Here is a 144,179-nt window from a genome sequence, read left to right as displayed (position 1 = left end):
TCAGAGCAAGTCCTATGAGCCATGGTAGGAGCATCCTCTGATGCAGTTTAGTGGAGAGGGTGCTCTGAGAATGGGGTTGACAGGAACTTGGGACTGTATAAGACACCACAAGGCGTCTTTAGTGCTGGGTTAGGTGAGTTCTGGTTTGAACCTTGAGAAGGAAAGCATCTTGCCATCTCCTCAGAGCTAACGCCAGCTTATTTCAGAAAGTGTTGGAATATATAATCAGATAAATTTGACTCCCAACTAATGAGCAACTTGTGTAGCTTGGACATCAGTATGGAAATTTACTACAACAATTATCTTTCCATTCAATGGAGGAACATTTTGTTTCTATAGAAACTGTTCTAGACCCATGTATACTTATATACTGACTATACTTCTGAAGTATGCAGCCCATCCTTATGGGAGTACACATCATCTTGAAAGGGCTTCTTGCCTTCCAATAAACATTGATTTTTTTAAAAAAAAAAAAGATCTTTTTCACTTGATTTCAGAATAAAATAAAACTTTGTTTGTAAGAATTGCTAAGGAAGACTTTCAGGAAATGAGAACCTGGAGTGATTCGGCCCTTTGCAGCTGTCATGAAAGAGTAGCTACTTGGTCCCCAAGTGGTTTCTGGGAACATACGCCCGGTCTCTGCATAGCTGTATTTCTCCCAGACTCTGTATTTTCCAAGCAGCATTGTGTTTGCTGTGTTTGGGACGTTGCTATGCAAAACATTATAAAAGAGTAGGGTTTTTTTTTTTTTTTTTTTTTTCCTGAGGCAATCAAGAGCTGAGCAGATGCAAGCTTAGGATGATACAACCATTTCTTAGAACAGCTTTAGAGATCCTTCGGGAATGGTGTAAGAATGTTCACGATAAGAAGGGATAAAGGCCTAAATTGTCATTCCACGTGACCAAGGTCACGTGCCAGCAGCTTCACAGCTATTGACACCACTTAAGCAGCAGTTTCAAAAACTGCTCTCACTTGGATTTTTGCAAACAAAGGCCTTCTCTATTTTCCTCTTCAAACTCATAGTCTCCATGGGCTAGTCCCTTTATAAGTGATATGGTACAACCTTCTTAAGGCAACAAAATAAATAAACTAAGATTACAGCCTGTGATATTTAAAGGATCATTGCTTTGTTTCTCACGTTATCTTGCTTTTACCCATGAATTTTAATTCCAGTTTTACTACTAGAGATGTACAGATACTGTAGCTATTTGATAGACCTGTTCAGGAAGAACTGTGAGATGTGTGCATTATATCCTGAGCAACATCATTTACAGACAGACACTAAGGTCCAGAGTCTCTACAACCACAGAGACAGCATGAGCGTCCATGAAATTCCCAGGCAAGTGGACGGACCTGGAGGGCATCACCCTGAGTGAGGTAACCCAATCACAAAGGAACTCACACAATATGTACTCACTGATAAGTGGATATTAGCCCAGAAACTTAGAATACTCAAGATATAAGATACAACTTGCGAAACACATGAAACTCGAGAAGAATGAAGACCAAAGTGTGGCTACTTTGCCCCTTCTTAGAATTGGGAACAAAACACCCATGGAAGGAGTTACAGAGACAAAGTTTGGAGCTGAGACGAAAGGATGGACCATCCAGAGACTACCATACCCGGGGATCCATCCCATAATCAGCCTCCAAACACTGACACCACTGCATATGCCAGCAAGATTTTGCTGAAAGGACCCTGATATAGCTGTCTCTTGTGAGACTATGCCGGGGCCTAGCAAACACAGAAGTGGATGCTCACAGTCAGCTATTGGATGGAAAACAGGGCCCCCAGTGGAGGAGCTAGAGAAAGTACCCAAGGAGCTGGGGGGATCTGCAACCCTATAGGTGGAACAACAATATGAACTAACCAGTAGCCCCTGGAGCTCGTGTCTCTAGCTGCATATGTAGCGGAAGATGGCCTAGTCGGCCATCAGTGGGAAGAGAGGCCCATTGGTGGTGTAAACTTTATATGCCTCAGTACAGGGGAAAGCCAGGGCCAAGAAGTGGGAGTAGGGGGGGAGGAGAGTGGGGGAGAGGGCGTGGGAGACTTTTGGGATAGCATTGAAAATGTAAATGAAATAAATACCTAATTTAAAAAAAAAAAAGATTGGGCTGAGGGCTGGACAATGGCTCAGTGAGTGACATCACTGCCTGAAGCAGCATAAGGGTCTAAGTACAAATCCCCAGCACCTACATAAAAAGTAGGGTGTGGGGCTGGAGAGATGGCTCAGCAGGTAAGAGCACTGACTGCTCTTCCAAAAGTCCTGAGTTCAAGTCCCAGCAACCACATGGTGGCTCACAACCAACTGTGATGAGATCTGATTCCCTCTTCTGGTATGTCTGAAGACAGCTACAGTGTACTTATGTATAATAATAAATAAATCTTTAAAAAAAAGTAGGGTGTGGCCCCATGTGAGCCTGTGACACTAGCACTCTGAAGGAATGAAGACAGGAGCAGCACTGGAACTTGCTAGTCAGCTGCTCATCATACTAGCTCCAGATTCAATGAGAAACCTTCTTTCAACGTTATAAGGAAGTGACAGAGCAGATGCCTTTCTTGACACATGTGATACTTTTACAACCATTCACACACACCTATGCATATACCACACATAATAGAAAGTCAGAAAGAGAGAATGAGACAAAGTGTAGTGATTTATAAGTTCAGTTCTGTGCGTGCAAAGGTTACTGGGACAACTGTCTCCAGAAGTCCCAAGTAAGATAGGGGATATTCAGGTATAGAGAATGAATATCTTGTGTATTGTATGGATACACCACTTGTAAATTAAAAATCCTGTGGCTATGGCAGGAAATAGAAGGTGGGACATGTGGGAGGCAGAAAGAATTCTGGGACCAAGCGAAGAGGGGAGATGCACCTGAAAAGTTGTGAGTAGACACACAATACCTGAGCAATGGCCAGCAAGTGACAGAACACAGGTTAAAATAAATGGGATATTTTAAGTTACATCTAGTTAGAGTAGACCTGAGCTATATGGCCAAGATATTTGTAAATGTATTTTGAGTCTGGGTCTTATTTCTAGGAGCATGAGGCTGGGAGAAAAAACTGTACAAACTTCTACACGGGTAGTATATGTCTTCAAGCCTGTCTGCCTTTATCCCTTGCTACAGTGCCCAGCATCCCATCATCAAACCTCACAAAATACCACTGGATTCAGTTACCTATGTGGGTTGATTGGCCCCCTGACAGAGGCAGAGACAAATAAAAGAACAGAGACCATGTAGGAGACTGACAAAAGTCACAGATGCACAGTAACATTGGACAAAGCAGATGTATGACACTAAGAGAGGATTTTAAGACAACAAAAGATATCCAAGGACACACTGGCCCCTTGATGATCCGGGGTATCTGCCTCTGCATGAAGGGGAACAATTGGAAGTGTGGGGTCTTTTCTTGCTTCCCGGTGTTGCCACATTTACTCCACTGCACAATGTGCCCCTGCCTTTTCAGGCAGGAGCATCTCAGAACAGAGCAACCTCTACTCTACTTCCTCTCCATCAGCCCTGAAAAAGAACTCACACAAGAAGCAAAAGAAGAGGGCCACAGAGGATGTTCTCTGTCTTGTCTTGGTAGTAATCTGCTCCCTTTTCAGAAGCAGGAAGATCCCAAGACCTTCCTTGCAGATGATGGTTTCAAGTCCACAGCAGGCGCGAGAGAGGTAAGATCCCAAGACCTTCCTTGCAGATGATGTTTCAAGTCCACAGCAGGCGCGAGAGAGGGGTTCAGAGTTTTAGTTCACGCGTGTTTCTTGCACAGGACCTGGGTTTGGTTTCCAGCACCCATGTGGTGGCCTACAACCATCTATCACTTCCATTCTAGAGGGTTTGATGCCCTCTTCTCGCTTCCATGAGTACCAAGCACACATGTGCCACATATGCATATGTACATGCAGACAAAACATTCATACAGACAAAATAAATCTAATTTTTTTTAACCTACAGCAATTTATACTGCCAGTTTTCATTCCTTGCAGCTCCCCCATCATGCCCAAAGTCAGCAGGCTCCTTGTCTAGAGGAATCTGTTAAAAAAAAAAAAAAAACCCAAACTTCAATATACTGCTTTAGTCTGTATTCTTAAGTCCTTAGGCTATAGTGAATAACTTTTAGTTTCTGGTGTGTTGATCTAAAATGATTTGGCTAGGTTATATGTGTAGCTAAATTATATCTGTCTATATAAGAGAGTAAGCATGACTACAGAAAAATCTACTGTAGAATATAGAATTAAGTCAAGAGTAATACAATGAGAAAGAGTAGCTATAATGAGACAAAAGTCATGATCCGCCAGAACTTGCTACCACAGCGAGGGCTCAACTTAGTCGGAGGGCTGCTTTCCTTAGGCTTTTTATCCTTTCATGGCATGGAATCCATGCAGGTCAGTCCAGGCAGTAACAGCTGCACACATTTTATTATGCAAGACTGACAAGAGGAACGAGTGAGCAGACCAGTGAGTCTGTGGATCTGTCACTGACACAATCTCATGTTTTAATATGCTCAGCACATAAATATACACACAGACACCCACATGGACACACATATCGACATACTATACACAGACACATATACACACAGTCATACACAGATACATACATATGTACATACAAGCACATAAACACACAGAGACATACACATATATCTACACACATACATTCACAAAGACACAAGTGTACATACACACACACGCACACGTGTTCACAAACACAGAGACACAGATACATACATAGGTATGTACATATACACACACAAACATATACACTTATAATATACACATATATACATGGACATGTACACACACACATACATACACACCAGTAGAACATTTCTGAACTTGTGGAGGCAGAACCCGAATCTGGGCCCTATGGATTCATGTTCTTCTTGGCCTATTAGGCTGAGAAGCAAAACAGTGGGCCTTCCTCATATAGAGAATAAATCGGCTTATTAAACTGGGTTAAAAATAAAATGACCATATGTTTCAAAGACATTAAGAAACAATAAAATAGAACATAAAAACATTGTTGCATTTTCATTTCTATAGAAGTAATAGACTTACAAAGGCTTTCTGGGGTCTCCATCATTATAAGGGCTCAACCTAAATTAGCTCAGTCCTAATCTAGTATGCAAGTGTGATTTTATTCTATGTTGCTGATGAGGAAACAGGCACAGAGAGGTCAAAGGACTCTTGGGGATCTCATCTCTAATGCTTAGCTATATAATGTTGATAATAAGAGACTCGATGGCCCTGAGTAAACATACTCAAGCTCCCTTAGGGGACCCAAGGACCCCTTCCTAAGGTTTCCTGTCCCACATCCCATTCACATGAATCCCTGCATTTGTAGAGCAGCATAGATGAACTGAGTGGGGTTCACAGACAAGAAAAGGGTGTGAGGAAACAGGGCCGGCAGCTCAGGGGTGCTGAGAAATATCTCGGATGAAAGGTGTTTTGATGTCCAGAAATAGGCCCACTGGGAACAAGAACTGAAGAAAACTGGGTAGTGTTACAGTTCAAGAGAAAGACACCATTGCTTCCAAAGCTGGTAAGAAAGCTGCACATAACATTTCATGGGGCCTCTTGTTTGTTGTGCACCTGTCTATACAAGCCATTGTGCTTTACATATAAATGACCAATTCAGATCATGTTTGACCACGTGGTTTTCATCTGGTCATGGGGACTGAGAACATTGTGGAGCCTTGGGGAGTGGCTCTTAGCAGGAAGAAGCCAATGTCCTATCCAAGAAATGAGACTTGAAGTTTATAGCCTGCCCCACTTCCTGCGCTTTTTGCTTTCTATTCTGCCAGGATGTGGAGTCCCTGGAGCACACTCTCATTGCCATGGAGGTGCCTGCCAATGTGCCTTCCTCACCATGGTGGACTGTATTCCTTCCACCTGTAAGCCAGATACATTGTTCACTTCAATTAACAGCAATAAATAATATTAAAGACAGTACTGGAAATTGGAAACATTGTTATGTGAAACCCAACTGTTGGGTCTTTGTCCTTTGTAACTTTTGCAGAAAGAGTTTAGTTTAAAGAACTTCTAGAATCCTATAATCAGAATTTAATAGGCTATTTTTAAAGGAATATGGAAGACCAGAGGCCAATAGAAATGCAGACAGTGAAGGCTCATGAGGTTTCTGAGAGGACCAGAAACTGGTCCCAGAAGACATTCATGTTATATTTTAGCAACATAAAAAGACTGGGCTCTGTGACCTGAATATTTAAGTGAGGATGATTTTTGAAACAAAATAACAGACTTAGCTGAGCTTGATGGTACATGCTGGTGATCCCAGAACTTTCGAGGCATAGAGAGGAAGATCAGAAGCTCCAGGTGAGGCCCAGCCTGATTTACGTGAGACCTTCTTAGAACACCAGGCTGATTTGGCAGAAAACAAAACAAAACAAAAACAACAACAACAACAACAACAAAGACCAAAACAGCATTCAGGCTGTGCCACTGCGGGTACCCACAAGTCTTAGCAAGGATGCACTGAGAAAGAGCTACAAGGGATGTTAATAGGTATAAGGGAGAGCAGGGTTCAGAGAAGAAAGGAGCATCAAAGACTTAGAAGCACAAAGCTTGTTTACAAATGCAGACAATGCCTCTGTGTTTGTTAAAGAGATTAGCCCCACTGAGAAGCTACACAAGTGCTTTGCTCTGGGACAATAATAGAGGTGGTGTTGTAAGGGCAAGGCTCCAGAGTTTAGCCATAAAAATTCATAGAGAGGAAAACGCCTGAAAAACAAAAACAAACAAACAAAACACAAAATCAACAAATAAACACCTCACCAAAACAACAACAACAACAACAAAAAACAAGCGAAACCAGAGGCCTAAGGATGAAAAAAGGACCTAGGCAACAAGTTTTCCAGAACTCAGAGCTACTGCAGGGACAAGCTCTATCGTGAGTTGGCATTGTCCATCTGGTGCAGGTTTTACAGGCAAGCAAAATAAGAGTGAGGAGCTCACCGAGACTTGTACCAAGGTTCCAGAAATCCACTGTGGTCAAGTTATCTGTAGCGGCACCAGAGTGCCCACATGGAGCTCCCAAGCAAGCTGTTTGTCAAGTTGTGACAGAGAAGCTACACTGTAGTGGGGACCCTCGGATATTGGCAATGACAGAAACATAGTGCTTAGGCACTGAGTGGAGCGGGCTCAAAAGAGAGGCCATGTGTGCCACAGGCAATGCAGCTAGGAGGTTGCCCGGGACATATGGACCCCAGCTGATGCTGTTTCAAATCCAGATGCTGGACATGCAGGGCTGCTGTTTGCCCAACCTGCTGTGTTTTGGTCCTACTCTCTGGGCCAATCTTTTATTTCTTCCTCTGTGTTAAAGGTTTATGTTTAACTCTACATATATGTATGTATGTTTGGGTGGGGGTTGTTCATGTAAGTACAGTGCCTGAAAAGGATAGAAGAGGAAGTTGAAGCTGCAGTTACAGTCGTGGGTGCTGAGAGTCAAACTCGAGTGTACTAGCAAGAACCTTTCATGCTCTTACCTGCTGAGCCATTGTTGTTCCTGCTGTGGCCCAATGTTTCCTTGCTGGGTTGCCATTTTTCCTCTTTGTAATAGGAACATTTACTCTGGGTCATTATATGTTGGGAGTTACTTATTTATTTATTTATTTATTTATTTATTTATTTATTTATTTGTGTCATAAGGGTTCATAGAAGTCTGTCTAGTCATGGACCAGACTGGACTTTTGAAGAGTGTTAGAACAGTATCACTACCAGGATTATTGAAGTTAGACGGCTTTATTTTGCATTATGAGATGGCCATGAGCCTTTGGGGACAGTGGTCGAATGTTATGGCTTAGATATAAAATTTCTTTCACACACTCATGTGTTTGAACAGCTGAAGATGTTGGGTTGAGAGGTTGTGGAACCTTTGGGAGGTGGAGCCTCACTGGAAGAGGAAAGCATTCTCTGGAGGGTGCTGGCTAAGGGTGTTGGCTATAGTGTCCCTAGTTCCTTCTACACCAAGATGTGAAAGGATGAGGGTTTAAGTGGCATGCTCACAGCACTGTGGGGCACTCTGCCACTGTTCCATTTTCTGCCATAACAAATTGTATCCCGTCAAACTGTGAGTTTAAGTTGCTTCTTTGGAGTGTTTTATCACAGTAGTGAGAAAAAAATATTAGTGAAAAGGCTTTGCACAAATTTCATTTCCTTCTCTAGCTCTGCAGCTGGTATAAACACCCAAGAGCAAACTTCAGTATCCATTTCATATTCTCACCAGAGTGTTTTTAGCATGTTCTTCTGTCAGAAAGAGTCACTTTGGGACGTATTTTCATGAGGTCTTCTTAAAGATATCATCTATTACTGAGTTATTGACTGTGTTTGTCAGTTTTCTGTCACTGTAAGAAGATATCTAAAATAAGTTGTTTTTGAGAAAGAAATCTTTCTTTTGGCCTATGGTTATTGAGGCCTATGGTTCCTCAGTTCTGTGGACATAGCATATCATAGCTGGCTTACCTCAGACCTCTGGTGAGTAAGACAGAAAAGTCCCAATGCCCCCCTCAAAGACACTCCACAGTGAATGTTCCTCCCATCAGTGTCCACCTCCTAAATGGTCCATCAAAACCAATAGCATCACACACTGGTGATCAGTCTGAAACATGTTGGTCTGGGGGGGGCGCTATTTCAAATCAAAATTATATCACAGTCAAAGTCAAATATTTAGAATGCATATATTCACTGGTAGTTTTTGACAGAGGGTTAGATGCAAGGTAATTTTGTGCCCTTCCAAGGTAAGCAGTCCATTAAATATATAAGATGAGATAGTATTTCAGAAGGTTGCATGGCAATGGGATCTCTCTCTCTCTCTCTCTCTCTCTCTCTCTCTTCCCCCCCACCCCCGTAGACTAGGCTAAACTTCAAGACCCCTTGCTGCTGCCGCCTCGCCAGTGCGTTATTTTGCGTTTGACATTTTCATACACAAAAGTGTTACATAGAGCAACTTTGTAAGGACCAGGGGTTGCTCAGCTAATTAAAGAACAAGGCAAGAGATGTGGCCCCTCTTTTCTCAGAAGAAAATCCAGAAGATTTAAACTTTTCAGCAGTTGGGAACTTCTAGAAAATGAAAGCGTGCGCTGGAAAGGACTGAGAAGGGAAAGAACAGCTGCTACAGCGGACGGTCTCTAAGTTCTCACTGAAAAGTCACCTCTTTATTCCAATAGTCATCTAATTATTCCTGTGGAGACTTAAAAATCACTCTAAGTGATAAGATCTTGTTGTCCAACAGGACCCTTAGTTAATTTTCTCAAGCATGTGAACTTAGTTTAAAAAAAAAAAAAAAAAAAAAACACCAGAGAGATGTTGGGCTGTGAGTGATCTATCTATTGCACTGAAGAACAAAGTTTGAGCAAATGAGTCATGGCTGTAGCCCAAAACCTTGTGTGCATGAGTGCGTGTTATGTAAGAGAAAGGCACAAGTAGAAAAGAAGGGAGGGCAAGTGGACTATGAGGGGTGACCATGCTGATAATACTAACGTAATGATAAAGATCATTATCACATGAATCGGGTATCACGGTCTTCCCATTTCAGGACTGACTCGTAAGATGTCACACTAAGTCACAGAGACAGGTCACAGCTGACTTCCTTAGTTTACTTTTTGCCACACCAGCAGACCAGCACCCTGTACAATGGCTTGCTCAGTGTTGCATGCTTGACTCTATATTAAAAACTGTGGTGAGAGGGAAAGCTACTTTAGAACCTTGCCTTTAGCATTGTATATTTAAAATAGCATTGCTCTTGGCAGTCGTATGATGCTCAGCCTTCTGAGACTCACCTTTCTGTGCATAAGCATGGAGGTCTTTGTGCTCACAGGCATCTACTGGAGGAGGAGCCTGGACTGTAAGCACATGGACTTGTTCCTTCAAGGAATGGAATGTGTAACCTGTGTTCTGCCCAGAAGGTTGAAGCAGATGTATTGACTAGCCTGGTAACCTTTCACCATTTGGTAGTCAGTTTTCCAGCGCCAGCCCCTCCTCAAGACCCTTCTCATAAACATGTTTTTTGCAGTCAATCTATAGAACCTATCTTTATAGAAGGTGTTACGTGTACTTTACAAGACTTTTGATGTAGTCATGTCTGATCTGTATTTTGCTTACTTTGTTCCTCGAAGAAAATTAGACATACCTTGTTGTGAGTGCAGGATTGTGTTAACTATCACAAGGATAGTTTTCACCAGATTGTGCTGTTCTTAAAAAGCCTAAAATATAATAAACTCAGAATCAGACTCCTGAAGTTTGAACCAACACTGGCTAACTGAACTGCATTCTTGCCTCCTGAGACTTGTCTCTCTGCTGCCCATGAAGAAATGCAGAGACCCCTGTATTTCTCTATGAGAAATGAAGAATGTTAATGACCTTCAGCAGTCTATCAATGTATTACTTACTCATCTGATTTCTGTGACAAAACACCCAACAAAAGCAAATTAAGGCAGTTTATTTTGTCTTGCAGTTGCCGGGTGCACAGTCCGTCATGGCAGATGAACAGGAGAAGGCTGATCACATATTCCACAGCCAGACTATATGGAGTCATCACTAGATGACTAGGTTCCTAGACTCTGCTCACGTTCTCCTTTTTATTCAACTCCTGAAGCAGTCTCTGTACACATTTGGGTGGCTCTTTCTACCTTAACCCAATCTAGATAATACCTAACAGACAGCTCCAGGTTTGTTTACATGATGATTATAAATCCCATCAGGTTGACTATCAAGACCATCCATTGTATATTCTAATAGTCCAATTTCTGTTTTAAAAGTCTAGGTCAATAGCTCTCAGCCTGTGGGGCTGAGACCTTTTTGGGGAGTTGAACAACCCTTTTACAGGGATCACCGAAGACCATCTGCATATCAGAGATTTACATTACGACTCATAACAGTAGCAAAATTACAATTATGAAGTAGTAAAAAAAATTATTGTTGGGGTCACCACAACATGAAGAACTGTATTAAAGGGTCACAGTATTAGGAAGACTAAGAACCATTGGTCTAGGTAAAAACAGAAAACCGGTGGTTATCAAGTAGAAAGTACAAGTCCTGAGTTGTAGTTTTGCTTATTTACCTGACTTTTGTTTGTGTTTCTCTGTATTTGCAATATCATCTACTCTTCTCTTTACATTCATGTTCCTGTATTTAGGAAACATCAAATAGAGAGAGCCCTTCTCCACATCCTGCTCCTGCCATACACAGAATTATTTTCTATGGTTCTACCAACATTGGGCCTATTGTTCTTTTGAAAACCAATTAGGAAACCATTAGGACCAGTTTAAGAACTGTTTAACCTAGGCTTGTTGGATTTTAAGCAGTATTATATTCTCCACTACCCCAAGAGACATCTGCAACTTTCAGGAGATATTATTGAGTGTCTAAACTAGAATTAGTTAGCCAGAGATGATGCTAACTAGTCTACAATATAGAAGATGTCCCATAACAAGGACGATAAAAGCTCAAGCTGCCTACATTGCTAATATGGAGAAGCCCTGACTTGAGACTAGGTAAAAATGCATGGAGTTTTCATATCCAAGAAGAGTGTCACCAGAGCACCCCCAGAGTGGCGCTGCTGCCACATCAGACAGCTTTGCTGCCCTTTAGGCTTCAGATAATCAGAGGATGTGTCATGTGGAAGGAAGGTGGTTTCTGTGGCCAACGCTTCATTATCTCCTATATTCTTTTAATAAAAATGTAGGCTGGTATTTGGAAATTTTTCATTGTCTATTATTTTACATAATTTTTCACAGTTCACTTTTGATATCATAGTTTTCCTCTTTTCTCCTTTATAAGAAAAATATGGATTTGGCCAAAACTTCACATTTTTCCTGGAAACCTATGTATGCCCATTTCTAAATGAACATGAACAACTTCTAGAAAGTCATTTAAATGGTATCTTAGGAGACCAGTATTTACCACATTCAAGCTTGCTACGCCATTTTTTTCTATTATTTAGGTGCTAGAATTTAGTCTTGGACCTCAGACCTGCTAAGCCTTAATTCTATTACCAAACTACATCCCCAAACATTATGTATGTTACTGTAAGCATTCTACGTAGTTGATTAGACAACTAGATTTATGGCAGGAAGTGTGACTAATTTGTGAACTCAGAAACACAAACCTGTTTTAAGAGTTGGGAAAACATGCTGAAAAAACAATGCATAAAGGTCATAGACAACTCAGGGACTCCCAAAACGCAACACACAGTGTAACCTAGGGCCAGAGATGTAGCACTACAGAGCACCCACTTCACACAGATGTGGCCCTGAGTTCAAGTCCCACAATAGGGAGAAGAAGAGGAGCTTGGCCTGACTATGTAGAGAAAGTTTACAGACTTGCAGACTTACAGACCAGGTATGGATCTTTGTCTTTACCACTGAAGCTTCGCCATCTTCCTCAAACCCACAGGGAAGATTGACTCAGCCACATCTGACATCTCTATTCCTGTAAAGGATCACAGGGACCTGTTCTGAGGCTGGTTGCGCTGAGAAACCTAAGAATGAAATTAGCCTTGGAGGCAGGAAGACAATGGAGAGTGGTCAAGCCTTAACAAGTGAAAGAGATTTTTCTGGCCTCCCATTCTTTTGGATCACTTTAATTTAAAGCTTATTGAGGTATTCTCAATTGTGTGACTTGTATTAGTAGATTCTTTTCTACTTGTGACTTTGATAGGAACCAAAGGAACCAAAAGGAACTTTTTTGAGCAGTCAGGAACTGACCATGTTGGCCTGAGAGTGGAATTGAGAAATATCCTGACACCCTGCCCCCGAAAAAATCTAAGGCAAGGTGGTAAAGAAAACCATGGACCACAGTGACCAAATGGCATCTCAAATGGCCTGTAGAAGCAGAAAGCTGCTTCAGCTTCCAAGCCAAGTTTGGGGTGTGTACTAGTTAGTATTTGTCAGCTTGACCCAAAGTAGAGTCATCTGGGAGAAGAGAATTTCACTTGTGAAAGTGACTCTGTCAGACTGGTCAGCAAGCATGACTGTGTGGCATTTCTTGATTGCTGACTGATGTGGGAGGGCCCAGCTCACTTCGGGCAGTGCCTCCCTTGAGCAGGGGTCCTGATGACTGTCTAATTGAACCTTATACGACTGTGGAGAGTTTGCAATGTTGCAGGTTCAGAGCCTTATTACAGTTTAGCCATCCCCACCTCTAAATGGGAACTAACATCCTGACTACAGATTAAAAACCTACAGAATAAATTAAGAAAATCCCAATTTTCCACCAACTGCAAGGCCTAAGAGTTATTAGATAACTCAGGCTCATAGCAGAGATTTCTCCACTGTGTTGTAACCTCCTAATTAATGTTCCCACCAATGCACTTGGAAAGTGCCTTGATTAAGGCCGTTCTTTGTTCTGTTAATATAAAAACTTTATGAGTCCACTTTTACATTGGAACATGGTATTTGGGTTAACCTAAACCTATATTTCTGTGCCATGACCACTCAAATTTGGCTCCAGATATATACATACACATATACATACATACATACATACATACACACACACACACACATATACATACATGTATAACCCTCTTGTTCTTTTTGAGTTGAGCACTGTTTTTGCATTAAAAATAGAAACAGAAACCAAAGTTTCAACACCAAGAGACATGTTCAGTATATATAGTTCCTCCCCAGTTCTTCTGTACAGAGACACTTGGGAAAATATTATATATTAACATATAATACTATAATAAATAATAATATATTATATATTAATTTTTACTCAGAATTTTATCTGATCCACCTACACTTTTTCTTACAGATAAACTATATATATTGTGATTAGTTGTGTAGTTATATACAATTTGGAGTTTATTTGAAGGGCATTCATTAATTTTGCAGGTAAGTTTTATGTTATTCTTTATATTCCAAACATTATGAGCATTAAACCAAGCTATTTTCTTTATAACACAAAATAAATAAGACAATGGTTTGAAAACTAGACCTCAATTTAAACTATCACTGTGCTATTTAGATAAGAGGTTTATGGTAGATTGTTTTATGTGATTACATAAATACATGCCCATAAGTTTACAGAAGGAAGAAAAAAGCTCAGCTTCATGGGAAATTTTTAGTTCACTTGCATAAATATCCTTTTTAGATTTCTGGTTTATTTTTAAAATGTAATTCAATTAATTTGTTTATTAATACAGATTGTTTTAAGATTTATTTTTATTCTTATGTGTAGGAGTGTTTTGTCTATACATATGTATACATACCACATGTGTGCCTGGTGCCCACAGAGGCCAGATTTCCTGGAATTGGAGTTAGAGAAGGTTGAGAGCCACCCTGTGGTGCTGGGAATGGAACCTGAGTCATCTAGAAGACTAACAGTGCTCTTAACTGATGCATACCTTGTCAGTCCCTTAATGCAAAAATCCTAACTGTTCAATGACCCCATTCTTTAATAACCAATTTAAATACTGGATAAGTGGATGAATGCATTAAGCAGCATTCCAGTAGCTGGCACTCTGGATGGATATATTGTTTCATTTTTTAATTTTTACTATAATACCAATGTTAAAGTTGGGGCCTTGTGCATGCTAGATAACTGCTCTACCACTGACTTATGCACCTAGTCCCCAATTATATTATTTTATATATATCTTTTTTTAAAAGATTACTTATTATTTATAATCATGTGCACATGTATGTGTGTATGTGTGGTGTCTGTATGTCTGCATCTATGCCTATATCGTTATGTGCACATGAGTGCAGAGCGCAGACAAGGCCAGAGGTCTCAGATCCCCTGGACTTAGAATTACAGGCAGTCAAGCTGCCATGTGGGTGCTGGGAATCAAACTTGTGTTCTTGGGAAGAGCAGCCAGTGCTCTTGCCCTCTGTCCTCACCTAGCCACATATGTATATACATATACATAGGGTGTGTGTGTGTGTGTGTGTGTGTGTGTGTGTGTGTGCCTTTAACAAGCCAAAGCTGTCACTATCCTCATTTAACAGATGAAACAAATAAAGCAAAGAAGTTTGCTCAAGGTCAGGTGATAGGATATAGAGTCTGGGTTTTTGTTTTTGTTTTTCTGAGACAGGGTTTCTCTGTGTAGCCCTGGCTGTCCTGGAACTTACTTTGTAGACCAGGCTGGCCTTGAACTCAGAAATCCGCCTGCTTCTGCCTCCCGAGTACTGGGATTAAAGTCGTGAGCCTCCACGCCCGGCTGTAAGTGATACTTTTGTATTCTCTGGCTAGCCCATATAACAGACACACAGTCCTGATATTGTATTTACAAGCTGTTCACCTAGATTGGGCTGTTTTTGAGCTATTTTAACTTATATTCCAGCCATATGTCCCTTGTTACTTGCTGTTTGTTACCTACATCTACTGGCTACACACTTATGGTCCATCTCCTTTCATGGCGGTTTCCTCCTCCCTTTGTCTCCTCCTTTCTCTCTTAGCCTTTCCTGAGAGCCCACACAGGATCCTCAAGTCCTGCCTTTCTCTCTTCCTACTGTCCAATCACAGGTGTACATGAAAACTTGCTCTTCTAGGGACAGCCAGATCCTGGGATACAGAATTTAGCATTTGAATACATTGTAGCACAAAACCAACCCCCAACATCTAGTAGGGTTTTAATTTTTTTTGGGGGGGTGGGGGGTTCAAGACAGGGTTTCTCTGTGTAGCCCTGGCTGTCCTGGAACTCACTTTGTAGACCAGGCTGGCCTCGAAGTCAGAAATCCGCCTGCCTCTGCCTCCCGAGTGCTGGGATTAAAGTCGTGCACCACCACGCCTGGCTGAGTCTGGTTTTAAAACTGAGTCTGAAACAGAAAAAAATGGTAACCTGGAGCCAAAAGCCTGGAACAGAGTGCCATAAACTTTTCATTGGTCTAGGTATAACTCTATGCTAAAACCACATTGTGTTAAAGGAGTCTACAGAGGAGAATTCATCACATATTCAAACAGACTTGTCTTACTAGTTGCAATTACCAAGCTTTCACATATATTAGCTAACAAACAGCCTTTACCTTGAAATCTCAAGATTTTTTCATTGTAAAACTTTACCTGTACAATTTACAATTTTTTGTTAATATTGCTCACTACATTTAGCAGTGCACATCAAAAGCCTTAAAATACTTATCTCCTAATTTAGAAGTTCTTGTCCTCCAGAAGTACCTAAAATGCACATATTTTATTACAAACATTTATTTATATAAATTTATAAAATTGAAATTTGTGAGTAACTTATAAAAAATACTTTATGTAATGGTTAAAAGACAGCCCTAGTATTTCAAAAGATGTTGATAATCTCTATCATAACATGGAAAAATACTCTTTTTAATATAACCCTTCGTGGAGTGTGAAGCAGAGAAGAGTGTGTATGGTAGAGTACATTTTTAGTCACAATGTAAGGGCCTGAGTTAACCTGTAAGCCCCACTAGTCCAAGAAAGATGACTGCATTTGCTCTAATTGTTCTGACTGAAAGAAGACTCTTTAGAAATAGCCCTAGGCTTAGCATGCACACACCCTGTGCGGCTTGTCATACCACAGCACAATTTTGCTTCCTGGTTACTCTAAATTCTGGTAACATTTAAAAACAATAGTTTTAAAAGGAAACAGTAGGGTTGGCTTTCACCTCTGCTGCTACTTAGAAGGCTCATAATGTTCACACCTGGAAATGGGGGCAGGGAAACATAAGATTCTGGTCTTCTAGGACAAATAAAACAGTAGGACCAGAAACTTGGTTCAGTGGTTAAAAGTACTGACTACTCTAACAGAGAACCCAGGACCTAGTCTCAGTACCCACAACTGCCCGTTAACTGCATTGCCAAGGGCATCCAGTGCTGCCTTCTGGTCTCTGTAGGTCATGCACAAGTGTGGTACAAAGACAGACATATATGCAGACAAAGCACCCATAGACATGAAATAAAAAATTAAAAGTATAAAAAAGTTCATATTAACTTGAAATATGACCCAAAAGCTGAGGGTTTCGAGGAGTTAAGACACTAAGCCATAGTCTCCAAAGCTCCTGTGGCATATTCGTTAGACAAAACTATCAATATATAGTTTGAAAAATGTTGATAATACCTATATATCTTTGTGTTTCTTTGATACCGTATCTAATTTCTTACTTGGAGATAGCATTAAAATCATAAATTTAAGTCTTTTATGATAAGACTTTTAAGAAGTTAGTTTTCCTTTCATCCTTAAGGCACAACTACGAACCTGTCTCCTAAGCTTCTCCAACCTCAACTCTAAAACGCAATCCAGAACCTAGCATCCCTCATCCCATGGACCAGTGGGTGTTGCACATCAAGTCATAGCTGAGGAGAGATCTACGCAGCTAAGCAAAATAAACAGCTTGTTCCCAGCCTCGGTGTCTTCTGAGGGCACTAGCCAAAGTTGTAGACTCTAGGAAGTTTGTTTGGTTTCTGGTTTTTGGGTTTTTTTTTTATTATTAATTATATGTAAGTACACTGTAGCTGTCTTCAGACACACCTGAAGAGGGCATCAGATCTCATTACAGGTGGTTGTGAGCCACCATGTGGTTGCTGGGATTTGAACTTCAGAACTTCGGAAGAGCAGTCGGGTGCTCTTACCCACTGAGCCATCTCACCAGCCCCGTTTGTTTGGTTTCTATGTGGTGTTGTTTTGATTGTTTGAATTAGACTTTTCCACTGGGGCGGTAGCACTGGCTGACGTACCAGTTAATTTTGCGTAAGCTGCCACCGCACCATCAAATGCTAAGAATCCATTCATTCAAAATGACACCACTAGGGTCAGGTATAGAACTTTTGCATCCAGTCTGTTTTGTTTTATTCTGTACTCAGTTCAGAATGTTTTGCAGCTGTGATCTTTCAGTGACTGCTTTATGGCCGCCAAGAGAGTTGAAATCAGCTGCCAGGACTTGGAATCTGGAGGAACACATGGACACATTATTCTTTTTTTCTCTGAAACTATCCAATTCCTCTTCCGGTTAGATGGGGAGATAGTTGGAGGATGACACGAAGTCACCCAGCAGCTTACTGCTAAGGCCACCCATCTATGACACTGCTGGGAGACAATGAGCTAGCTTCCTTCCATCCTCCCTCAGTTGACCTCTTCAACAGAAGGCTAATCACAAAAGAAGGTGCGATGCTGTTAAAGCTGTCACCAGGTAGCTGCTGGCTTTAGTTCTGAGGACTGCTGTATTCTTTACTCAAGGACCTTAAATTGCAATCAGACTATAATGAGCGGCCAGAAAGATGGATGTCTATGCTTATGAATATGACTGTAGCTTTTGTTTAAGTGGGGTTTTTTGTTTGTTTGTTTGTTTGTTTGTTTGTTGTTACAATTATTCACAGCTACAGTTCTCTTTACTGCAGAGAGGTGAGATTACCTCAGGGCTCACAAGGTTTTTACTTGGACTGACTAAAGGCAAAGGTTTTGGTTCTTTTGGTTTTTGTAAAGTGTTCTGTTCAGCTTCATGGAAAAGCAAGATAATGCTACCACTGACCTTCCTCCATGGTGACTTCGCTCCAGCTTCTCGCCAGTAACTCTGACTAACCATCTGAGTCATCAAGTTTCATATGTTTATGTATTTCAACACCATTCCCAGGCTAACTGGACTTTATTTATTTTCTTGTTTCAGGACTCAGAAAGAATTAAACGTCCTTTTAAGTTTCCAGTCCGCTGTCATTGAGTGACCGACTGGACGCAAGGTGGGCAGATGAGATTGCTGCTTCACTAACAAAGGACCAAGAGTCACCAAAATGTCAAAAGATTAGTAAGAACTTCCAGCTTGAAGGAGAGTCAGTTACTGATAAATACTTGAGTTTGTACCATGGTAGTGGAGAGGATTTACAGTGAGAATATTCAGTGAGAATATGGAGGAGCAAATGCGTGGAAAATTCAGGGCACTTACTGGCTGGTAACACGGCTAAGATGTTGGCGTCCAGCTGACTCCCCTAGGCTCCTCCCAGATGTGGGTAGCATATAAAAGAACTGCCCTGCCACCCCAGCTCATGCTTTCTCTCGTGTTCCTGGCCAATCTCTTTCCCTCTATCTCCCTTTCTGTCTTTTCCACCCCTGCTTCTCTGTTCTCATGGCTCTGCTCCCATCTGTCTGCCTATACCAATCCTCCAGGCCCACACTCCTCTCCCTTTCTCCCAATAAACCTCCTTTCTACCAGATTTGTTGCATGGTGTGATTTCTCAGAGGGACGGACACCTTGGCATAAGATCGCTGGGTACTCCCCCACATGCCATATTATATTGCATGGTAAAAGATGTACCTCTCTGTTCTTATAGCTCCTCTGAGGAATTATTAGTGGACAGTTGGGACTAACATGCCACTTACTAATGAAAAATAAACCATTATTTTAATTATATTCTCATGTTTTCTGTATATTTTAACATATCCGTCCCAGTTTGTCTACAGACTATAGTTGTATCTGAACCTTATGTCAATTATTTACAAAGATGTGTTTCCATTTTATGTGTATGAATGTTTTGCCTTCATGTTTTTAAGTGTGTTTACTATGTGTATTCCTGGTGCCAATGGAGGTCAGAAAAGGACATTTGATCCCCTGGTCCTGGATTTATGCATGGTTGTGAGCTGCCATGTGGATGCTAGGAACCAAACACAAGTTCTCTGTAAGAGAAGTAAGTACTCTTAACTACTAAGCCATCTTCCCAGATTTTTATGAAAGTTTTAGAGAGTAATCCCAAGGTTCTGGAGAGATGGCCTAGTGGGTAAGAATGCTTTCTGTTCAACCATGAGGACTTGAGTTCAAATCCCTGCACCCACATATGAAAAATAACATTAAAAGTATCAAAAACAACTGTGTGTGGCTGGGCACACTTGAAACCTCAGCATTGCCTAGGGTGGAGCCAAGAAGTTGCTGGGGCTTGCTGGCTACCAGGCCAGGCTCAGCAGGAGAGCCTGTGGCAAAGGAATGAGGTTGAAGACAGAGCAGGATACACTGTGCTCTGTGCTCTAGCTTTCAGGTGTGTGTATGAATGTGAACTGTGAACACACAAACACACGCATGCACATCAATGTCCTATCATTTTACACAGAATAATTTTATAAATCTTTCCTTTTTATTTTTTTTATTTGATACATGTTTAATTAAAATAGAATTACATCACTTATGACCTTCCCAGTTCTCTTTCTAGCTGCTCCTCAATCCCATCCCAACCTCCTCCTCGCTTCCTCCAAATAGACCGCCTCTTTTACCTCATTATTGTTACATACAGTTATATGTATATATTTACATGTAATATATAAGTATATATGGAGAGATACACAAACATACAAATACAGCATTCTGAGTCCACTTTTGTTGCTTGCATGTAGATAGTTTCAGAACTGACCACTTTGCATTGGATAACCAATCAGGGGGCTTATCTCTGGGAGAGGCCATTGGATAACCAATCAGGGGGCTCATCTCTGGGAGAGGCCATTGGATAACCAATCAGGGGCTCATCTCTGGGAGTGGCCATTGGATAACCAATCAGGGGCTCATCTCTGGGAGTGGCCATTGGATAACCAATCAGGGGGCTCATCTCTGGGAGAGGCCATTGGATAACCAATCAGGGAGCTCATCTCTGGGAAAGACCATTTCTTCTTTATTCAGCAGTCAAAACCCTTTTTTTTGTTTTTGTTCATTTTTCCCCCCACGGCATCACAAGCAGAAAATGTTACACTTTTTTTTTTTTTTTAGCATTTTCAAAAGTTTCTCAAGCATATGATTTCATGTTAACCTCATTATCATATGCAGTACAGAAATCCTTACCTCTCACCCCTTACAGAGGAGAGAATTGAAACATAACACATTTATCTTACTAGTTTAGACTCATGTGTTAAAGACATACAGGTCATGCTAGAATTGAAATTTCTCTCCAAAACTATTTCAGAACCTTTATTACACAAATTAAACACCTCCCTCTAAATCTTCCTAAAGTATGATTAATATTAAAGCCTAGATAGAAGCATTATTGCTCTGGTCATTGCAATTATAATTTAATATTATACTACATTCATGTGATCCATATTATCAATTATAGTCCAACAAATGCAAGACACGATGACAGGAAGAAATATAAATGTATTATTCTAAAGTTTATTTATTGTTCTTTATACAATGTTATATATAGAATGATCTAGAACATGAATTCATAAAAGATTCTTATTGTCCTTCAAGCAAGCTATAGTTTTTACACTGAATTCATTGAAGTTTATGTCTATAGAATGATCTAGAACATGAATTCATAAAAGATTCTTATTGTCCTTCAAGCAAGCTATATTTTTTTTCAGAAATTCATTGGGATTTATGTCTAAACATATGGTCTTTTGCAAACATCTATCTGCCATTTTTCAGCCAGTGAGTATCCTTAACACATGCTTCTCTACTGAGACAAGTGCCCTGCCCTGAAATATGTTTTGAAGTCTCCTGCGCCATAATTTGTACTATGACTTCACAATGAGATTCTTGTGGCTGAGTCTGGCATTGAAGCCGTTGGAAACTCATGTGATGTGTCTTCCAGCACGGTGTGAACCACCCATAGCCCCACACTAGATCTGCACCATACCCTGTGGGAAGAGTGTGGTCACTGCATAGCTCCACCCTAGATCTGCACCATACACAGTGGGAAGAGTGTAGTCACTGAGCTACATGGACCTGCTTCCTGGACACTGGAGTTCAACTGTTACCATAACAGCACTTTTCAATTCCTGTAATTTTTTTAAGATTTCTTTTATTTCATTTCATTTCGTGTATGAGTGCTTTGCCTGCACATATGCAACACCTGCATGGCTTGTACCCACAGAGGTTAGAAGAGAGCATCAGATTCCCTGGAATTGGAGTCACGGGTGGTTGTGAGCAACCACCTGAGTGCTGAGATTTGAACCCTGGTCCTCTGTAAAAGAAGCAAGTGCTCTTGATGACTGAGCCATCTCTCCATCCCAATTCCTGAAAATTTCAATAATATTGCTGATGAATATTGTCTGGGTCAGTTTTAAAGAAAGAAATCAGAAACAAAAGGCAGCTACAAAAATGATTCTGAGTGAAACTATTTACCTGTGTGCAAGAGAACATTACCCATTGATACAGCCAGGCACCAAACACAAGGACTAATGTCAGGGAGCCTACACCTTACACTCCTCTTCTTCCACAGTTCTGGTCCTTAGAGATTAACAGCTAAAGTGCTGAGCATGGCTGATCCACCAAACATAAGTACAATATTATTACACAATTATTCCAACTTAGGGCAACATGGATTGATAGGTAACTATTTTCCCTTCAGAGCAACACAACCAGCATTCCTCTTGCCAGTGTGTGCACTTGATCTTAGCCAAAGAGTGAAGAAGCTAGTGTGTGTGGGTGAGTGTGTGTGTGTTGCTATGTTTAGAAACCCCGTGGCTTTTCACATCCTAGGCAAATGCTCTATCACTGAACTACACACTATCCTAGCAAAAATCTTTTGGAGAAGACATAGTCAAGAGAACTAATGTGAGGCCTTTAAACCCAAAGTGTGCTGAGTGCAGGCTCTGGCATGATATGGGAGACCAAGGATATATAACCAGAAAGCAGGACCTTAGAGGAAAGAACAAAGAACCAGGGCGCTGGGCTATTAGAAAGCTGGAATTAGGGGTTGGTTTAACAACAGATTCATAAAACAAGGCTTCCTAATCAGAGTAGAATAATTGCCTTTAGCTACAACCTGAGACAATTAGAGTCAAGTGGTAAATCTGATACAGTATTTTGTAAAATGTCCCTGCCCTGGACCCATCGGATCACTAGGGTTTGGTCAGAGGAAATGCCGGCTCGGATCGTGGAGCTTTCCAACTCCTGGCAGGACGCCAAGCTCTGAAGTCCTCCGGGATACTCCGGCCCACTTCCAATGCTCGAGAACGCACTGCACTGACTCTTTTTAATGCATTGACTTGGGACAAATGTGCATTTAAAATCTGGCAGGGAGGAGTCTTGGAGATTGCTGGCCTGGGGGCTGCAGCGATGGGCTTTGAGAAGGCAAATAACAGGGGACTGCTTTTTCTCCTGAACGAATCGCAGGCCTGTCCCATATCCCCGCGGGCTGCAGAGTCGGCAAAGGGGCAGGCGGGGGTTGGGGGGCGGTAAGCCAGGGACGCTCCCCGGAGCGCGCTCAGGTGCATCAGGCGCTGCTCCACAGCTGCTCCCGCGCCGCTTTGGGAATGAGGCTCGACTCTAGTCCCAGCTTTCCCGCCCGCAGGCTGGGGGCGGGGCGGGCCCAGCCACATTCTCCCCCACCCCACCCCCCCGCCCACGCCCACGCATCCTCCGGGCGTCTGTCTGTCCAGCGTTCCCCGCGAGAGACGTGGCCGGGAGCAGTGAGAAGGCGCCAGACTCTAGGCGAGGCGTCGTGGTAAATGCGAACTCTGGATTCGGGCTCCCTTAGCTCGCGCCCCTCCCCTCTCCTCCCTTCGTTGCACCCCTTCACTTCCACCTCCCACCCCTTTAGCTGAATTGCGTTGGGGTGAGAACGGCCAAGGCTTTGTTCCTCCTGCGGGCGGAGATCGCTGGCTTCTTCGCATCCAAGCCTCCTCTCTCCACCCCATCTCACGAAAACCCTACTAAAATCACTCCTTCATCCAGAGTTCCCAGTAACTCCTCCCTTCCCACTCTCTCCTGGGTTTTTGGCCCGGAAGCCTGCCTCCTACCGAGTCCCCACTTCGGCTAGCCACAAGGAGTCTGGCCTGTGAGTCCGGGTGTAGGAAGACCCCAGCATGCAGCTCGAGAGACCATTCTGCACTGCCTATTAGCACTTCAATGAGTTTTGTTTTCAAAACGGCAGAGAACTAACTCTTCAGGGCAACCAAAATGCAAAGTAACGCAAGTGAATACAATTGGAACTTAGAATGTGGAGCGCGACTCTGCAGAAGCCAGCAGCCAGAGTGCCCTCTGCCTTCACTTGATATGCGAGAAAAACCCAGCAGTGTGTCAAGATGGAAGGTGGGGCCAGATCCAAACCTCTGCAATTCGGGGGATCATTCAGGTGTCAACCGGAGGGTACCCACCTCCCATAATCTTGAAATTAAGCTCTAGCAGATGGTGGTTATGACTCCAGGATTGGAATGAAAAGGTGTGAAGGTGGTGGGTGAGGCTGGTTTGCCATTAAGATCCTCTTTCCAGAGCCCAGCATGTAATTCACAGCTAATCTGTTTATGGAAATGATTGGATGTGTTTATGGATTGATTTAGAACGAGTGGGTTCAGAAGGAAACGCCTCTCGGTTAAATAGAACTGTTCAGGTTGAACAGGTCTTAGTTAAACATCGGGAACCTACCTTTCCTCAAGGAGTTCCAGGTTCCGCTCCTATGTGGGGAGCGGGTGTGGCGGCAGTCCCAAAGGTGCCAGGGACTGTAGCTAAGTCATATGACTTGCACCTGACTTCCTCATATAAGACACAAACATCTTGAGTGCTGCGCAGGTGTACCAGGATACAGGTGAATCCAATTTGGTGGAGATTTGCCCCTGCTGCCCTGATTAGCTGAAGCCTCGTGACTGGCGAGGGGGCGTGGCCTGCTGTGCGTGGATGGGAACTGAGAGTATAAAAGAGTGAGAGGCCCAGGGTTCGGGGGAGATATAAAAACAAGGGAGATATAAAAACAAGGGAGATATAAAAACAAGGGAGATATAAAAACAAGGGAGATATAAAAACAAGGGAGATATAAAAACAAGGGAGATATAAAAACAAGGGAGATATAAACAAGGGAGATATAAACAAGAAGAAACAGGACTGAATAAACGTGTGCAGAAGGATCCTGTAGCAGCGTCGTTCTTCCTGGCCAGTTGAGCATGCGCAACAGAAGTGATGCCGAAACCCGGGAAAAGAAACATCTTCAGGCAAGAGCGAAGACCCGCTGCTACAGGGAGGATTCAGAACTGCATCACTGGGAAGGAGCGGTTAATAAAGTGTTCCCGTAAAACAGACTGTTGAGAAGGATCCGGCGTGGATTCAGAACTCTTCAGCTGGGGAACGGTACTGATGAAGAGAAAGAAGAAAGATGAAGACGGAATAAACTGCTGTTAGAAGGACTGGTGGTCACGTCGTTCTTGCTGGTCGAGAGCGACACTCCTACAGCTTTGGAACCACACAAACTCTTCTTCCCGAAACTTGCATTCTGGGAAGGGACACAGGCAAGCGGTGTAAAAACACACAGTCCAGATAATTCAGCCAGGGCCGGGAGCAGTGTCTTTACCCATATGATCAAAGAGTCTGCAATGACATTCACAAGCAGCAACAGAAGGTAAACCCACGTTGGCACAGAGATACACGTCAAGGACAGAGAAGAGATCACTATATCTGATTTGTGCTTTTACAATAAAAACATTCCAGTCGCTGTGGGTATGATAGACCAGATGGGAGGGGGGTGAATATATGAAAGAGCAAGCATTAGCATTAAACTAACTCCCTCAGGAGTTACAGGTCAGGATGCTCTGTAGGCAACTTGAAAGTCATACTTGAAACTCCAGAATGTGATAGGACAGATTTGGAAAACCGTTGGCAGGTTTTCAAGGTTAGTTTTGGGGATAAATGAAGAATGGAATAAAATAAAATGGAAGAAGTAAAAACGACTATTAAGAACAAATGCCTGGAAAGCCCCCCAGATGTGAGAGGCACACTGTGGACACAAAGCCAGATCAAGGGACCATAAATGAAGAGCGGATGGGAGAAAGCAAGCAGGAGGAGGAGATGTCTAGAGAGCAGTTCGATGGAAATGGATTTACCAGGGTCATGAGATCAAGAGTGTCCGATGTTGCCAAAAGAGGACGTGGGATGGGGATGGGCAAGAGCCCATTAGTGGGGAGCTCCTAAAGAGAAGGAAAGAAAAGGGGAAGGGGAAACCCATGGTGAAAAGGAAGCGAGGGCGTCTCTTAAACTGCTTCCTGCTGTCTAGGGGGTGTATCTGGCTTTCACCATCGGTATCCATTTGGTAATCGTCTGAATCAGGTTCTTTTATGGACAGCAGCTCTCCTGTGGCGAGTGGCTGGTAGTCCTGTAACAGGAGCTGATTAATAGTTTGATTAGAAATGTTTTTTTATCTGTCTGATGAAGGAAGGTAGAGACAAGATTAATGAAACAAGGGGCAAATAATAACGCCAGGAAGATGACTAAGAGAGGGAGTATCCACTTCCATATAGGATTTGCAAAAATCCCAGAACCGGAGGTCTCACGGTCTCTGAAGTTTTTGATGTCTGCCTGTAGCTCCTGGATTCTGTTTTTCACTCTCCTGGACTGGTTGATGTAGAAACAACATTCTTCTTGGAGGAACAGACAAAATCCACCTTCTTTAGCTGTCAGGAGATCTAGGCCCACCCCCGACCCGCCGGTTTTGAAGTACCACAGCTGCCAAAGAATCGATCTGTTTCTGGATAGTAAGCACAGTTTCAGTCATTTCCTGAAGATCACTTTTAAACTGGGAAGTGAATGTATTATATTGTGTCATAGACGTCGTTATCCCTGCTATTCCAGTACCAGCACCCACAGCTATTCCCATGGCAACCAAAAGTGGCACAACTTGAATTGCCTTCTTATGTTGGGCAGCTATCATGTTTACAATTGGGACTGGTAGGGGCTCATTTTCCTCAATTACCCCCAGGTCCAGGAAAAGGAATACCAACGTGCAAACCCCTGACCAGCTGGCCAGTAGACGATGATACACTTGAGTGCCACAAAGGATTGACGTGTTCTGGACTGAGGGGCATTGTGGCAGAGATGATGTGTCAAGAGTTATGGTTTTATTGCAGGCTAGAGAACTCAGTGTTTCTACAGAGCAAGTCCCAGAGGTTTTGAAGCAATTTGCCACATCAAAGAGCGAGATAGAAGTGAGGTATGGAGTCATGGCAACATTGGATTTAGGGCAGCTAGCGAGGGGTGAGGTAAGGTTAGTTGGTAGTATCACCAGAGACGCTGTAACCGACAGTTGTGAGTTAGTTCCAGGAGGTACACATAGCCAACAATCCTTAAAACAGCCAGGCCTGGTGACATTAAGGAGCTGGTAGGTGAGGTCAAGGTCTGACACAAAAGGCGGAATGACAAGTTAGTACTATATTCATGAGGGGGGGTTGTCAAAGAGGTAAGAAACTGAAGGAATGTTTGATTATCTCTCCTACTTTTCCTATATTTAAGGGTGGGGCAATTGAGACACATTTTCTCTGGATGTGGATGGTACTTACTGGGGAGCTGGGCTGAGTTTTTTGGTAAAGCTTACCAGCAACTCCTGTTTCCCACCTAGGATCCCATGGGTCTAGTATGTAGAAAAAGAGTGTCTTTTGGAATCAATAGAAGACATAACTAATCTGTGTTCCTAACATATGTATCTCACAAGACCAATATGGGCAGCCCCCATATTTGTCTGGCCATCTTCTGCAATAATCTTTTGTCCGCTCATCGAGAAAGCAAGTATAGAGGTCATAATATGCAGCTAGGGTAACAGATACTGGGACGGTGACGATTTGGATCGGTTCTTGGCACCCAGCTACGGAACAGTTTCCTGACCCTATTTGACCCTATTTGGGTTTCCTGTTTTCCTGTTTGTTATCTGTGGGTGTTTTTCGGACTTTGAATCTCCAGACGTAAGGGCTCCCCTTGATGGAAATGAACAGCAGGGAAAAGACAAAAAGACCACAACTAATCCAGTGTCTCATCCAACGAAGTCGAGTTCGGCTGCCAGAGTGGAGTCTCATTTTTCTGGGATAGGGGACAAGACGAGTGGTCTTGATGTCTCCCAGAGCTTAACAGAGCACGGTCCTGTTAGGGTCAATGTGTATGAAGAGGGGTCATCTTTAGGTGGAGGAATGAAAGGTTTCAGGTGAGACAGGTGGACCCAATGAGAGAATCCCTCGAGCTTGGCAGCTGTAGGAGTTATAAGGATTACCTTAAAAGGGCCCTGCCATTTAGGAGAAAGGGGTGAAGGCTGATGACCTGGAGGAGATAAAAGGACTTGGTCTCCAATGTTAACAGGTAGTGGGCAGGAAACAAAGTGTGGTTGAGGTAGGTGATGGTCAGCAAAGTTCCATAGGAGAGAACGGAGTTGAGAAAGTAATGGGGTAAGCAAATGATCTGGGAGGGGAGAGCACTTGGGCAAGAAACCAGGAGTTAGGACTGGATGCCCATACATGTGTTTGAAAGGCTAAATGAGGAGAGATCGCTTGGGGAGAGCTCACAGTCTGAAAAGAGCCAGAAATAGGAGTTTCAGCCAATCAAGGTGAAGTTCCTATGACAGCTTAACAAGAGTGGTTTTTAAGGAGCAGTTAGTTCTTTCTACCTTGCCTAAAGATTGAAGGTGGTAAGGGATGTGAAAGTGCCAGGGGATGTCTAGGGCCTTAGGTAGGATTTGAGAAACTTGAGAGGTAAATTCAGGACCATTGTCTGATTGGAAAGAAAGGGGGACACCAAATAGAGGGATGATCTTTCGGAGGAGATCAGAGACTGTCTGAACCCTTTTGTTAGTTGTGGGAAATGCTTCTACCCACCCTGAGAAGGTGTCCACCAAAACCAGGAGGTATTTGGCATGTCTGATGGTGGGCATATGGGTAAAATCAAGTTGCCAGTCAGTTCTAGGAAGGGAGCCTCCAGCCTGATGAGTAGGAAAAGAAGGGCTACGATACTTCGAGTAGGGGTTAGATGTCTGACAGATTTTGCAAGAAGCAGTGATAGATTTTAAGAAGTGTAAATCTTCAGGAGTAGGCTGTAGGTATATCTTAGCAAAAGAAGACAATGCTTGGCCATTAGGATGAAAAAGTTGGTGAAGGTATGACAGGGTTTGGCGGATATCAATGGGTGAAGGTGGAGATGTAGACTGTAGTATAAGAATGTCCTGGGGAGGATAAGACGAGTCTGGGCCTCTAAGGGCCACAGCTCTAACTGCCTCATCGGTTCGATTGTTTCCCTTGGAGACAATAGAGTCATCTGTCTGGTGAGATCTACAGTGGATGATCCCAATAGCTGTGGGAAGATGGGAAGCCTCTAGCATAGCCATAATCTGGCTTGCACTAGTTTCATGGTAAGTAGCCTGCGCTCCTTCCAGATAGCAGCGTGGGACAGGAGGATATGAAAAGCATTTGGAATCTGTGTAGATATTGAGGGATTGTCCTTGTGCCAGTCGAAAAGCACAGGTGAGGGCTATTAGTTCAGCTTGTTGGTTGGTAGTATGGGCAGGAAAGGCCTGTGCCTCCACCACCTCATTGGCTCTTCTGGCTCCTTCATATGAAAAGGAACTGCCATCTGAATATCAAGTATAGATGGCCTGAGGCAATGTGCCCTTCTGTTTGTGTGAAGGATGAGGTAATAGTTCTTCTAAAGTTTCAGTGCAGGAGTGAGATAGGGAGTGGTCAGTATTTGGTCGAGGAAGAAGATTGGAAATATTGAGAGGCAGACATGATTGGAAAGTGAGTGTGGGGTCTTCTATTAGAGCTACCTGGAGAGAGAGAACCCCGGAGGGAGGTAGAGTCTGTAATCCTTTATATGTTAGGAGCTATGACAGGTTATGAGAAGAGAAGACAGTCATAGGTGACTCAAAGGTTAGGGGTTTTTCGACTCTCAAATAAGGAGTTCAGCAGCTGCTAGAGTACAAATACAAAGTGCCCATCCCTGGATGGTTAGATCTAGGGTTTTTTGTTTTGTTTTGTTTTTTGGTTTTTGGGTTTTTTGGGTTTTTGTTTGTTTGTTTGTTTGTTTGTTTTTGTTTTTGTTTGTTTTTTTTGACAAATATGCCATAGGTGCAAAAGAAGGGCCAATCTGGTACCTAAGACTCTAAGGTCAAAGCCCTCCTTTTCTGTTACATAGATGGAAAAAGGACAAGTCAGGTCAGGGAGATGTAAGGCTGGGGCCTTGAGGGACTTTTGAAGACTTTGAAAGGGCTTGGTAATAGGTTTTAAAAGAGGTTTGTGTGTAGAGCCGGATGCTACTTCATATAAAGGACGAGAAGAAGGGAAAAGGAAGGAACCCACAAACATAAAAAACTAGCTATTCCTAGGAATGGTAGAATCTCTTCTTTCATAGAAGGGACAGTTAGAGACTGGATCAGATTCTTTCTATCTACTGTAATAGCCTTATGGGCCGGGGTAATTGTTAGTCCCAATAAGTGACCGGAGGGATGGACAGCTGGACTTTAGAAGATGAGACCCTGTAGCCTCGATTGGAGAGGAAAATTTGAAGAGCAGAGGTGTCAGTTTGGCTAATTTCTGAAGAGGGGCTACAGAGAAGGACATCATCTACATCAAGTATGTTCTTAGATTTAGGGGGAGATAAAGATAATAAGTCGTAAGCCAAGGTTTGCCCAAATAGGTGTGAACTATCCCAGAATCCCTGAGGTAGAACAGTCCAGGTCAGTTGGGTATAAAAGTGGGTATCAGGGTCTGTCCAAGTAAAGGTAAATATGTTCTGTGACTGGGCATCTAGAGGGCTAGAGAAGAATGCATCCTTGAGATCTAGGACTGAGAAGTAGGAAGTTCCCGAAGGGATGATGGAAAAAAGTGTGTAGGGGTTAGCCACAACAGGATGGAGAGGAACCACTGCGGAATTAATATGCCTGAGGTCTTGAACTAAGCGATAGGTACCATTAGGTTTCTTGACTGCTAACGTGGGAGTATTAAAGGGGGAAGAAGTAGAGCAAAGGAGCTTCTTTCTCAAGAGGTCAGAAATGATTGGTTTAAGTCCCCTGAGACTCTGGAGAGAGAAGGAGTGTTAAGCTTGGGTGATGTACCTGGTAGGGTCCAATAATTGGATGACAACAGAATGGTGTTTAGCAACAGAGGGGTTCTGGACATCCCAGACTCGGGGATCTACCTGTGAGGCTGGTAAAGGGAATAACATGGTATTGTTAGTAGGTTGGCTGGCTAAAACGAGGAGCAGAGGAACTGCTGGTGAGCTTGAGTTTAGGGAGCAAAAGAAATAGAGGCTCCTAGCCTAGCTAGGAGATGCCTTCCCAATAAGGGGGTGGGACACATTGACACTACCAAAAAGGAATGGGTGAGAGGTACACCCCTAAAAATTCAAATAAGTGGTAGAATCTGGTAAGGGAAGTAAGGTTGTCCTCCTACCCCGACAATAGAAAAACAAGAAGGAGAAGTGAGCCCCCAAAACTCCGTTAGGAATGAATAAGTGGCTCCAGTGTCCAAGGGAAAAGAGATGGATGGCCCACATACCATGATATCTACCCTAAGCTCCCTGTTTGTGATGGCAGTGGTCACGTCAGAGGAGCCTGGGCCTTGTCAATCAGCCATAGCCAAGCCTAGGAGATTGGTTGGAGGGTTATCTGGGAGTGATGTCCCTCTGTTTTGCATAACATGAAGGCAATCGACAGCCCAATGTTCCTCTTGATGGCACCTAGGGCATGGCACCCTCAGCTTGCGGGGACTAGGGCAGGCTTTAGCCCAATGACCTTGTCGACCGCACCTGTAACAGGTACCTGGTGGTCTCTGGGTCTTAGAAGACCATGAGCTCAGGGTAGTGGCTGGAGCTGGTCGGATAGCCTTTGCTAGCATATTCCACTTTTGTTTGCGGACCGTCTCATCTCTCCCATGGTACACTTTGAAGGCCAGCGCTAAGACTTCCGCCTGTGGAATCAGGAGTCCCCTCTCCAGCTTTTTAAGTTTTGTTCTTATGTCGCGGTAGCTCTGGGAAAAGAATTAGGTCGTTAGGAGTTGTTTATCTTCTGGATTTTCAGGGTCCAGATTGGTATACTGCAATAAAGCCCCTTTATGGCATTCTTTTTTTTTTTCACTTAATTGAAAATTTACTTTTATTTTTACTTAGCACACTCTATTATGCACATTGATGGGATACAGTCTGAAGGTTCAGGACATGTATTTGTTTCATACTGATCAAATTCAAGCATTCAGTGAATGCTTCACCTTGAGTTCCTAACTATTTTTGTTGTTGTTGCAAGAATAAATGAATTACGTGATATAATTTTAGCTGCTTATTCCATCTTTGAAAGTATGTTTACAAGTGTGATATAATAATGAGTCACCCATGATGAGAAAAAAAAAAGGAAGGAAGGAAGGAAGGAAGGAAGGAAGGAAGGAAGGAAAGAAGAAAGAAAGAAAGAAAGAAAGAAAGAAAGAAAGAAAGAAAGAAAGAAAGAAAGAAAGAAAGAAAGAAACCTTTATGGCATTCTAACAATTGAGATGGATTTTCCTGTTTATCTTGGACAACCTCTTGGAGTTTTTCAAAATTTACTGGCTTTAAAGCATGCTTGTGTGCTCAGTGTTGAGCCCACCATGCTCTAATGGTGAGTTCGAAACTCAAGATCATACAGGTGAACCTGGTTAATCAATAAGGGACACTAAACAAGACCAAACTAATAGGGGAAAAGTAATTACATGGAAGAGGGGTTGGCTGGAAGGGGCCAGAGAAAAATAGAAGGATGGAGCATCCAGAATGCAGAGTGCACATATATGAAAATGTGAAAGAGCAACTTGCTAATAAAAAAATTAGTAAAATGGATCTTATCTGCAAGTGACATTCAGTTGATTTGGGTAGGAGGGGCATTAATGCATTATAAAGAATAAATAGTAGCATACAGGAATTAGCAAATGAAAGGATGTAGACAGAGTTCAGAGATCTTGCTCAAAATTGGGTGTCATTGGTTTGGAACTAGTAAAGTCACCAGGTGTACAGTTGAAACTCTGTGGTTATTTATCAGGGAGATAGGGTCTTCTCTGCCCACCTTGCTTTCGGGGGTGGGGGAGTCAGGTTCTTAAGTATCTTTGTCTCTCCAGTTTGTGTTTTACTGAAGTGTTGTCAAAGTTAGAACCTACACAAGTAAGTTTGTTAAAAAATGAACGAAAACAAAATTACTGTTGAGTTTCTGTTTGGTTGACCCTCCTCTCCTTATCTCCATCCTCATTCCCGTGGGGATGGAGTGACAAAATAAAAGAATAAATAAGAGGAAGAAGAGGACTGCAGAAGAGGAAGGCACTGGGACGGAAGTGTTCTGTTGAGCTCTTTCCTTGCTTTAGCAAAATAACCTGAGCCCTCCTTCAGCATATGGATCCATTGTTCCAAGATTGTTGAGTTGGGCTCTGGACCTGGACCTGTTGATGTTGCTGTCTGGGGTTCTGTCCTGATGGAAGGAAAGCCGCAGGCATGAAAACCAATGACAATCATCTGTTTGCAGGGGAAGTAGGACTAGGTGCATGGTGCTTGGAGGGAGACAGAAGCAGGCTTGAGCTCTGCCCATGTGCTTCTGAGCTGTTGAAGAAGAAGAAGAAGAAGAAGAAGAAGAAGGAGGAGGAGGAGGAGGAGGAGGAGGAGGAGGAGGAGGGAGGAGGGGGAGGGGGGAGGAGGGAAGGAAGGAAGGAAAGAGAGAGAGAGAGAAAGGAAGGAAGGAAGGAAGGAAAGAAAGAAAGAAAGAAAGAAAGAAAGAAAGAAAGAAAGAAAGAAAGAAAGAAAGAAAGAAAGAGGAGGAGGAAGAAGAAGGAAAGAGGAGGAGGAGGAAACAGTGGTCACCATTGATTTAAATGTGAACAAGGGAGTCAGTGGGCTCTGGATTTGGATGTGGTATAAAATGGTTCAGTTATGGTGTTTGTCACCTCTCCAGCTGGAGATGTTTTGCCTCTTCAGCATTGTGTAGAATAAAATTAGAGCATGTTATCTGAGATCCTAAAACTATTTAAAGATTCTTTGCTTTTCATTTTTTTGTTTTGAAGCTAGTGAAGCCATTACCTAAAGTCCAGAGCCATCCTGCATCTTCACACTCCTCCGGGGGTAGACTTACACATATGCACACCATTTGTATACAAAGAGCAAAACAGACTTGGAGTTTTGTCTCCTGTTGTCTTTTATCTCCTCCGCAAAAGTACCTTTTCAGATTAACTAGAAATAATGGCCATGTGTGATCATGAGATCAGTTTTAGAGGAGTGACATTTCTGCTGAATTTAAATTTGCTGCTTGAGATAGGGTAGTAAGACTTTGGCAAGTGACACTCAGGTTTTTCTTTAAATGAGTTAAAATGTACTTATAAAAACGATGAATATGAGTTGTATAGACAGCTGATGCTTCCGTATAGTTATGTGGCCAATATCACTGTGTAAGCACTATAGACCACATGCTAGGGAGTCTTATATTCATTATCTGTCTAATTTAGCATTTTCAATATACATGTGAGACAGGCCTTGACTTTATTTTAGAGACATTAATATGTCCCAGGTCTCATGGCTAGCAGACTTGCCCCAGAGGAATCAGACTTTGACATCCACATTGCTCATATTGCTCTAGGCTACTGTCTGCTCTGTTTTCACGTATAGCTTTGTTTCCTAATTTTCCTATCATCTTTTCCTTTTCTATGGCATTTGTGTGTGTGTCTCTTTGTGTGTGTGTGTGTATGTATGTGTATTTATGTATATATATATATATATATACATATATATATATATATACATATATGCATATATGTGCGTGTGTGTGTGTGAATGTATGTATGTGTGTATATGTGGGCATGTGTGTACATTGTATATATGTGTATGTATATGTATGAGTGCGTATGTGTGTATATATCTGTGTGTATGTATTTATGTGTGTATATGTATGTATATGAATGTGTATGTGTATATGTATGCTATGAGTGTGTATGTATGTATCTGTGTGTATGTATGTGTGTATATGAATGTATGTATATATGTGTATGTATGTATATGTGTGTATGAGTGTGTATGTGCATGTGTGTATATGTGTATATGTATGTGTGTATGTATGTGTGTACATGCATATATGTGTGTATGTGTGTGTGTATATATGTGTGTATGTGTGTGTATTGAGCATTTGTTCAGTATTTGTCTTTGCACTCTATTTGATGTCATCCACTCCATAGGTTTTATTGTATCTTATTTAAAGAAAACAGAATTAGGACTGGGCACAGTAGCACACACCTTTAATACCAGCACTCAGGAGACAGAAGCAGAAGCAGGTGGATATCTGAGAATTTAAACCCAAGCCTGGTCTGCATGGCTAGTTCCAGGCTAGTCATGGCTGCATAGTGAGATCCTGTCTCAAAAACTAAAGAAGGAAAGAAAGGAAGGAAGGAAGGAAGGAAGGGAGGGAGAGCACGAGAAAGAAAGAAAGAAAGAAAGAAAGAAAGAAAGAAAGAAAGAAAGAAAGAAAGAAAAAGGAAGGAAGGAAGGAAGGAAGGAAGGAAGGAAGGAAGGAAGGAAGGAAGGAAGAAAGGAAGGAAGAAAGGAAGGAAGGAAGGAAGGAAGGAAGGAAGGAAGGAAGGAAGGAAGAAAGGAGGGAAGGAAGGAAGAGAAATGAAGAAAAGAATAATATGGTCTCCTAATCTCATGGCAGTAACAATGAAAGTGTGGACACAGCCCTGACATGGAGAGCATTCTCTATGATTCAGATCAAAGCGCTGTAAGGCTTCGCATGGGGAGAGGAACGAACGCAGGAGACCACTAATTACCAGGGCTGTGAGCGAATGGGCTCCGGGAAGAACAGTGGGCACCATTGTGTGGTCCAGAGGAAACACCAGAACAGTTGCTTGGCTGACCTCACTGGACAGTCTTTACTGGGCCATCACAGAGGCTGAGTGCCATTCAGGTGCAGCTGGGAGGCCACTGACCAGCCACTCTGGTTTCAGCAGGCTCCTGGAATTTACAGAGTTGGAACCAGAGATGCTCTGCACGAGTTAACCAGTCACACTCACCAGCTTACTGGTGGAGGTACAGTGACTATGACACGTTTTGGCTATGTGGATGATGCATACTCCTTGGCCAGTGAGACAGCTATGAATCTTCAGAGCTTTGAAAAGTAGTCATTTCTATCACAAGTTGGCAAACCTCTATAGGTTGGGGTGCAGAGGTAATGACTGTCTAATTTATTCGGTTGTTGAACATCTTTTTAGTACTTACCAGATCTCAGGTCAGTGGTCTGGGCAATGAGGGATTGAACAGAAAGTAAGATAAAATCTCTGCCAGAAGTAGCTCACCTTCCAGTGGGATAAGACTAATCAGAACAGACAGGCAGACAGACAGACAGACACACACACACACACACACACACACACACACACACACGACCTCACTCATATATACACCCTCACTCAGACGCACTCTTTTACACACATGCACACAATTCATATATGCATATATACATATTCATACATGCACACACAGTCTCACACACTCATATATACATATTCACCCACATCTAGCAGTAACACATGCTATGAAGGAAAGTAAAATTAGATATGAAGGATACAGCAATGGGATGGGGGAGGAAGGAGAGTGCTGGTTTTTATTTGTAATCAGAAAGGCCTCTCTGTAAAGGTAACATTGAATGAAGACTGGAGAAAAAGAATACACAAGCCCCGTGGTCATTTGTAGGAAGAGTATTATGGGCTAAAGAAATATCAAAACACTAAACAATTGCCAGCAGATTCAGTCATCCAGGAGAAAAATGGCTAGAGCAGAGGAAAGGAGAACATACCAGACAATCAAGAGGGGGATTCTTGTGGGCCTCAGTGAGGACGGTTGGTTTTGCTCGACGTGAAATGAGAAGCCCTTGAGAACATTTGAGCCAGAGACTGTTATGATGCAAAGTACACTCCTCAAAGGTCACTACAGCTGCCATTTTGGGAGAAGCAAGACTAGGTTCGGCCATTTCTGCAGTAGTCCAGGATGAAATGAGAACAGTGGAAACCCAGATGAGGGCAGGGAGGGAGCCGTGGAAGTTGCTCGGTGTGGTTATGTTCACATTGGGAAGGAACAGGGAAGGGGATGATATACTGATTGACACACAGATTAAAGGAAGGAACAAAGCCAATGCCAAAGTTTTAGTCTGAAAAAACATAAGAAAATTCTGCTCTTACCTGAGATAGGGAAGGGTTAAATTTGGGGGAAAATAACATGAGTTTGGTCTGCCCAGAGACCAAAATTAGGATGAGAGTGGCTTGGGCTCTACCTTAAAACCCCCTTTCTAAAACAGGAGCCCTTCATCCAGAGGAGGGTGGGAGTGGGGTGGGGAATGTCTTGGTATAAGATGGAGCGGCTGGGAATGGACCCTAAACCAAAAGTGAACAGATAAGACAGAGCTTGTGAATGGATAAATGTGGAAATGTTCCCAGAGCACCCAAGGTAAAGCCTTTGCTGAGCCAGAGCTGCAGGGAGCCCCAGGGGAATAAGCAAGAGAGTCACAGCTCCAGAGCTTCCAGGAAGAAGTACGGTTGACCTGGCCTTTCAAGAGGGAGGTGAACTTTGGCATAGAGACAGCGGAAGTAGAAACAAGGGTGGTGTAAGACAGATGAAGGGAGTTGAAGCCAGGAAGAATTAGGTATCCTAGAAATCCCCAAAACAAAATACAGGCTATTACCATTGCTCTTGGCTGGCCACCAGAACCTATTGCTGAGAATATCACAGAGTTTGATCTTGAGACATGGAAAAGTCAAGTTGACTAACTGAGAAGTTTTCCTTCCTGGTAGTTAGTTCTCATATTCCTGGAAGATGCTCTGTACTGTGAACTAGAATGATTGGCACAGCAAGACACACCTATAAGTATCCTAATGGAGTGAATGTTGTGAGGATGTGAGCCCTGCACCACAGAAACGCATGCCTGGTGCTACCAATATGGCCAAAAACTTATGGTTGGGGAGCTCATAGAAGATAGTACTGAAACTTTTACAACTATTTTCCTAAATGGACGTAGTATCAAACTGCTCTGTAAATTCTTATCTCTCTACCCACAGATTAGTATGGCTCTCAGACCTCATCAAGGAAGATTTTGTGCTCTGGATGCCCATTAATGGAGAGATACCCAAAGGACAGAGAATAAGTAGCTGTGAAGTGCTCATTCATAAACAGGACATCTGTATCACACCCTTCCCCCTAAGGCTCAGGAACCATCTCAGGAGAGAGCACAGGAAGATTATAAGGCCAGAGTTCAGGGAGGACTAGAAGACAACACTATACTTTGTACAAGACAGGACCACTGCAGTCATAAATTCACAACATCTGCAGTTGCCTGCACAAAACCTGTACAAGATTGATCCAGTCAGCATTTGAGCTTGGAGAAGAAGGGCTGCATAAGCAGCAACACGAGTGATTACTACTGGCTCTTGGGAGGAACAAGAGTCAGTGTTTTTCTGAGGGTGTGGCATCTGGTAGATCTGATGCTCCATTGCTTGATGGGCCAACACCCGCTAGTGTAGGAGCAACACAAATTGGACTCAATGGAATTTTTTAGAAAAATTAAGGACATGGAATTGGAAGGGTAGATAGTCAATCTGAGAGAATTGAGGAGGAGTCAGGTTAAATATGATCAAAACACATTGCATGCACATATAAAAAGTTAGAGATTGGTTCTAATACTTGGATTCAATCGGAAATCTGCATGTTCAAACACTGAAGGTCCTTGTCCCTAATTGGTTTTTGATTAATCAGTAACAATGTCAGTGACTAATGGCTGGGCAAAAAGGTGTTTAGATTTGCACAGGCTAGGAACTGGGAAAAAGGAGACAGAATTGCCAGGACTCGGGGGAGACAGATGGGACACAGGACCTACAGGAGAGAATGCCAGCCAGCCATGTGAGATTTCAGATAGGTAGCCACTGGCAGCTATGTCTTCAATTAGGCCTAGGGTAACAGGCAGAGAATTAGAAGTGTCCAGCCTTTGGGGTAACCAAGGCATTTTAAAATTAACTGGTGTGTGTGTGTGTGTGTGTGTGTGTGTGTGTGTGTGTGTGTGTGTTCCATTCTAAATCCAGATAGCTCCTGGGCAGGTGGCTGGAAGCATGGGCCAGAAGCCAAAACAGTAGCACAAACTCACTGCTACAATGAAATGCTCAGATACTTAATATTTCATACACATGCCAAATCATGTCTAGACTGAAAAGCAACCTGAGGACAGGAACTAGTTGTATAAATGAGCTAGAAAATCAGGCTGGGTCTATGTCATAAAAGCCCTCCATGGCTGAAAGCTGGACAAGGCAGTCACAAAGGTGTGGAAAAATGACCAAATAACAAGTGTTAATGTGGCTACAGAAAGGGTTTCATGGACAATGTTTTCATTATTGCATCCTTTTTCTCTATGTGAAGGAAAAGTAACTTCTACTGTCATTTTCTTCCACATCTTGTTCCTATTCTAAGCCGAAAACTTGTCTGAAAATATTAAGTAAGAGAAAGGCTGGCTAGCTGACTTGCTAGCAATCTGTGTTCTGTAAACAGGCCCATTTTCTTGGGCCACAACATCCTAAGAGTCACTGAAGTTTCTTTCAAAGAACATCCGTTTTTAGTCTTTACTGCACTGGCAAAGGCACCCAGAAGTCTGGGTTTATTGTAATCCCGGGATATACTTTTCACAGGTAAACCTTCCTAGGAAGATTTATGGTAAATAAAAATTCAGAATATATCATAATACTGTATATTATAGGATTATACATGTGCACAATGCAGTCATAGTATTTTTATAATATAGATACAAAGTATATAATGCTTATACTTACATGCTTTTTTATAGTACTTGAGGCTGAGCTTAGGGCGTCAGGCATCCTGGACATTCTATTATTGAGCTGCACCCATACAGTGCTTACATAAACATGATCTTCTACACAGTTCTATCAGGTTAGGTAAGGATGGTGAGTTTAGGGGCCGGAGAGGGAGCTGGGTAGTTAAGATCACTGACTGATCTTAAAGAGGGTCCAGGTTTGGTTCCCAGCACATATATCAAATAGTTAACAATTACCTGTAATTCTATTTCCAGGAAATCTGATGCTCTCTGGCCTCTGTGCTGGCCTTTGAGGGTACCTGCATGCATATAATACACATAAACTCATGCAGGTACACACAAATAAACAAAGATAATACAATCACTATTTAAAAAGAGACATCAGGATTGCACTGTTGTTGTATGATGGTTAGGAGTAGAGTATATTGTTGGTTTGGTACTCACTTGTTTTATCAGGATGCATAAATAATAACCTTGCTCTACTAAGCTTATCATTGCTTGAGGGGGTGTATTAATTTATCAAGGTGTGTAGATCTAACCTCTATGCTCAACATTATTCTGTTTCCAAATGATAATTTTTATTATTTACATTCCAAATAAATCACGAATGAAAAATAACATAACCAAATACTTCGATTAACAGCTTCTGGATAATTGGCCAGGATATGATTTGGATTTATTCACATACCCGCAGCACTATTATGGTGATCTGGAGTGTGTGTTCACACCACCCCCCATGGTATCAGAGTGTACAGGTGAGTGAGTTCTGCATTCTGTATCAGCGGTTCATTGGGGTGGTCCCCTCTCATGTGACTCTTCAATTTTGTTGAGGACTTTCCTTCTAGTGGTTAGGAGAACTTCTAGAGGGTAGCAAATGTGAACTCAAGGAGCATGTGTGTTCATGGAACTGTGTAACTGTGGACAACTATTCAGAAAGACTGGTAAGGCTATACAGATGTAAGTATGATAATTAACACACACACTCCGAAAGCATTGCCCTGTACAGAGCACGGAGATCGGGAAGGGAAAGCATGGCTTTCCACCAAGATGCCTGAGTCTCATGACTTTTCACAGACTTTTGGTTTAACCTGGAAGGGTTAGGAGGTGAACATCACCTTCACAGGACACATTCTTAAAACCCCCACTTTCCCTGAAACTTCCATTTCCTTTGGAACAGTGTGTCAGCAATGATTGTATCTATCAGTGGTAATGTTTTGAGAATAAGAGAATGCAGTTTGAAACCACTTGTGGAAAGCACAGATATTTTTTTCTCTTGTTCTGGGTTGTTCGCTTCTAGTCTTAGACACATCAGCTTACTCTTGGGTTTCTAATTGCTGCCTGTGATACACTACCTTCGATACACTACCTTCGATACACTACCTGCGATACACTACCTGCGATACACTACCTGTGATACACTACCGTGGATCTGGATTTGTAGGTGTAGCCCTCTAGCGGAGGCACCTCAGTACCTAGACCACGTGCCCATTCCTGTACCAAGACTGAACAAGGAGATCTTCACATGCACATGCAAGACAAGCTTCCTTGTGTTCACAGCAGGTCTGGGATTTAGGATCCTCAGAAGTGCAGACCTCAGAGAGAGGAGACAGTGTATCGTGAACAATTGGGGTCCTCAGCTAACTCTTCAGGAGTACCTCTAATCTTTTTTAATTTGTTACATTCTTTTTTATTGATTATTTATTTGCTTTACAACCCAATCAAAGCTGCCCCTCCCTCCTCTCCTCCCAGTCCCTCCCTCTCACCTCTCCTCTCCCCCCATCCACCTCTCCACAGATATCAATCAAGCTTGACATATCGTGTTGCAGTAGGACTAGGCAAATCTTCTATTGAGGCTAGACAAGGCAGCCCAGTTAGGGGAAAGAGAGCCAAAGGCAGGCCGTGTACTCTGAGATTGCCCCTGCTCCTGCTGTTAGAGGTCCCACATGAAGACTGTAGTGACGGTTTTGACATTTTGATTTCTTTCAAAACCACAGAGGTAGTATAAGAATATATTTTTGTTTTAATCCCAGGTGTGGGATATGAGAGTGCTTCAGATGGTCCATAGCAGCTGACTATGACTTGTGTGTTGCTCTAGCAGAGGCGTGATTTTACCAGGGGCACATAATTTCGGCAGTTGTGTGATGGCAGGAATCCTGGGGACCTTTCAGAGGGTGTGTAAATGCAAGAGCCTGAGAAGTGGGGTGGGTTGTTGGTTGATTGCCGTTGGCTGGGGTTTATTAAGTAGCCATGCACAAAACAGAAACAACAAGAAAAAAATTAGATATCCTGATGATGAATTTCAAACTTGCTCCAAGGAACTCCATGGCCCTAATCAGCAGAAAGTAGTCTAGTAACACAGCTGAATCCTTTCTCCTCTGTTCTTATTTCCTATCTAGAATTAGGGGGTTGAACGGGTGGGGAGAAGGGTAGAAGGAAAAAGAACCCACAGAGTAGCTGATGCGAGCTACAGAAGACCCAGCGGCACAACTCGTACCTGTGTGCAGAGGGCCTAGGTCCATCCCATGCATGCTCTCTGGTTGGCATTTCAGTCTTTGTGAGCCACCATGGGCCCAGGTTAGTTGACTCTAGGTGTTCTTGTCGTGTCCTTGACCTACTGTGGCTCCTACAATCCTTCCTTCCCCTCTTCCACAGGATTCCCCAAGCTCCACTCAATGGTTGGCAATGGGTCTCTGCATCTATTTCCATCACTTGCTAGATGAAAGCTCTCTGATGACAGTTATGTTAGGCTCCTGTCTGCAAGGATAGCAGAATATTATTAATAGTGTCAGGGGTGGACTCCATCTCATTGCATGGGTCTCAAGCGGGGCCAGTTATTGTTTGGCCCTTCCCTCAAATTCTCTGTCTTTTATCTCTGCACATCTCATAGGCAAGATAAATTGTGAGTCGAAGATTTTGTGGCTGGCTTGGTGTTCCAGTCCCTCCAGTGTCTAAAATTCCTCTATAAGTGGTCCAGGGTGGGGTCCAGGAATTCAGCCCTCAGCTTTAAAACAAACATTACATCCACTTTACGTGGGGAAATGGTTCTATGATTTCAGTACATTTTTATGCTTGGGTCCATCTCCACAATCCTGTCTTACAGTTTCATTAATTTACCGACAGGCAGTTACATGGAAATTAAGTCATAAAGCATCTAATCATTGGTCCAGGAGCCAATGAACCTTTGGACTGCTGACGTGGATTTGTACACAGCTCAGAGACAATTCTTGGCATGGATGCATTTTTCATTTCTCCTAGATTAAGCCCTTGGGGTGAAATTCTGGGCTTCCTGGTGAGTTCCAACCACTGCAGGTTGTTTCCTAAAGTGGTTGTGCCATTTTCCAGCCTCACTAGTAGTTTCACAGGACTCTGTTGTCTTCACACATCTACTGACATTTAGTATGATGATATCAACCTGTGATTATATTTCCTGAATCATTAGTGTGCTTATCAGCTATTATCATTCTTTTTTTTATGGAGATAAAAGTTCTCTATCCAAGCCTTTTGCAAACTTTTTTATTTGGTTGTTTGTCTTCTTGTTGAGTCATTAAAGGATTAAATATATACAACTATAATTATAATCACATATATTGTGTAAATATAATCATTTTAATTATATAAACGCAGAAGTCAGGCAGTGGTGATGGACACCTTTAATTCCAGCAGAGGCAGACAGATCTTTGTGAGTGTGAGGCTGACCTCGTTTACAAAGTGAGTTCTAAGACAGCCATGGTTATACAGTGAAAACATATATATGACATATATTAGATATATAACATATATATTAGATACAAACCTTTAACAGATTATAATTTTCACATATTTTTTCTAGTGTTGTCATTTTCATTGGAATATTTTGAGAAGAATGCATATTCTGTTGTTTGGTAGAGTGTTGTACACATACCAGCTAGATCCAGTTTATTGATTGGTTGTTCAACTTTATCCTTTATCCTAACTGATTTCCCAACTGCAGGATCTGCCCATGCCTGGTAGAGGGAGTGTGGGAGGGAGTCTCTAAGTGCAGTGGTGTCCCTTTCTCCTTGCTGTTCTGTCAGTCACCTGGCATCCTTAAGGAAACATACACTAGGATTGTCAAGCATTCTTCAGGAGCTGACAGAGATCACCGACTCTAATGTCACATCCTGACTGAAAGTAAGATGGTTTCTTCATATTACTTTTCCTTGCCACAGCGTGATGTGTCCTTCTCAGTCCTTCCACTTTAATCTGAGTCTTTATGTTTAAAGTATAATTTGTGGGACTGGAGGGGCTGGGGAGATGCACAGTTGATAAAGTGTTTGCTGTGCAAGCATGCAGACCTGAATTTGATCTCCAGAACCAATGTGAAAAGACTGAGATGATAAGCTGTGCCTGTAACCCCAGCTCTGGGGAGACAGACAGGCAGATCCCAGACTTGCAGGGCCACCAGCTTATCCTAATTGGTAAGCTCCAAGACCCACTGAGACCCTGTCTCAAAACTATGATGGACAGCTCCTAAGAAGAGATACCCTAGGTTGATTTCTGACCTCCATCTGTACATGCCCTTTCATATATATGCATGTAAATACTCCCCACATATACATGCATATCCATGTATACACACACATATACGTGCTCACACACACTGTAGTATGTGTATATGTACACATGCACATACACTAAATAAATAAATGTAATGAGAAATTTATGAATTCAATACATTTTTGTAAAAGCATGCCAGATATTCTGATATACAATCATTGGGTGATCATATTTATTTAGATAAACACTACCTGAAAACACAGCTAACACTCTATTTGTGCATATATAATATAAATGCCCATTGGGATTTTCTTTTTAAGGTACATCTGAGATCCTGCCTCTGTTCAGGGTTTTGGTTTTGTGTGGGGAGTGGCTACACACTTGTACATATAGAATGAGTAGAAAATTGTGAAGATAGTGCCAAAGCACAGGCAGAGGCAAGCGATTGCTGTTCATTGACTCCAGGGAGCATCCTCCACATAGGATTCCACACTGTATTGCTACAGTGTGTGCTGCCTTTGGTGAATATATGATTTTTTTTTTTTTTTTAGTTACTCACCACTTGACTTTTCTTCCAGTGTAAGAAGAATCTGTCACTCTCTGTCTTATGGTTTCTGTTGCTTTGAAAAAACACCAGAACCAAAAGCAACTTGGGGAGGGAAGGATTTATTTCATCTTACACTTTTAGGTAACAACAGTCCATCACTGGAGGAAGCCAGGACAGAAACTCAAGCAAGGTGGGAACTTGGAGGCAGGAACTGAAGCAGAAGCTGTAGAGGAAGGCTTGCTTTCTTATACAAGCCGGGAAAACCTATCCAAAGGATAGCTCCCCCCCACACACACACAGTGATCTGGGTCCTCCATTAATCAAGACCACACGCCACAGACTTCCCCGCAGGCCAATCTTATGGAGGCAGCATTTCCATTTCCTCTTCCCGCACAGGTCTAGGTGTCAAGCTGATAAAAAAGAAACAAATAAATCAGCTCTCTATTTCTTCTTTCTTTGCTATAAATGAGGATTTCAGTAAATACCATCCAAATGTTTTAAAGTTTAACAACAGGTGCTGTAATGATAAATAAATAAATAAATAAATACCATGCATGACCTCTAACCCTGTTTATGACATACAAGCACGATGATGTCCTATTAGGAGTGTTATCAGCACCCTGGTTCCACTTTAACAGAACTTTCTGCCTGAGAGCATTCTGTTTCCCAGGCTTCTCTTCATGTTCACATGGATGATCTGATCTGTATCGATAATCTTGTGTCTATCAGTTGTACATTAATGCATCCTTTATTTCTTACTTTTTTCAGAATTGAGTGGCTGACTAAGGATGTAATGAAAGACATAGGCTACCATGAAATTCTGGTCCTGTGTGTATTGAAAGGCGCTTACAAGTTCTGTGCTGATCTTGTAGAACACCTCAAGAACATCAGCTGGAATTCAGATCGATTTGTCTCTATGAAGGTTGACTTCATCAGACTAAAAACTCACAAGGTAAGTTGTTACATGTCCTATTATTATTATGTAATTATTGGAACTCACAATTCTTAACACTAAAATGACAATGAAGAGTGTAGTTTTTGTTGTTGTCATTGTTTCTTAAAAATAGAGTTTCTCTGTGAAATCCTAGATGTCTTAGAATTCACTCTGTATGTAGACCAGGCTGGCATTGAGCTCAGAGATCTGCCTGACTTTGCCTCAGGAGTTCTGGGACTAAAGCCACATTCTACCATGCCCAGTTTAAATATATTTTTTTAATGAACAGGAATACAACAATTATAAGAATTTAGATTCTTAGACAGTATTTTCATTGACTAAACTACCTTGGCACATTTGAGTTCAATCTATTGTCAGGCTCAATGGGCTTCCTATTGGTACATATCCACACCAGCACAAATTTAGTGGCAGAAACCGACACGGGTTTATTTATGGACACTTTCTTGGGTTAGAAATCTGAATGTGTTTATAGCTAACTCTCAATCTTTTCTAACTGGATTTTGATCAGCTGAGAGGTTCAGGATCCTTTTCCAAGAACTCCAACTGTGGTCGTAAGTTAGTTTCCATGTCCATACTACAGGACTTGGCTTCCATTTCTCCAGCCCTCAGGTCTTCGTTCACCACAGGGGCTCCCTCAAGGCCAATTCACAATGGAGTTATAGTTTCTTTCACACCAGATGGGGGGCCATTCATCAATAAGGACCCTACCCTTCTAATCACTGAAGTGATTGGGTTTTGTTAACCCAGTTAGCCAACTAAGCATATAACCTGGGGAGGGAATTCTGGACACATTTTCAAGTTCCACGATTGTTCAGGACATGTGTACTGGGAATATCCATTATGTCAGTTAAGATTGTTAGTAATGTCTATCACCATGACGAGAAGCGACTTGGAGAGGAAAGCATTTATTTCACCTCACAACTCTCCATCACCGAGGGAAATCAGGACAGGAACTCAAGCAGGAACTCAGAGGTAGGAATTTAAGCCGAGTGGTAGAAGACTGCTGCTGACTGGCTTGCTTGATGTGGCAGTGGTAAGCATGGCACTGCCCACAATGAGCTAGACTCACCAACATCAGTCACCAATCAAAACAAACAAACAAACAAAAACTCATTAACAGATTTGCCTACAGGCCAATGAGGAAGACATTTTCTGAGTTCAGTATCTCGCTTCCAAATTGGCTCCAGATTTTGTCAGGTTGACATAAAGATAGCCAGCACAGACATCTTGAGGATAAGCTTGGAATTCTGCCTAGAGTTTCTGTATGACACTGTTGCAATAGCCTCAGGTGTAGGGCAGCTGCAGTTGGCTTATCACTTCTTAAGATGCATCTTCAGGATTCCTGAACCTCCCAGGATCTACTGGAGATGCTTTTGTTTCCATGTGGGGCATCCTCACCTGCCTGATGGATTCAGTCTCTCTCTCTCTCTCTCTCTCTCTCTCTCTCTCTCTCTCTCTCTCTCTCTCTCTCTCTCTCTCTCTCTCTCTCTCTCTCTCTCGGATTTATTTGCTTCTTTTATGTAAGTACACTGTTCCTGTCTTCAGAAACACCAGAAGAGGGCATCAAACCCTACTACACATGGTTGTGAGCCACCTTGCGGTTGCTGAGAATTTAACTCAGGACCTCTGGAAGAGCACTCAGTGCTCTATACACTGAGCCATCCTCTCCAGCCCTCTGTGTTCTTTTGAAAGCTTCCCCTTTTCCCCTTTCCTTTTGTCTCGGGTTAAGTAGCTTTCCTTCCATCTTAACAAGATTTTCTTCATTCACTTGGCCCTGGTCTTTATTGTATTCTCCTAGCACATTAAAAAGAAAAATCCTTTGTAAAATCTTTTAAGAGTAAAAGTGTGGTTTATTGAAGTTCAATTTATATGCAGAAACATCCGTCCCTTTTAATTTACTAGGTCTCAACACCTCTCTGTGTGTAAGAATCTGCACTCATTGTGATTCCTTTTTTTGCTCTTTGTACTAACCCTGTCTCCCAACCCCCAGGGCCTGGGAACTACTGCTATGTCCCCTCTTCTGAGAGTTCTCTTCCCAGCCTCTTTCATACATGCCTAATGGTCTACGCCTAATGATCTGCCTTTTTAAAATTTATTTTTTCAAAGGTAGAGAGCAGTTCCTTGATTTTCTCTATTATCTTACTGTTTTGATTTACATCGATAAATATGATTTTTGTTTCCTCCTCCCTGTTTGTCTTTTTTCTCAGTTTCATAAAACAGGGATTTAGTTCATCGGTTTGGGACTGTCTTGCTATCCACTATAAACACGTAATGAGATAAGGAGGACAGTGTTGTTGGTTGGAGCAAGACAGTAGATTGCGCCTCAAAAAAACCCAAACAATACTGTACTCCTTAAGAATATTTTTAGTTGCATCTCGTAGATTTTAATATTCTGCATTGACATTCAAACTCTTTTTCTAGTTCTGGTTTTGACTTCCTCTTTCTTTTTCCCTTACTCCTTTAATTTCTTTAAATGCAGCACATAATACCCTGGAAGTCCAGCTCTTCCTGCCTCCACTCTTCAGCATGCCCAACCTCTGTGCACACCACTGTGACCAGCAGGACTTTCTCTTTCATTTGTTGATCCTTTTTTGTTTAATTTTTAACCAGCTGCAGAAGGTTTCTAGTGACTTTTCTATTATTTCTAGTGGTACTTTGTATGAGATCTGTCCTTTTGGGTTTTCTGAGGCATGGTCTACTGTCTTGCTCAAACCAACAGCACTGCACTCCACGATACATTCAACAATGCGGTACTTTTTTCTAACATGTTGGAGCCTTTTCACACTCTAACTCTTTCAACATCCTCATCCCACCCTCACACCTAGAGGCGTACATTCTAACACTTAAATGTCGTGCTAACCTATACTTCTATGCCACCAGGGCAGGGAAAATGTATTCATTTCGAAAACAGGCACTGTGTTCATTAGCACTGCATCTTGGCAGATGATTTGAAATCTCCATGGTGTTCCCTGGTGGTGGGGATGCTGCAGCTCTTACCCAGGGCTCCTAAGGAGGAGGAAGGCAGCAAATGACATCATTTCTTTGCTGCTGTCTCCAGTCTCACTCATTGTGTATCCTTATTTCCAGCTTGTGCCTGAAGTCCTTTCAAGCTCAATTGTGCTGTCTCTGCTTTTCTAAGCCAAATATTTCTCCTCTTGTCTATCAGCCAGGTAACACAGATCATCTCCCAACCAATTACCTCATGTAACAGTCTGCCTGCTCACTCAGGTGGGGCATCCCTCTAATTACATAGCATCCAAAATAGATGGGAAACCCGTAGTCATAGTCTAGCCTATGGCATGAGCAATTCTCCACCCATGGCACATACACTGTCCCTATTCAGAGATGCCTTAGTTGATAGATAGGTCAGTTGCTGAAACAGGTCATCCCTTTACAAAACAGAGCTCTTTCAGCATACCTGGGGGCAGAGGCCAATAAAAAGCAAAGCAAACAAAACAAACCCTGTCAAAAGGGGAGAGTAGAATAGCTCACTTTCCTGAAAGCATCTGTGCTTCTTCATTCCTGCATACCTGTTCACGGGCTCACACATCTGGAAAACAGCTCTGTGATAACCTGCTTCTGACAAGTACTCCCACAGCTCAGACTAGGATGGCTTTTCTCAGCTGGCGATACTAGTCTGAGAAGCTGTGGACCCTTGCTGGGAAAAGTAGGCCACTGGGGTTGGGGTCATGGTTTGACAATTGTAGTCTGGGGCTAGCTCCTGACTTGCTCTCTCTGCTTCATGGTTTGCTGTGATGAGAGCAGCCTGTACCATGTGCTCCAGCTGATCTGCTCCTCTGTGCCTTGGGGACTGAAACCATGAGCCAAAATACATCTGTCCTCCTAAACTTCTGTCAGGGATTGTGGTTGTAATGATAACAACTCCCACTGTGTTGATCTCTCTGAAAATGCTTTTACTATACACTCCCAAAGATGTCTCTCACTATATACTCCCAAAGATGTCTCTCACTATACACTCCCAAAGATGTCTCTCACTATACACTCCCAAAGATGTCTCTCTTGAGTGATTCTTAATCCTGGTGAGATGAAAATCAGGACCAACCATCACACCTTTTATCCTGATATCTGATGTACACCAGGATAAATTATGAGTGACACTGAATGGCAGTGACGATTCTGTACCCTTGCCTTTCTCCCCATTCAGAGCCCTGGGAAGGAGCCATTTCTACCTGCATCCTAGGAAAGCAACTATATTATTCTGGGGAGATCAGGAGAGTTTATTTCTCTCTGAGTCTGTCTCTCACCTTGTCCCAGCCTCCATAGGTTATGTCAAGGGTACTCTGCCTATGAATGTCTTATTAGACCTCCCTGTGGGACAGACTAAACATCTCAGGGCTCTAGGCTGTCTGACTTGTCTTTGTTCTTATATGAAACATTACAGAAATCTGAAGTGAATTTGCATGAATGGTAACAATCTAGAGACTGATTGCTTAGAAATTAGCATGAGACTGGTATATTATAGGCGTGTTGAATATTCCTGTTCTTTCATGAAAGGAGGGGCTCTGACAACCTGAACCCTCTTTCCTCCCTGACTCCAGCCCTGCCCTTTCCCTCCAGTCCTTCCTCTATCACCTGATGCTCAGTCAGCACTTGCTTATATTCATATCTCATTTAACCTTTTCTGAAATCCTGCTAAGGGTCTCTCCCTTCTTTCATGGAGGGGTCACTTAAGTCACAGAATGCCACACAAGCCAGCAAACAGTAGAAACGTTATTATAACCCAACCCCAACTCTCTTTCAAGCCTTTGTGCATTGTAGTATGCAAACATTTCTCACAAAATTCCCCAGGGTTTTCCCAGAAAACTTCACTGTTTTGTAAGATATTGGTTCTTTTCTTCTTAAAATATACACAAGAGAAATAAGAAGTTTGTGTGCATAAGAATCATCATTATATTTTGAGAAGCAATAGAATCTGAAAATCTTGGATGAAAGGAAAGAAATTGCGTGGATGGCGACCCATATGCACACTCATGGCTGTGCTCAGTAGCTTGGCCTGTAACACTGACAAATGCATGTTACTATTCAGCGTTTATTTACTTTTTTTTGTTTTTTTTTTTTTTTTAGTGAGAAATCAAATCTCTCCTAAGAGTTTTCTTGCCTGTGTGCAAACACCCAGCCACCAGAAACCCAAAGGCATATTATGTCTTGCAACCATTTATTTTCTTCTTCTGTTTCATATAGTTAAAAGCTTAAGGTATTTTCTTTTTCTTAGACTCCAACGCATGTGCATCCACAGGGAGAATTTGACTCTGGCAACATTATAGGATACTGTGAATAACTTAGAAGTCCTTCTCTTAAATAAAGCCCCTAACGGTGCTATGGGACATGAAGAGCATCGCATGCTTAGTGGCGCTCATAGAGCACCTAGACGTATCCAGGATCCAGGATGGCATCAGAGTGCTAAACAGTGGCAGAAGCAAGGCTGGAGTAGAAGAGTGGCTGTTTTGTTAGTCTGGTTTAACACTCATGCAGAGGCAAATGAGAAAGTCTTGTAGTTAGATAAAATTGGAAGCTGGATAAGGTTCCCTACCCCATCCCCACCTGACCATCATCACCCTATTCCACACCACACCACACCACACCACACCACACCACACCACACCATACCCTTGCTAGTAATCCCCAGAAATCCCCAGAGCAGCCTTCCTATCCTTCATGAAAAGCTCAACTCCCAGTAACAGGAAACCCAAAAAGCTAGTTTATTTGTTTATTACTGCAGGAGAGTGAGCTCTTTCCTGCATAATGTGTGTGTGTGTGTGTGTGTGTGTGTGTGTGTGTGTGTGTGTGTGTGTGTGTATGTGTGTGGTACTCAGGATCAAACCTCAGTTCTCACAAATGTTAGGCAAGTACTCTAGCACACACTCAGCCATTTTTATTTATCTTGTGTGTGTGTGTGTGCGTGTGTTTGTGTGTGTGTGGACAGGTGGCAAGAGCCACTTCCACCATGTGGGTCCTGGGAACTGAACCCAGGCCTTCAGGCTTGGTGACAGGCGCCTTTACTGGCAGAGCCATCTCGCTGGCACTGTTAATGTGCATTCTTTACATTCAAATTTAGTTTTCTCTAGAAATAGTTGTTAGAGTTTGACTTCCCTGATGAAATCAAAAAGTGAGACAGCAAATAAAAGAATAATGTAGGAAGGGTTACTGAATTATATAGACAGGAAATCAAGTTTCAGGAAACTCCTCTGAGAAACTCCTCCTACATAACTCAGCAAATGGAACCTGGTCACTGTGGTCAAGTGGAACCCAGGGAATTAGAAGACATGGCTTTGGAGCACTGTGACTGTAGAAACTAGCTGAATCCAGGCCATAGTCCTGGAAGTAGGCAGACATAGCTGTCAGCTTGAGCAAGTCAGTATTACTACATACTAAATAAACCCAGTTTATGAGTATTTATGGGTGACATAAGTTCTGAATACTATGTATGTGTTAGCTTATTAAGCCTTCACAGGACACACACACACACACACAGAGAGAGAGAGAGAGAGAGAGAGAGAGAGAGAGAGAGAGAGAGAGAGAGAGAGAGAGTCAGGGACACTTAGTTCTTTTGCAGGAGATGATGTTGAGGTCAGTTGGAGTAGTTGTATTCCCAAGAACTCACTTCTGGAAAGTGGAGATCTGCTTTGTTCCAGACCCACAACTTGTAATCACAACTTCGCTTCATCATGGAGCTGTGGGAAAAGAAGAGAACTCCTTCCTCTGAGACATAAGCAAGCATGAGAGGGATGCCCCATCCTTCTAGTATGCTGAGTGAACTTGAAGCAAAAAACGTGGATGTAGGAAATAGAGCATAGCATGAAGCAAAACACACAACAGAAACTCAATCCTGAGAACCAGGCAGAAAGGCCAAAGCCAACCAAAGAGGCACAATACTATAGCACCTTGTACTGGGTTTTCCTTTGCCTGCCTACCAAGTACAATGACCCAGCCCCATCTAAGGTCAGTTCTTTTTTTTTTTTTTAACAATTCTGTAGCATTGTGCCAGAAGGTGAGGTAGGAATGGACACCTTAGTTATTAGGAAGGGGTTGCAGAGCCTTGAATCAGGAAGAGCCTTAACCACCAGGGAGTGTGTGTGCTGTAAGTGTTGTTCCTACCAGATGACTCTGGGATTCTGTACAATTTTGTGTGTATGGGTATTTTGTCTACATGTCTATGTACCATGTGTGTACCTGATGACCATGGAGGTCAGAAGAAGGCATTGGGTCCCCTGGTACTGGAATTAAAGATGGTTGTGAGCCATCACATAGGTAGGTGGCTTAAAATCAAACATAGCCGCCTGGAAGAGCAATCAGTTCTCTTAACCACCATCTCTCCAGTCCCCTTGTTCCTTTGTTCTTTATGGTCTAAGCTTAGCATTGCTAGGAACAGTCTTATTACTATTTATTTATTTATTTGTTTGTTCATTCACTTTAGAGCCGATCATGCCCCCCCCCCACAGTCCCTCCTCTCCTCCCAGTCCCACCCTTACAAATTCATCCCCCCTTCTCAAAGAAAGGGAAGCTCCCCTCTCCTCCCCCCACACCCCCCTCGCCACCCTATTGAGACAACCAGTCACAGTAGGCCTACGTGCATCCTATTCCAACGAGGTTGTCCAGTTAGGGGAGGGGGATCCAATGGCCTGCAACTGAGTCAGAGACAGCCTCCACTCCAAGTGTTAGGGCCCACATAAAGACAGGCTAAACATCTGCTATATATGTGTAGGGGGCCTATGTCCAGCCCCTGCATGCTCTTTGGTTGGTGGTTCAGTCTCTCTGAGTAATTTTTAACATGCATTAAAATGTTGAGGATTCATAACTTTCACAGACAAGAATTATTTAATTTTGTCAATTAATTTAATACTCCCTGGCATCATTGTTTACAACTTGTCAGTCTGCCTAGCATTTTTTTTCTCCACATCAATAGAAATGGAACTGAAGAAGATAGTGAATATGAGAAAATCATGCCATAAAATCAGGATGATGGCCAGGGAGGAAAAGGACTTCACAAACCTCCAGGGCCTGCAGCTTGCACCACAGCCAGGACCACAGCAGGCCTGCCTCAGGAAAAGCAGTTGCAGGGAGCAGAGACTGCAGTGACTCAGCAGTTTGTGACTTCAGTGACAAACTTGCTAAAATTTAAAGAAGTAGATCTCAGCTTGTGGACTGAGACCCTTTCTGCAAACCTCTGTCTCCAAAAATACTTACATTACGATTCATTAACAGTAGCAGAATTGCAGTCATGGAGTAGCAACAAAAATAATTTTATGGTTGGAGGTCACAATAACATGAGGAACTGTATTAAAGGGCCGCAGCCCTAGGAAGGTTGAGAACCACTGGTCTAGAGAGAAGTATTGGGTACATGACACCCAGAAGGTCCCTGCTGAAAAACTGGAGTGAGCCAGGCACTGCCTTTAGTTCCAGCACTTAGGAGACAGAGGCAGGAAGATCTCTGAGTTCAAGGCCAGCCTGTTCTACAGAGTGAATGCCAGGACAACCAGGGCTACTCAGAGAAACACTGTCTCAGAAAAACAAAACAAAACAAACAAAAAGAACTGTAATGGGCTTCCCTGCCCTGCCAGCCTGCCTCTAGTTGTGTGGAGAGCATATTATATTTAGGACAGCTAAGAGGCTATGATACACTTCCAAAAGCGTGTATAAAGGCTTCGCTTGATTCCTGTACTCCCCTTGCCCACCACAATCAAAACAGCCAACTATGAAATCTGAGGAATGAAAGTGTATGATGTTGTCTCTCCCCATGTTATAAATTTTAAGCTTAACATTTCTTTAGATTAATTAACTAATTAATGAATTTGTGGTAGTTCTGGAGATCCAGCTCAGGGCCAGCAAGGCAAGTGCTCTGTCACTGAGCTGCTCCCACCTCTGACAATGGCTTTTGCATGCCTGCCCATTCCTACCCACCTCAGACCCCACATCTCTTAGGAAGTGACTTTCCTCCTGTTGTTTCTTTTAATCAGTCACCTATGACATGTTACACTGCATGCAGGGAAATGCTTGCCTATAGAGAGAACATATCTTAGTTTCTGTCTCTATTTAAGGCAAAATCAACCCATAGTAAAATCAACTTCCCAAAAGGTTGTTTTGTTTCACCCTCTTATGGATGTAGGGATTTAACCCAGGGTTTAGTGCTGTCAGGCAAACACCTCTTTATTCCTGTGATAAACACCATGACTGAAAGCAACTTGGGGAGGAACAGGTTTATTTCATCTTAGAGCTGACATGAGCAGCTTTCCACATCACTGAGGGAAACCCAAGCAAGATGGTGGAGACCAGAGCTCAAACAAAGCTATCAGGGGTACAGCTTAATGTTTTGCACCGGACGCTTCTTTATACTACATAGAACCACCTTCCCATGCCTGTCACTGTCCAGAGTGAGCTGGGCCCCACCTAAACAGCTCATCAAGAAGATGCACCACAGACCTCCCACACCAATCTGTTAGAGGCATCTCTCAATTGACTTCTTCCAGATGACTCTAGCTCGTGCCCAGTTGACACAATAGCAACCAGGTCAGTCATATCCTGTAGTATATAGATCAGTTTGACCAAACATTGATACTTTGAAGCATTCTTAAAAGTTAGAACTCTTAATAATTTTAGAAGGTTAACAGATGTGATTTGAAACCTTGGATAATTGAACGTTTGTTTCTTTTATTGGATACAAGGAAATTCATGTCAGAAGTGAATGAGCCCAGGCTTCCCAGAGGTACTCAAGTCTCTTTATTATTAGCTACTTTGTTAGTTTGCTTGTTTTATGCAGCACAAAGAAAATTATCTCCTGTGTTTCTTAAGATAATCCTCTAGGACTGGAGAGATGGCTCAGCAGTTATCAGCACTTGATGCTCTTTCAAGGGACCTGGCACCCACATGGAGACTTACAGCCATCTGTAATTACAGTATCAAGGGACTTTTGACAACCTTTTCTGGCCTCTGTGGACACCAAGCACACATGTGGTATGTAGATGCACATGTAGACAAAACAATCATACACACAAATAATAAAATGAAAGACGGTCCTTTAGTATAATGATTGAGTTAAATGTATCCAAAATAACAACTAATTTTTTTCTATCTCAAAGCATTATCATAAGTGTTTTTAGAAATACTAACTCTTAAATAGAGGCCACAGTCTGATGAATTAGACAACTACTACTACCCTCATTTCACTAAGGAAGACAATAAGGCATGGTATTTTTTTTAAGGCCCCATTATCACAAAGCTTGTTGGGAAAGAGACCAAAATGGAAAATGAAGCTGTCTGACCCAGACTCAAGGCCTAATAGCCTCTCCATTCTGCTTCCCGTGACCTTGGCTCACAATGGGAAGAATCTTGTTTGTTTGTTTGTTTTCTGGGTTTCCAGTGAGGCTGGCCTTCAAGCTTCCTTAGTTCCCTGACAGATTTGAGTTTATGTCATCTTTAAAGTCCTCACATGTCTTATGAAAATGACTGGTTGCCCCCTTATATTGGTTTTGCATTTTCCATTAAAATGACATGGATATGTACATAAAGCTTCAAATGAGACACTGAACAGGAGAGAGATAGCAAGACCAAAGATAATGAGACTAATGGTGTTGGAGGTTAAGTGTCTGGGCAAAAAGCTCTAGAGAATTGCTCTAAAGCAATTGTGGCCTTGAGAGAGCTGGCACTCTAAGGATTGCAGGCACAACAGGCATGGGCAATGTCATCGTACAGACTGTTTGTATATCTTGGTAATTGATGTCACTTCTACTGATGCACACTTGCCTCCCCTCACATCCAGTCACCCACTGCTGCAGGAGACTGAAGACTATTCAGAAAGAAAAAACAATTTTAAAAAAAATTGTTCAAAGTATAGCTACGAAGTAGAGTAGAAATCGGGAGAGCTTTGGTTACAGTCTCTGCTTGAGGTTCTGAGCACTCCAGTGTCCTACTCAACCAGCCAGCCATATTATCACTGTCTGACCACACAGGTACCAGGATTAGACAGTGGGTGTTCTTTGCAGGAATGAATGGATTTGAAGAAAGGACCTCTACATATGGAACTGGAATTCCACACCTGAAAAAGATATCTCTCCTATGGAAACCTTCTAATACACCATTGCCCTCTGCTCCCCAGTAGACATACACCCCTTTCCAGTAGGCTAGGCTGGTAGCTCATATTAAACTATGACAAGGCAGACAAGGAGAAACACCACACAGTAAAACAAAATAAAAACAACAGTTAGAAAGGGGTGCTCAAGGAAAAAAAAAAAAAAACTTTACTTAAAGATGAAATGACATCTTCCAAGAAATAGAGGTTTCTTTTCCCAATCTAGCATTTCTTAAACTAAGATACCTTTAAACCATACATAGTGGTATCTGTAATACCAACACATAGGAGGCTAGGGCTGGAGGATTGTGAGTTCAAGGCAGCTTCAGCTCTAATATAATAAGACTTGTAAAATCAAGAGCTAAGATGTTAGTCACAGAAATCTTGGTGAGCATATACAACCACCTGAGTATGAGCCCTAGAACTATGATCAATGGATAGACAGACAGACAGACAGACAGACAGACAGACAGACAGACAAGATAGATAGATAGATAGATAGATAGATAGATAGATAGATAGATAGATAGATAGATAGATAGATAGGAGGGTGGATGGATGGATGGATGGATGGATGGATGGATGGATGGATGGATAGGTTGGTTGATATTTTTAGTGTGATAGTGCTGATTGAGTTTGTTAAGTGTTTAGCTAGATTTGTAAGTACCACCTTAAGTGTTTATAATCTCATTCCTGCTTGAGCACACTCTGAAGACACTAACAGATTCATATGTGTAGAGCACAGTAGAAACAGAAGAAAATGCCCAAATATTATTTCCATGGAGACAGAAGAAGTAACTGGTATCCATTAAGCATAATCAAAGCTAACATGACGAGAGAACATGAGCCAAAATGATTTGTTTCTGCAATTAAAAGTATACACATTTCATTGGCTGCTCTTGATCTCCTTTTCAACAACCATCCCTACCTTCCACCACATTCCCCTGCCTCCTTCACTGAGACAGACGATACCAGCACCTTGCTTTCCTAGCATTCTTTGTACTAAGATATGAACCTTAGCCACGGGGAAGGGAGAAATGCTGAGAATCTTCCCAGAGGAGAGAGTTTGCTTCCCCAGTTAAAAAGAAAAAAATACACTAATGAGTGAAATCTCTCTCTGTGGAGAAAGATGTTACTTTAAATGAACCCTGTGACTGTGGTGACTTTCTTGAGACCATGAGATGACCAAGTAAAAAGCCATAACTAACGACTGAATGTTGCATGGAGGAGGAGATGAAGCCTGGGTCTTCAATGGCACTGTTGAGCCAGGGTCTTATTGGATAACGGGAAAAAAATTTTAAATATATGAGATGTGGGCCATAGGGGAAGATCTTGAAGTTTAGATGGCAAAACAGAGCCTTGCCAGGCTTCCAGTGGGCACAGTGGTGTAAACCTGTTCTCTCCACAAATAGTTACACTGAGTATCTGGCCCTGTTCTGTGAGACAAGGTTTTAGAGAATAACAAAATGGATTCCTTGACATTTGGGACCCACAATTTTGGGGGCAAAACACATGAGAATTGGAAATAAATTGAAATATATGAAATGTATCAGTGAGAGTACTAGGAAGAAAACTGAAGTGGGTCACAGAGGGCCAGAGGTCAGGGCAGCCAGCTGCTTACCTCAGGCCTTTGGAACAGAGACTTGAAGGAAAGAAGCATGAATCCAAATCATATGGACAGGGAAGTCAGTTACAGACAGCGGATGCAACAAAGGCAGCCAACGGAAAGCCAACTGGAGACTCTAGATGACTAAGAGTTGAGTCTGGCAGGCCATGGTGTGGACTTAGCATTTTGCTCTGAAAAGGTGGGACATTTTTCTTGGGATTTGAGTACAGCAGCATGTTCTACTCTCAAGTTCAAAGCAGGGAGATGTTTGGGAACCCATTGCAGTGAAAGACTAATGTCTTGAGCCAGGATACTCATGGAACACCTGGTGAAAAGTGTTTGGATGATAGCTATATCAAGGAGAGACACAGCTACTATTGAGGAATTTGAGACTGCTAGACTCCAAGATTGGGCCTGAGCAAAAATAGGAACAGGGTGGTCATTCACTAACAAGGAGAAGAGGGAGCCAGAAGTTTGATTTTGGCGATTTGTTCTTTGGTATCCAAGTTGGGTTGGCAGCTAAATAGATGAGTCAGAAGCCTGAGTGAGGTTACCATTTAAAACGATGTCAAGTTTTGATAAAGGATGGATCCACCAGGGGATGAGAGTACATACAGAAGAATTCTACATAGAAGACCAGAGTCTGGGTAGAACCTAGGAAGGCAGAATAGATCAATGAAGACGTATGAGAAAGGAGCCTGCTACAGGGACTCATGCCCTATATATACATGCAGACATATATTGGACCTCACCTGCAACTTCAGCACTTGGGAGGTGGAAACAGGAGGATTGCAAGTTTGAGGTCAGCCCAGATTGCATAACAGAACTTTCTCTCAACAAACAAACAAAAATAGAAAAAAAAATCAAAACAAGCAGCAAACCAAGAAAGAAGTTTGAAATCCAACCACCAAAATTATCAAGATGAGCATGTGGCTGGCACTAATAAACCACGATGTGTGCAACAAAGGATCCTGAGACAGCTCAAGCAGAGTCACCCTTGAAGGTAGCTCCATAGCTGCACAGTGAAGCTTCGAAGCCTACTTTGGAAAGGGAGTCTGTCTTAGTTAGGGTTCTATTGCCATGAAGAGACACCATTACCACAGCCACTCTTGTGAAGGAGAACATTTCATTGGGACTGGCTTACAGTTTCAGAGGTTTAATCCATTGTCATCATAGCAGGAAGTATGGCAGTGTCCAGGCATACGTGGTGCTGGAGAAGGAGGTGAGGGTTCTACATGAGAATTCACAGGAAGCCGAAAGTGGATTGGCTTGAGCTTCTGAGACCTCAAAGCCCATCTCCCAAGTGACAGACCTCCGCCACACCTACTCCAACAGGGAGGGCCACACATCCTACTAGTGCTACTTCCTATGGCCTTATAGGGGCCCTTTATTCAAACCATTAGAGTAACTGAAAGGAGAATGAGACGCTTTGGTGTGGTGATTTCCATTGAGCAGATATGAGAAGCTTTTGTCTGTGTAGAAACCTTGCTAAGAGAAGCCAGATTGATTTTCCTGTCCAAATGTCAGAAGTCTTTGAAGAAAGGCAAGCAGAACACAAAGCAAGATGAATAAAGAGATTCCACACGTGCAATGAAAAATAAAGAGATGGCTCGGCGGTTAAGAGCACTGGCTGCTCTTCCAGAGGTTCTGCGTTCAATTCCCAGCAACCACGTGGTGACTCACAAACACATATCTATAAAGGCATCTGATGCCCTCTTCTGGCATACAGGTGTACATGTAGCAGAGCACTCTTAGGCATTAAACAAACAAACAAACAAACAAATAAATAAGCAAGGCTGATGACATGGTTTTCTATAAAAGAAGAAAGATGTTTCTAGGCTGGGTATGCCAAGGCACACCTTTGACTACAGCAGCCCTGGAGTTCAGGGCCAACCTACACTGAATAGCAAGTCCAGGACCGCGCGCGCGTGTGTGTGTGTGTGTGTGTGTGTGTGTGTGCGCGCGCGCGCATGCGGAGTGAAATGGCTCATATGATAAAAGTGCTTATCACTAAGCCCAACAACTTGAGTTCAACAGTTTCTGGTACCCGAATAGTAAAAGAAGAGAACTGACTCCCACAAGTTGTCCTCTGGCCTCCACAGGCACTCTGTAGCATGCACACAAATGAACAAATAAAAATGTAATTTTTTTTTAAGAAAAAGAAAAACATCATGGGTACAAATTTCAGTATCACATACTGAAGTGGAAACTTAACAGTTCTTTGGAAAGTTGGTTGGATGGTGTTTTGCTAGGGCAAACACGTGAAGGAATGTTTAGCTAAAGACACAGGTGAAAGGCTGAGGCAGACTTGTGAAGGAACATTTGGCTGAAGCAGACACAGGAGAGAGGATTTTCTGCTTAAGCAAGCATGTGAAAGGCCACATGATGACACATTCTTTGCTAGCAACATGAATGTATTGGTCTGCCTTACATTGTGTAGTTGAGTAGTTGAGCTGCATTTGTCAGGACTCCATAGAAAGAAACATGAAAAAAACAACAACAGCAGCAACAGCCTTCTGGTGGTGTGCTGCAGTTTCTTGCCACTTCAGCAGACTCAGGCTGATTGGCAGAGTGATGTCAGCTGAGAGAGACGCACGTGCTGAGGCAAGATCTGTGGAGAACACATGATGTTTGGAGGGTATCAATAGGACTTGACAGACAGTGATGGAGGCTGAGCTAGGCTTGCTTACAGAGCTAGCTGTACAATGCTTATGGGTCTCATGCCTTAGCTGATCTTTGCTTTGCTGAGAGAGGCACAGCCAAGAACAGCTGCTGGCATTCTTGCTGGTCCCTTCTGCTGACTTGTGCTGAGGCTAAGGCCTGCTTGTTCCTGCTAAGTTGTTCCATGACAGTGTCCGATTCTCCTGAACTGGACTGCTGACATTCCCGTGAAACATTTGCAAGTGGATCGAGCTGCTGCCGCTAACTCCTGTGAATGACCCGCCAATTTCCAGACAACTCAAATGGGAGTTGCTCCAAAGAGCCTTTATAAACAAGTCCATTTTCCCTTTTCTACCTCTGGTGAGTTGTGGGCTAGAAGGGAGGTTAAAGCATTTAAGAACCATCATTAAGAGTAGGGTTTGAAAAAACTAAAGTTACAGCAGACTGTGTTTTGGTACCAAGTTACTGAATGCTTCTGATTGTGGTGTTTTCCCTCGTAAAATAAGGGCAATAAGGAGACCGGATCTCACAAGAAGATAGTTTATGAGTAGTAAATTGGATGCCACAAGGAAAAGCCCCGGTGCTAGATCATCCTAACCTGGGATCAATAAACAAAGTCATTATCATTGGTACTGTCTCAGAGTTAGGCCTGAGAGAGCATCATTTGCGTCATGGTGAGTGTAGCTGAAGAGCAATTCCATGTCCTGGGCCTTATATGAAGCAGAATGGGTCTCAGGGTCATATTTTCTTGATATATTCCTAAACAAAGGTCACTTAACTTTTCTGAAACTCTGCCCTTTAAACCAGCTATCGAATTTGTAAGGTTAGGATTCTCCTGCACCCATGGGAGGCTGGGGCCAGTGAACACCTTGTAGTCTGAGGGTGTTGGCAGGCCAGGAAGAAAATGGTTGCCAGGCACCAAGTGGCCTCAGGCTCACCTTTGTTCTGTTTCGACTCGGGATCTCCTTGGTTTTCACTCTGAAGTCCTGGATGCGTGAGGGCATTGGTTTTGTTCTCGATGGTTCGTGGAACAGAAAGCAGATAGCAACCACCTCAGGAAAAAGCTGTTGAGAGTACATCATGACTTTCTTTCTATTTTCACAGAAACCAAGACCAAATTGGAATCTTTCAGTAGAAATAGTCACATTCCTCATTCTTGAAGAAAATATTTAAAACTTTAGCAAGTCGGTTCAGTGTCCTGAAGTGTTTACTTGAGGCTATTATTAACTTCATTTTCATATTTAAATATATGATTTTGAGTCCTAGACCTATGATTTATTTTTGTCTATCTGGCTTGAAAATTTATAGCTTTAGAGCCCTTGAGCTGAGATGTTCAAGGAACAGTGTGTGGGTTTTGAATTTCAGTTTTTGTATTTCAGTTCATGGTCATTCAATTTATCAACATTAAAAAAAAATTCAGGGCACATGGATATTTCCCAGAAATCTAGTAGTTTCCCCAGGGGAAACATAAAATTTCATTAGTCTCTGAATTTAAAGATCTTCCAGCCCTTTAAAAAATAAGCATGGAAATACTGTTTCTAATGTAGGATTCAGGGAGGGTTGTCCAGGGGCTGAGTTCTGGGCCCTGTGTTAAAGAAAAACAGATTCTGAAACTTGCTTTGGAATCATTGCCCCAAGGGGTTTAGTCGAAAATGAAAATATATTCTAAGAGAGGCATGCTATATCACGTGGGCAGACCTGGAAGGGCCATTTTGGTCCTTCCTAAGTCCCCGGATAAGAGATTTCATGCCTGGCTTGTTGATTCTAACCTCTTGATTGTCATGATCAAAAGAGAATTGTACTAAGCCTGTTATCTGAGCATAAGCATTATGAGTTTAGACCTGACATAAGTTAAAGAGTTTGGAGCCATTGAAATAATAATAATACCCAACAGAGGGATTTATAATTATTGAAAATCACACAATTAATCATCTTATAAACTAGATCAGTACATGTGCAGTTATCTAAGGGATCAAGCGATGAGGAACAGTTAGCACAGTGGTCCCTGATGGTGCCACCCTCTGATCTCTAAGCTAAGATGTGCCTGAGTCAACCAGGGATACTGACAGCTCATCTATTTCTGCAGTTGCTCTGCTAGGTGACTCTGCCTTGAAAGCCGGGCAGCCATTTAAACTGAATTGTTTCCTCTCTAAAGTGCCTTGCATTTTGATGATAAATGGTAGGGAACATTTAGATGTTGTGTTTATATTTTACTTAGTATAGAGACTGTGTTATTCTACAGTGTCAAAATCTGCTTTCAAAACATAGTAAATGGAATCGTCCCCACTTTCGTAATGACCTGGAACTTGGAAATTGGAGCTTTGAAGAGAAGCCTTTGGGGCAAATGGAAGAGCAGCATGGTCTGTAGTTTCAGAGGATGGCAGGGATTCTGTGTTCAGGATGGGATAGACTGCAGGCAGAGGAAGAGAAACCAGATTCAAGGTTGCTGTAGACAGCCGGGTGAGAACTGGTGAGCCAGCATGGAAGGGTGGCAGGGGCTGAGAAGTGTGAGATTGTGTGGTGTCAGCTAGAACAAGGACTGCATGTGAGGGAATAGTGAGAGGTGACATCATAGTTTGGGAAACAGGTACAAATTGGATCAGCTAAAGGTCATGTATCCAAGTACCCATAATGTGCTTATAACTCATTCAAAGAAAAACAAATAACTGAATTTTTTTTTTGTCACCAAGAGTTGACTAGGCCCTCTTCCAAGCAAAGACAGGTAAATAGTAAGTGAGAAAATGAGATTGTGAGCATCATTAGACATGGTGTGTGGGGGGGGGGAGGGGGGGGGACACGGACAGACGGACCGTATCCTTCACACCCTCTAGGATACCCACAATCCAAAAGTAAAATAGAAACCACTGATGGTGGGTCAGGAAGCTAGAACCTGCTGGTGAAAATGTAAATTGGTCCAGCTAGTTTGAAAATCACTTTTGTCAGTTTCTTAAAAAACAAAAACACGCTTACCATGACCCAGAGCCCTTCACCTAGGCAATTATCTAAATGGAATGAAGACATAGTTTCTACCAGTGCTGGTCTGCAAAGTTCATAACTACTGCTGTATTTATAATAACCCAAACTAGACTGTTCCAACTATCCAGGACAGTTGAAAGGGTAGACTGGGGAATAGAACGTCACTCAGCAATTCCAAGGAATACACTGCAGACAAAGAATGAGGATGCTAGGATGCAGCTTGAAGCAGTCTCAGATGAACTGGATTCAGTACGAGAGCTGGAATCAAAAAAGCTACTCAGCTACATTGAAATGAAATTCTAGGAAAAAAAAAAAAAACTAAATAGAGCAGAAAGCAGAGCGATGCTTGGGAGAGCCAACAAGCTGAGAGCAAAGAGACAAAGGGACACCAGGAGCTGCTTGGCTGCTGGTCTGCCATGTCAGGGCTGTAGTGAAGGACTCGGGGCTGAATGCACTTGTCCTGACTCACTGGATGAAATACCAGTATTGATGCACGTAAAGTTTGCTTGAAACAAGCTGGGATTTTTTTTCTTTTTTGGTAAAACATAATTCTAAATATTACTGCATTTTATGTTTGAAGTCAGGAAATTTTACTTGAGATTTGATTAAGAAGTATGAGATGTACAATGTTTAAGCAGTCATTATATACATGTGTGTGTGTGTGTGTGTGTGTCTGTGTCTGTGTGTCTGTGTGTCTGTGTGTGTGTGTCTAATGATTATTTGTAATAATGATTTTTGTTAGTTGTTTTGAATATTAACTGACTTCAGTTAAGCTTTTTTCTTGTTTTTGTTTTTAAAGACAGGGTTTCTGACTGGCCTCGAGCTCAGTGATCTGCCTGCGTCTGTCTCCACAGTGCTGGGATTAAAGGCGTGCGCCACCACTGCCTGGCAGTTATGTAGCACAATCCAGTGGTGTCTTGTTTTGTATTCTCTTGTAGTAAAATTTAAGTGGGCTTGAATTACTTTGCAGGCTTATAATTTTGCATACTGTAGTTCATTTTAGTAAAGCTCAGGGAGGGGGGTATGTAATTAGAGGAAAGTGCTCTATCCCACACTGACAGCCAGAAATGTGAGGTTTTTAGTTGCTTCGCTCTCTGCTCACACCGATGGCTTACTCAGTTGTATTGTGTTTTCATGTGTGCATTATCTTAATTGCCACCAGACTCTTGACATGGGAATCATTATCTCCACTGGACACAGAATAGATTTTAAAATATGTCAGTTGTTTACTGACTTGATTGTGGTTCGCCAACTTGTAAAATGAAAATTATGACTTACCAGGCTTTCAAAGCACTCTTTCCTCAATCCCTTCCCTGGCTCCACCCCTCCTGTTTCTCCCACTAGTCCTTAAAATACATGAGAGATAGTACTAGGGTGTAGCTAAAAGAATAGACATTTGCCTAACAATCAAAAGACTCTGAGTTAGATCCTCAGAAATCCTACTCCTTGTATGTAAAAATTGTCAAGATTGTGATTTTTCCAAACCCTCAGCTGTTGCTCGGCTCACTGGACTGGGTTATGTCGTTCATAAATCCTAGCTAGGAAACAACATTGCCAGTAGTTTCTGGCTATAGGCACTAAGGAAGGGTTTTATGCTGCTATTTCAAGCCCATCATTTGCAGAGGAGCTAAGAGCTCTGTGAACTTAGAGTAAGATGCAAGACAAAACAAAGCATTGCTTTTCTGTATTAGAGAATAAACTATCGACTGAGAACACGTGAAACCCAAATTTAGCACCAAGTGCAGCAGTGTCAGCCTGTGGCTATTAGATGAAAGGAGCTTGTTTTAGTTAGGGTTACTATTGTGACAAAGAACCAGGACAGAAAGCATTTGGGGAGGAAAAGGATTATTTGGCTTACACTTCCACAGCACTGTGCATCTGTGAAGGAAATAAAGAGAACAACCTAAAAAGGGGAGGAACCTGGTGCAGGAGCTGGCTCAGAGGCCACGGAGGGGTGCTGCTTACTAGCTTGCTCCCCATGGCTTGCTCAGACTGCTGTATCACAGAACCCAGGACCACCAGCCCAGGATGACCCCACTCACAATGGCTTGGACCTCCTCCATCAATTAAGGAAATGTCCTACAGCCAGATCTTATGGAGGATTCCTCCTGTCAGATGACCCTAACCTCTGTTCGATTGACATAAAACTAATCAGAACCAGACTCTTTCTGGTACAAAGGTGAAGCAATTAAAAAACATATGCACAGTATTTAAAAATGTATCCATTTAGCTAACATAGCTGGAAGTCTGGTAGACCCTGTGAATCCAGGGGAAAAAAATAAATCCTACTCAATTTGTGGCCTCAGAGGAGTACTGGCCTGGCAAGGCAAGCTAAAGAAACAACCAAAAATCCTGAACCCTGAGGTCAGAGTGATAGGCACCCTTATAATAAAGAGGCAGTCTCATAAGCACAATGATACATAAGCAAGGTAGATAATCCACTTTATGTAACTGAGGCCAGACAGCTGGGTGCTTTGTCCTAGGTTGGTCCATTCCAGTATAGAAATAGAAATTTATGTTTAAGAGTCAGAGATATCAGTGGATAAAGCCCCCTGCAGCCTGAAGACCTGAGTTTGATACCAAAACCCATGGAGAAAGAAGAGAACTGCAGATTTCCATCTGATTCACATAAACAAACACAACAATAAATAAGATGTAATTTCAAAATAAAATTTAAGGAAATTCACCCTCTTTCCCTAATACTGAGCTTAGTAAGACCTCTTCCCTTTTTTTCTCACATTCGCTGGAATCGAAGGGGTCGTTTTGAGAGGGCCATGCTGTTTCTAAGTTTCCTACAGTCTCACCAGGGCCAGAGCAGAGAGAAGTATGTCTCAGATCCAGTGAAGGGCTCAGTGATGCCTGAAAGGTTCCAGTGCTCAGCCCCTCAAGTTCTGGCCATGCCAGCAGTCCTTGGGAAAAAAGTTAGACCAGGCCGCACAGATGAGATTGTGGAAATCAAAGAAAATTATTAAACCAATAAGCATTGTTTTCATAAAACTGGGGCCTTGAAATGCAGTTCTTTACCAACGGCAGAGGCATGTTTGCTACATGTACTTCTACCAAGATGTATTGAGGAGTATCTTCTGAACTCAGTGGTGGTGTTCAAGGATGAGATGAAGCGTTGGGCCCTGGGGCCTTTGCATCTAGCAACACTGGGCACATTTTCTTATAAAAGACCCCTTTCAACATTCAATTCAAATGTCTTGGATCATATCCTAGAAAGAGTGCTGGCCTCAAGTAAAATTTTCCCACATTTTATGTTCCAAACACTTGATTGCTAGAAAAGTCTATGAAGAAATTTGACTGAGAGTCAAACTCTCAGGACAAAGGTCGTGACATTTTGTTGCCTGGCTCCAGAATGAAATGATCTTTTGTTCTGTGTTTTCTATATATACTGTGTTAGAAAATTTTGCTTTGAAAGAACTTGAGTTATAGTTTTAAAGTCAAAAAAGGACAGAAAGCAGTGAGAGGAAGTAGCTACTCTAAATATTTTTTATTGTTAGATATTGCATTTGGAAGGATGTGACTTTTTCACTGGCTTTGATGAAGCTGCCCATGATAGTCAAAAATCAAGTAAAGGGAAGTAATCAAAACCAGTTCTGCTACATGTTGACAGGTATTGCTTCTTCATTTGACCTAGTCATGAAGTGATTCTAGATGTTATGCCTTTGTTCTGCAGAAGTAGTCATTTATATGACTCATTATATCTCCATCACCTCTAGATAATTTTCCATTTCTGTGCTCAGCTATACTATATTTTTTTCAGAAAAAAGTAAGCAGGCCTCCTCCTATCCTAAATGGCTACATATATCTGACTGTGTTCCAAACATAGAAAGAAGAACAAGAGGCAAAACCAAGAAGAATGTCAGGAGATGTCAAGATGTCTGACATCTCCATGTCACCAATCTGTAGACCCAGGTCTATTAGAGCCAAGGCCTGCCGTGCTCAGATGGGAGCAAGCACGCAGGCCTCAAGTCTTGGTAAACGTGAAGAGACTTCAGCATATAGGCTTTGTGGCTGATCTGTGAAATGAGTCTTATAACAACCTCCTTTTATTTCTCCAATAAATCAACATGTGTATTAATTGGTCGGGAATCCCAAGGCTATATATACCAGACAATTAAAGAGAGCTTTCCCTTCACTTTCTGTGGGATCTATAGTCTGTTTGTGTATCAAAGGGGGCTATCACACAGTCATGCAAATAAACTAACTTATTCTATCTATATGAAGAAATGCACATACCTGAATATCCTATATGAAGACTCAAGTATACTTCAGTAATTCTCAGTTGTTCTTCATTGTATGCCAAGAGCCTCATTGGATGAGAGGGCCTGGCCTCTGCTGACTTCAGAAAATGCCTGTCAGTCACAGTGTAATTGGTACCGGGATGAGGCCTTTGCTGAAGCGTGGGAGCAGGCAATGGGAGGAGCACATGGGAAGAGTCTTTGGCTGAGCCATGAATTGCAAAGATAATGTGGCAGTGTTTTTCCTAAAGCTAACAGGACAAGAGAAATTATTGTTGAAGAAGCAGCCTTCAGGCTTTCATACAACAGCTTCAAAAACAGAAGGAAACTTGAAACTGGGATATATGGAGCACTATGTGCCCCGATGGCAGGATGGACTTCATGGGCCTCTGAGTGTAGAAGACCACAAGCAAAGGAAGATTACGTATTGATAACATCTTAGTATCATAGCATGTCAGTCTGACGTAGACCTCTGGAGACAGTAGAATCTAAGGATGCAAATGTTGCTTCCTTAAAGATTCTAATCAGGGTAAAATGAGATGTCTGCACTCTTACTTCCTTCAGATCTCTTCCTAAATGTCAAGTGTTGGACCTGATCTAAAGTAGTATTCTCCATCCTTGCTCCCTTTCAGCTTCTGCTTTATTTTCTGAAGAGTGTATCAGTAGCACAGTCTGCCTGTATCTGTTAGTGGCAACTCCTGACTGTGAGTCCATGAGGCAGATACTTTGCTTTATTCATTTGAAATGTCCTGTCTCCAGATTCTAAGAGCTTTTGCCCCATCACGGGACACTGTAAATATATTGTATGTCTCTAAAGCATAGTTTATTTTCAAGCATGGTATTGTTTGCGTCTTAGTAAGCCAAGCCATGGCTTCATTATATGTTGGCTTTTGCAGCATATGTCTTTATGAACAGCAGATATGGTGAAGCAGTAAAGAGTAAAAACTGCTTGCTTTTGAAGCAAAGTTGCATGGGACTAAAGCACAGTTTGTGTATCCTCTGAGGAGTGATTCTGGCATTATGTTTTGTCCTTTTGGAAATCTTCAAAAAGTATTTCCAAAAAAAAAAGTATTTCGAAAGTTGTTCCTTTTGCTTGATACCTATGCTTTCTGATGAAATCACATTAGTGATGCTTTTTGCTTGGCTTCACTGTGTTCACACGATCTACCTAAACTGAAACAAAAAGGTCAGACATTGAGAGACAGTGGCTCTCCATGTGCAGTCCACTGAGGCAAGAGGCCTGGAAGCATGGCTTCAATATCACTATGTGGCTAAACAAAGAATCCACTGCTATACCTAAAGCTTTTCTTGTGGAGAAAGTCATCTATTTTGATATTTTGGCCACTGAGTGTTCAATGAAAGGCCATACTATGAAGCCTGGAAGACTTTATAAAATTTTTTTACATATATATCATGATATATATATATGATTCATATGTGTGTTTTGACATATATATGGCATATATCATATATATGTACCATACATATTTTATATATCACACATATATCATATATGTATATTGTATATCATATATGTAGTATTTATCATATATACATATATCATCTCTGTGAATTCATATGTATATATATATGAAGGGGGAATGTCAAATAAGCATGAGAAATGGCAGTGTTTAACACATGACAAACATACCCTACAACAACATAACAACATAACAGAAAAGTACATGTTTGTGTAATGAGACAACTTTTGAGGTAAGTCTTCCTCTCTCCCTTCCTTCCCCACCCTTTTAATTTCTTCATGTTTGAAGTATACAAAATGACAATAGCCATCTATGATATCATCTTAAGTTTGGGCTACATGTCCCATTTTTCATTCTGATATTGTCACATTTCAATTATCTATTCACCTTGATTGTTTGCATTTGAGGACACTGACTAGCCTATTATTTGAACATTAAGCCTATTTCTTTTGAAGCTAAGATCACTTTGCCATTCTATGAGTGTGATGGAGACTTGCTTCTCAAGATATTGAGTGAGGGATGCTCAATGCTCACACCATGGCTTTGCCTGGGCTTCTGCTGCCTTTGAATCAGGTGCTAACGCAAGCCTACAGAGGCATGGACTACCTTCAAAGAAGGCATCGTAGTCTCCATGCTGTTGGCTTTCATCAGAAGTCTAGGCTGGCAGGGGCACCCATGGCTGGTCAACTGTTTTCAGGTACATTATATCTCATCCACTTGCAAGTCTCCTCTCTGCCTCCAATCTATTTTCTTCAAATCCTATTTTATTTGCTTCTAAGAAACCAAATTCATCTGCTGTTTCTTCTTTATCACTATAAACCAGATGCAATAAGCAGGCAGATCACCATGCTGGGAACAATGGCTTGTGTTGTTGCAGTCCTGAAAAGTCCCAGAGGCTGAAGCAACAGCCCCAATAGATAGGGCTAGGGGCTGGACAGTGTTTCTGGTAAATATTTTTGGATGTATAAATAATCAATGTACACTGACAGATACATGAGTCCTGCCATTCATCTGTCTGTCATCCGTGTATTTAGCAAACATCTGACTGATCAAGGCAGTAAGCAATAGTGATTGCATTGCTAAGACTCATAGGAATTCATTGACTTCTTACAATTCAAGCACAGTATGGATGATTTACAAGGCCTTTCCTGTTTTCTTAGAATAGTATGAAATAATCAATAACTATTAATTCCTTTAAGTGGTTGAATTAATAGATGGCTGGCTGGACATGTTTGGTAGGAGGAAAAGAGAAAACTCCCTGGCTCTGGCTGAAGCATCTGATATCAAATGAGCCTTTACTGAGATCAGAAACACAGGAGAAACACTCAGTCAGGAAAAACAGATGGGTTTGTACAGCTTTGAAGAACCCTGTGGATGCTCATGTGAAGATTTGTTGTAGGTGTTTAGAAGGAACATCCTCGGTACTGTAGAGATACCCTAGTAAAAGATGAAAATAAACACACTCACCAGCATACAGGGAGAAATTGATACTATGGACCAGAGTGGCTAAAGAAAGGAACTGACTGGCGTGTTACACAAGATATTAGATATTGTCCACATATAGGCTGAAGAGTGCTCCACTGGAGAAAGGACACAGTAAGGACACACTTCTCTGTAAGCCATCGTTTGGGTGTCTATAGATACCTCCAGAGTCATTGAAAGCCTCTAGAAGTTTAGGTGTGTCCTTAGGATGTATCCAGGTAAGAAGGTTAGGTGAGGCAAAGGGAGGTAGAGAAGGAAAGAGATGAGATAGTTTAGCAGGTAACAGCGCTTGCCACTCTGGCCTGGCAACTTGAGGACCATCCCCAGAACCATATAGGTAGAGTGGGGCCACAAAGTGGGGCCTCGGTAGAAGCACATATAGTGGTGACACATGTGCACAAGCACAACAATAAAGAATAAATAATTTTTTTAAAAAAGGATGATCTAAAAAATGCTGTAGCTACAGAGCTGTGAGCCTGACGTGTCCCAGCCTTTTACACAGCTGGCCAGAGTGCCTCCCTAATATGCTTTGGCATGCCTGCCTCAGAACCTGCAGGGAGCTCTTTGGTGCACATGATCTTGATGGAATGGCACAGTTGGCTTACAGACATCTGAAGAGAGATACCACAAAGAAGATACACGATATACAACTTGTCTCAGAAGTGGGTACTTCCCAGGACTGGAGTAGAGCTAGGTTGTAGAGCATTTACCTACGGTGAAGGTGGCCCTGGGTTCCATCTGGTGCTGAAGAAATGTGGCTACTTTTCACAACAACATCAGCTTTTGTCAACTTTAGGAATCCTGAAGAAAATCTTAGTTTTGCAAATATGTATACGGAAAGAGATTGATTTCATTGTGAGCACAGAGCTCACTCACAATGCTGAGGTAATTCCCTTGGTTATCAAGCTGAGGAAATTCTATTAATTTTAAGAATTTAATAGTTCAGTTTGTAATTTTTAAAAGGCTAAAACTGTCAGCTGACAGAATAGGACAAGGCTACAAAGAATAAAATAGTTCAGTTTTCTCAACAGCCTCCTCTGGCAGGGCTGGGGGTTTCACAGAGCACCATACTACTGAACAAGCTTAGAATAGAAAGATAAACCAGGGAGCAGTGTGTCAGCCCAGACCATGATTGGCCCGATGCTGGCATTCATCTAACATTCTCTATAAACACTGTAGTGTGGCTGCATCTGAGTACTCACTATTTGAGCACTGGAATTGTGCTTGTTTGCATGGCTGATAAACTTTGTATTAACTTGTAACACACAGAAAAGAGCACTGATAATAAACATGCCCTGCAGTGACTATTCAACTAAGTAAATAGGCCTGTGTGTCATCACATAAATAGAGGCTGGGGGTGTGGCACATGCCTGTAACCCCGGCATTCAAGAAGCTAAAGTTGAGGCGGGCGTGGTGACACATCGCATGCCTTTAATCCCAGCACTCAGGAGGCAGAGGCAGGTGGATTTCTGAGTTTGAGGTCAGCCTGGTCTACAAAGTGAGTTCCAGGACAGCCAGGGCTATACAGAGAAACCCTGTCTCAAAATACCAAAAACAAACAAACAAACAAAAAAGAAGATAAAGTTTAAGGGTGGCAGATTCAAATTCAGCCTGAGCGACATAGCAACTTTGAGGCCAGCAGAAGCTATATAGTGATACTGTGTCTCAGAGACGGAGGGAGGCAAGAAAGAGAGGGAGGGAGGGAGGGAGGACAGGAGTTACCAATTATCTGCTGTGTTGTTCTTCAACTTAAAAGGGATACTCAATAATTTAGTAAGAATGAAATCCACTTTATCCTTAAAAATCTCTAGACTTTGTAACTCTACTATATGAGAGGATCTGTGCTGAGTAGCCAATCCCACCTGTTAGAGTCATCTTTAAATCGCCAGTTGTTTGTTGAAAGAATAAAGGAATGAACAGCTAAGCCAGCATTCACGTCCAAGTACCAAGGCAATGAAGGAGAAAGAGTGCACACTGCTCATGTTAGAAGAACCTTCACTTCCTTTAACTCACTGGGCATGATTCCTGTGACCTTGCCACAGGGTGTTAGCAATGTTCCTAGCCCAGGTGTCATTTTTGTTTGGTCCAAGTGTGAAAAAAAGGTAAAGATGAACTTCCCATGGAACACCCAGGTGAAAGCTCCCTTCCCCAAGATACAGTTTGCACAGGGTAGGAATTTATGCTTCCAGATTCTGGCCAGGATTCTGATGTCACAGACAATTAAATATAGCTTGTCAAAGGTGAAGACTCACAACTATTCTTCTCTGAGGTTCTGACAACACACACACTTTTTAAAAAAGTCCAGCTGCAATTCAAGGTGCAGTCTGCGGCCATAGAGCAGATCAAAATAACCCCAGGGCCCCACAACAGTCAACTGTTGGCATCATTCCATGGCCTGAGGAGCTGGCCAATCAAACCAGGAAGGGATTAATGCCTAACTAGAATGTGAATTGTTGCTTTCCAATAGAGCAATTTAAAGATTAAGGGGGAAAAACTCCTGGGCAGTCTGGTCCCACTGCCATGCAGTTCCACTGGCAGCTTTGATGAATAACTATCGCTTCAGCCACTGGCTCTCTTCTCTCACCTCTGGGCAGTAGTTTTTGTTGCCAGTGGCAGAGCCAGCTGTGAGGAGGGACTGGATTGGTGCAGAGCCCTCTGCTCTGCTTCCAGTCTCTGCTAACAGCTACCTGCTTCACAGCTAATTGTGCAGACATGTCAGGGAGATCCCTGATGGAATTCCCAGCCCCTGGCCCTTGCAGGTAAGACTTGTCAGGACTCTGCCTCGAAGCCATCTGTTGGGGAAGTAGGTGGTTATCCATCCACCATCTGTTGTGGAGGTGGGAGTCCATCCACACTCAGAAAGAAAGCTCACTGGGCATGCAGATGAACTGGATGCTACGACAGCAGATACTGCCAGAAAATAGGACAAATGGAATTTTAGAAAAGAAGTTGTTCTGCTTCTACTTAAAACAAGGACACATGGTGGATCATTGCACTGGGTCTTTCCTTTGAGAGGCATCCTTCTGTCCTTCTCCTTTTATCTCTGATTACAACACATACTTGCCTGCTGCTTCCCTTCCCTCCTCCAATTGCTGGCATGATGCCAATGGAGAGACACCCACTTCATTTGTTCCTTGCAATGTGCTGCCTTGCTTGTGGCCCATTCAATGACACCAAAAAAGGAAGCAAAGGTCTGGCATGGTCAGATGAGCAATAGAGGTTCTCTCTCTCTCTCTCTCTCTCTCTCTCTCTCTCTCTCTCTCTCTCCCTCCCTCCCTCCCTCTCTCCTCTTTCTTTCTTTCTTTCTTTCTTTCTTTCTTTCTTCCTTCCTTCCTTTCTTCCTTCCTTTCTTTCTTTCTTTCTTTCTTTCTTTCTTTCTTTCTTTCTTTCTAAGACAGGGTTTCTTAGTGCAGCCCTGACTGTCACTCTGTATGTAGACCAGGCCAGCCTCAAACTCACAGAGATCCACCTGACTCTGCCTCCCAAGTGCTGCGATTAAAGGTGTGTGCCACCACCACCTAAATAGAGGGATTTTTCATTGTGATCTTCTGTTATGTGCATTCATAAAGAAACCAAGATACAACTAATTCTCTGTAAAACTGTATGATGATGTCTAAGACATATGATTTAAAGAATTTTTAGAGAGTTAGACTTTTTTCCTAAACTACAAATTGATTTTTGACTCATAATTACTTTGTACTGTGATAACTTAAGGTTTGCTATTCACGTGGAAAGTCTCAAAGTTTAGCTTCAAACACTGTTAGAAAAAGTGTCCCAACAAAACACCCATGGAAGGAGTTACAGAGACAAAGTTTGGAGCTGTGACGAAAGAATGGACCATCTAGTGATTGCCATATCCAGGGATCCATCCCATAATCAGCTTCCAAACGCTGACACCATTGCATACACTAGCAAGATTTTGCTGAAAGGACCCAGATATAGCTGTCTCTTGTGAGACTATGCCAGGGCCTAGCAAACACGGAAGTGGATGCTCACAGTCAGCTATTGGATGGGTCACACGGCCCCCAATGGAGGAGCTAGAGAAAGTACCCAAGGAGCTAAAGGGAACTGCAGCCCTATAGGTGGAACAACATTATGAACTAACCAGTATTCCGGAGCTCTTGTCTCTAGCTGCATATGTATCAAAAGATGGCCTAGTCGGCCATCACTGGAAAGAGAGGCCCTTTGGACTTGCAAACTTTATATGCCCCAGTACAGGGGAACGCCAGGGCCAAAAAGGGGGAGTGGATGGGTAGGGGATGGGGGGGGGTATGAGGGACTTTTGGGATAGCATTGGAAATGTAAATGAGGAAAATACCTAATTAAAAAAAAGAGAGAAAAAATATTAATAAGAAAAACTGAAAAAAAAAAGTGTCCCAGACGTAATCTCCCCTTTTGGTGATGTGCCCAGGAAACAGGGTCATTGGTTTCCAAATACAGTTCATATATATAGAGAGAGATCTTATTTATATATAAAAAGTTCTACTTGAATCTTTGTCCCCTTAACTGTATTATCATTTTTGATTGTTTGTTTGCTTGCTTGCTTGCTTTTTAATTCTAAAACAAAACAGTATGATGGCACATGCCCATAACCTTCACACAGGGGAGACTGAGGCAGAAGCACTTGAGGTTCAAGGTCAGGCTTGCCTGACAATCAGGCTCTGTTGCCTTCCCTGGAAGAATCAGGGTAGCTGCCATTTGCCTGGGTCTGTGTTTTCTGGGCTCCAGAGGAATAGAAAGCAAGAGGCTAGCAGCTCTGAGCCCGGGGCTTGGTAGCTCATGCTTCATATAACCTCAAAACAATTGGAATTTTTGCATCTGAATTTTTCCATCATCAACCTTTGCAACTCTAAACCCTTCAAGGATCTTGAGTAGAAGTAAAGAAGAAATGTGGTGTTTGATTTAAGGACAGAGTAAGCTGGCAGAGAACAATGTCCTTTGGAATACATTTCTCTTTATTCTTTTCATATCCTTGTCAGATTTGTCCACAAGATAAAAGAACCCACAACACAGATCAACACATTTATGTAATATTACTTTAAAGCTTTGTGTGTGTGTCAGATTTCTCGCTTGTCCCCAGTATAGTTTCTCCCTCATTCAAATGAAAGAGCATTTCAGCAAAGATAAGCAACTATAATACAGTCTCTTAATCTGACATATAATGGAGAAAGGCTGCTTGCGTCTACAAGGACACTGGCATTCTGCCTATTAGTGGAGAGGCTAAAGTTTTCTCTCTTTTTTTTCAACTGTTTTGTTCTATTTTGTTTTGTTCTGTTTTGTTTTGTTTTTGTTTTGTTTTGTTTTGTTTTGTTTTGTTTGAGACAAAGTTACACCAACTTGCTGAGATTCAGAAATTATGACCTCCTGACTCAGCCTCTCATGTTCTGGGACTTTTTTAACATTTATTATCTTATATCTTATGGTATGGGTGTTTTGGCTTCATGTATGTCTGTCTGTGTACCAAGTCTGTGCTCTGTGTGCATACAGTGTCTGTGGAGGCCAGGGGAGGGCACTAGCTCCCCTGGAACTGGAGCAACAGATGGCTGCAAACCACCATGTGTGTGCCTAGAATCAAACCCTGTTACCCTGTGAGAGCACCCAATGCTTCCAACCACTGAACCATGTCTCCATCCCATGTTCTGGGATTTCAAGTATGGACGGACACATCTGGATTTTTTTTCATTGGTTTCCCAAATAAAATCAAGGTCCACTCGCAGCTCCCTGTGTCGCTAACATCAGAGTGGAGGTCTGTGAATTAAGAATACCCACAAAGACAACATTGCTGATCAATTCAGAATACTTCCAGCAACATGGTTGGGATTCCCTAACGGAACGTGAGGATTTGACTATTATGGTGACGTGTTTAAAATGACTGTGAGTCATCATAAGCATCTAGCTCAGTTGTCATGAAAATCTGAGTTTCAAAGACCCACACTGTGTAAAGTATGTGCTGCAAAGGAGCCATCTAGGGATAGCATTACGAGCCTATGTTCTGCTTGGTTAGAAATTCGTATATGCTAGGAACATCAGCTAGATTTTGAGATAGTGGGTAAATTGTTCCAGACGAGCAATTGCACGGAATTTGGTGAGGAACATGAAATCTTGTCAGGGCTGGCAACACATTTCATCTGATCTTTAACAAGCACAATAGCTAGAGATGGCGATTAACAACTGCAGGAGTGTGACCCCCTATTCAGAGCACTTCACCCAGGGCCTCGTTACTTGCAATAAAGTACGGCATGGTGAAGCTTATACCTCTCAGGAAGATCAGGTCCAAGAAAGCACCAGTAATCACTTTCCCCAACTGAAATTGTCACAGGCACAAGCTGGAGTTGCTTTCTGGATTCAGGCAGTTTCTCACTGGCCCCAAGTGTGCTAGGATAACCACTTTGGGGTCTCTCAACTCAAGGGTCAGCATGAGACCTAGAGTTCAGCAGTTGTTATAAGGATGGATGCTGTGTTAGCACTTCTTCGAATTAGTCTATTAAAGTACCTCAGTAGTCGGCTCACCGTTCACTAACAAAATACTGGAGGCTGGTATGTAAACAATAGAAAAGTATTTCCCTCTGGAAAGTACAGAACTAAGGCATGGTTGGGTTCTGGTGACAGTCCTGTTGATTCAGATGGGTGATTTCTCTTTGGTTCTCTCTCTCTCTCTCTCTCTCTCTCTCTCTCTCTCTCTCTCTCTCTCCCTCTCTCTCTCTCTCTCTGGTTTGTCAAGACAGGGTTTCTCTGTATAGCCCTGGCTGTCCTGGAACTCACTCTGTAGACCAGACTGGCCTCAAACTCAGAAATCTGCCTACCTCTGCCACCCAAGTGCTGGGATTAAAGGTGTGTGCCACCATGCCTGGCTCTTTGGTTCTTTTAAGGGCACTAATGTCATGGCAAAATTACTTTCCAGTGAGCCTAAATGCTTATAGCACTAGGAAATCCTAACATAAGGGTTTAGAATTTTAGCATACGAACTTGGGGGACAAAAGTACTCAGTTTGTAACAATGTGTGTTTTGGACCACTGTCTTCCAGCATAGTATGGCCATTACCATCTTACTAAGAACAGCTGTGACCATACATGAACGATCCTCAGCCAATCACACCATGGATATTACCTTATAGGCAGAGGGCTCCTTAGATCCTCACCTGAGTTCCAGCCACTTTACCACACTACACCACTCATCTCCACTCTGTGTTTGATTCTGCTACAGCAGTGGAGGCTCTGGTGTATGGAAGAGGTGGAAGGTTGAAGGATCGACATATATGACATGACTCCATATGTACAGTTTTGGGGAAATTGTGACAAACGCTGGGCTTTCCAGTGATGCTGATGTTTGGGAATCACCCACAGCCCTGTGAGAATCTCCTCACACTCCTGTTCAACAAGCTGGAGTTGAGTAGAATCATTTCCTTGGTCTGTTCATAGAGTCTTCTCTGGGTAAGTCACATATCCCCAAGAAAAGTCTCATAACAATCTGATACAAAATTGGATAATCACTATAGCTCTTGTATACTAACAATGGTAGATTTAGCCATAATAGACCGGGTCTTCTGGAAACTCTCTTTCTGGAAATTCTTTTTTCCTGGGGGAAATGTTAACTTAGGTATTAAATAGAAGCAGAGACAAGAGGTAAAGCATTTGCTGTCATTTGCCATTTAAACTACCTCATAGCCTGACTTTCTATGATGATCGGTTATTCCTCCCTCCTTTCCCAACCCTCATGCGTGTGTGTGTGTGTGTGTGTGTGTGTGTGTGTGTGTGTGTACATGCAGATGAATGTGCTCGTGTGTGCATATTCAAATGAAGAGAGGAGGACAACCTGGAGCACTGTTCTATTGGGATCACCACCTTTTATTTTCTGAGACAGGGTCTTTCGCACTCCCGAAGCTGGCTAAATAGGCTATGTTAGCCGGTCAGGAAGCCCCAGGGATCGTCTCATGTCTGCCTCCCCAGCGCTTCTGAGATATTCATCATGCCCCAATTCTCCCTTTTAACTAATCATGTTTCTATTTAAATGAATTCATAAATAGGGACCCTTTTGTATCCTACTGGAGAAAATCCCAAGTTGGGCATCAAGAAGAATATTAGTTAACAACTGGTGAGGCCATTGTGTATATAGTTATAGATGTAGGAAGTGTTTCTCTATTGCCATACATTTAGATTCTTAGTTCTGTGATGAAGAAATTTGTTCATACAAGTGCTATGCTCATGTCTTTTGCTGGGCTTGCTCCTAGTATCAAGTGCACTGAAAAGCTGATGTCCAAGTTTTCCTGCAAAACAGCTGTATTTCGTATATTTTTTAGGCAGTTGGTATGAGTGTCATTTTTTTCATGTCATTACCAACTCCAGATACCATCACTCCAGTTCCTTAATACAGCTTCCAGTTTGACAGGCAGAAAGAGGCAGCACACTGTTTTCTGTTTTTCAAGTTTGTATTTCTTGGGAAAACCAGGTCATACTTACAAAGAAGCCTTGGATTCGCCTCCAGTTCTAGGGTGTCATGCTCATATTGCCCTTATCAGACGGTGGATGCCGTCCTTGTTGACTGACTCACCCTATCAAAATGCTAACAGAGTTTCCTGTCATCCAAAGGCTTTGTCAAAACATCACGTGATTTAATTGTGATCTCAAATACCAATATCTTTCTTCATTCTGATGTGGGGCAGAAAGGCCACTGGGAACTTTGACATCTTTAGAAGACTGAAGACAGCGAGAACAAGTTTGCTTGATTTTGTTTGGTTTGGTTAATGTTTAGATTCAGCAACCAGAGGTGGAAAGCCCTTTGATTGACACAAGAGACTGCTTTTTGTCTCATATTCAAAAAACAAAAACAAAACCTTCTTCTGTGGTACTTCCCTTTCCCAGTGACTTTCCCATGGGTGACCCCCAGGATCTGGTATCCTCAAAAGAGCCAGAATGCCCCTCCATCCTGTCTCTCCTTGTGATGGTTTCAAATGAGGCACATTTACTTTCAGGTTCTTTTCTCTCTCTCTTTCCTGGGGAACAGACTAAAATGAGCAGGGGCTATTGGAAAGTGACCTTAGTGGTCTCAGGCTTCTCCTAAGGAGGCTGGGAACAGAGAAAGACCACTCTCCAGACACCTGCTGCCTATCAGAAGTCTCTTGTCTTATGCCTACACCCAGTGTGGCAGGGCATGCTGAAACCACAGTTCAGAGCAGCAGAAGCGGGAACTATGTTCATTTTATTTTTTAGAGCAAATGTATATCACATATCTTAGAGGTCTGAAAATTACACGAAAGGATGTTTCGTCTAAGAGTTTTTAATATCGCTCTTGCTCTGGTGGGTTAAAATCTCATTGTTCCTCTAGCATTTGCAGCATCCTTTCACTATATGTGTGTATACACGTTATATTTACATATCTGTATGTATACAACACACCCACAAATTTGAACCTTACCCCTCCAGCTCATCTCCCATGGATCCCTAATGTAGCTAAATCACTTCCTTTGCTGAAGGCCTACACCAAGCCCAGCTGTATTGGAGGTTCAAAGGGTTAACTGGCCAGAGGCACACAGTATCCGTTAGTGCAGATAGCACATAGCATAGCCTGGGTTTGTACCCAAGTTGTCAAGCTGCAAAATCACAAGTTTAACCACTAGACCTTGATGGTTAAACTAGTAAGTTTAAACTAGTAGTAAACTTGATGGTCCTAGTAGGTTGGGCAGTTTTCAAGCTCTGAACTGAGATTTTGTAAGGGATATTTCCAAAAATGTCAGAAGCAGAGCATCTTTGGGTATAGTTACATTGGAACCTGAGTGTCAGCCACATGTCCCATCCACTATGCATGAAGAAAAGCTACTACATGTGACCACAGCAGAGCAAGACTCACCCTGTCTCCCATGGAGACTCTGCCTGAGGGTCAAATGCTCAGCCTCCACAAGAGAGGCAAAGACACCAGACCATGACTCAGTGTGAGTGCCATTGTCAGCTGCCAGGCAGCAGAGCCGCTCTAGTTTAGTTCTTCCTCTGAGGACCACGTGGGATAATGGTACCTGGTCCTGTGCAGCCTCTGATTTACCTGGTCACACTTCCATAACCACAAAAAGGTGGGAGCCTGTGAGGACCCCTTGTTGAGTGTCAACGCCAACAGCATTGCCTGGTTGACAGGCGTTGATTTGTTTTATTAATTTCAAGTTACAGACAGGAGTCAAATGTGAGGACTTCACTTGGGACAGTGTAGGTCCACATTCTAGGTCTGCCAAATATTGAAAGGGTTTGAGCCAGCTCTCTCACATCCCATTTTCAGAGTTGGTGAGAAGGCGCATTGAGGAAAGGCACTTACCACATAAGCCTAACATGGCACACACACCACCACCACCACCAACAACAACAACAATAAAAAACTTTAAAGATTTCATTTTCTCACCTAGAAAATGAGATTATACAAATAAAACTCACCCCAGTACCCATCACCAACTATTATTATTAATTATTGTTTTAAATTAATGAGGTCAATTTTCTAATTCTTTGTAAAAGAATGAAAAGAATCAGTGTTTTAAAAATACTTTGCTAGCACCTGTTAATTCAGAGCTGGGTCCATGACCCCTTTTTGCTCTAAGTTTAGATACTCTCCTTCAGAGTTGTGTTTTGATTTTTAAATGATTTTTTTCCGTACGTATGTTTGATTATGTAACATAGTTAATCCATAAACTCTGATGATATAATAGATGTCTTTGTAAAGTACATCTAGTTAAAGATGAATAGAAGCAGTAATGGATCAATGCTTATGGGAAAATACACCATGGTTGTGCAAGACATTTATACTGTGGACAATTGGGTGATGACTATACAGAAATTCTTTGTAGTATCACTGAAGCTTCTATAAATCTAAGACTAAGAGAGTTTCTTTTTAGCAGATTTCAGCAACTGGAGAATCTCCTGCATGGCTCTCAGTTCTGATATTTCTCTCTGGAGAATACCATGCATAGCTATTAGTTCTGATATTCTTCTCTTTGCACATAACCTCTCCTTCTCATACCATACTCCTTCCGCCTGAGCTGTTCCTGTGACTTGTTTTGCAGGGACAATCTCTTGCAGAAGAACATACTACACCTTTCACCAGAAAGACTCTTCCTCTCACTTGCAAGTTTGAACTCTGTATGTGCTGGGTGTATACTTCTGTGTTGACAGTGTGTGTGTGTGTGTGTGTGTGTGTGTGTGTGAAAGAGAGAGAGAGAGAGAGAGAGAGAGAGAGAGAGAGAGAGAGACCACTACTTTTTAACTGCCATTGTTTTTAGCCAGAAGTACTGTGCATCTGTTTTGTGTTTTTCTTTTTTCTTTTCTTTTGCTTTTTAAGGCAGAGACTCTGTGTAGCCCAGACTGTGTAGCCTTGAACTTGAAGTCCTCCTGACTTAGATCCCTGAGTACTAGGATTACAGGCAGGTGTGTGCCCATGCCCAGTTTCATATTCTCTGTCCTCTAGCTCCATCACTTCGGCAGTGTCTAGTCTGTAATCAACCCTATCCAGTTGTATAGATTTTTTTTTACAGCATAACCAATTACCACAGATCTCAGATCTTGAAACAAATATTTTATTATCTCATAGTTTCCATGGTCAGGAGTCTGGCTCGTTGTAGCTGGAGCCTCTGCTCAAGATCTCTCAAAGCAGAAATCAAGGTTGTCATCTGGCTGCATCCAAATATGCTCAATTAGGAAAATGATCTGCTTCCAAGTCCCTTCGAGTTGTTGGCAGAATTTGTTTTCTTGAGGTTATTTTTCTGAAGCCATGCTTTCTTGCCTGTTGTAGTAGAATGTATATTTACTTTGTTGTACGGCACATCTCTAGAACTTTCTAAGCTTGCAAAATGAAAGCTCCGTGTCCACTGAGAGAGTCTGGGTCCTGAAACCACCGATTCTAATTTGCATGTCTGTGAATTCACATACATTGAAGGGTTAATGTAAATGGAATCCTACAATATTCTCTCTTCACACCATGAGATGCTGGGCATTGATTCCGAGGCCACACACATACGAGTCAACTCTACCACTGAACTTTTTATTTTGAGACAAGACCTCACAAAGTTCTCCAGGATCACAAATTCGAGGCATGCCTAATGCTGTTTACCAGTTGATAAATACAAACTTGGATCTATTTATGAATGTGTAAAAAATACACTGCATTAGAGCTAACTCTTTTTCACCCTATATGTACTTCTCAAGGTTTTCACACATGTCCACAAGTCAGTCAAGTACAGTCAGTACCAGGTGACTGTCGCCTCCTCCACCAGCCATGTTGCCATCCCTTGTTATTAGACGCGTTCTCACGACCGGCCAGGAAGAACACCACAGACCAGAATCTTCTGCGGCAAAGCTTTATTCTTACATCTTCAGGAGCAGAGTGCAGGAAGCAAGAGAGCAAGAAGCAAGAGCGAGCGAAAACGAAACCCCGTCCCTTTTTAAGGAGAATTCTCCTTCGCCTCGGACGTGTCACTCCTTGATTGGCTGCAGCCCATCGGCCGAGTTGACGTCACGGGGAAGGCAGAGCACAAGTAGTCATAAGATACCCTTGGCACATGCGCAGATTATTTGTTTACCACTTAGAACACAGCTGTCAGCGCCATCTTGTAACGGCGAATGTGGGCGCGGCTCCCAACATCTCCCCCTATCCTTTTAATAAGAGCAAATAGGCCACCCATATTAATGAGAGTGGAGATAGAGGTCAAATCCCCAGTGTGTAGGTAAAGGAGCCATGTACAGGATTAGCTCTTAGGCTTACAGGCTTTTACCCAGAGCAACCCTGACCTGCTCCCGTGTCGTTTTGCCTGGGGGAAGGGAACTAGGACACTGAACCTTCATGAAAGATGACATGTCTCCCTAGAATAGGCTCATATATGCCGCAGAGCCTTTCCATTGCAGTGCTTAGCCTTGCAACTCTCTCGGGCTGCTGAAGCACACTCACTCTATCCCGTGCAATGAGTCTAGCCTCATGGGATATAAGAGCTGAGTGGCCAGCGACCTATTGCCTAAGCATAGATAACCATATATCAGGGGGAGCTCCATGTTCTAGTCCTGCAAGCGCCTGGGCAATAACCACCTTGTCTCTCCTAGTTTAGGCCTTAAGCTTACAGACCAATCAAAGAAGCAACACTAATCCACAGCAAAGTGTATCTCCAAATAATATTAATCCCACCCATTTTTTAAAGAAAGAAAATGCTGAGGAGATCCAATTGGGTAATCCTTTGGTCAGCGACAGGTCCAAGCGCGTGGAGTTGACCTGAAGTCTCAATTCCCGAAGGATCTGTTCAAATTCAGCCATCCAATTCTGTAACATATACTGAAAAAGACTTTTTGACAAATTAGCTGCCCTAGTAAATTTAACATACTGAATGGAAATAACACACAATCCCGGAAACTTTTGTTCACATCCCTGCTGAGTTATTTGTCATAATACATCTAGTTGTATCTGGACAAGATCTATGAGTTGATTAACCAGCATGAGACCTCTCTGTATCTTGACATTAGCTGAGGCCTGTTCATCTATGACTGTAGTCACTGAGGCTGACAAAGTGTTAATGGTGTCAGTCATCTGGACCTGTCCAGACAGAGCCAAGGCTGTCTGAATTAAGGCTAAACCCAGTTCCCAGTTAGTGGTAAAAAAGCAGGAGAATACTTGAGCATTATACATCACCGTCATTGGGAGTGGAAATGTCGACATTATCCCCCAACGCTGCTCTCTTTTTATTATTGACGCCCTGGACATCACCAAGACGAGGGACATTAGTATTCCCTTGGTCAGTCTGGATTTTTCGGGTGAGTCTTTCTGGTACCCAAAATGGGTTGTCTTCATTCTGTGGGAAAACACAGATAGCTCCCCTGGATCTTATCAAAATAGGATCCGGGCCATACCATTTATTATCAAGGACATTTTTCCATTTAACCATCTCATTGGGCCTATCTGGCTCTGAACAATGACGTTCAGCCGCAGTATGGCCATGAGCATCAATATTTAAAAAATTGAGTGTAAAGAGTGCCAAAGACACCGACACTCTTGGTGCTCGGGGTACAGTCTCCTCAAAAGTTCCCCTCTTCTGTTTTATAAGATAGGCTTTGAGGGTGCGATGCGCACGCTCAACAATACCCTGTCCTTGAGGGTTGTATGGAAGTCCAGTCAGGTGGGTCACGTCCATCTGACGGCAGAACTGTTGGAATTTTTGAGACGTATAAGCTGGTCCATTATCAGTCTTAAGGAGTCTGGGTTTCCCCCAAGCACTCCATGCCTCAAGGCAATGTTGAATCACATGTGAGGCTTTTTCTCCGGTTAATGGAGAAGCAAACATGATGCCAGAACATGTGTCAATGGACACATGGAGATATTGAAGTTTTCCAAAGGAAGAAACATGTGTAACATCCATTTGCCAGACCTGTAGAGGTCGAATACCGCGTGGGTTAATTCCCACATGAGGAACTGGCAAGAACTCACAGCAGCTTTGACATTGAGTAACAATGTCACGGGCTTCTTTTCTTGTCAGGGAGAAACGACTGCGTAATGTTTCAGCCGTCACATGAAAATTGTTATGAAAATTTCTTGCAGCCTCTACCGGGGATGATAGGGCAGCAGCCACCACTTTAGTGGCCTTATCTGCCAAATCATTTCCCAGAGCCATGGGGCCAGGTAGGCCTGAATGGGCTCTAACATGAGTAATATAAACAGGAGATCTTCTAGATAACAAAACTAATTGTATCTGCTGAAAAATATTGGCAACTCTACTGGAAGGCTTAATCACTCCAGCCACTTCTAAAAGATTTACTGCATTAACCACATAACAGGAATCTGACACAATATTAAGGGGTTTTAAAAAGGTTTTTAAAACTTCTAAGACCACTAAACATTCTACCACTTGAGGTGAATTTTCATTATATTGTTTGGATACCACTTTACCATTAGCCACATAGGCACCTATGCCAGTTTTTGATCCATCAGTATATACCACAATCCCATTTTTAAGTGGATTTCTTACTGTTATTTGTGGAAACACAACAGATTGATTTTGGGCAAACTGTAAGATTGGATGTTTTGGATAATGGTTATCTATTTTTCCTGAAAAGGAGGTAACTAAAACTGCCCAATCATTAGATGTGGCTGCCAAGGTTTGAACCTGTGCAGCGGTATAAGGTACAATTAAAAGATATGGACTTTGCCCAAAGTGGGTGATTGCTGCTTTTAGACCTTTAAGGGCAAGCTGTGCAATTGCATCAGGATACCAATCTATTATTTTAGCTGGGGATACGTTTGGATGGATCCACAACAATGGCCCATTCTGCCACAAAACTGCAGTTGGCAATTGTGCTGTCTTAAAGACACACAAACTGAAAGGCTGCGAATCCTCAATACGTTGTAATTGTGCATTCTGTAAGGCCTTTTCCACCTTTTGTAAGGCCTGGTTAGCAGCTAGAGTAAGAGTCCTAGGGGAGGAGATATGAGGATCTCCTTCTAAAATACTAAACAAAGGCCTTAACTCAGCGGAAGGAATCTTTAAAAAAGGTCTAAGCCAATTAATATCTCCCAACAGCTTTTGAAAATCATTTAAGGTATGGAGGTGATCTCTTCTTATCTCTACCTTTTGGGGCACAATCTTATCTGGGGACACCACAGAGCCCAAGAATTGTCCTGTATCAGAAATTTGGACCTTTTCTGTGGCTATCTGTAAACCCCACTGACTTAAAGTTTTAAGTAGAAAAGGATATGCCTTTTGTAGCATGGTAAGGTCTTTATGGCACAGGAGGATGTCATCCATGTAAAGGAGCAAAATTAAAGAGGGGAATTGTTCCCTCACTGGCAAAAGAGCTTCTTGCACATAAAGTTGACACATAGTAGGACTATTGGACATTCCCTGTGGTAAGACCTTCCATTGATACCTCTTATCAGGTTCCATGTGATTAATAGAGGGGATGGTAAAGGCAAATCTGGGCCTATCTCTTGGACACAAAGGTATAGAAAAGAAACAATCTTTAATATCTATAATAATTAAATTCCAGCCACGTGGTAAGGCGGAAAGTACAGGGAGACCCCTCTGTACTGGGCCAAATAAGTTCATTTGCTCATTAATGGCTCTGAGGTCATGGAGCAGTCTCCACTTTCCTGACTTTTTCTTAATTACAAAAATTGGAGTATTCCAAGGTGAGGTAGATGGCTCAATATGGCCTAGTTTTAATTGTTCCTCTACCAGTTGAATCACAGCTTCTAGTTTTTCAGAGGATAGGTGCCATTGAGGAACCCACACTGGGTCCCCTGTTTTCCATGGTATGGGTCGTGCTGCCCCAATGGCCGCTAAGGAAAACCCAGACCCTGTCTGTCTTGGTTTCCATTAGGTGAGATGGGCTCTATCCTTCCCTGTTCTTGATGTCCTAACCCTTTTCCTTCTTTATAACCCATCTTTGCCATGATATTTTTTGCTTTAGCTGAATACCCTCCCGATGGGGCGTTTTCATTGGACAAAATAAGGCCCAAATGCTGCATAATATCCCTTCCCCAGAGGTTAACCGGGAGTGGGAGCACATAAGGTATGAATTTCCCTTGCTGCCCTTCAGAGGATTCCCACGTCAAGGCAATGGAGCTTATAGTGGGACATGATTGATATCCTAGGCCCTGTAATGAATGAGATGACTCTGTGGTGGGCCATGCTTTGGGCCACCAATGTGTAGAAATTATACTTTTATCTGCTCCGGTATCAAGGATGCCTTCAAACTCTTTTCCATTAATCTTAAGGCGGAGCTTAGGTCTATCATTTAAAGATACAACCAAATAGGCAGAATCATTTCCTGAGGAGCCCATTTTCTTCATCTCAGGTCCTGCAGATTTTTCCCTGGTATTATCAGGGAGGAGCAGCAGCTGAGCTATCCTATCTCCTTTACTAATAGAAAAAACGCCCTTAGGGCTTGAGCACAGGACCTGTATTTCAGGGGAATGTTGACAATCCATAACTCCAGGGTGGACTACTAAGCCCTGCAAGGTGAGTGAACCCCGGCCGAGAATAAGGCCCATGGTTCCCGGGGGCAAGGATGGTATAGGCTCCACCGGCACCGGCTGAATACTCATTTGAGGCATTAATAGGAAGTCGGAGGCGGCACGCAGGTCCACCCTTGTGGGTCTTCCTGGGTCGCCTCTCTGACTGCTTCCTGGGTCCTGACAAACCGGTTCCCATATCTTTGAGGGCCCTGGGACCGAGGGCCCGATGACCCGTTTTTTGGCACATCAGTTGATTGACTATCAGGTGGGGGAAGAATTCTGCCCTTTATATCCCTCACAGAGCGACACTGGTCAGCTCTATGATAACCCTTGCCACACTTAGAGCAAAGAGTGAGAGTCCCTCCCTGTTTATCTGGAGCTCTGCAATCTTTCTTAAAATGCCCAGGCTTTCCGCAATTAAAACATGTCCTCTGATCATTTCTGCTCATGGAGCGGTTTTGGGATTGAAGGATGGCAGCCGCTAAACCTGCATTGCTGAGAGGTCCCCCAAGCTCTCGACAGACCCTGAGCCAGTCTTGTAAGCCTTTGTTCTTTCTTGGGGCTATGGCCGCTCGGCACTCCTTTGTGGCTTGCTCATAGATTAGCTGTTCTATCAGAGGCGCAGCTTGCTCTGACTCTCCAAAAATACGCTCTGCTGCCTCTGTCATTCTGGCCACAAAATCTGAGAAGGATTCCTGAGGTCCCTGGATTATCTTTGTTAACTGACCAGTGGTTTCACCTGCTCGAGAGAGCGCCTTCCAGGCCCTAATAGCCGTGGAAGAAATCTGGGCATAAGCTCCCCAATGGTAGTTTGTCTGATCAGCAGAATAAGCTCCCTGACCCGTTAACAAGTCAAAAGTCCAATCTCTCTGCTCTGGAGTCAAAGCAGCTGCGTTTGCTCGGGCCTGCGCTTGTGCAGCTTCGTGCCAAAGCGCTCTCCATTCCATATATTTGCCCATACTAGGGAGAGCGGCTTTTACAACCGTTTGCCAGTCGGCAGGAGTTAGTGCCATGCCGGCGAGCCTGTCTAACTGCACCAAGGTAAAATTAGCATTGGCTCCATATTTACGGACCGACTCGGCAATTTCTTTAATTTGTAAGTATTCTACCGGAGCGTGGACACGCCCACCCTCGGCTCCTTCAAAGACCGGAAATGCCTGTTGTATTTTCCTTTGTTCCTCTCTGGGAATGAATGAGTCTGCGCACTGCCTCTCTGCGCACTGCCTCTCTGCGCATTGCTGACGCACTACGCAGGGCGGGGACTCCGCATAGGGCGGACCTTGAAGCCGACTGCCCTGAGGCCAATCAGCAAACTGGCCTTCGCCAGCCGCTTTTGGCTTTTTTCTTGACCAATTAGCTGGCTGGTAATGGGCTGCTTCTTCCTCCCAGTCTGTTTCCTCAGAGGAGAATTCTTCATCTGCTTCAGAACTACTAAGAGCTGGCTTCCTGAGCTCATCTAGTGACGAGTATCTCCTAGAGACCTCCGCTAATTGATCTTTCTTCTTTTCCCTTTTTCCTCTTTTTCTTCTAATCTCTCTCCAGGTATTCCTACCTAACCTTAACTTTTCCTCGGGTTCAAGACCCTTGGAAAGGCCTGTATACTTATTTTGTGTACCATATTTCCTCTTTGCTCCTACTCTCTCTCCCCGCTTTACTTCTGATAGCTTGTCCTGAATTTCCTCTAGAATTTTCAGCCCTATCTTAATCACTTGATAACATGTGAAAAGGAACAAAAGGGCTCCTAACACCAGAAAAAATTCAAGGCCAAACATATTCCACTTTACTTCTGATAGACTGTCTTGAATTTCGTTAGAAAGTTCAAGGCCAGGCTTACCTCGTAAAGCTGTACTCACTGGTACTCTCGTTCCCCAGCTGAAAAGTTCTGAATTCATACAGTTGAATCCTTCTTAACAGTCTGCTTTACGGGAACCTTTATTACCGCGACCCGCAGTTCTGGTTCTGGAATGAGGGATCTTCCTTGCGCCAGTCCCGAGTTTTTTTCTCGTCCCGGAATTCGGCACCAATTGTTATTAGACGCGTTCTCACGACCGGCCAGGAAGAACACCACAGACCAGAATCTTCTGCGGCAAAGCTTTATTCTTACATCTTCAGGAGCAGAGTGCAGGAAGCAAGAGAGCAAGAAGCAAGAGCGAGCGAAAACGAAACCCCGTCCCTTTTTAAGGAGAATTCTCCTTCGCCTCGGACGTGTCACTCCTTGATTGGCTGCAGCCCATCGGCCGAGTTGACGTCACGGGGAAGGCAGAGCACAAGTAGTCATAAGATACCCTTGGCACATGCGCAGATTATTTGTTTACCACTTAGAACACAGCTGTCAGCGCCATCTTGTAACGGCGAATGTGGGCGCGGCTCCCAACAATCCCTGATCTTATGTTTCTATCCAAGAAGCCTGCTTTGGACTACTTGTGATCCCTGTGCTGATATCTGAGAGTGGCCATGTTAATGCTATTAGTGGCCAGAGTTACTCATTCTTCAGGATGAGATAGGATTGGATCTCTTCAGATTTTAAGAGTCCAAACCAGTTTTAAACATTCCATTCCTCTGGCTTATAGCCCTTCCCCCAAATCTCCCAGTCCCTAATAACATGAGTTCCATCATGTGTTGTAAAAGGAGGCACCTACAGAGTAATGAATTCGCATCTTCCAGGTTCCAGCGGGTGATAGGAATCAGGAGGCATAGCCTCTGCTGTGCCAGAAGCTGCTGGCTGCTGAGCTAGCTAATGCCCAGGAATGATGTCAGGTGAGTCTATGAAGATCTACGGGGCTGTGCCCTCCATCTACCTGCAACTCATGGAGCAGACCACCATTCTGATCACAGCAACCAGAACAGACAGGGAGTCCATTCACAGCCAAGAGCTCCTGGGCCAGTTCCTCCTAGAGGTCTCGACCTCCATGGCAGTGATGAAAACCTACCTGGACATTCTAGTGTGCCAGAGCCACCGCCCCTAGTGGTTAGGTTATCTTAGTGTGGCACCTCACTGGCATCTTCCTCTGCAGGTGGCTCTGTGCTCGGGGTGCAGATTAGTCACCTATGTCACTGTGATTAAAACAAAGACACCAACTACAACAAAATGACGGAAACAACTTCAGGGAGGAAAGACTGGCTTGAACTCATGTTTACAGAAGGAGAAGGCAACTTATTTCATAGTGGTGGGAGCATGTAATGAGTTGCTCACATCACAGTGGAGTAGGAACTAAAGTGTAAAAGGAACCAGGGGGCAAGTATCACCTTAATGCCCACCCCTACTGTATACTTCTACCAGCAAGGCCCCCAACATCCGAAGTTTCAACTGTCCTCCACCAGCAGAAGCATTCAAAACATCAGTCTGTAGACACATCGGATGGAACAACAAGAGGGCCCAAGCAAGGTTCCCTGACCTAAGAAGCTGCCATCACCTTGACGCCCAGCAGGTCTGCAGGAGGATCAAGGACTCTGAATGGCACCTTTGTTGCACTCCCAAGACCATAGGATTTGTGTATGGTCTGATTCCCACAGTACCTCATCTTCTGTTGACTTGAGAAGGCTTATGCCAGCTCTGGCATTCTTGTGACAAGTGTTGAAAACAATTCATTGCTTGAAGTATTTTCCCTTCAACATCTCCTTCTCTACACCCCCTAGTTCATCCTCTCCCCCCAGGCAACAAGGGGCCTGTGTTCCTCAACCAATGACAACAAGCACATGGCAAGTGAAGGGGAAGACGAGGTGTTTTATTGCTGACAATACCTGGGGGAGAACAAATGAGCCCCAAGCTCACTGTTTCATGGTGCTGACTCTTGTCTCATGGCCATGCCTGGCCTTCAGGGCACACAGAATCTCTCACTTGGATACTACACTGATGAATGTCCATCAAGATGATCACACCCCAGACAGCAAAAGCAAAGGTGTCCCTCCCTACCCAGACACTTTGCTTCCTCCTCAGCAGGCTAGGATAAGATTCTCCCCAAGATCTTCCTTTCTCCCATTCTCAAGAAAGCTCAGCTTTCTCGTCCAGATGCAACTGTGGTCCTTCTCCTTGACCTTCCAGGTTCCCACCAGTACATGGAGAACGCAGACTCATTAACTCTTGTTCTCTGGACCTTTTGTCTCGATGTAACTACAAAAAAAACCCAAAAGTTATTAGAGAATAATGTATTCCTGGGGCACATGACTGGAGTTCAGCTCTCACTTAGATAACACGGAGGAAGATGGGCACTGTGTCCGTTGCTACTTTTAGATGAGCAATGATGTTTACACAGAATTTTCCCAAGACCACCCAACTCATTTCACATGTCTTCTTCAGCTTTCCAAGCCCTGTCCTCCAGAGGAAAGGAGAAAATGTAGCAACTCAGCGTCCCACCCAGTTCTGAAGACATGACTTAATTCTGAAAGTATTTGCAAGCCTGCACTACTGATCAGCATGCCCATGTCAAATAAGCCATCTTTTCTTATACTTTTTTTTTTTTTAATGAAAGGTGTCCATAGAAGCATTCTGCTCTCTGGCCCTCTTGTCTATTGTTAATGTCTCATTATATACTGGGGGAAGTTTGAGCAAAAACCATAAACTAAAAAAACTAATAACAGAAGATGAAGCACTTGGTATTGGCCTTTCCCCAGTCTCCTGTTTTATGTGTATTTCACATAAATTGCCTTTCCTTTTTAATTCTATGTTGTGTGCATAAAGTTACTGTTAAATTTTTTGACCATGGAAAATTGGCTAGGGTTTTTTCAGTGCACAAATACATTGGTAATATGCTTCTTACATTAGGTTTGAGAAACAAATCAGGCACTGTCTCAATCTGTTCAGGCTGCTATAATGAAATACCATAAGCTAAGTGGCTTATGAACAAGGAAGTTTTTCATAACTCTGTAGGCTGGGGAGTCCCAGATGGAGACACCAAGCAGATTGCATCCCAGTTCAGCTATGACATTTTTCCATCTGTGCTCTCACATGGTAGACATGGTGGCTCTCAGTATCACAAATATAAGGACACTAGGCCTGTTCATTTCACAAGGACTCACTTTAGTCTAGGCATGGTGGCACTGTGCCTCTGGAGATTGGAAGAAGACATTGGACCCTCAGGAGCTTGTAAAGGTTGGTTGTGAGCCACTATGTGGGTGCTGAGAATTGAACCCTAGACATCTGCAAGGACAGTAAGTGCTCTTAACCACTGGACTAACTCTCCAGCTGCAAGACCCCACATTTTAGTGTCAGTCCATTGGTGACTATATTTCAACTAATAAATGGGAATGTGGGCGAGGCCACTCAGACAACAGCAGGAAGATCACAGCAAAGGAGAAATCAAGCGACTTGTTGAAGGTTGTCAGTCAGAACCATTGTTATCGTAAATTGCTTTTTTCCTTATATAGTCATAGTTTATCTGGAAACCATCTCCTCATTTTAAATTTGGTTGTTTTGAGTTTCATGGACATACCACTCTGTGTTGAGTGCATATGAAACACACTCTATTACCATCTAGTTTCCCAGAATGTGGTTTCTTGTATACAGAAAACAATGTAGTGTGGAATTAGAAGATGGTCTCTGACTTTTCTTTGGTCCTTACATCAGCTCTCTGATACTCATCCTCACTTCCATAAAGTGAGGACAGATAGCATCTCTCCCTTTGTGTCGTCATGACAGCTGGTTTAAATGTCCCATGTAAAGCATTTACCCAATACACTTTGATAAATATCTTCGGAATTGAGTGTTCGACTGAAAGGCCTTCTTGCTGGTAAGAAACTCTACAGAACACGGGCATGGAGGCTCCAGCTCTAGGTTGCTCTCAAAGCAGCTGAGGCGAACAGATGCAGCTACATGGAATAAGGAAGGGCTGGCACAAGAAGGAATCAATGATGCTCCGTGAACTGGAGCTGAATAAAGGGAAGCAGGCTGATGGGAGAGGAGAAATCAGGTAATAACTTGTAACGAAGCTGACTTCAGTCTGGCTGGCTGTGGATGATTGGTGGTTTTAACAGGCAGAGATATGGCAGAGAGACATTCTGTGTAGAGGATGCACCAGCTGGCATAAAACTAAATGCAGGCATGCGCCAGTAAGTTGCCATAAGTGGCTACTTAAAGGATGGCCCATGACCCTCTAACATCCCTGTTTCTATGACAAAGGGAGTTCCTTCTGCAGCTGTGACATCGCTAGAAACAGCTTCTGATGAGCAGAGTTAGTACAGGAGAATCTATGAAACTGGAGGCAAGTGGAGAGATCCAGTTTAATGCTCAAAAGAGGTGAACGTTTCTTACCTACGCATCTGACTCTAGCATTCTTACATAACCCTTTCCTATCCCTGCCATGCCTTACAATCCTAATACTAGTATATGAGCTGTATTCCTCTGGCTATTTTTTCCTGCTTTTTAAAAACATTTTCATTGATTGTTTTGAGCATTTTGCCTTTGTATACATATTCACCCCTAGCTCCTCTCCTTACCTCTTCCTAGATGTAGCCCCATCTCCCCACCACCACCTTTGTATCCTCTTTTAAACAGTATTACTTATTATCCATAGGCTCCCATTTGTGCTGTCCATTGCTCCTGGGTGTGGGCTATCTATTGGAGCGTGGTCAACCTACCGGGGGCCACACCCTACAGAAAGCTGACTCTCCCTATCCGCCTCTTAAGCCCCTTTTTTTCTCCATACTAAAATGCTGACTGGCTTGATCCTGTATCGGACCTTTGCAGACAACCACAGCTGATGTGAGTTCATGAACACAGAGGTCCTGATATGTCCAGAAGATACTGGTTTGGCCTCCACCCCCTCTTCTGATGTTCCCTGAACCCTAGGGAGAGACTGTAAAGGAGATGTCCCACTTGTCGCTGAGCACTCCACGGTGTCTTAGGCCCTGCACTCTGACCTGTTGTGAGCATTTGGTTTCTACATTAATCAGCATCCACTGCACAGAGAACCTTCTCTGATGGGGTCTGAGAGCTGCACAAATTCACAGGTAGCGTGATTCAAACTGAGAGGACTGTTGGATACCACATCCAGTCAGCCCCATAATAGTATTGCACTCACACCAGGAGCCTGGGAGCCAGGAGTCGTCCAGCTATCTTTTAAAGTTATAGTTATAAATGTTTCCTGGATTATTTAAGGATGGGGAGGGAGGAAGCTGTGAAAATTATGTTTTAAGAGTTAGTTACCATTGGGATTTGGCCATGCACGTGTTAAGAAACAGTCTTTGTTTATGGGAGTGGGGGGCGTCGCTCAGATGTGTCAAGAGGCTCAGCTTGTTTGTCCTGCTCCATGATTTTAAAACATAATTTAAAACAAAGCAAGAAATCCATACCACGGTTCAAAACAGAAGTCTCAGACAAGGCTCACGGGAAGCACAGTGGCTCGATCTGTTTGGAAACTCAGTTTCCTCTTTCCTGGAATCTTGGAGAAGCAAGGCTGCTTCTCCTCTCGTCCCTCCCTGTTTTCTCAGTGGCCTTCACCATTCCTGGTACTCCTTAGCATCCTCACACCATTGTGTTCCCTTTCCTCTGGTCCTTTATTTCTTAAAAAGAACGTTGCTCTGTTGACTGAGGGTTACCCTGAGCTAGCCAGCACCCCTTTTGAAGATGAGGTAGAGAAGGTACCAATCACAGAGGAACAATATATCATTGTTCTTAAACAGAAAACCATTCAGATAGGAAAGTCGCATTGTGTTTACAAACTTAGGAACACTATTGTCAAGGAATGCAAAGAGAACTCTCAGCTGTGCATCACACACACACACACACACACACCTGGGTGCAATTACTACTTTACCTTTTTAATGTATCCTTTACTACTCAATAGACATATTGTTGGCAATAAAAATCAGTACTTTTCATCTTAATGCTCAGAGCTCACGTGGCTTTCTGCATCTCAGCTTTTTGAGAAGCCTGGGAAGTGAGAGACTAAACAATAGTAAAGAGAGCCAGGAAGTGTATGTGGCTGATCTCTGCTCCTAGTCTTCCCGTGGACCACAATGCCTAAGTCTGAGTCACTTTTGACCTTCCATCCAAGCTTCACAGATACTTGTCCATACGTGCTGTGTATCATTTTAGTTCTGTTGTTATTCCATTTGAGAACGAGCACCTTCAGGAGTCTGGAGAGGAGCAGAGAGCAGGAAAAACCAAGTGCTACCTGCAAATGCTTTTTGAATAAAATGAGTAAGGGGAGAGGTGTTACACTCTAAGCAAAGGGTCTGTGCAGAGGTGCTTCTGGTGCCCTAGCAGACACTGGGTGCTGCCACAGTGGTACAAATGGGATGGAAATAGGTCAGTACCTGAAGATTTCCTTCCTTGGAAATTTCAGCATCCACAGTATTCGCTCATGGTTTGCTAACAGCCATATATGCTAAAAATGTTGTTGGGACAAAGAAAAAGCCAAGTCCAGGCAATTGAATTAAGAATTACCAGCTATGCCTTTAATCCCAGCACTCGGGAGGCAGAGGCAAGTGGGTCTCTGAGTTTGAGGCCAGCCTGGTCTACAGAGTGAGTTTCAGGACAGCCAGAGCTACTCAGAGAAACTCTGTCAAGAGAAATAAAACAGAAAACAATTGCCAGGCTAACTAAATATCTCAGTAAGTGAAACATTTGCTGTACAAGTATACAGACCAGAGTTGGGGTCTCCTGTACCCACATAAATGCCAGGCAGGCATAGCAGCCTGCTTGTAACTTTAGCACTCAAAAGGCAGTCTGGCTGGCTAGCTAGATTAACTGAATCAGCAAGCTTTGGGCTCAAGTGAGAGACTCGTTCTCAATATATAAGGTGATGAGCAAACAAAGAAGACACCTGACACAAACCTGAGCCTCCTCACATATGTGAACACACATGTATGCACATAGGCACACACATGAGCACACATAAACAGGTGCCACACAGAGGATAAATGCAATAAAACGAATAAGGAGTAATATTACCTGTGTGAAGAAAGATGGCAAGGCATGACATGGACAAACGTAAGCCCTGACTTGGAGGAGAAAGGCCATGATGAGTAGCTGACACACCCAGGGTCCTCTGTAGCCAGTGGTATCCATCAGCTATGGTGAATCAGCTCACAGATAGGGAACTCAGTATTGTCGAAATTTATGAGTATTGAATTTATCTGTTATATTGATACTTGGAAAGGAAAGTGTTCTTTTTTGTTAACAAGTAGGCAAATCTATCTAAACAAGTATTTGATTCCAAGTCCCCTGTAACCTCATAAATGGGGCACTCAATTCTGGAAAAATTCGCCATCCAGCCCATCTAGGATCCCATCTAGGTCTTCTACCTCCGTGTTTTTAATATGCTGGAGACCAACTGTACATGAATGTGGTGACTGAACTCCACCCCGACCATATACACTCTCTTTAGAGCACCTCTAAGGTCAGCTCCATGCCTACTGATCTATCCACAGCTCAATAGAAAAAAAAAAAAAATATATATATATATATATATATATATATATATATATAAAATATATATGTATATATATATATATATATATACATCCAACTTGAGTTCAAAGTGCGGTCCCCAGGTGCTTCTGTTAATGGAAACAGCAAAAGGTGATAAAATTTATGCCTGTCAAGTGGGTCGTTGTAAAGCAGCAGGACTGTGGCTCAGGAGCTGGGGAGTCACTAGGAAACTAAGAGGTGACAAAGAAACTCGCAGGTGACTTTGTTTCCACCAGTGGTGACCATGACTCACAGTGTCACTGGAAGCACCCATTCTTAACCACATGGCCCCTTGGGTTGCAGTCCTGAGCCGTGGGGTTGCAGTGGACCACAACCACTAAGCACAAAATTTACACGTATTCAGTGTATTGAGTAACTACGCACGAACCCAGAGTTAGGAAACAGCAGGTGCACGCAGAATTGCTTCAGACCACAGCAGATGGTAGAAGAGAGCATCCTGCAAGTGTCGTTGACTGCTGCATGCCAGGTGCTTTTCTTAGTGCTCAGGGCACATGAATTCATCCACTGCTCCCATAATCCTTTGAGGTATGAATCATAAATGCAGTCTTTTTATGCACAGAAAAACTGAAGCACAGAGATGTTAAATTGCTTCAGATTCATATACCTATTAAAAGGAAACCTGTGGCTGGGTGTGGTGGCACACACCATTGATCCCAGCACTCAGGAGGCAGACACAGATAGATCAGTGAGTTCAAGGCCAGCCTGGTCTACAGAGAAAACTTCAGGATAGACAGGGATACACAGAGAAACCCTGTCCTGGAAAAGAGGGGTGGGGGGGGGACCATGACCGGAACCTGGGGTTCTAGGGTATTGGACACTAGCAATCTGTTCACTCTTGTTTCTCCTTTACCACTCCCCCCAACCCAAAGATGCTCAAAATGGGTTTCTAATAAAAAACTCTTTCAGAAGCAAAATGTATTTAAAGAAATAAAAGTCCTAGCACTTGGGAGACAGAGGCAGGTGAATTTCTAAATTCAAGGCCAGTCTTGGGAGGCAGAGACAGGTGGATTTCTGAGTTCCAGGACAGCCTGCTCTACAGAATGAGTTCCAGGACAGCCAGGGCTACACAGAGAAACCCTGTCTCGAAAAAACAAACAAACAACAACAAAAAAAAAAGAAAGAAAGAAAAGAAACAAAACAAAAAGCAAACAAACAAAAAAACAAAAAACCCCAAACTCTAAGTAAAACAGTAAGACAATGTTGAGTGGTGATGATCTGCAAACAATGACATCACACAATTAGAAGCAGGCACAGAAGCAGATATTGCACGAGGCTCTATGTTACATTTTTGCTGTGCTGTGACATCCCATGCAGCTTAAGGAACTAAGGGATCCAATTAAGAATCATGTCTGACCTCACTTCCATCCTTGGAAACCTAGGACACCAGGACCAGCTCAGTTATCCTCATCTGGCTTGGTATCAAATGCCCTAAAAGGAAAGAACTCAATTTGACTTCTGTGTGACATCTTAACTAGAAGTTTCCCTCTGTGATCGTTGAATTTTCATGGAACGAAATGTTTCTGTTCTGCATTGCTGCTCATTTCCTGGAGCATAGGTGGCCACCATGAGCAGGCAGCGAGCAGAGGCATCTGTGACAGGGAGGGTGCTAGGGGTGCCTGTGACCTAGAGCTTTCAGGGCAAATTGCTCTGACTTGGAAAATGAGTAGCTTAGAGAATGGTTCTTTTGTTTATTTACATTCTTGGTTTTCCTCTTCTGGTTCTTTGGTAGGATAGGATATTTTCAGTAGTTACTCTTTCTCAGTTTGTTTTCCACTGAGAGAGATCTAAGCTATCCAATTCTATTTGCAGAATCACATCACCTGCTACAAGGCAGGTCTAAACTAACTTTCCAAATATTTCTTCTAAGAATGACTGAGCTAAATGACAGAGATTTCCTTTAGCCTGTCTACTCTTCCTTTATCCCCAGCATTTATACCGCAACGTTCATTTTTTCCTGACCACTTGGCTATTGGACTCATTTCCCATGCTGCTCTGGGAGTCATGGTGTGCTTCTTGCTTCTAGGATACTAGAAAGGGATTGGGCTATGTCTTCTAGGCAGATCTAAGATGGAGCTGGGTTCCATCACTTAGTCTGAGCTCTACTGAAACCTAATGAAACAGATAAACCCACTCATTCAAAGCTCTTCTAAATTAAGGAGGAAGGGGAAACATCCAGCTTGCTTTATGAGGCTAGCACATCTGCTTTAGAGATCCAGGAACAGAGCACACCAGCCCAGTCAGATGAAGCCAGGATGAGTAGCCCCAAGTTTAAAACAAGCACCTACCCTAGTTATAGTATGATAGTTTGTATGTGATAGTTGGGAACCATTAGTTCTAGGTCATGGCTAAAGACAATGGACTGGATATATACAACTAACATCATGGCTTCCTGAAGCCTTGCTAGAATTGATACAGGGGAAAGCATGACCCCTTCTTCAGGTTCCTAATCTCACCATAAAATTATTTAAGAACAGACTCAAGGACAATTCTGATAGAGTTTAAAAGAAAGCCAAGGCAGGGCAGCTGTAAAGTGTTCCTGTTGGCTGGAGGAGAGGGCTAGAGAGAAGAAGGAGCAAAAAAGGCCATGTTGTTTATGCTGGGAGGTTCAACAAGTAGCCCCATGGCAAAATGAAAGGCTTCAGGGAAAGAGGAAGGAAGCCCGAAGTGCTGAGGAAACTCAAAGCGTTAAAGACAGCACGCTCAGGGAAGAGAAGGAAAGAGGTGACTAAGACTTACAAGCTATAGAGCTGTGAGAACTACTGTAGTAGGCATGGGGATGAGAAGAAGGAAAAATACAGCATCTCATTAAAGGACTAATTATTCTGCCCACTGAGCTCACTTTCCTAGGTGTGGTCCCTTAGCCAAGTGAATGACCCGGCTGATTGGAATGCTAGGCCTCCACACAGGCCAAATTCAGATTTTTTTTTTTACTCTATGAGAATAAGATCAAAGAAATAAACTGTATGCAAGCAAGAACTGAAAGGAGAAAGAGAAGTCCCCCATGGCCAGGGCAGTCAGCACTTAAGCTTGGGAAAGTGGACAGGTTGAGGAAGATCACAGGCACTACAGAGCAGAGAAAGTACCAGCTAAATGCCTATGGAGGGGAAGGTGAGCAACAGGCGAAGGCGAGTGGGAGTGGTCCCAGAAGGACTCAGGAGCCGGTCACCACCTTCTGAAAAGCTGGGGGAAGAGCAGAATGGAGTGAACGCAGCAAAGTTGGTCAGAAGACTAGAGATGGAGGATTTGGATCTCTCAGTTCCCTTTTCTGTCTCACAGGAAAACAAAAGCAAAACAAAAAAGAAAGGAAGGGAAGGAGGGAGGGAGGGAGGGAGGGAGGGAGGGAGGGAGGAAGGAAGGAAGGAAGGAAGGAAGGAAGGAAGGAGAGAAAGAGAGAAGAAAGAGAGAAAGAGAGAAAGAGGAGAGAGGAGAAAGAGAGGAGAAAGAGAGGAGAAAGAAAGAGAGAAAGAAAGAAAGAAAGAAAGAAAGAAAGAAAGAAAGAAAGAAAGAAAGAAAGAAAGAGAAAGAGAGAAAGAGAAAGAGGAGAAAGAGAGGAGAGAGGAGAAAGAGCGAAAGAAAGAGCGAAAGAAAGAGCGAAAGAAAGAGCGAAAGAAAGAGCGAAAGAAAGAAAGAAAGAAAGAAAGAAAGAAAGAAAGAAAGAAAGAAAGAAGGAAGGAAGGAAGGAAGGAAGGAAGGAAGGAAGGAAGGAAGGAAGGAAGGAAGGAAGGAAGGAAGGAAGAGACTCACTTATTCTTATAGTCACTAATGCAGGGGAGCTGCTGACCCTCGGGTGCCTAGGGAGAGGGCGTTTCCTAATGAACTAAAAAGAAAAAAAAAAGATAATGAAGTTTACATTCCATCAGCTTTCCACCGTTGTAGCAAATACCTGAGAAAACCAACTTATAAATGAACCAAATGTGTGTTGGCTCTTGGTTCTGGAGGTTTCAGTCGGTGATTGATTTGCTCCGTTGCTTTTGGACCTGTGGTGAGGCAGCAACATCATGGAGAGAGCATAGGGGCCGTGCTACTGACCCCGTGGCTGGCCGGGAAATGAAAGATGGGGTAGGAGGAAGGCTCATGGTTCCAGCGTCACTCTCAAGAACAAGCCCCCAGTGACAAGTTGGGGTTGTTTGTTTGTTTGTTTGTTTCTGCTAAGCCTTTAAAGGGTCTGCCTCCCAGTGCCTCCAAACTGGAGACCACACTGTTAACATGGTGGCAGTGCTGGGATGCTTGTCATCCAAACAATAACAGCAAGTGTTTGATGGACCAAAGGCGAGCCACATGCTGTTCTCTGTTCCCAGTGTTCCATATCAATCAATCCATTTGATCTTCAAAACAACCCACTGGAAGGAGACAGAGCATGAACGAAAATAGCCAAAACATAAAATAGAAATAAAAAAAAAAAAAAATTAGGCCGGGGGTTGGTGGCGCACGCCTTTAATCCCAGCACTTGGGAGGCAGAGGCAGGCGGATTTCTGAGTTCGAGGCCAGCCTGGTCTACAAAGTGAGTTCCAGGACAGCCAGGGCTACACAGAGAAACCCTGTCTCGAAACCTTCCCCCCACAAAAAAATTAAAACCCTACTAGATGTTGGGAGTTGGTTTTGTGCTACAATGTATTCAAATGCTAAATTCTGTATCCCAGGATCTGGCTGTCCCTAGAAGAGCAAGTTTTCATGTACACCTGTGATTGGACAGTAGGAAGAGAGAAAGGCAGGACTTGAGGATCCTATGTGGGCTCTCAGGAAAGGCTAAGAGAGAAAGGAGGAGACAAAGGGAGGAGGAAACTGCCATGAAAGGAGATGGACCATGAGTGTGTAGCCAGTAGATGTAGGTAACAAACAGCAAGTAACAAGGGACATATGGCTGGAATATAATCTAGGTGAACAGCTTGTAAATACAATATCAGGACTGTGTGTCTGATATATGGGCTAGCCAGAGAATATAAAAATATCACTTACAGCCGGGCGTGGTGGCATACGACTTTAATCCCAGCACTCGGGAGGCAGAGGCAGGCGGATTTCTGAGTTCGAGGCCAGCCTGATCTACAAAGTGAGTTCCAGGACAGCCAAGGCTATATAGAGAAACCCTGTCTCGAAACCCCCCCCCCAAAAACAAATATATATATATATACTCACTTACAACTACATATTAAGACATTTAAAAACTGTGAAAATTATAAGAATAAAGTTTTAATATTAGGAAAGGCTAATTTCCTATTTATAACTAATTGGAAAGTCAAATTAAATAGTTGAACATATCAGATTAATTAATTAATTAATTAATTCTAAATGTATAAACTGACCCTTACACATGAGGATAAAAAATTATGATTTTTTTTTTAAATTGACATTTCTAGCCAATAGGGGCTAAAACAAACAATTCAGTAAAGGATGTTGGGATAACTGACTATATACACACTTGGATGCTATAACTTCCAGATGAGTTAAGAACAAATTTAATATTAAAAACATATTTAGAAACTTGGACTAAGAAAGGCCTTTATAAATGAAAATCTCTTGGTAGCATGCTGTGTGACTTTGAGCACAGTATTTAATTTTCTGATGTTCTGTGGTTGTTGTTGTTGTTGTTTTTTAAAAAAACAAATACAAAACCAATAGAATAAAGATAAATATTCAATAGGGTGGGTGTAATAACAGAATTGTTTCACAATGTACTCTGAGCCGTTAGTCTCACTTGCTTTGTTGTTAGCAGTTGCATACAGCTATGCATATCCCCGACCTTAAAGTTATAACTAAATCTGGTTACAACTTAGCTGACTCTAATATACAGATCTTTCCATGTTGAGCCCTGTGTCTCAGTGCCCCTGAGGGTGATAGAAAGCATTCTCCCTAGACAACAATTTCTTAAAATTTTGATGTGTGTGTGTGTATGCCATGTGAGTGCAGTTACCCACTGGGGGCCACAGAGGAACTGGAACTGCTAACGTCACCTTCTGAAGGGGTGGTCTGAGAATAGAACACGGGTCCTCTAGGAGGGTAGCAAAAGCGATTCTCCACCGAGATGACTCTTCAGCCCTCCCTCACATTTTTTTTTCAAAGTTCTTAGCTTCTACCAGATTGGCTTGTGAGTATGATTGTCTTCTGTACAAAAACAGCCTAGAAATCTGAGTATCCGGTGCTCTTCTCTTTCAAGGATAAGACTGTCTAATTTAAGGGTTCACCTTCAGACTCTCACTCCAATGTTGTTCTAGGGGGAAATGCTTAAGCAAGAACAAGTGACACATTCATTTATTTAATTATTTTGGTTTTTAAAGACTGGGTCTTTCTAGGTAGCTCTGACCATCCTGGAACTCGTTATGCTTAGACTGGCCTGAGAATGAGTTCCAGGATAGCCAGGGCTATACAGAGAAACCCTGTCTAAAAAAAAAAAAACCAAAAAAACAAAAAAACAAAAAAAGATGTGAATACTGGCAAAGTATTTTTATACCCTAATAGACTATCTGTAGGCAGCAGAATCCAACTCAACCCAGTTCAAGGAAATTCCTCCAGGAACTAGCTTGAGGGACCTGAAATGCTAAGGCTAGAAGTAGCTTCCAGCTGTTTTCTCTACACTGCTAACCCCTGGACCTGCCTGACACTTTCGGTTGAGCATTTCCAGAATAGGGAAACCTTTTCAAGACAAGGGGCTGCTAGACTGGCATGAGAATAGCCGTCTGCATAGCTAACTGAGGCCAGCTGTTCTGTTTCAGCTGCAGCACCTCCTGCTTCAGCACAGCACACTAGACAACGACCGACTTCTCAGGTTTATCTATTGGATCAAGGCATTGCAACATCACCACATTCTTTGCCTTGGTCGTGAGCAGACTGGCTGAGTCTGTCTGCTTGAGTTCCTCTAGTGTGCACCGGTCATTAGACAGAGGCCAAGTTCAACTTCCATTTTGTCCCCAGGTGATTCTCGAAAGGTGCACTTTAAGAATGAGTGTTTGCCTGTTTGTTTGTGTGCTTCCTTGCTTTTCAACTCTTTTTTGGGACACAGTAATGCTCGATATTTAAACACTGAAAATATGAATGATAAGCTCACTTTTAGAAGATTTGGATTAAAAAAAACTAATCTCTTGGTTCTCATATTCTGGGAACAACAGAAGGCTTGCTCGCGCACGTTCAGAAGACCAAATCTTTCTTGCCCTATGGTCTGTTGGGATTATTCTTGTCATCAGATAAGGGGCTGAGTTTACAATGACAAAAAATAGACAAGGGCTCCATTTCTAGGGGAATCAGAATTTGATTGAGAAAGCTTATTGGAAGTCACTCACGGCCCCCCAGCTCCCTCTCCTCAGTAAAGTCTTTACTGAGTGTGTGTCTTTTCTTATTTGTCTGCCTCAGGATAGGTGTCTTCTATGGTATATTAAGTTTGTCTAGCCTCTCTCCTTCTGTCCATCCCCCTCCCCAGACTTTCCCCGCCAGCCAGTCATTAGCTGGCTTTGTCTCAAGAGCCTGCAGGAAAGTGGCTCTTGGTAACCATAGGCAACCATGAGCCCTTGCTAGCTATGTGTGCTGAATTTGCAAGGCACAATCTAGACATTAACCAAAGAGATGGGAAAATGTGCTTTTAAGGTTCTCTTGTGCACTAAAATCATTGTCTTCCTTTTCTTTCCCCTCCTCCACTCCTTTCTGTAGAATGATTGGTCCATGGGTGAGATGCAGATCACTGGAGGCCAGGATCTTTCAGCACAGGCTAGAAAGGTTTGTTAATGTAACTTCTCAGTAGGCATACACTTCTGGGGACATCTATGTGACCTTCATGTCAGGTTAGAGCTCCAAATGTATTTTAAAAGCTCTCCCATGTTTGCTAATTCATGCAAATAGATGTGTGAGACCCTTTACTGATTTCTCCTGTCCAAAACGCTGCCTGGAGAAAGCTTCTAGGACGTGCTGCAGACCAAAGCCTCCCAGCTCCCAATTCCAGCCTTATTTCAGACAACAAAAACCCTGGGGCCATTACTGGCTTCTTTTCTACTTGCTTTGTAGGCACCCCCACCCCAAAACAAGCTTTCTCTTTTGTCTGCTCTTCTGTGTCTGTCACTTTGCAGCAGGCACTGTGGTAAGACCTTTAAACGGGTTTATTGATATGTGCAGCATGGTATGGGGGCCACTTCTTGAGAGCACAGTTATTAACCCTTTGCTGAAGAGCTAATATATCAGAGACAGACAGAGAGAGAGAGAGAGAGAGAGAGAAAGAGAGAGAGAATGATGAAGAGAGGGAGGAAGAGAGGGGGGTGAAGAGAAAGAAAATGAAACCTACTAGATTTGGGGGGTGGAATATCCTGTTTTAATTTGGAGTTCCAAGCTTGCCCTGGACTAATTATGAACTGAAAGCACTATTTGGATCTAACACAATTTTAGGATTCCCAGGGAGGGCTACTTTACAAGCAGAAGATCTTGGTGGAGTGTGACTTGAAATACAGATTTTCTGGAAAGGATGACAGCAACCAGCAACTGCAGAATTCATTTCTGTTCACCTATCCTGGCCAATGCTGTGTTCATTACCCACAAACACCTTCTGCTTTCTAAGCAGAGTGTGCCAGTCTATTACACATGCTGAATCTCTCATACATGGCTCATCCATGGCAGTTCTTACTGCTACACAGTCCCGAGATGGGGGAAAACAGAACAGCAGCCGCATTAAATAAAAATACATATCCTAATGTTTGGAGTGCTACTGGGAGGCATAGACTCTGACTAGAAAACAGTTTCTGCTTCTCCTGAAGACAGCTTATTGGGTTCCAGGAATAGTAAGTCTTATTCTATGGCAACTGCATTGAACTTGTTAATGTTAACATATTGCTAGGCATCATTTGACATCACTACACTACAGCAGAAAATAGCCTAGGAAGGCGAAAACACTTGCAGCAATCTCCTGAAATCCATAGCTTTTAACACCCTGAAATGGTTCCTTTAAGTCATTTTAGCTTAGTCCTTTCTATACAGTTACTACTCCACAAGGGCCAGATCTTGCCTGTGCCTTTACTGAGAGGACCATCAAAATGACAACTCTGAGAGGGTTCCTATTAGGTTTCCCCTCTTCTACTTTACCAGTTTATTCTGAAGTGATTTCCCTCATAGACACATAAAGGTATGCCCTTCAGACACCGTAGCGGGTTGAGGAGAGGTGGCTACTTACCAGTGTTGGAGCAAGCAGAAGGAATGGCAGGGCTTGTCTTTGGTGTCTCCTGCTGTAAATCAGAGAGACCCTAGTATGTGTGCATTCATGAGAGAAGGTGGGCCACTAAGCAGGAGCAAATACAAGCAGGAGGCAACATTAACTCGCTGCTGACAAGACAGTTTCGTTCAGATTACCTGGTGCTATCTAGGTATATCTATATCCCCCTGTTTGTGGAGACACATTTCTGCATGTTTAAATAGGTACAAAGTAGAAGTCCTTGGGCCAAGAACTTCTAAGATGAATCAACAATGACTAGCTACTCAGCAACTAACATACCAACTTGATTTTGAAGACTGAAGTTCAAGTGCCTAGCTCCCAGAAGAGGGCAAGGCTAGATGAGCCAGGGCAAACCATCTCCCAGCCCTCATACACCTTCAGCTAGTCAGGATATTTATCTACATTTTACCTCCCTGGCTGTCTTCCAACTCTTGACCCTTGCTACTCAAAGTATAGTCTAGGCAGGCAAGTTTTTCTATAAAGAGTCAAATATAACTCTTTTAGACAGTGTGGACTAACTGTTGCAGCTATTTGACTCTGTTGCAGCTTGAGAGCAACCAGAGGTGATGCTGAAGCAAATGAATGTGTTCCCATAAAAATTTACTTATAAAAACAGGGATGAAGCTTAATGTGTCCCTGGGGCTATATATCGTTTATCGACATGATTTCTAGGAGCTTATTAGAAATGCAGAGTCTCAGAAACCACACCAGAGCTCTTGAGTTAGAATCCACCTTTGCAACCTCCTAAGTGGTCTCTTCTAATTCAAGGTTTACAAGGCACTGGACACCCCTTGTGGTGTTTGAACAGGAATGGCCCCCATAGGCTCATGTGTTTGAATGCTTGGCCCACGGGGAGTGGCACTGTTAGGAGGTCTGGCCTTGTTGGAGTAGGTGTGACCTTGTTGGAGGAAGTTTGTCACTGTGGAGGTGGGCTTTGAGGTCTCCTACGCTCAAGCTATATCAAGTATAGCACACAGTTCCCTTCTGCTACCTGCGGATCAAGGTCTAGAACTCTCAGCTTCCTTCCCCAGCAGCATGTCTGCCTGCATGCGGTGCTTCCCTCCATGATGATAATGGATGAAACCTTTAGAATGTATGCCAGCCCAGACTAAATGTCTTCCTTTCTAAGAGCTGCCATTGTCATACCACTGAACTTCCCTCTGAGGGCAACTTGCTGAACTTCAGCCTCCAGCTGACTCTTGCTAACCTTTAAACCATTCTCCACAAAACTGCCAAGGGGTCTTCTTAAAATACAAATTTGGTTAAGCCACTTGCCAATTGAAACCTTTCAGTGGCCTCCTAATTAGCAGTTGCCAGACTTAACAAAAACAAAACAAAAACCCAGGAGCCCAGTCAAATTTGAACTTCAAATATTGACGAGATGTTCAGTATAAGTACATAGTAAATATATTTACTCTAACTGTGCCTTGTGTGGTATTTTGGGCATACTTACTCTAAAAAATTATTCATTGATTACCTGACCTTAAAATATAATTAAGTGTTTGTGGTTTACCTAGCAAGTCCTCCCCCAATGCTCTTTAAGTATGATCCAAGTTCCTGACTGCAGTAAATCCTGCTTGATCCAGCTGGCATCTCTACCACAATGTCACACTTTATTGGTCTCATGGCACTGCACTTTCGCTAGCTAAGCCTTTCTTGCCAGCCCCCTTCTTGGAATATGCTTTCCTCTCTGGATACTCAGCCACAATGTCCTCTCTGTACAGCATAGCTTCTCTGTGTAGCTGTCAGGAATGAGAGCCTGGGCCTGCTCCCCTACCTTCCTGCAGCTCTGGTGTAAAGCTGTATGTGAGCCCAACTCCCTTGGAGCCCTTTCTACAGTTCACAGTTTAGCACTTACTTACAGGCCTGTTTTTCCCCCTCCCCGCCCCACCCCCCCCACCCCCGCCAAGAAAATTGGTGTAAAGTAGTCAGGGACCACTGTGTTCACCACCTCAACCCTAGCATCGTACACAGCCTGCTCCACTGCTCCAGCACAGGTTAAAGTAGATACTGGATTAGCAGTGAGTGCATCAGCTGACATAGGAGTCAGAGAGGTGGTCTCAGTCAGTCTCAAGCGAGGACATAGGGGGAAATGTTAAATCCATGCCAATTTGGCTTGGCTTCTGGTGGTGAGTGATGGGATCCAAAACTAAACACATTTGGTGCTTCACAGAGGATAGTTTGGAGGGCAACAAAAGCTAATGAAGAAAACAATGAAAGGATATGTGTGTCAGAGCAGCTGATTCCAGTTAGGGCTGGAGGGGGAAGATGCAGAGTGTCCAAGAGAAGGAAAAGCTTCAGTATTGAGGAAACAAAAAGGAAGGTGGAGGAAGTGAATCCTGCATGGCTAAGGGTGGGAGAGAAAAAGACTGCAGCTGGGGTGTGGCAGTGGTGGGCAGAGTGCTTGCCTAGCTCACATTCACAAGACCCTGGATTGAATGGCCAGCACTAGTGGGAAAAAAAACGAAAGAAAAATTTTCATTTAACTTTAGGGATATACTTTTCCTTATAAAATAAGGACATTGTGTTACTCAAACTTTGTAGCACTGTAACAAAATACCTGAAAAAGACAACTAAAAAGAGGAAAGGTTCATTTTGGCTTACAGTTTCAGGGACCTCGAATGGCCATTTGACCAGGCCTGTGGCAAGTCAGAACATCATGATAGAAAGAAATGATGATTGGGGAAGGGAGGGTATGTCCACCTTGCCGACCAGGAGAGGCTGGGGGTGGGGCGTCTACCAAACTGGACATAGATCACATATCAAAGACATGCCCCAGCCACCTACTTCCAAATAGCAGAGTCATTGAGCCACGGTCATCTGGCAGTAGTGCCATCACCTGGCTACAAAGCCTTCAACATGGGAGCCTTTGGGAAGGACAGTTTATATTCAACCCACAATAGCCGGTTCTATGGCATGCTTCCTTCATGTGTTCAGTCTTGTCTGTCCAAGAAGAATCGTCAAGACAACAAAGAAATCCAATAAGCAGATGCATGATGGGGAACAAGCTTAAGAGAAGAAAGCACTCAGCACTTACTTGGTTCTTGTTTTAGTGGTTATAGAAGAATCCAAATTATAATAAATATCTGCATAGGGTGGCAGGGTTGTTACAGGTCATTATCTAACTTCCTCTTTTTCATATATATACTTACCATGCAATCCACCAGTTCAGTCAATAAATTTGCATTTTTTCATATTACTACCCTACCAGGAATTTGGACATGGCTTCTCTCATTCAGTGCTGAGCACCTCAAGAATAGCTCCCTGCGTCTTTCCACAAATCCCCCCTTTTTTTGTACAAAACAAGAAGAAAGAGAGGGAGAAGAGGAAAGAGTAGGTGATGATGATTCTTGGGATTGTAATGATCTTAGGGAGAAGGTGAGGGTGTGGGAGTAACACAAGAGCATTAGACCTAGAATCGGGGAGGAAAGGGAAAGTAAGGAAACTTGACAGGGCTGGACCTGCATGACTAAGGAAAGAAGTCAGGAACCAAACAAGGAAATAATAAAACAGCTGAAAATGTAGTTGAGTTGGGTTTATCAAGTAGAATGATTGTGTCAATAAAGAGATGAACTTGCTGTGTTTGGGCAGAGCCATTTCAGGGAAAAGAATATAATCATGGTATGTTGTACAAAATTCAGTCAAACAATTATAAATTTTATGTATTTAGAATGAATTTTTAAAAATAGGGTAGACGTGACACATAGTAGAAGAACGTGCAGGAGGGGAGAAGTGGGGCTGAACCATCTGGAGCACTTGCCTGTGTACGAAAACCTGGAAGACAAGGGCTGCAGCCAAAATGAAGAGGGAGCCACAGAAATGGTTCTTACAGTTTTAGGAAAAGAGCCTCAGAAAGCACAAGGCAACAGCTCCCCCTGTGCCACTGTGCCATGTTCGTAACCAATAGCCCTGGAACCTCCGAGGTTCACTGAAGGTGTTGGAGTTCAACTAAGATAAAGTTTCTCATCTTTCTCTCCCCACCCCCAACCTTTCTCTGCTGCCTTCTTTCACTTTCGGGGAGGCTGGCTGAGTCATGGCTCTAAATAGGTGGGTGCTGTTGGATACAATGGGCCCTCAACAGTTCTGTGCAGTGGGCTTTCTATGCTTAAAAGCATTACTCACTGTAGTTAAGCTGTCTGCAAAACACACTCTCACTCTGATTTTTTTTTTCTCAAGTTGATTTAATCCTGGCACTTCATAAAAATGTGTGTAGCCATTAAACCAGGAGGATTCTATTCATGTCCAAGAGAAATCCCTGAAAGGCTTGAGTAAAACTCAAAGTCAGGCCCAGATCTGGCAGTGAAGTTACACAGCTGGGCAGGTTCTGTGCAAGATTTCAGGAGATGAGCACCCCACCTCCAAATAAGGTTCTAATCAAATGCCAGAATTGAAACTTGCCAAATCCTCACCACTACCACCACTGGCTGCCTTAACTTAAATCATTCCTTTTTATTGCCCCTGACTAGGCTGAGAACAATCATAGAAATGGCCACTGATAGATGACTCTGGCAATTTTGTGAGTTATTACGTAAAATAAAATGCTGAGCAACATTCCTTTCGGATTTATATTCACACTCCTCCTCACAGCCAACAACCACCACCATCCAGCCCATTTTAGCCACGCCAATCTCTCTGGGAGTGACCACACCCATAAAACCCCATTGCTGCTGCTGCTTGCTTTGTGTTTTCAAAGGTTAAAAGTAGGAATAGCCAACTTAAGAAAATCGTTTGTATTTGTATGATTCTTCTCTACCTTCTTGCCTCTTTCATTAGGAAAACTTGATGTGATGGGCTTTGCTCAGACCTCAGAATAGCAGCAAAACAACACACTGGAGTCTAGAGAGTCCCTATAGAATTTTTGCCTACAGCCCCCGCAGACTTTTACTGGCTCCCTGGGAGGAAGTGAGCTAGGTGTGAGGAGATGACTAAGACAGTAATTGGCAAACATCTCAGATTCAGCGATCATGGTTATCAGATGGGAAGTGTTTTGGAGGCACAGATTGTTCCAAAAAAATATAATAATAAAAAAAATCCCCAGCATTGCCCACTCAAAAAGTGGGAATCTTAGTAGACTGCTCAGTGCAAATTAAAAGCAGTAGACGGTAATGAACGGTTGGTTAAGGAAGAACTGCAGATCCTTAAAGATAGGTGGAGTTGGTGTCTCATGAGTAAAATGAGCTACAGAAAGTGAGAGAGATGGGCCAATATTATTCATTTATCCCACAGAGTTCTTTCCTTTTCTTCCCCATCTCTTTCCTTCCTTCCTTCCTTCCTTCCTTCCTTCCTTCCTTCCTTCCTTCCTTCTTTCCTCCCTCCCTCCCTTCTTCTCTCCCTCCCTCCCTCCCTCCCTCCCTTCCTTCCTTCCTTTCAGAGTCTTGATATATAACCCAGGCTGACCTAGAACTCATGATCTCCCCACCTCTGCCTTCCTAGGTGCTCAAGCCTTCTGGATCACCTTTTCCTATCAGTCAGAGTTCTGTATTAACCATAGGAAGATGAGCTACGGTTTGTCTCTGAGCCCTTGATTCTAATCTTGGTGCATGGAAACCCAAGGGTTGGTCCCCTTAGATACTTATACAAATGCTTCCAAGGCTGAGACAATTCCATCTTCTATACCTTCTTCCTTCATGCTGTATCATCCCATGGTAGAAAGTGGAAAGATAAGGGAGAGAGATAAGAGACTGACGGGGACCTAGGTCACTGTTATAACAATCTGCTATTAAAGCAACTAACCCATTCTTATAATGACGGTAATACTCTATTATTGGGGGCAGAACACATGTCTGGATTGCCTTTTATTGGGCCCCATCTTAATGTTTATTAGTGCTAATTTTCCAATTCAGGAACTCTGGAGAATACATTCAAAATACAGTAGAATCCAATGTCTAGTCTTAGGTTGAACAGAAAAATTACAAAGGCCTTTTAAAGGACAATTGGGAAAATTTGAATATGTAGTTGGCTTTATGTTATACTAAGAATGTATCATTTTTGATAGATGTGAGATTTTGGTTGTATAAAATAGAGAATGGTACTGTATTTAATTATACTGTATTTTCATTTTAATCCTTTTTTAAAGCACACACAAATATATTTAAAATCTTCAAAGTTAAATGTGCATCAAAAGTTAGGCAAAGTTCAGGGCTTGGTGGTAGACTACTTGCTTACCTAGTATGTTTTCATGGAAAGAGGAAGGAAGGGGAAGTGAAAAGAGAAAATCTTTAGATTTTCTGTTTTCATATATGTTTTGAATACATTTAAAAACCAAATTAGCTATATAAAACGTGTTAGAAAATATATTAGACTGAGGCTAGAACATTTGTCGGCATGCACGGCACTCAATCTCAGTCTTGCAAAAAAAAAAAAAGTTGTTTTAATGTGAATATTTTTAGAAATGTAATGTAGCAGCATATATGAGAAATGCAGTCCCACCCACCAGGAAGACAGAGCAGAGGTCAAGTGACCGCCCCTTAAAGGAGCACAGAGATAGGAGCCGTGAAGTGGGAGGAGCCATCCTCCTTAACAGTTCAGAGGTCAAGTGACCGCCCCTTACAGCAGCACGGAGATAGGAGATGCGAAGTGGGAGGAGCCATCTTCTGTAACATCTGTCAAGCTTAAAATATGTTGGAATTATTTTGACAATATATCTCAGATCGATACCCATTCAAGTCCCACTTCCTAGTTACAATCTTAAAATTATGGTTAATCTTTTTAAAGATGATGTTTATTTTACATCGTTTCTAAATTGGGGAGTAGAGGATGGAAGAAGAGAGGGAGAGGAGGAGAGGGAGAGACTGGAACATAATCCTTTTCAGGACTTCCTACTTAATTAGATAAGGATGCACACTAACATATTTTGGAAAGAAGTTTTTGTTTACACAATTGAACCAAAAAGGGATTGTGAACAGGGAAATCCAATTAACCACAGCATTCTCTAAGCATCCTGGTTAGCTAAGAGGCTTGGTCAAACCTCAGTCACACTGAAAATACATGTCCAACTTAAGTGCTGTGGAGTGAGGGCAAAGGCTATATAGTAAGCCATATTAAAATGCTAAAAAGACTCCTGTCAGTGTGAGTCTTAGGGGACACAGTGGCCTGACCCTCACAATGGCATTAATATGCAGTGCCCTGGAGAGGACACATGGGCTTTGAGAGTAGACAATATTCTTTAAAAAATGGGTTTAATAAGAGTGTCCTACCTAAGAGAAAGCACTTCCAGAAAGGCACTTCTCCACGTGTGACATGGAAATACAGCTTTATCATGGTTTTTGCATGGGTTGGTGACTTCTTAACGTTTGTATTCGTTAAACCTCTTTTGTATTAGATATAAAGAAGAACTTTATAGTGTGATCTGATATTACACTGTTACTTAATCAGGGTTGAAAGAAGGATGGGCATGGCAAGATGCCCCAGCAGGTTACAGCATTTGCCCCAAAGTCTGATAGTCAGTGTTCAACCCCCAGATAGCACACGGTGGGAGAAGATAAGCCACTCCCTAGTTTGTCTTCTGACCTTCACATGTGCATATGTGCGCACACAAAAATAAATACATAAGTAAATAAATAAATCTAAAAAAGTCTAAGACCATAACATAAAAGCGCATTACTTTCAAGGAATATTCTCCCCACTTGGTGAATGGAATGGTATATTAACATAGTCATAATTTGATGGGACAGCATTGGCATATTACTACGAATCCAATTAATTGGCTGATTAATGAATTATTAATAAGTTGACAGTCATTACTCTTTTTAAAAAACAATTGTTTCCACATGCAGGCAATACAGTACACCTGAGAGCACAGTAGCAAACAAAGTAAACAGCTCTCCACTGTGTGAAGTTTGGAGTCCATTGTGAAGAAGCTATCTAAGAAGAAATTGGGATAAAACATAATTTGTGTTCTTGGGGGAAAGAGATGAATACTTGGTGAGCATCTAGCAAGGGCTCTTACCACAATAGTGAAAAGGACACAGCAGGCCGCTTGTAATGCTTTGGATGCCCTCATCCTATTTCCTCTGGGTAGATACACAGGGGGTTTGGATGGCTACATAGGAATAGGGCTGTCACAGCTAAGTATATGATCATCTGCTGAGCATTTCTCCATTAATGATGTAGTTTATGTTGGCTGGCCTTCCTGGTGAGCTTGTTATGCCAAAGATGGGAGCCGGAGGGACATGACACTATTGAGATGTCATAATTGTATGGATAGACCCTTCAAAGAGGCAACAAGGTCTGACATGAGCTTGCTACTAACCTGAGTATAGAAAATAAAATTACAACATCAAGAAATTCCACAGGGATATTAAAATGAATCTAGAACAGTTAGGTTTCTGCCAATTCAGTGGTTCTCAACTTTCCTAATGCTAACCTCTTAGTACAGTTTCTTATGTTCCGTTGACTCCAAACCATAAAATTATTTTTGTTACTACTTCATAGCTGTAATTTTGCTATTGTTGTGAATCATACTGTAAATACTTGATATACATATGGTCTGTGAAAAGGACCTAATGGGGTTTCGGCCCACAGGTTTAGAACCACTACTCTAATTGTCTGGGCTCGTAGGATGGGCAATGCACCCTGTGAAATTCTAACGGTAAGAAAAACTTGCAGTTATCCTGTGACCCAGGCTTGCTTTCTTTGTTTGCTTTAATCATATTCTGAAATGTTAGGCTTTTTTGTTCTTTATTTCTCTCCAGAATATCCTCATTGTTGAGGTAAGCAGGCCTTTTCCTTTTCTGTGTTTGGAAGGTACCAGAATCCAATGGTGAGTTTTAAAATGCTGGCCTTGTTTATCAAATTGGCCAAGTTATTGAGTCCTCACTGTGTGTGGCTCTTCAACTTGTGGTAAACAGAAGCCAACTGTAGTCGCTGACTTTAACTAATTCAGAATCGACCCTTTACAATGACTGATAGTTAGTTGGTCCTGTTTAATATCCAATCTCACGTGCTTCTCGGCCCATTCTAATGTGGATTGATCTGCCAGACAGTTGTAGGGAAAGGAAAGTAGCTTTAGAACTAGTCAACATTGTTATCTATTTAACAGGTAAAGCAAGGCTAGACCTCTCCTCACCCAATGATCTCTAATGCTTTTAATCCATTCTCTAGCCTGAGAAATCTTAAATTCAGTTAATGAACATGTCAATCCCAGGGAAAGTTATGGGGTTTTGATAGCGGTAGGTCTTTTGCTGTTCTGTTCATGCTCCCTCAAGACACCTGTCTCATCAGCCCCCCAAAGGTCCAAGGATCTTGTTGTCTGCAGGCTTCAGTCTCACATTTGCCAGTGTGGCCTTCTGTATGTGCAATTTGGGCTTCACACACCTCACAAGTAGACCCTTCAGCCAAATGAGTCACTGGACCCTGGCTTCACTCAGACCCGTTGTGGTCATCCTCTGCTCCTGACAGCTGAGTTCTGTCAGGAGGACAATAAATGGTAGCAGCCAATTCTGTGTAATTGTGCATCCACGGCTCATCAAAGTCAGAGACCCTGTGCTCACGGCAGCCGAGGAGCTCAGACCTCGTGGCTGTCACCAGCTGCTGCCCAGACACATTTAGCTTCCCAGCCATGGCATCCCCTAAGGAGCAGGGAGGCTGAGGAGGTATTTATCCATTCAGTGTATTCAGATGTACATCCCATGTCCATGAAAATTCATGTATCTCTTGTATTGTAAAATGTAACCTCCAGGCCAAATTTAGTCCCTGACTGTGCATGCAGAAGCCTGGGCACTTTCAGTGAGAAAGGGCCCGCATCCTCTCCAGAGGCTGAACTGAATCCTTCAATGCAGCTGAAGGATTTAAGAACAGAATTTATCCACCAACGTAGTCTCTAGCTTCCAAAACAAAATGCCCATAAAATCGTTAGTGATTCTGCTTCCTGTGTTGACTTCTACTGGTTGGCATTTGAAAGTAATGTGCATTTTATTAGTAAGGAATAGCTCTGCAAATGTAAAGAGCATCATGCTGTGGAAACTGCCTTGTTGAACTTGTCTGCTTTTCGAAAAGGATGTTGTTGGAACCGGGAGGACCATGACAGCCCTGCTCAGCAGCATTGAGAAATATAAACTCAAGATGGTAAAGGTAGCCAGGTGAGTCAGACACTACAACACCATCTTCTGTCCTTCAAAACCAGACCAAGAGGGATCTTCTCACAGAGCACTGTTCTGAGCCATTAGCCCTGTACCTAGGATGCTATAGTTTAACCACCCTGACAAATAGCTCATTGGATTTCTAGCCTGAGAGAGAAAGGGGAGAGGAAGGCCTTGGACGGGAGCCCTGCTTGCTCCACGTGCTCCCACAAGCATCTGTGCAAGCCCTGAGCAGTTATTCAACACACTTCCTTCTCTCCAGCATGGCTGTGCCATACTTCAGCTGCAAAGGCAGGAGTTAAAGTCGGCCATGGTGATGATGACACTCCATAGGCTTGAGGAGGAGCGCACACCGCAACGGTGTTTAATTCTCTTTGCAAATTCACATCCCAATTTACTAGAGTAACTTTCTTTTTGTGGTGGCAGTTTATTGGTGAAGAGGACAGCCAGGAGCAACAGCTTTAGACCTGACTGTAAGTGTTGCAAGGCTTGAAGGGGGGGGGGGGGGGCTGTTTTCCTGGTGATGGAGTTTCATGTGGGACTGATAATCCTACAGATTCTTCATCTTCATCACCTTGTGAAGGAGGCTGGAGCTCTTTGAGAGACCACTGCTTTATATTGGCATCTTTCACAACAGCTCCATTCTATATATTGGATTTCTTTGGGTTTGTTTTGCTGTATTTTAAAGAACCTCACTGGTATGTGAATGAGTTCGGGCTACTATTCAACTCAGCTATGTTGAGAGGAAGCTTTTCTCAGCTTGCACAGTGCTGGGATTGCAGGTGTGCACCACACCCCGGTACATTGAAGGCTTCTGTTACATTTTATGTAGCTGATCCGTTTTGGGATAGAGATAGACTGATTCAGACATTCAGAAACCCTGACTGATAGCTATTTTTGCCAATCAAAGTGGCACTACAAAGCTTTAGAAGGATTCTCCCACCTCTCCAGACCCTGCACATTTAGTGTGGCATCTCCCTGCTACCTCCAACAATAATTTAGTAACCCAGAACACAACCAAGCAGAGCTCTATGCACACACCTTTAATTCCAGAACTCAGGAGGTAGAGGCAGGCAGATCTCTGAGTTCAAGGCTAGCCTGGATTAAAGAGGGTGTTCCCAGACAGCCAAGAGCTATGTAGAGAAACACTGTCTCAGGAAAAAGGGGGGGGGGGGGAAACACCAGAAGTAAAGCCAGAAACCAGAAAAAGGAAAAAAAAAAAAAAAAACACCAGAAATAAAAGCAAAAACCAAAAAGAGTAGTAACCGTGAAGATTGCTGTTCATGCTCCCAGCTCACAGGCTGCACCAAGGGCAGGTTCATGTAACTAGGCATACACATCTCTCTTCTATTGATCTGCAGTAAATGAGCTTACAAGAGTCCCATACACCGAAGCAAGTTTGAAAGCCACTGGACCACACACATGGATTCTACCTGAAGATCTCTGGAAGAGAACCGTTGTCTGTTTGATAGACATCCTCCCCGTCTCAGTAGTCTTCTCATTGTGAGCCCAAGTACCTTGTACTGTGTTTACATCCATTTCCTCTCATTCTGGCCTCATTGGAGATAAAGTGCTATTAGGACCAGCATGGAAATTACCGGCACCTGGTCTCTCCTCACACTAAACAAGCTCCTTTCCTGTCATCCTGTCCCTCGAGTTTTGCTTTCCAGTCCTTCAACCAACCAAAGGCAATGACACGGTGGGGGAATTGCTTCCTGGTGGCTGCTGCCTGAACACCTGGTTCTGTACGTCCATGCCATGGTGCTTTGTATTTGATTGGTCCTTTGTGCTCTTAAGAGAATCTCCTTAGGCACAGTGACATAGCATACCGCTCCCTTTGAACAAGCTCACTGTCGCTAGCATCCCCACTTTGTCACCCACTGGGGCCTCCTGAACCTTTTCTCAACTGTGAACACTGGAGGTCTGTTCCTCACACATGCTTGCTTTGTGTCCCCAAGCTGTCACTGTGGCCCAGGCACCCGCTGGGCTTGTCCTGCAGACTGCTTCTCCCTTCTGTCTTCTGCCTCACTGTTTAAATGCCACAGCAGGATATGGCGATGGCATGCTTACATGCTCGCTCTGAACTTTCTTCTTTGTGTCTTTCTGGTAAGATGCTGGATTTGAGGTCCCGGACGTCTTTGTGGTGGGCTCTGCCTTAGACTACAATGAGTACTTATGAGACCTTAATGTAAGTGTTGCATACTAAGCCCTAATCCTCTGCCCAAGAATGTTAGATCCTAGAATCAATTTAGCAAAGTACTAAAAACTGTAGTAAAATGATCAGGTGCACTTTGTGACTTACAGGGAATTCTTCCAGAACCCTACGGGGAGGGTACCATGGAGGCAAGTGATGAGAATGGGGAAGCAGGAAAATGACCTACTCTGAATTTTCTCCATAGTTATTGACATGCCCAGCCAGTCACCATAAACAGCCAATATTCTATCAGCCATTTCATGTCCGTGTCTGATATCTGACCACTTAGAATTACAGTGACATTGTAAGAGTTAATTTGGGGAAGCTGCCTCAGTACACAGAAACAGCCCTCCAGCATGGTACTCAATGATCCAACCCTGATCAACCCTAAGTGATCTGGAGGAAGCATCTTACTCAAAGTAACCAATGTCTCACTATTAGAAACTAGAAAGCCAGCCAGGTGGTGGTGATGTGTGCTTTTAAGCCCAGCACACAGGAGGCAGAGGCAGATGGATCTCTGTGAGTTCGAGGCAAGCCTTGTCTCTGTAGAGCAAGTTCCAGAACAGCCAAGGCTACACAGAGAAATCCTGTCTTGAAACAAACAAACAAAAATGGAAAGGAAAGGAAAGGAAAGGAAAGGAAAGGAAAGGAAAGGAAAGGAAAGGAAAGGAAAGGAAAAAAAGGAAAAAGGAAAAAGGAAAAAGGAAAAGGAAAAAAAGAGAAAAGGGAAAAGGGGGAAGGGAAAAAGGAAAAGGAAAAAAGGAAAGGAAAGGAAAGGAAAAAGGAAAAGGAAAAAAAGGAAAAAGGGAAAAAAGAGGGGGAAAGGGAAAAAGGAAAAGGAAAAAAGGAAAGGAAAGGAAAGGAGAAAGGGAAAGGAAAGGGAAAGAGAAAAGGGGAAAAAAGGGGAAAAAGGGAAAAGGGAAAGGAAAAAGGAAAAGGAAAAAAGGAAAAGGAAAGTTTGAAAGCTGGAAGTCTTCAAGACCAAGGGTATATAAGCTCTCTAGTAACAATGCCTGGTGCATCCTTAGCACAGCCGGCTGCAGTCTCTAGGACTACGGCCCCTTTCCCATTGCTTCATTGCTCAGCATTTTCCAATCCTGACATATTTCTTGCTCTCCAAAAGACGGTTCACAGGGTAGTGCAGATTGTAAATCCCAGTATTTTCTCTCCTCTCAATCAAGCAGTTGTTATTTCACCAACGGAAAATTGTCTCCACTAGAGACAGCCATACTGTGGCCTCAATAATTTTACATTAGAGGGGCCTGGAAACCAGATCCTGACTAGGGCTCAAAACCAAATCACCAGAGAACCTTTGTGGAGCATTGAATGGGACTTTAGACCTTGTGTGCCCATATTAGACACCGGTGTCTAGATGAAGAGTCACCAATCACAAGTTCTCAGGCTACTATTCCCAAATCACACTTCCTGTGCCTCATGTCTTGTTATGCAACTGATGCTGATGGGGGAGGGGTACCTCCAAACACACTTGTTGAAAATGTCACAAAGGCGTCTAACACATTATATGCAGACTTTTAAACTAAACATAAGACTCAAACGCCTTTTAACCCTCTCTTGTTCCAGCACATTTGTGTGATCAACGAACACGGTCAAGAAAAATATCAAATATGACGAAGCAAAACTCATCAACGTCTTCCCCAAATAAGGCGATTCTTCTACTCTGCTACTCAGGAAGCAGAGTGGAAGGTCTGTTCCATATCCATCTTCACTCAGCTAGGTATAAAAGACTGTTTTAAAAAACAAGCTCCCCTTTTACAGAGATTAGAAACAGCAAACAGCAAAGGTTCCTCAGGCAGAGAAGACTCCGCTTGCGTTTGACTCATTCCATATTAAATTTCTGATCCCCCAAATCCCACCTACTTCATGCTCCCCCTTTAGTACAGTCACTATGCTCCATGACTCTTCCCAGGAATGCACCCACCTGGTGACTCAAATACTGTTCACTTAACTGTTTTAATACTGTTTGTTTGTTTGTTTGTTTGTTTTTAAATAGCATCTTACAGTAATGACCAGCAGCCCCCTTGGCCGTAGCCCTGGGCCTGTACTGTAAGAATGCAGTTAGGTCCCCTTGCTAAAACAGAAGCAAAAGGACAGCTTCCAGCGAGCATGTGTTTGCCCCGTTCTGACAGGACATTATTATGTGCTTTGACAAAGCCTTTCAGAAGTGCGGGTACAATGGATCTTAATGATGTTATGAAACGAGCCTTCACCATGTGTGTTTGAGCTCCGCTTCCTGTGTGTGCTGACAGTGTGGATGTGTGCATGGATGTACTCAACTGTGCTTAATACTCTGCATTTTAATTAGGAAAAAACACAAAGGCAGCAAGGCCTGCTGCCCCCCCTCCCCAGCCGAGTCCTTTTATTCAAGTGGGACATGGGCAAATGGTGGGCTTGAGGGGTGGGGGTGTTTTCAAAAATCAGTACTAAGCAAGTGTAAATTGTCCCTCTTATTTTCATGGAAGGATAAAACAGCCTAAACATCAACAGAGGTTGAATTATTTAGCTAAATGTCCTTATATGGCTTCTCACACAATCCAGGTACCATAGAACGCAAGCACACGTAAGGAAGTTTTTGTGTATAACACACACACACACACACACACACACACACACATTCATTAACACCACTATGACATTTCCTAATTTGTAGAGTTTTAATTAAAAATAAACTCACAAGTCCAAAGTGCTGGGTTTCTTAGCTCCTAAAAGAAACAAATGCAAGATAAATAACTAAACAGCCTTTTTTTGGTTCTGAACCATCCGATGTGTTATATTGTTATATTGTAGAGTCCTTTAAACTAATAATAAAAAAAGATATTATGTTTCATTGCTGCTTACTGTTTATATACTTATAGTCATTGAAACTTGTATGAATCAGCAGCCTAAATGCATAGCTGTGTACTTATGTCATGGTTAACCTGGATTAAATCCAAATTATGCACTAAGATAAGCAAGCCTAACGCTAGGAGACAGCCCTTTCCACTTTCCTCCTCAAACTTGCATTGTAAGAACAAGGAATTTTATTCGTGAAAGATTTCCCTCTGTAGAAAACAGACCGTGCCCAGATTCCCCTGGGGGAAATCACAATGGGAGTCACTTCTGGCTCTATCCCACACCAAAGTCACTGATTAATAATTGTGTAGAACTGAATCTATAAAAACCCATATTTTATATACACTTTCCCACTATGCTATATTTCTATCCATAGACCTAGAAAGATAGACACACTTGGTTTTGAATAGAAATTATCTATGAAATATACAGCTTGAAATGTTTTCCTAAAATCCCTTGCATTTGGATAAGCATCCTTACCACTTGTGAGGGTTCTGTTTATTCACATTAGAAAGGGAACTGATCGATTTCACAGATTGGGAAGGCTTGCATATTTGTGTATCAAAAAGAAAATTAAAAAAAAAACAGTAAATACAAAGAAGTTTACTCAATTCTGCAATTTTTTCCTATCAGGCTGTTTTGACATTGATATACAAGAACATCATCCTGGGAAAAACAGTATTTCCTTTTCTCTTGCAAAACACTGACTCTGGTTTGATACCTCTAAGTTAACTCATATGACGCCAAAAACATATAATCCTTTTGCCCGATTAGCAACAAATGCACGTGTTTATTTAGCATTTGTGAAGGACTGTCTTGGTTACTTCTCTGTTGTGAAACCCTGACAAGAGCACCTTAAGGGAAAAAGGATTTTAATTCCCCATCCCTGGGTTCAGTCCATGCTCGTGGAGAAGTCATAACAGCAGAGCTGGTCACATAGCATCCATAAGCAGGAAACAGAGACATGGAAGCGTGCTGATGCTCAGCTCACTCTTTCAACCGGTTGTCCGACATCAATGGATGTAATTGAAGGCAATGCCCTACAGGCGTGCTCAGCTGATTCTAGATTTCATCAGATGACATCACTGACCATCAAGGATTCATAGTAGAGCTGGGGGTGAGTCTTTGTAGTGGGACCCTTACCTACCATGCACAGCCCCAATACCATAAAAGCAAAAGAGCGTGGGTGGAGAACTGTATGTGTTACATTGGAAATTTGGAGCTATTTAATCTATAAAGTTAGCAATAATTTGGGATTCTCTAAATGAATTAGAATGCCTAGCTTTAATCTGGCTGGAATTTACTAAGAGTTTCAGTTTCTTACTCAAGTGTAAAATGCAGACAGGTGTGCCTGTGTTCTTTGGCTATCTCTGATTGTTTCTGATATTCTAAAATGGAGAAACAGCTTGTCAGACATTGCTCAGCTCCTGTGGTAGACATGTGTGTCTTCCTAGTCGGGGAGGGGGGGTTTCACTTATCCCCTCCCAGGCATCAGTGTGCTAGCTACCCCTTCCCTTTGGACTAGAAATAACTCACTTTAGAAACTCTTTAACTACACTCTCCACCCAATTGTCTAATTTGGAAAAGTCAGCATTTGAGAATTTTACTTGATTGGTTGGTCACAAAATTTCTTCAGATCCCAAGACCACAGGAGAGGGTGGGAGAGCAGGCTTGCTCGAGGAGGGAAGAAGACTTCAGAAGCGGTGACTCTGTCCTGATGCAGACGTATGTAGGGATATGAGAAGGGTGCTCATGAGGGTGGCTGCATGTTTACCTGGCCCTAGTCAGACTTCAGAGTTGCATCCGAACCCTGAGTAAAGAAGACAAAGAGTGGTACTCTCAACTTTTATATGCACAAGGGCATCTGCAGGCATGACAAAGCTTTGGTACAAAGAGGGGCAGAGCAGCAGCTACACATTAAGACCCCATGAGGTCTGTCATGGGGCAAGGAAGGAACTGTAAAAGACGATTCCCACCAGTCACAAAAGCCACATTCTGGAGGCTTCATATACTACAGACCATGCCCTGAGGACCATGGGGCAGGACTATTGATGGACATGGGGAAGAAAGCTCAGAGGCAGCTGGGAGTACTGCTGTTGTGCAGGCTGCCTATGCTGCCTGAGCCTGTGGAGGACACTGGACTGGTCAGGTCCTTGCTAATGGCCTCAGTGGCCCCAGGAAGGGGTTGCTCTTGCCAAAAAAAAAAAAAAAAAAAAAGAGTCTTTTTCTTAATTATTCAAAGTTGGGTTAGTTGGTTGGTTGTTGATGTTTGCAATTTCCTAGCTAGAAGTAGATGGGTTTTCTACCCCGGTGTGCTTGAGAAGCCTGCCTAGAGGCAGAGAATGGTAGCTATTTTAAAAGACAGGGGTGAGGTCATGGTGAACTTTGATGGTGCTTAACTTTGCCTGGCCTTATGTTTAAACTCCAACAAAGAAGAAAATTAAGAAGAAAGACAGGAGCAACATGGGTACTTTTCTGTTTACTACAGAGAACAACACAATCCAGAGAGGAGGAATCAGTTATTTATTGCTTTGTGTGCAGGCAGGTTTTATATTAACTAGACATAAGCTAGAGTTATCTGAAAGGCAGGAACCTTAATTGAGAAAATTCGTCCACAAGATCTGGATGTAGGACACTTTCTTAGTTAGTGATGGATTTGGGAGGGCCCAGCCCATTGTGAGTAGTGCCATCCCTGGGCTGGTGGTCCTGGGTTCTATAAAAACACAGGCTGCACAAACCGTAGGAAGCAATCCAGTAAACAGCACCCCTCCATGGCCTCTGCATGAGCTCCTGCTCCCAGCTTCCTTCCCTGCTTGAGTTCCCGTCCTGACTTCATTCAGTGATGGACTATGATGTGTATCTTAGGGTTTCTATTGCTGTGAAGAAACATCATGACCATGGCAACTCTTATAAAAGAAAAAAATTTAATTGGGGCTGACTTAAAGTTTAGAGATTTAGTCAATTATCATCATGGTGGGAAACATGATGTCATGCAGACAGTATTAGAGAGGTAGCTGAGAGTTCTACATCTGGATCAACAGACAGCAGGAAGAGAGAATGACACTGGGCCTGGCTTGAGCATCTGAAACCTCAAAGCCCACCCACAGGACACACTTCCTCCATAAGGGCCACACCTACTCCAACAAGGTCACAGCTCCTACTAGTGCCACTCCCTATGGGTCTGTGGCAGCCATTTTCTTCTCTTTTCTTTTTAAAAAAAATATATATTTGTTTGTTTGTTTGTTTGTTTATGTGAGTACACTGTAGCTGTGCAGATGGTTGTGAGCCTTCACGTGGTTGGGAACTGAATTTTAGGACCTCTGCTCACTCTGGTCAACCCTGCTAGCTCAGTCCCTGTTCGCTCTAGCCCAAAGATTTATTTATTATTATTATAAGTACACTGTAGCTGACTTCAGACACACCAGAGGGGATCTCATTACAGGTGGTTGTGAGCCACCATGTGGTTGCTAGGATTTGAACTCAGGACTTTCAGAAGAGCAGTCAGTGCTCTTACCCATTGAACTGTCTCACCAGCCTGGCCATTTTCATTTAAACCACCACAACTAGGAAATGAAAGCCAAAGATACTCTTTTCTCCACAACTTGCTTTTTGGTCATGATGTTTCATCATATCAATAGCAACCCTAACTAAGACACTTTGTAGTAAATGTCTCTAGACTGAGGCCTTAAATCAACAATGGGTGTTTATTTAGCATGTCTTGTGTCTGGGAGAGGGGTAGTGTGGCTGCCTCTCTTCTGTGAGGTCTGATGCTTCAGACGGAAAACCTAAAGTTTGAGAGCTTCAGCCACATGGCATCAAACTGTCCAGCAGAGCAACCATTAACTGTGTGTGATTGAGTGAATGCTAAATAAAAGTAGCAGTGCACTTTCTCATTCATGCTAGCTGAGCTACTCCTGCCCTGTAACCTGCGGTGGCTGGTGATACCACAGTGGGCAGGGAGACATGGGACTCTTCTCTTCTCATAGGAAGTCACATTAGAAACCCTGACCTGAAAGGTTGTGTTTTACTGTTAGCAATCAGCTGGAGTCTTAGCTGGGGCTATCTCCCATCTTCCCCTTCCACAAGGCTCCATCTTCCTCAAAACATGGCGGCTGAGTTCTAAAGCCAAAGGGCAGGGCCTACAGTGCATTTTATATGGCAGACTCACTTCTACCACATTTTTTTTTTTTTTGTAGTTCATAGTTACTAAAGTAGGAAGCAGTCAATCACAACTTGATAGAAGAATGGTAACATCATATCATAAATTCAAGAGGGATGAGTATATGTTACCTTCAGAAAATTCATCCCCCTCAGAAAAGGTGTGTCCTATGCATTTCTTAAAATAAGATCAGTGAAGAAATTGATTATTTAATGGTTATAATATGTGAATAAAAACATATCTACATATGTATATTCTTTGTGAGTTTATTTGTGTGTAAAATGTGTGTGTATAAAATCTGTGTGTGCATGAATTTGTGTGTGAATGCAGACACCTGTATGTAGGAGTCAGCACAACTTTGGAAACCAGTCTTCAACTCCCACCTTGTTTCAAGGGTTTGTTTCTCTCACAGTTCCATGTAACAATTCATCATCAAAAGCAGCAAGGGCAGAACCTCACCCAGGACAGGACCTGGAGGCAGGATCCTATACAGAGACCAGGGAGGAATGCTGCTTAACCCGCTTTGCCCTAGCCTGCTTTCTTACAGCACCCAGGACCACCAACCCAGGGCTGGCACCACCTATAATGGCCTGGGTTCTCCCCCATCCATCACTATTTAAGAAAATGCTCTTCAGGCTTGCCAATAGCCAGATTTTATGGAGGTTTTCTTAATTAAAGTTCCCTCCTCTCCGATGACTTTAGCTTATGCCAAATTAACATAAAACTACTCAGCACAGTGATTATATGTAAAATATGTAAATATGAGATTTGCATCAAAGAATGGGAAATAAATCCAACGGAAATTCAAGGGCTTCACAGTAAAATTTCTAGGCAATGTGAGGCATGCAGAGATATCCTTTCTAATGAAGAATAAGTTGTCTCACCTCCCCTTCTCACCACCAGGAAGGAAGCACAACGGCTAGTGGGCCTCTTTGGATCATGGGTGGAGCACGTTCCTCATCCTGGTGTTTTCCTCCAGCCATATGCCAAATGACTCTGAAAGCTACTAGTTTTTAGCGGAACGTGGAATAGAAGGCTCTATTACAGGTCCAGGCAACTGTGGAGGCTTCCATACAATCCAGCAGGCCCTGTGGCTCATGGAAGGTGCGGACGCTGCTTGGAACCTTTGGCAGGGCCTTGTACGTGAATCACAGAGACTCATGACTCTGCTGTCATTTACAGACAACTGCTCTTCCTTTAAAAGGTAGCCTTAGTGGAACCTGAACATTTGACATTGAGCCACCAAGTTACCATGAGCTTAGACACCTTTCTTTCTAATATGTTGCATTTCTGAATTATATCTCCACCTCTTTCCCATGTGGACCAGACTGCAGCTGCACTTTTTGAAAACTGTAAGTCTAGATCTCCTGATGTCCTTTCAACTATCGTAAACTATCAAGGTTTTTGAATGGACAAAGGTCAAAGGCAGTTTTTTCTTATTTTTAAAATATGCATGGAGATATCCACTGTGGTAATTAACCTAGTTCGTCAAACTTGGATGAAGTTAGGACTTCCTAGGAGATAAAACCCTGGGCTTGTCTGTGAGGTGGTCTGTGAGAATGTGGATGACATAATTCCCTCCCCAAGGGCCCTGGGCTGAATGTGAAGAAGGAAGCAAGCCAAGTAGAACATTTGTGGCTCTTGACTTCCTGGATGTGTAGGAAAGGTGACTGGCCAGCTGCCTCACACTCCCGTCATCTGTCTTCCCCACCTGGACAGAAATAAACTCTGATACCTATACACGCATAAAATACAATCAAAATGCCTTCCAGGGTATTAGATCTGGATTGGGCCTGATTTAGTTGTTTGTTTGTTGATTACACAGTGTTTACAGAGTTCTCCTTCACTAACCCAGCATTTGCTTTCAATATCATGTGCATTTATAACGCAGAATTCTTCAATCGTTTGGTACAGAATCGACTTGTCACTTAGGAGTTGCTCATCACGCAAATCACAGCGTGCTTCAGCTAATTCTGCTAAGCCCTGCTCAGAGGCCTCTGTTCTCTATGACTCATGAGCTTTTTAAAACACTTCAGTTCAACAACATCTGGTCGCTTATATAAGGAGAGAGAGGAGAGAGAGTGTTCTTTACAATCAGTGGTTTTTCTGGACAGCGCCTCTGCACTTGGCAGCCTTCCGTTTCCCTCTGAGTGGCTGCTCTCTTTGTGTACTCAAGAGATTTTCATTCTCCCAGTAAGGATGAACACATGCAGAAACTTGGTCAAATTTTGCACATAAACTTTTGCAGTGATCGGTTCCTGAATCTGTGATATTAATCTGCTCAGAGTTGATCTGATCTTAAGAAAAATGAAAACCAGAGATAATTGGACATTGAATTCAAAGACATAAAATTCTTGTGTCTTACATGTCAGTGGGGAATGCAGTGTCCTTTTTGTTGGCTTTGGTTGGGTTGTGTTCTTGGGACAGAATCTCACACTGTAGCTCAGGCTGGCTTCAGATTTATAACCATACTTCTGCCTCAGTCTCCTAGGAGCTGGGATTACAGTTTATATACCTGATTTAGAATCCTATTTCTTATAGAGAAATTTCTATTAAGAGATCTTTGTGGTCTCTGATAACTACTATAAAAAGATAAGATTTATGTTTTCCAAAATGCATCTCTAGGTAAACTGCTCTGCCTACATGTGTTTCTCACCCTTTCTGTCTCACAGTTCTGCAGACAGGAATAAAATATGCATAATATTCATGCTGATGGAGGGTCCTAATAACCTTCTGGGTTGTCTTACATTCGTGGTTTAGTCTCGGCTCTCTTTATTCTTTGCAATAGCAACAGGGAGAGCAAGCTTGCTGCTGGGAAGGAATACATTTGTAAATGTAAACCTTTCTACCATTATTACTCCAGGCAGAAGAGAAAGAGCACCAAGTGCAGCCACCATTCCCCACAAGTTTTCATTTGCATATTCAGGGGGTAGAGATGGGTACACGGGGAAGCCCAGGAGTTAAAAAAAAATTGGTAATGAACCTGGTTTAACAATGGAGTGATAATTGGTTCAAGGTACTTAAAAAGATCAAAATGACTTTGTAATATGACGATGTTAACATCCTATTAAGGATGTTCATAAGTTAGTACTGTTATAAATCATATGTTCCACAAAAAGTACTTTAAAATTATCTTTCCATGGAACTAGTCTGGCTTACTAATAAATGGATGGGCCAAACATGGTGGTTTAGAAGTCTTTGATCAATATCCTGTTTCTATATCCTTTGTAGTATTTATTTCAGCGTACTTCATTAAATACTAACCACTGTCAACAAGTCCAAAAAGGAAAGTGATCTTGTTTAAAATAATTTGTTTGGTTTTGAAGGAAGCGGGCAAACACACTGAAGATGTTGCCAACATTCTTTGAGGTCTTGGCATAGTTTGACGTGTCAGTGATTCCAGAAAGTGTCTTGAGCACCTCTCCTCCAGGCAAGATCTAAGTTGTGCTCATTCTTCCCTGGGCAACACAGTACCTCAGCTTAAGAAATTACCATTTCCTAGAACACCCATATTCATAGCAGCAAATGTTCTAAGAAATACAAACAACCCAATCACCTGTCAAGGGCATCGATGGATGAATAAGTAAACAAAATATAGGATTCATATACATATGCATATTCAACAACAAGAGATGGGGATGTTGCTCCATTGGCTGACTGTTTGCCCAGCATGCATGAGGCCCTGAGTTTGGTTCCCCAGTAACTCATAAATGGGAAATGATGGCACACACCAGTAATTCTGGCACAAGGGGTGGAGAAAGGAAGATTAGACATTCAAGTTGTTCTTGGCTACATAGGGAGTGTGAGAACAGCCTGAAAGGGCAGTGGGGGAGACTGTTGCAGGCTGCAACATAAATTAACCATGAAGAAAATAAACCAAATGAAAGAAGCTATTCACAGAAAATACAAATATTATGTGATTCTGCTCCTACAAGGCATCTAAATGTCTATGAGATATAAGCAAAGCCATAGAAAACAGAGAGAATGGTTATTTGTCAGAGACTGGCTGTTTATTGGCTATGGAGTTTCATTTCTGCCAATAAAAAAATTCTAGAATTCTGGTTGTACACTGTATACACTGAAAATGCTTAAGATGATAAATTTTGGTATGTGTTTGCTATCAGGATTATAAATAAATATTTCCTCAGAAAGGATTTTAACCCCTTAAGTTTATTTTGCTTTACATTTCTCCACAGCGGTGAGAAATGACTGGAAACCTCTTGGCTCAGGGCAACCGAAAAAACCCACATATGACCCTCTTCTTCCACTGCTGGATTTCATCAAGATCAAACAATTCTCCCTGTCTAGGTGTGATGGGATTTTTATAAATTCCCAGTTTTCGGGCAGGAGCAGCGTGTTTCTTTAAAAATCCATTGAAAACAGCAACTAGTGCATGTCCTCCCTCATCTGGAGAAGTATGTCTTCTTGGTTTTCAAAAAAGGGGAGGGGAAGCCCACCTGTAAAGTGAAACTAGGAAGAGCGAGCGTCCTGGGGAGGGGAGCGCAGCTTCCCTGCTCTTCCCTCCTGCGCTGGCATCCATCGCTGCTGTGTGGGTGTTTAAGGCAGAGTCCAAGTGAGAGTGAGTAAGATCTGTTCTAGACGATCCCAAAAGCAGCACCGAAGAAGCTGGCTCTTAGCTCAGTAGCTAGTCTGCAGCTTCTGATCGCAGCCTCCAGGCAGAAGGAGCCCCCTCTGGGCTGGGGTCTACATGAAGAGGGGAGGCCAGAGGACTGAACCTTCTCTACCCACAACATTGCTTCCCTAGGCAGCCAGCTACGCCTTCCTGCCCCTCTTCCACCTCCTCTCTGCTTCCTGCTTCCCACCCCCTTCTTCCTCTTATCTTCCTCCCCCTACGTCGTTCTTCTGCTCCTCTTCCCCCTTTCCTCTTCTTTGCCTTTTGTGTCAGAAGCCGAACCTGAGGCCTCCACATGCTACCGCAGGTGCTACGTCTGAGCTACATACGCTCCAGCCTGTTTCATTTTTGTAATAAAGGAGTTAGGCTTCTTCATTTCCAAAATATATTAAGTAATTCGTTGTGTAGTGTTCCTAGGTTCTTGAATGTATGTAAGCCTCCCAAAGTTTAAAACTAAGATGTTTTACAAAAAATACAGATCTTTCCTCTGAATTTTTTCCTGTTTGTTTGTATTACTTTATAGCTACTAGACACTAGTCTTTTTCAGTTAGAATAATTCTTTAATATAGAGACCCTTAAGGCTGGTGAGGACCTCAAGATCAAATTGAATTGGATTCATCATCTTGACAACCAACTAAATACTAGCTATGTAAGAGGCCAAAAGTACATAGATTTTCTTTAAAACGAACTATCCAACAATTGTTCAACTATGTTATTTCCCAAAGCACATAGGAAGATGCATATAAGCATGTTCACAAGGTATCTACTCCATTCTATTACTCTGTGCTCAACCCTAGTCCAGGATTTGAGTTCCCACCCAGGTCCCTGCAGAGCAAAACACAAGGTTTCTTATTGGCTTGATGAATTTGGGTGGCCCACAGGTTGAGTGAAGTCCTGGCTGCTGCGCACTTTGTCCCACTTTGTCTTGGTACCACAGACACTTCTGTGTGCTTGCCTGACTTCTGGACACACGCTTGGCCCATCTCCAGAGGCTCCATGGCTTTTTAGGAATCCCAGCCTTCCCCTGGCTTTGCTCCTGCCTCCACATTAACTGTTGTGATGGTGTGAGTGATCCCTTCTGCTTTGTATACCTCGCCCTGCTCATCCCTCTCCCACACCATTTCCTCCCAGCCCAGCAACCTCAGCAGTACTCTAAGTGCACACTCACTTTCTAACCAGCACAAACTGACCATATCTCCCTTCAGCGCCACTCCCTGGCTCAGCCTCTATGTTATTAATGCATCATTTTGCCTCTCAAAAAGTCCTACTTACAGTGAAAAAAACAAAATCAACCCCTTTCTCCATTAAAAGATTCCCCACTGTTTTCTGGCATAGGAGGTGGAGTTAGGGCACAGGCTTCAGAAACAAGCAGGCTTGTGCTTGAGTCTAGGTTTTTCACTGACTAACCAATGGTCTAACCTACCGGGCTTCAAATAAATGGAGTTAATTCCTACTTCTGTGTTGGTGTAGGATTAAATGAGATAATAGATGTGAACTCCTTGCTAGTTAGTATTAATCAAGGATATTACATACAATATACAAATATATGGTGATGTGTAAATACTTCATTCTAGCATTTTCCTTCATTAACTCTGAGTATTCTTTTTATCTCAGTGATGTGTTTCACAAAAATCTTTTTCAACAACTGACAAGCATTTCTATGGAAGGTGCTACAGTTTGGTTTTGAAACGTCTTCCAAAGGCTCATGTACTGAAGGTATGTTTCTTGGGTTGATGCTAATAGAAGATTCTGGAAACTTGTAATGAGACATGTAGTGAGAATTGTTGAATTTTGGTTTCTTTTCAAAACACAGAAATAGCATAAGAATATGTTTTCATTTTAAGCCTGAGTGTGGGGCTGTGGGGCTGCTTTGGGTTGTCTGCAGCAGCTGACTATGATTTGCCTCAGGCTCTAGCAGGGGCATGATTTTGCCAGCTGCAGATAGCTTCTGCAATTGTTTGATGTTTGTAATTCTGGGAACTTTTCAGAGGGTATATAGATGCCAGGGCCCCAAGAGGTAGGTTGTTGATTGGTTGTTTGTTGATTGTTGGTGGTAGCAGTTTGTTAAGTAGTCATGCATAAAGAAGAAATGAGAAGAGGAGGAAATTAGATAACCTGATGACAAAGACCAAACTTGCCCCAAGGAACTGTAATGCCTGTACTCAGCAGGAAGTAGTCTGACAATAGCATTGCCCCCTTTCCATGACTTTATTCAGGGATCTCTTTCCTTTCCTCTCTATCATTTTATCTCTCTTATCTAATGTTAGGGGGTTTAATGGGTGGGAAAAGAGTAGAGAAGGATGGAAGAAAGAAGAGCCCACAAAGTAGCCAAAGACTGGCTACAGGGACCTTTGAGAGGTTTTGGATAATTGGGCCTTCCAGGAAACTGTGAGACTCTTCTCCTTTCCTTTCTTCCACCCCTTTCTCTCTCTCTCTCTCTCTCTCTCTCCCTCTCTCTCTCTCTCTCTCTCTCTCTCTCTCTCTCTCTCTCTCTATCTCTCTCTCCCCCCTCTCCCTCTTTCATGCTGCCTTCTGGCATGTTGCACCACACACTCTGACATAATGCATTGCCCAGCTACAACTGTGAAAGCAACAGGATGCTGAACTGAAACATCCAGAATGAGACACAATGCACATTCTCTCTTTATAAGCTCATTGTCATGGGTATTTTGTTAAAGTAATGAGACGCTAACAAACATATTAAATAAGATTTCTTGAACCTTGGTTTTGTCATTAAAATACAGAATTTAAGAAATTATGGTCAAATAGTTGTGGAGATGTTTGAATATGAACAGATGGCCTTTTAAAAAAGTACAAATTGTTTTGGCAATCGTCTTTGAACAGATTACAATCTCTAACTTTTTAAAAGAAGATTCAATTAAAAGAAATTTGTAATCAAGAAACAAGAATGTTTTGTTACATCATTTCCACATAGAGTAGTAGCCAGGGTTTGGGGAGGGTTGTCCTCTGCCCGTGCTAGGACACAATCTCAGAAACAACTATGTCCATAGAACCTTAGAACCTTCAATGGGAACATGTGCAACTGACAACAGAGCAAAAGAGATTTTTAAAAGGTTTTTAGGTGTATGTATTTTGTTTTTTATATGTTAGTGTTTTACCTGCATTTGAGTATGTGCACCACCTGTCTGCAGTGGCCAATGAGGCCAGAAGATGGCCAGTTCCCCGGAACTAAGTTACAGATGGTTGTGAACTGTGGGTGCTAGGAGCTAATCTTACTCTTCCACAGGGTAACAGCGGTCTTAACTACTAAGCAACCTCACCAGTACCAAGAATTTTAATCTCATCACACACAATCTTATAAACAGTTGAGACCCAGTAAGATCTTCCCTCCTTTACCAGAGAAAAGACAAGGGGTAAAATGTCACAGTCAAAGCCGGGACTCTAAACTTCTGAATTCTATAATACTGACACCAACCCAGGTTCCAGTGAATCCCTGCTTTTATTTATTTTTTCTTACCCTGCTTCATTTTATTTTATCTGGAAACCCAGAGAGACTAAAGGTTCTCACTGTGTTGCTTCAGGCATAAGCAATTAATAAAACATAAGCTATTGGTGATAGCAAACTTTAAGGTGCCTATAAGTAATATGGGACAAATAAGTAAAGCTCAAGGGTTTTCAATGATGCTGAGAATGTAAGTTTTCTTCTAGAACTATTGTGACAAAACATACTTGTGCCCGGAATGCGGTAGAGCTCTCTCATCCTCCTGCACTGATCTATTTCTCAGTTAATAGCCTCAGGATCACTGGCAGTGGCTAACTGTGGTCTTCTGGGAAAGCTAGCAAGGAATTTCTTTGTTTTGCCTACATCTGGCCTCATCCCTTACCTATTAAAGCAGGGTAGATTCTTCAGTGTCTCAAATGGCAGACAGTCCCTACCTTCAGGTATGACAGGAATGTTGTAAATGTTGCTTCCTCTTCATGAGGTCATTCTCGTTGCTTGTTAGTACACAGCCTGAAGCCCAGCCACACAGACCTGTTTGCTGCCTATGATCAGGGCCTCCATTGCTGCTGCTTTGACACACCCCTCTCCCATCCCCCACCCGGCACGAATGGTATTTTGCCACTGGATGCAATTCGCTTTCTCTGTGTGCTTCCAAGTTTCCAACAACCCAGGTAGATTATCCTGGAAGTCAGGTTTTCTCTGTCTTTACACTTACACCAGACTCACAAGGGAGAGGTCTGCATCACACCTGTCAGTGCAGGCTGTGTCTACATGTGCCTCCAGGTTTAAATGCAGACTTAAGAATTGGAGGAATCTTATCTTTGATTTCCTTCCCATCACATCCCAGACAACACAGGCACCAAGAGGCCCTGAGACTTTCTACAAGTTAGCCAAGTTTGCACCTCAGGAGCTTAGGTTTGAAATGTATCCCCAGAGACCCATGTGCTGTTTACATTTTACATGTAATGAATGGCTCTAAGTGGGTTTGTTCTTTTAGGGAGATACAGAGTAGACCTTTGTTATAATCCTGGCTCCAGCTTGAGCCACCATGGGTGGCATTAGTCAGGACACAGTGATTTATGCTCCTAGAACTCTCAGGACAGTTCCCAATCCAAAGCACTATTTCTGTCCCTGCAATGTCCCCTCCATTCTGCCTTCTCTCGTCTCACTGTCACTTTTGGACCCCTCTAAGACTCTGCCAACATCTAAAACATTCTTGATCTGTTGGCTAGTCAGAAGATGACAGCAATATGACAACTTGGCCAATCAGCAGCTCCCTGGGCACATGACTTTCTTGAGGGCTTGCTTGGAAGTAGACAGGCTTGTTGGAGCTACAAGTTCCTTTGCAGTCTCATCCCAGACTAACTCTACAAAGAACACCCTGCAAGACTCTTGTAGACTTCTTTCCTGTTGTATTAGATCCCTATGCTTCCCTATTTAGAGCTCTGTGACATCGATGGCAGCGATGACCATTTCATCATAGGCTTAGGATGAGTCACCCATACAAGTAGAACGCTCCTCAACAAAATGCTTTCCTAGGAGGCTCTGGGTGAGTAATTCATAAAGCTCTTGAGAGGTGAGTTTGGCTAAGGCACCAGGAACTGATAATGGTACACTCCCAGCATTCTTTTCAAGATTTCAGGAATCACAACTGGGCCAATGACACACAAGTGCTCAGCCAGTGGTCATTGGCATCATTACATTAGGGAGCCTATTCTACACTAATTCTCAATAGAGCCTTCCCCCACGTGACTGTAGAAGCTCCAGCAGGGCAGGGTGGAGAGTCGTGTAGTAGCCAGAAACTTGCTGAGAAACACAGAAGCCTGGGGTGTCTCTCTCTGCCAGTATTTTTCAGCTGTGATAGTGAATAATGAACATTTAGTGTCAGAAAGACTTAAAATTGAAACAGCTTCTAACATTGCTACAGTATTTTTACCACATAATTTTATGTGGGCTGTGGGCATAAAAAAAATACAGTTTTAATTACATCTTGTGCTGCAGCAAAAGAAAGAAAGGAGAGAGAGGCAGAGAGATAGAGAGAGAGAAGAAAGAAGGAAGGAAAGAAGGGAGGAAGAGAGAGAAGGAGAGAAAGAAAGAAAGAAAGAAAGAAAGAAAGAAAGAAAGAAAGAAAGAAAGAAAGAAAGAAAGAAAGGAGGGAGGGAGGGAGGGAGGGAGGGAGGGAGGGAGGGAGGGAGGGAGGGAGGAAGGGAGGAAGGAAGGAAGGAAGGAAGGAAGGAAGGAAGGAAGGAAGGAAGGAAGGAAGGAAGGAAGGAAGGAAGACCACTTCCCATCTCACATTCTATGCACATCTTTCACACCCAGAAGAAAGTGGGCTTCTAACATCATGAGCCCTGGTGGAGGGGCTCTTGGTCAGGTGAAGCTGGCTAGCAAAGTCCACTGTTGTCACAGGAAATGAGTGCATTGTGTTCCAGGATATTTTTTGCTTGCTCCATTGTTTCCCAGGCACGGGCCTGTGTGGGAATGTTTGTCCTCTAGCACACACAGCAGCCATTGTGTCCTCTGCAACATCCTACATGCAGCTGTGAACACTTGTGCTCGGGCCAGCTTCTGGGCTGTGGAATTCACTCAGAGAGGAACTCTGTGAGCTACATACCAAGGCCCTGCTTTTCTTTGGGAATGTCTTGCACTTTCCAACATTCCTCCTTCTACTTTGCCAAGAACAAGTAAATAGAAGGTCTCTTTGAAGTGTGTACCCTGGGATATTCAGAGGTGAGACTGCAGGGGAATGTCCAATCTGCAGAAAGAATCTCCATTCACAACTTTCTGACCCAAAGCAGGGACTGGTGATGCCCATGTGACCAGGTGTGGCTTTGGCCTAAGGCAGCCAAGTTTACTTTATAAAGTGCTACTATCTCTGGGGTCATGTGACATCCCTATATAAACAGCATCTACAGGATACTCCTCCTGGTCATTTGATACCATCCTAGCCAGAAGCTTAATATATTCTGTAACTATATCGTCCTTTTCACATTTCTTTCAGCTCCTCCAGCAGGAATCTCATATTTAAATCATAGAACAAGAAATATTAGTTCCCGGAGTTTGAAATGTGTGTCCAGAAAGACGAGACTGAGTTCAGAAAACAACCATCGGCTGCCACCTCTGTGGAAGGGACTGCAGCATGGATGAGCAACAGCTGTCCTGAGAATACTGGGCATTTCTCCTTAAGCCCAGCACCCATGACTTTAGTTAACAAATAGTGGTGTCTGAAGAACGGGTGGTTGTAATGCTCTAGATACAAAGTGTTTTCCTAAAAGGCTCATGATTAAATGCTTGGTCCCCAGTTGTCTGTCAACTGAGAAGTGATGGGACAATGATGTCACTATGATCAATCCTGGGCTATTAGGAAGGACACTGACTGAGGGCCACTGAGGTGTCCCTTTGAATGAGAGATCGTGTCTCTGGCCCCTTCCTATGTTGCTCTTTCTGCCTCCTGTCTACTGGCAGGTAAACTCCTTTGCTTGCTACATGTTCCCTGTCTTCATATTCTGCCTCACCACACATGAGGCCAGAAGCTCTGGAGCAAAATGACCATAAACTGAAGTATTTGGGTCTAAAGTTTTTGAGTCTGGGAGCCAAAACAACAACACTGGGCTTTTGTCAATTTGACATATCTCCATCACATTGGCCTGTGGGCACATCTGCAAGGATATATGTGTGTGTGTGTGTGTGTGTGTGTGTGTGTGTGTGTGTGTGTGTGTGTGTGTATTTATGTGTGTATTTATATTTGTATAGATAAAGACTGTATATGTATATATGAAACTAAGCAGACTGTGGGAAGCAATCTAGTAAACATTATTTCTCCATGGTCTCAGCTTCAGATATTGATTCTAGGCTCCTGTCCTGCTTGGGCTCCTGCCTTGGCTTCTCCTGATGATGGAGTATAATGCAGAATTACAAGATAAAGCAAATCCTTTCCTCCACACGCTGCTTTGGTTGTAATGTTTATCACAGCAATAGAAAGCAAAGTAGGACAAGACCCTTGTTCTTTTCTTGGTTATTTTGTCAAGGTAGAAACACTGGCCACAGGACATATATGTGTTTGTATCCCTATATATGTATGTATATATCAAACTATGAGTACATTCTCGCCAGGATAACTATCTAAGAATCACAATTTATCAAAATCTGGCAATAAATTTGGAGAAGACATCACTGAAAGCGTGACTTAAGGAAGCATGAACATACAGAAGTACGTTTCCAGCTTTCATTTTAGATGTGACTGGTGTTCACCAACAGGGTGAGAGACGAGTGAACTTCACTGACTCCCAAGCACCGTCTCCAGGCCTGAGGCCTTTCTGGGGCATATGCTCAGCTCCATCACAGCACTTAAACATTAAAGGCTCCCACTGCCACTGGCATACATAACCTGCTGGTACCCACTGCTTCTGAAGAGATGGCTGACTTTACCTGTGGGTGCTGAAAACTCCAGTTCTCTACAGTTTATCCAAAGTGCCTCTCCACCTCCCGGCCCTCACGCTGGATTTCTCTGACCACCAGCAATGCAGAGTTATAAGGATGCTCAGGGAAAGTATGTTCCCATGAGCCACCTTCCTCCTCTATCACTTTTCTAGTCAGGAACGACTTCTCTTGATAACTGAGGTCTCCGTCTTACCCATAGTTCTTCTCTTGACCCTGGGAGCTTGGAGAGGCAATGAGGAAAGCCACACAAGGGCAAGCTGTGCTCCCTTCTCACCCATCCCATCTTCCTCACCAAGTAATCCTGGATTCTGCCGCTGACTTTTAACAGTAAAAAACAGAGCAGCAGAGGAGGAGGCAGCAGAGGATGAGGCTAGGTGTACCTTCAAAACAGAGGTGCTGAGATGGCTCTGTACAGGAAAGGCTTCCTGAGTGGCCGTCTGCCCGCTTCCCAGATTCCCCAGAACAGCAGACTGAACTGCACATAAAAGGAAGGAGGGGCCAGGCAGGGGTGGCACATGCACCTGATCCCAGCACAAAAGGCAGAGGCAGGCAGATCTCTGAGTTCAAGGTCAGCCTGGTCTACAAAGTAAATTATAGGACAGCAGAGAGACGAGGGCTACACAGAGAAATTCTCTCTTGAATAAAAAAATAATAATAAAATAAAGGGACAGAGAGTTGCGCTGTTTGGAATAAGAAGAGCTCCTGTATGCTTATGTATTTGAATACTTAGTCACCAGGGAAGGAAAGTCTTGGAAAGGATTAGGGAGTGTGGCCTTATTGAAGGAAGTGTGTTACTGAAGGTGTGCTTTGAGGTTTCCAAAGTCCTGCCAGGCCTAGACTCTCTGAGCCTATGGATTGTCATGTAGCTCTCAGCTACTTCTCCAGCAGCATACCTGTCACCATGATGATAATGGACTAAGCCTCTGCAGTTGTAAGCCAGCCCCAGTTAAATGTTTTCTTTCATAGGAGTTCCTTTGATCATGGTGTCTCTTCACAGCAATAGAACACTGACAACAACCAGAGTAGACAAAATTATAATTTGCTAGTCATTTTACTTCATGTTAAAGTTCATACATAGCCTAGACTGACCTCAAACCTGGGATCCTCCAGCCTCTACCTTTATACTGCTTGTGCCACCATCCTTAACCTAATTTAACTTACTTCTCTAAGATAATTATTCTCTTTCAGGTTTTCCAATGGAAAACAGACCTAAACAAACTCATAAAATGAAATATGAAACAGATTCATAAAAAGTAATTCACTCTTCACCAGGCATGGTGGCGCATGCCTTTACCCAGCACTCAGGAGGCAAAGGCAGGCGGATCTCTGTGAGTTTGAGGCCAGCCTGGTGTACAAAGAAAGCTCCAGGACTGCCGCTACTGGTACACAGAGAATCCCTGTCTTGAAAAAAGAGAAGAGAAGAGAAGAGAAGAGAAGAGAAGAGAAGAGAAAAGAAGAGAAGAGAAGAGAAGAGAAGAGAAGAGAAGAGAAGAGAGCAATACATTCTTTAAAACATATTTACAAAAATCTACACTGGAGATCCTTAAACATTTTTGTTTATACTCCCTATGAGTCACCCCTCAAAAAATTGAAAAACTGACCACTTCTTCCCTTGTTTTAAGGATACCATTCAACCATTTTCAACATAAGCTTAAGTAACTGCTCAGAACGGCACCTCCAGCCAACCGTAAATGGTAACATTTGAAAGTAAAACAGCATATCACGTTTACATGTCTCTGACTGTGTGTCTAGACCACTTAATGCCCATTTCCCTCTACTAAAATGTACAGGAAAAATATTGTTTAATATGTAGAGGTGGGATAGCCTGTCTTTTTCTCCAATCCATTTTACTACAAATCATTTTACCCTAATGAAATTTATTTTTATCCTTGAAAGTCCTTTATTGGCCATACTGATATAGTTCCTTGCAGTGAGATAGGTTCATGGACTGTGTTTATGCATAGAATTTGGAAGATTTGAAAGTAGATTGATGTTTTGAGGAACTGCAGCTCTCTTAGGAAATGTTTAGTGGTTTAGTTCAGCATTGTGCTCATGGTGATAGAAGGTAGCTAGTAGCATAGGGTCTGGGGCAAAGCCATTCCTACCACTTCATTGGCTTTGGCATCTTATCTGGGGACAAAAAGGAGACTACTGAAGATGGAGACCATTATTAGCATAGGAAGCTCTCTTCAAAACTTTGGGAGTATATAGCAACATTCTGCTGGCCTGGAGTGTGAGAGAGTGCCATGGCAGCTACAGAAAGGTTCAGCTTGATATTTTTTTAGGCTGTCCCTGCACAGAGAGTCACAAACACCATGAGGCTGCAACCTCGGGATACAGGAAGCAGCCATAGTCACCAGACCAGTGCCCACTCTGGTCACCCTAGAAGGAAAGAGAGAGAATGTACCCTGTGGGCAGCAGCCCGATTGGCAGGACTATTATAAAGCTTTGGCTGTCTCAGTATGGTATTGGCACAGCATCTCTGCATTCAGTGCTGGCCAGTGGCTTCAACAGCAGTTGGCAACACTAGCTCACAGGAGTGACCAAGGGTCACTGCCTTTGCTCAGATGAGGAGTCTTGTTGTAACTTCCAAGGTGACAATTTCTAAGGGAGACAAAGCCAGAAAGAAATAGCCAACATTTATAGGTAGAACTACAGAAAAATCCAACAAGGCATTTCTGAAATATCTACCATATATGCCCAAGAACCCCAGAGGTTCCACAACAGAAGAGTGAGCCACGACCAAGAAAGTATGAACTCATTTATCAGTGAGCTATAAACTAGTAATTTTCTAGTACAGGAGACTGTCCAATCAAATTAAGTGGACACAATATAACTGTGAATCACACCAGAGCCAAGCGTACAAGCAGCAGAAGAAAGTAGGAGCAAGCGTGGCAAAGCCTGCATTCTAACTCTTATGCAATCAAAGGAGTAAAGAAAAGCCATGGCTGACAGACAGCCTCCAGTCCCATCCAATGCCATCTTAGTTGAAGAGTACTAAGAGGCTGGCTTCAGTTATACCTGCAGAGAACTTGATGTTATATGAATGAGAAGCACATAGACGTGCAGAGTATTTTACTGGTGTCTAGGGTGGTGCTTTCCCGTACTCTGAGCAAAACGGGGCCATGGGGTTGGAGGTTGGAGACAGACAGGAAAAGACTGTGCTCCAGAACAGACCAACACTACAAAACAGAGGCCCTACACCTAGCAAATCCCTAAAGTAAAAGCCCACAGGTAGCTGAGCCTAAGATGGAAAATGATCTAGAAAGAACTTGTACCTGTGGCCATGGTGCCTTTGCTTTTGTTTTCCCAGGAGGATGGAAGTCCCTTTACTGAAACAGCAGTAAGCTCCAAAAGAGTTCAGCTCCTGAAGTCAGTGTGCATTCCCGGAGGCTGCTAGACCACACCTCGCCCTGACGGTACCACCCTAGCCCAGGTCAGCAGCTGACAGGTGAAGAGAAGTGCCATCAAGCCCAAGGCTCTATAGCACAGCTGTGCAAACGAAGCCATCAGATTCCCCTACTGCTCTGAACTGCCACAAAGCAAGCCTCTAGACCAATGCCCATACATTGGTTCATTCTTTATTATTTAGAAGGGGGCGGTCCATTTGCAAAATTATAAAGTTTTTATTTCTTCCTTCATATCCTTTGCATTATCCAGGACACTGGCCAGGGCTTAGTGAATACTGCTTAATTTAGATCAGATGTTGGCAAGTCAACTGCAAAGCAAAACAAACCACTAGTAGGAGTCACTTACAACAGCCCTGAAGATCTTTCTTTCTGCATCTCCTTCCACAGGGAACACACTAGGCTTTAATCTCACAAGGTTTGTGCATTCTGCTGTGACTTGGGCCAGATCCCTCGTTATCGGAAGCTGGAGATGTATTTATGGACTTGTAAGTATGTATAATTAGGAAAAGGCAGAGAAGGAATAAGGAAGAAATGGAAGTCGAAGGATTTCGGGTTATGTCACATTTGCATTCGCTAAATCTGCTTTATACTGGAACTCTGAGAATGCTCTAGGTGGTGGATCTTTCCAGAACATCAGAGGTCCTCCTCTGGGAGAGGAGTTAAGATTAGGGCAACTGTCTGTCTTCTAATACTCACTGACCTCTGGCCCTGAGTGCAGATCCCACCTGCCCCACCCCAATCCCTATCACACCCTCTGCTTTGTACCTGCCCTCAGTATTGAGCAAGGGCTGAGTGTGGGTGGTCAGCTAGTGCAGAATTACTCACCAATGCCACGTTAGTTCTGTCCTCCCAAGCATTTCTCGTCTATTTATAGAAAAGGAACCTGAAGAGAAAAAGGACTTCCTGAAGACCAGGAAGAGGAAGTATGGGGATGCTGTGTGTTCATGTGAGGCTCTTGACCCATTCTATGCCCATGTAGAGAACAAAGAATGAGGCTTTGTTAGGCGAGCTCTAACTTCACCCTGCAAATATGGACAACATATACATCATCAGAAAAGAGTCCTTATGTGCTGCTTGAAGCCTAGTTACCCAAAAATAATCCACCTGTCTAGTATTCTGTCAATAACTAGAACTCCAGCCTTCCTGGGTTGTTTTTGTGTACAATGGGCTTATTGAAAACCAAGTAACATTCCCAACAAGCTATCACTTAGGGAGAAGCAATAATCATGATAAGCACACATACTACTTAAAACAGACAGGCAGGGGCTGCAGAGATGGCTCAGCGGTTAAGAGCACTGACTGCTCTTCCGAAGGTCCTGAGTTCAAATCCCAGCAACCACATGGTGGCTCACAACCACCTATAACAAGATCCGGCACCCTCTTCTGGAGTGTCTGAAGACAGCTACAGTGTACTTTCATATAATAAATAAATAAATCTTTAAAAAGAACAAAAAAAAAAACCAGATAGGCATTATTTTGTTTTAATGTATCTTCAAAAGCTGTTCTATTGTGCCCCCATTTCACAGATGGAGAACATCAAAGACATGAGAGAATAAGTGTCTTGTACAAAGTCATATAACTAACAAGTAATGTAGACAGGACACAGATATAAGTGTGCTAGCTTGCAGTTTAGACTTATAAGTAGTGGTCCAAAACAACTCAATACCTTGCTCAACCCAGGAATGCAAATAAGAAATAGTTATTTCTTACCAACCGAGGAAGAATGGAGACACTACCAGAGGATTGGCCAGAAGGAAACCTTGTAATCCATTGTATCATCTCCTGCCAGAAGGAGGGACTTAAATCTATAAGGAAAAGAGAAATTGTGTGCTCTGGTTCTTCACCTGGCTTTGATATGTGAACACACACCACTCACCCCCAATTCCTTAGGCAGAAAGTAATGGCCATCTTTATCGTCAAAGACTCACTCTGAAAGCCCTGAAGATTTTTGGTTACATATAATGGATTTAAGACAAGCCTCCTAAGTTCAATAAGATATCAGATATAAAAAAAATAAAATTTGAAATACCAAATTAATGCTATGCTAACATCTCTTTTTAAAGTGATTTACTTATTTTTATTTTATGTGCATTGGTGGATTGCCTGCATGTGTGTCTGTGTGAGGGTTTTGAATTCCCCCGTAGCTGGAGTTACAGAGAATTGTGAGCTGCCATGTGGGTGCAGGGAATTGAACCCAGGTTCTCTGAAAGTAGTGCTCTTAACCATTGAGGTATCTCTCCAGCCCCAACATCTCTTAAGAAAACAAAAAGAAATGGAGAGAGAGAGAGAGATAGAGAGAGATCTAGAAAGCCACAGCTTCTTTTAGGATTGCAAGGAGCATGGGAAGTGGAGGGTTGTTTGAGGTTGAAGATACAGACACAGTAGTATCTGAAACAGTAC

The 144,179-nt window shown here is 42.8% G+C and overlaps 1 pseudogene; it reads left to right on the top strand.

The window, feature by feature from the left end:
- Gm13377 (predicted gene 13377) lies at window positions 25,579-120,452 on the top strand (annotated as a pseudogene).

Source organism: Mus musculus, chromosome 2 (assembly GCF_000001635.26).
Source record: "Mus musculus strain C57BL/6J chromosome 2, GRCm38.p6 C57BL/6J".
Classification (NCBI taxonomy): domain Eukaryota; kingdom Metazoa; phylum Chordata; class Mammalia; order Rodentia; family Muridae; genus Mus; species Mus musculus.
Note: the sequence above shows the minus strand (reverse complement) of the source record. Positions and strands in the feature narration are given on the sequence as shown.